The sequence below is a fragment of the Phragmites australis genome, chromosome 3 (assembly GCF_958298935.1).
Source record: "Phragmites australis chromosome 3, lpPhrAust1.1, whole genome shotgun sequence".
NCBI lineage: Eukaryota > Viridiplantae > Streptophyta > Magnoliopsida > Poales > Poaceae > Phragmites > Phragmites australis.
Window position 1 is genome coordinate 30,990,900 of NC_084923.1, and position 144,179 is coordinate 31,135,078.

Consider the following 144,179-nt stretch of genomic DNA (forward strand, 5'->3'; position numbering starts at 1 on the left):
CACATTAGAAGTCACCCAGTCACAATGGATAACATTAGTGCCGTGCCCTACCAAATGTTGTTTCAACCTCGTGGCACCATCGTCTCTCCTTTCCTTATGACAATACTTGCACTTAAATGCTAGGTACAAGTTCTCGCCATGCTCTCACACTGCGTCTTTGTCTGCCATCGATTACTACAAAACATCATATAAAGTTCAAATATCAAACTTTTGCTGCCTCAGTTGTATTGCCTTTGCATATAGAACGTATGTGATTGGTGATGTTCCAAATGAGGATCGTAGTGCTCTTTCCATCTCTCCCTGTAAATTACTTTATTTCTCAGTTACTCAGATGTTATAGTTACTATGATAACTTTAGCTAATAAACCATACTAGAAATTGAACAACTACAACAATTTACAGATGCGGAACTTAATATTCTAGCGATTAACTCGATATTCGACCAATTTATTCAAAAAAAAATCAAAAACTCACCTTCAATATTCTATGTTTGCCGAACCCAACGGCGCCCGCTTGACCGAACTCGATATTCGACTCGATTTGGTCGAATATTGACTCTTTTGCTTGGTTTTCAACATCGCTAGTGCGATTTCTTCATCGTCGACGACGGATCCACCGGTGCTCGCCGCAGCGTCACTCGGGGAGGAGAGGAAAGTGCTCCAGTGCCACTGTGCTGCTCGGGGAGGAGGAGAACCAGCTGCCTTATCCAATCAAGAAAGGTGGGCCAAATCCATTTCGGCCTTTTTCCTTTTCTTTTCTTATTATCTAATTTTCAAACTTCCCGCCTACAAAATTTGATGCAAATTTTCTTTTTAAAAAAAAAAAATCAAAGAAGGTCTTAGAATTGTCATTAGTGTTTTTAGGATTTTTTTATTTTTTATATTCAGATTTGAAATTTTTGAATTCAAATTTCAAAATTCGGTCGGTTTATGAATACTATAGGGCTCGCATAGGTCGAATTTCACAAATTTCATCGTATTTTCAAACCCTGGTAGGGGGTGAGCTTGGCGATGGAGGCTTAGCTGAGCATGGTGATCAAGGCACTAGGCACACCAAATCAGGGCTCAATCGGGTGTAGAAACGGAGATCAAGGCATGGTGTCGATCGAGAGCAGCAGTAGAGGCATGGCATGGCCAAGACTAGTATCAATAAAGATGTTCGCAAGTTGTTTTCGACATGTAAGAGGTACAATATTAGCGAAACCAGGTAAGTGTGCCGAGGTGGGGGTTGAATCAAATCGGAGATGTCCTAATTCTAATATGATGTACTGGTGGAATCCAAGATAATAGATAAATGTTTCTTTCTTTTTTATAAAAAACAATTTACAAGTACGTAAGAGCGATAGTTGTGCAAAGAACTAAGCATAGTTCACTTGGTTAGGGTCCTTGAGGTGGAATCTACCCACCTGGGTTTGAATTCTAGACTCGACATGAATACTCGAACTTTCTTGAGATTAAATCCTAAGAGAAATAGTACTTACACATGTGAATATATTCAGTGGTTAAAACACGGGCCCACGCTATATGAGATTATATCTCCAATTTTATTGAGATATGTGGTAGAAGTACCTATATAGATGTGTGTGAGTGTGAGTGTTGTGTGTGTACTTGTCATTTTACAAGTGTTATAACTGTCAGCAGGAGTCCCCAACCAAATGCTTGTATTTTACTGTTCCCATCTATGTTCCCAGACAGATCAATCTCTATGGATTCGTTTATTTTAGTTCAATATTTTTGCTAGTACTAGAAAAATCATTTGACAGAAAAATAACATAATATATTAAAATGTGTTTTGTTATTCCAAACTGCATTTTCTTGTAGCCAATGTACTGAAACCAAAGTCAAATTAGTGAATACATTTTAAAATTTTGGGATCAAATTAAAACCCTGGCAAATTTGGCATCAAATAAAACCCAAAATTACTGGTTACCCATCCAACTTGAATAAGGGCTAGGACAATTAAACAACTGAATGCTTCATAACCTTAGCAGAGTCGTGGCCCTGCAAAAATCTTACTACGATTCTACCGATTGCAACTCAAAAAACGGTTTAAGGCTTTGAGCCATATGTGTTGGTGTAAATACGGTCTAAAAATGGAAAGCAAAAGCACTACGCTTCATTCAGGTGAATGCTTCTTTAGTAAACCTTTTAATCAATTTCACCAGTCAAGAGTATCTTCTGAAATTCGTTAGCATACACAATTCAAATGAAGCAATTTTTGATTCTTTAGTAACCAAAACCATTACAAAATTTAAATGAACACGGTTGGCAATAGGTCAGTGCACGATCACAGCAGATTATCTGATGAATTTCAATAGCTTATTTGTGAAAGTATTATCTGAGACAGCATGCACAAAAATCAAAATTCTCAAAGATTAGTGTACAGAATTGACAGTCAGTAATGGTTAAGTTGAACAATTGCTTTTGGATATACATGTATAAACCATGGACAATCACAGTTCATCGTAAATGGGAGCAGGTGGTGGAACATTTGCCGCGGCAGGTCCATGATTGGCTTTTGTAACAATGTCCTCTGCTGACAACGAACCTGATCTGATGGCATCGGCCAGTTTCCTTTGCAGCGTCAGCAGACCAATACGTCTCGAGACAACATAAAGAACCGCCAAGAAGAAAATGAGAAAGCCAATAGTCAGGATGATCCTGGGAAACAGATCTAATTAGCAATTGGCACAACACAGAATTGTTATTAGACAGGTAGAAACTTGTCTTGCAGATAAGAAACTTGCATAGAGCAAATTGGCATATAACTTAAACATTTTTTCCCTATGTGTTTCAGAGTGACATACGAATGACTGAGAATGAGGAATAGCCTGGATTGTTATTGGACTAAGCTTCCTCCAAACAAAGAGAATATGCATCCTTGCTGCATCCCACACATTCTTGGACATGCAAAGTTACAAGTAATAGGACTTTGAGGATTGGAGCTGTTTGCTCCTTGCTCCGTTCACTGTATCTGTTTTGACAAGAGATATGCGCGGTTTAACAAGATATGTGTGCTTTCACCTTTACTAGGCAGGACTGAACCGTCAACCAATGAATCATCTGCAACAAGGCACAGAGCTCATCGAGGAGGTAGCAAGAAGGTCGCCAGACCTGTTTATTCTATGAGTGACTGTTGGTTATGATGCCCTCTAGCGTTACACAAACTTTTTACTTTTATAAATGCTTTTGACAAACTTGTTAATTTTGATAAGATGTTCATTCAGTTTAAAATTTGTGTATTACATGCAAATCAAATGCCAGCGTATTTTCTGCAAGTCACTCTTTTTGCTATTTTCATTATTTACACTGATGAGATATAATTAAATATGTATTTCCTGTTTCCCTAGAAAGATAACCAGGGAAGTTGTACCCTTGTTTAAAATGCGAAATGCAATGAACAGAATGATCCCGACAAGTGATAGTCAGTACTGGCAGTTACAGCATCTGTCACCATTTTTCTACAAGTGGAGCCATGGATGTGGTTAAATTTTCTAATTGTGCAAAATGTGAAGAGCTGTTATTAGGTGTACACATTATATAAAGACATGTCTTTCAGTTATTCGGTTAGGCTGTAAAACAAGAATGCAGGCTATACAAACATTATACACATATTGGCAGTTACACCAGTTTATAACTCTACATGAGATTGAGAGTACCTACCTATCAAGAACATCTTGACGTTGCATCGTGGAGAGCAAGCCACGGGTACGCATCAGCAAAGAGCGGTGTCCTTGATATTCACCTTCAGCCTTCCGGAGAACACTAGTTGATTCATCTGCATAATTTAATAAATTAGTTTGCGAACTGCAACTTGACTATAATGGTTCTGAAAATGTGAGAAAATAAGAATTGTTCTGATTCATACAACACGAAGTACAGGGATGTGCTGTACTTTTTTAATGATAACAGAATAACATCCTATTGTTAAATAACAAAGCATAATGTGAGAAAAGCTCAAATATAAATGTGCAGAACTACAGCAATCAACCCTATCATCTACAAGCAGCCTCTATTTTCTTCATTGTGACACATCACATGATTTATCAAAATTAAGATGAAGCCATCTTGTTCAACAGATTTTAGCAAACCAATAAAACTTAATCATTCCAAAAAATGAAAAAAATTATGAATAGGATATTCCATACAGACTACAGGCTTCATTAAGAGCATAGGAATACATACCAAAAGTTGACAAAGTATTTGCACTTCTTTCCACTTCCTGTAAAGATTTATAACAATTAGCTTCAAGTTCAATAAGTCATTAGCATACAAGAATCAAGATCAATTAAACATGCAGACATGCTAACCTGAACCATCAACTGGCGAGACCGACGGAGGCTCTCAGTGATACTTTCAGCAGCAGATGTCATCCCAGCCTTTGTTCTGCATCGTTCAATAGGTTACCAATAACATTAAACAAAAAAAAACTTGATGTTACTTTGACTATAAATGTAAACGGGTGATTCATTCACTAGTGCAATGCATGGAAATTTATTTGAAGATAAATATAAAAGGGTGGTCCTTTCATTAGTGCAATGCATTAGCCAAAAACTCTTAATTGTTTTACCACATTTTTTTGTCTAAAACATAGAACAAACTAGAATCTGCAAGTAGCCTTTGCCTGGCTTTACAAATGGTGCTGATTAGACGAAACCAGCTGAAATAAATTCCAACACAACTTATTAAATTATCAAAGAAAAAAAAACTCCACAACCAACTCCTTAAATATCCTGAATACTGGCTTAAAGGAAAAATGATCTCACAGAAATCAACTTACTGGAGATTACGCCTGCGAATGGTAGACTCTTCTCCACCTCCCAGAAGAAGCTCCCTCTAGAAAAAAAGACAATTAGAAACTGATAGCCTTTAGTTATAAGGGCACCAACAATGCTCTAAGGTGGCAAGATGCTTACAGGTAGTTTTCTTGCCACTTTTTAGAGAGAAGTTGCAAAAACTAAAGAAACAACGGTTGTGTGGGTGCTTGTGAAATTATGTGAGTACATAAACACCTACAAGAAGAGATACTTGCATATGAAGAATAGGTTCTTAAATGAGTAATTTACTTGTGGCATCACTTTTAAACACCTATTGCATTGGCGACGCTCTCAATAGGCATGCATTCCTCATACAGTAAACAATCTGATTAATACCATGTAGTTGAGGCAAAACAAAGTCACACACCTCTTCTTGAGCAGCTTTTCTAATGTTCTCTTTCGCTTGTAAGTTAGCATTCCTTAGGCTAGCACGCAGCCTGCAAACACATAATCAAAATTGGTACCAAAAAAGTAAACTAAGAAGGAAAATGAAAAGAAAATTACAACACTATCTTACTTCTTGTAGAGTTCATCCCATGACTCTAGGGTTGCCTGGCCGGACTGCACCTCCTCAAATGTGGGTAGCTGCTGAGCTAGAAGATCAAGCCGGAACTGCAATGACTTGAGCAATTGCAGAGCATCCTGCGCAGAACCATTCAACCTAGGAAGAGAATTTGCTTCCTCTGTACCTTTACCTGCTTTCCCGCAGGATGCAATTGCAGCAATGCTCTCCTCAAGCTGTGTAACCGCTTGGCTCCATTCCTTCTTCAGGTTCTCAACAGCTTGTGTGATTTCATCCATCTTTATATCTGAATGGATCAATTCAGCAGACTTACCAAGTTGACTTGCAACGATAGCTATAATTAGGGCAAACAGAACCAAAGATCCCCTCCTGTCTCAAGTGAACGATAGCTAAAACGAAACCAAAGATTGATGCAAACAGAAAGTAGTGCATATAAATTTAGACTTCCCAGATCCACGAACCTTCACACTAAACATGGCTCTTGTTATATGGCGGAACTATGGCGTCTAAGCATAATCTCAGGCGAAAAGCGTAACACGCGATCCAATCGGATCGGCCCCGAGGAAAACCTCTAGCGCCTGGAACTCGAACGGCACAGGGGAATCGCTCACCTGAGACAGGAGGGGGAGGTTGCCGCCGCGAAGGAGGGGGAGGTTGCCGCCGCGAAGGAGGGGCGTTTGATCGCCGCGGCGTCGAGGTGAAATCACCACCGCGAAGGAGGGGCGCAGCTTCGACGTTCGATCGCGGCGGACGACGGGCGGCCGCGGCAGCTAGCTCGGAGCCGCGCGGCGTCGAGGTGGGATGGGGGCGGCGGCGCGACGAGCGTGGGGGAAGGGCGCGCGGAGTGGCGGCGGTGAGGAACAGGCAGGGGAGGGTGTGCGTGTAGTGGCGGTGGCGAGGGACGGGCACGGGAGGGTGTGCGCGGAGTGGCGGCGGCGAGGGTTCCTCTGATGTTTGGAAGGGCACGGAAGGGAGCGCGACGGCCGTGGTGGGGAAGGGTGGCCGATTTTGCGGTTTCTTTTTCACGGGAGAGCGGAGGCGCGGTTTTTTATTTTTGGCAAAATTGCTGTAGTACCACTAAAATCGAACCGTGTAGCTGTAGTATCATTTTTTTTTTCCGATTTCAGTTTTAGCACTTGATTTCTCTCCGAGCTTCTCTGTCTAACACTCTATTGCCTTCCGTCAACACCCTCTCGAACAGGTCACCAGCTCTGCTCCTCTATTCAGATTTGAGCTCCTTCTTCAACCTCTCCTCCCCTCAGGTGAACACAAGCGCTGCTCCCCCATTCAGATCTGAGCTGTTCTTCAACCTCTCCTCCCCTTCGCTCTCCTTGCTGCGTTGCTCCCGCTGCTTCGCGCGTCCTAGGCTACCTCCTGGCGCCCCTCTGTCCTGCTCTGCTGCGCTGCTCTGCCCTCCCATCGTAGCCATGAAGCAAAGTACAGAATCAACAAGTAGTTGTTTGCATAGGTTGGTGCCAGAGCTGCCACTCGTCGACTGCCCGTATTGTGGGATTCAGCTGCTGGAGGCCAAGTCCCACAGCGTGGAGAACCTGAGTCGGATTTACTACAAATGCAAGAACAACCGGCAAGTAAGCATTTTTCTTTGATTTTGGAAATTTTGGTCCTCTAGATATTGTCTTGAACTGTTGTTTCTTGTTCTGATTTAGGTGATTGGTAGATGTAAATTCTTCCGATGAAAGGAGGATTATCAAGAGTACATCAGCGAGTTGCGTCGGTCTGGAGCGATTGCAGCAACAGAAGAGAAAGGATGGCTTGTTCGCGAGGACGAAATTGGCTGTCCAGAACAAGCAAAACCTAAAGCAAAGGGAAAACTGAAGGAAAGCATCAACAAGAATGACCATGCAATTGAAAGGATTGCTGTTGCACTAGAGAAGTTAGTTGTGCTGGTAGCCTTATTGGTGTGTGTATTGGTGTGCAATATGGCTATGAATGCCAGGAGCTAATGTGAATGTAAATTGATGCCTGTTTGTGCCATATGGCTATGATGAATGGAAATGCATATTTGTGTTTCAGATCTAATTCTTCTGCACTTAATTCAATGTCCTCAATTCTGTCATGTTTCAGAAGGTTCTGTGCATGTTTGTCCTCAATTCTGTCATGTTTTCAGGAGGAATAGGTTGAAGAGTTACGAAACAGAATGCAAAGGTGAGGTTGATACATTACTTGTCTGGTTCAGTAAGACTCATTCATCATCAACATAATTGCACAGGACTAGGTGACAGATAGATACTTCTGAGTTAATGAAAATACAGATGGTCTCACTGATGAATGAAAATATGGATTCGTGTTTACAATGATGAATGATGACTGGGGTATTGATTTTTCAGAAGTACGTGCAAGGTTATTGTACAGAGAAATTGATATGCTCACCATATATTTGTGACATATATGTGAAGGCATAGGTTGTACGGGGTTGAAAATGCCCAGAAAATGAAACTTTGAATCCATAGCATGACATAGTCTTACAAAGATAGCATATAACAGAATAGAGTTTTAACAGATGGTATTACATAACATTGTCTTAACTAATTCATCCCTTCTTTGGGGTCAGAGATCCTGTCTGGCTTCTAGTCACTGGCCCCGAACTACATGCAAGAGTAGAGCTTCTGGTTGACCTTGTAGGTGTTGTAGCAGCTGCAGCAACAACTTTCATCATTTTCCTTGGTGTTTCTGGAGCAGAATTGCCCCTTTTGCTTGGTGTAGCAGGAGCAGCCTTGCCCTTCTTGTTAGGTCCAGGAACACAAGTTTTTGCCTTCTTTTTAGCAGTTCTCCTACAAAGCACGCAATGCAAACATAATTAGTTAAGCTCTTGGTTAGTTGCACAAACAGTATATGCCTTGAAATTTTCTAACCTTTCAGACATATTTGTTGGCCAATAAGGCAAGGTATCAGGATGTGCCATATTGTTCCTGCATCCTCTAGTAATGTGGCCATATTGTTTGCACCTAGAGAACACTCTTGACTTCACTGCTGGTTCAGCATGTGATCTCATTCTATTCTTCCTCTATCAAGTATGGGTGGTAGCATATGAAATCCGATGTCTACCTTATGCCAACTTGACTTGTCTGTCATCGGTGGGAGAACACCTGAGTATGTTGCTCTGAAGAAATTAGTTGAGTAGTACACAGAAACAAAATCTTCAAGATTCAAACTTGGGTCGGAGAAGATGACTGCAAGTGTATGACTGCAAGGTTTGCCACTCAATTGCCATTGCCTGCAAGTGCAAGTTGCTTCAAGCAAATTAACAACAACTCTCCAAACTTTATTGCCTTTGGTCATCCCTGATACTTGAGCAGCATATTGTGATGCAAATTCGACTGTGTAGTGCAATCCTTTGCTTTTCTTGTTTAGCTCCTTGATCACATGTGGTAGAATTTCTCCTTGCAAATTGATTGCAATCTTGTATCTGTTAGCAAGCTTGACCATTATCATTGTTCTAAGGGTGTCTAAAAGCTCAACTAATGGGTAGTCCTTGATCTTTCTAATCCAACTGTTAAAGCTTTCAGCCAGGTTATTGTTCACATACTCAACTTTGCTCAAATCTAAGAACATGGATCTTGACCAAAGCTGTTTGTGATTCTCTTGCAAATATTGAATAGCATCAGGTCTATCTTTAGCTACCAACTCCGTATACTCATTATGCTTATCCATTGTATATGCCCATGCTGCTGGCCACGTGTTTTGCAGAATAGCACCCTTGAACTTTTTCTTGAAGTTTGCCAATAAATGCTTGAAGCACTCCCTATGCTCCACTCCAGTATTGAACACCTTTGGTATTGCTAACTCTAGTCCCTTATTTGCATCATTGTGAATTACTAATCCATATGAAATATTGTATTCCTTGCAAATGAACTTCTTTAATTGAAGGAGGAACCACTCCCAATTATCTCATGTTTCCTTGTCAAAAATACCAAAGGCAACAGGAAACATCCATGTATGTCCATCAAGTGCTGTTACTGCAGCCAGTTGCCCAGTGTACCTTCCTGTTAGATGAGTTGAGTCCACTGCTAGATAAGGCCTGCATCATCTCATAAATCCATCAATACATGGCTTAAATGCCACAAATAATCTCTTGAAGTACACAGAGCCTTCATCCTCATACCTTTCCATCTCTATTTCTACTACACTGCTAGGGGACTTGGATTCCACCTCTGCCTTGAAACTCCACAATGCCTGAAAACTATTCTCCCAGGCTCCTTGTAGCTCAGCAAGAGCCCTTGATCTGCCCTTCCAAACCATACTGTAGTCCAACTTGATGTTGTACTTGCCTTCTAAATCTGCCTGCAGCTTCTTAGCACCAAGAGTAGGATCTTTCCTCAATATATCCATTGATCTCTCTGCAACCCAAGCTTGATTTGCCATTTTTTCTAGTTTCTTGTTTGCTGATCCACAATTATGAGCAGAAGGTAGCCTCTTTATCTGCACAGGGATCACATGTGTTAGCATGCAGTACACCAATATGAAATTGAACCTACAAGCAGATCAACACATGGAAATTGAACCTAGATGCAGATCAATACCTGAAAAGTGCTTTCAGGCTTCAACCTAGAAGCATGAATCCTCCACTCACACAGTTTGTTAGTGCATTTACCTCTAAACCTATCACCATCACTATATTCTGTGTTAAATTCATACTTCTCCCTTATTGCATTATGTCTCAAAGCTAAAACAAAAGACTCTTTGTTTGGAAAGGTAGCCTTCAACTTAATCACAGGGTTCTCTTTGTCATGTACAAAATGGGAAAATCTTGGATTACCATTGTCATGCTCATCAGCCTCGTCGACAAGCTGCTCATCCACAGGCTACTCATCCACAGACTGCTCATTGATTTGCACCTCCAAAGGCTCTGGATCAAATAACTTGTTGTATTGCCCCTCTTCATTAATGCCAATTTGATCATCATCATCAGGTGCAAATTGCCCTGGTATCTCAACACCAGCCCAATACTCATCTGGTGGAGGAGGTGCTGGTGGGTAAGATGATGGACATTCCTCCACTACCTCCTTGGGTGTTTCTAATGCTGCCACTTCATCTACTGCCTCCTTTGGTGCTTCTAAAACTGGTACAATATCTACTGCCTCCATGCCTTGTTTAATACAATCATTAGTGACCATTGTTACCATGATAGTCACATCATTGGCACCACATTTAAGTTGTGCTAATTGCTCATCAGTTAAAATTCTCACCATTTGCCCACCTAGATTGCCCTAATATGCTGGTTTCTGATTTGAACCCCAACTGAAATTGTCCTCCAGCACTATATCTAAGTTACTCATTGTAAACATACATGGAATCACAGACCAATCCCAAGTTCTGCCCCTAACACATTGTTTCCTTCCATTGCAATACACAAAGAAGGACTCCACGGATAAAATGACGCGTAATGCCGTTCCTTTTCTGAAACAACAAGATTAGCTCATGTCAAGGACTTGCATGAGCTAATTGTAGTTAGGGATTCACTCATTGTAGTTAGGGTCTTACAAACGCAGAGAACCACTACCCTAGTCCCTAATCTAGATCTGCTCCAGAAAATGAAAAATTGCAAGAAAAGAGAAAGAGAATTAACATACCTATGTTGCTGCTGCAGGTTGGGATCCATCTTCCCATTCAATTTGAACTCCAATTGGGGGAGGGGTTGGCTACAGCAGCACATCAGGGCAGGGCAGAGAGGGGCGCTAGGAGGGAGCCTGGGACGCACGGAGCAGCGAGAGCATCGCAGCAGGGAGAGCAAAGGGGAGGAGAGGTTGAAGAGCAACACTCGTGTTCATGTGAGGAGAGAGAGCAGGGAGAAGGCCAGAAGGGGCGATAGGGAATGAGGAAAGTGGCTCGTGACCTGTTCGAGGGGGTGTTGACGGAAGGCAACAAAATGCTAGACGGGAAGCACGGAGAGAAATCAAGTGCTAAAACTAAAATCGGGAAAAAAAAATAATGGTACTACAACTACACGGTTCAGTTTTAATGGTACTACATCAATTTTGCCTTTATATTTTAGTGGTTCCTTTTTTTATTGGCGAGTGGAGGCGTGGTTTTTTTTGGTTTTTTATTAGATGGGTTGGTAGAAGAAACTAAGGTAGTTCATTAGGATTTTTTTGGTAGGAGAGATTTTATTAGATGGGTAGGTAGAAGAAGTTGATATATATTTATTAGGTATCTTTTATTGGTTTCTTTTTTATGGAGAGTGGAGGTACGGTTTTTTTGATTTTTTATTAGATGAGTGGGCAGAAGAAGGTGACATATATTCATTAGGTATTTTTTAGGCAGGAGAGATTTCTTTTACACGGAAGAGTGGAGGTGCAGTTTTTTCGTTTTTTATTAGATGGATGGGCAAAAGAAGCTGATGATACATTTATTAGGTATTTTTTAGGTAGGAGAGATTTTTATTAGATGTGTGGGTAGAAAAAGTTGACATATATTTATTATTAGGTATTTTTAGCGGTTTTTTTCACAGGAGAGTAGAGGCATGATTTTTTTCGGTTTTTATTAGATGGTGGGTAGAAGAAGCTGACATACATTAGGCATTTTTTAAGGTAAGAGAGAAGAGAAGGGAAGAGATAGCACAAGCTCAGAAGATAAGATGTGCATTGGCAAAATTATCTTTTTTTTTTAGGGAAAATCTATCACATATGAACCAAAACAGAATATAATATCTCCCTCTCTCAGAATGGATGGACTCATGGCTGAGCATACTCGCAAAGGAATATCATCAGCACAATGCAAATGGCCGCTCAAGCCCAAAAACGAACCAGAAATTCACTATCTGCTTGCAACCACAACTCGCATCCTCGCATTTTTCATTCGCCACTCGCGAATCGCCAATGCTCACCTCCTCGCTCCCGCCGCTCACCACCCCCAGCTCCAAGCCCGCCGCGTTGGCGAAGGCCCACAAGCCCAGGCCCGCCGCGGTCTTGGTCTCCGCCTCCGCGCCCGCCACGGCCGCGGCCGGGCCCTCCGCCGACGCCGTAGGCGGTGGCCGGAGCGGCCGCCTCTCCGCGCTCATCCGCTCCCTCTGCGCCGCGGGCCGCACCGCCGAGGCCGCGCGGGCCCTGGCCGCCGCGGGCGACGGCGCGGGCGTCGTCGCCTACAACGCCATGGTCGCGGGGTACTGCCGCGCGGGCCAGCTCGCCGCCGCGCGCCGCCTCGCCGCCGCCGTGCCTGTCCCGCCCAACGCCTACACCTACTTCCCTGTCGTGCGAGGGCTCTGTGCGCGGGGCCGGATCTCCGACGCGCTCGCGGTGCTCGACGAAATGGCCGCCAGGGGGTGCGCGCCCATCCCGCCCATGTACCACGTCATCCTCGAGGCCGCCGCGTGCAGGGGCGGCGGGTTCAGGAGCGCCGTCAAGGTCCTCGAGGTGCTCCACGCCAAGGGGTGCGCGCTGGACACCGGCAACTGCAACCTCGTCCTCAACGCCATCTGTGAGCAAGGGTCCGTGGATGAGGCAATGGAGCTGCTCAGGAAGTTGCCGTCCTTCGGGTGCAAGCCGGATGTAGTTAGCTACAACGCGGTGTTGAAGGGCTTGTGTATGGCCAAGCGGTGGGGTGATGTGGAGGAGCTCATGGAAGAGATGGTTACTGTGGACTGCCCACCGAACATCGTGACCTTCAATACCCTGATTGGTTATTTGTGTCGGAACGGGTTGTTTGAGCAGGTGCACGAGGTCCTCGCACAAATGTCAGAGCACGGGTGCACACCGGACATCAGAATGTATGCGACTATCATTGACGGGATTTGCAAGGAGGGACATCTCGAGGTTGCACATGAGATTTTGAGTAGGATGCCTTCTTACGGGCTAAAGCCCAATGTCGTTTGCTACAATACTGTCTTGAAGGGCTTGTGCAGTGCCGAGCGGTGGGAGGAAGCTGAGGAGTTGCTGGCTGAGATGTTTGAGAAAGATTGCCCCCTGGATGATGTGACATTCAATATACTTGTTGATTTCTTCTGCCAAAATGGGTTGGTCGACAGGGTGATCGAACTTCTTGAGCAAATGTTGGAGCATGGATGCATGCCGGATGTCATAACATATACTACTGTAATCAATGGCTTTTGCAAAGAAGGGTTCATTGACGAAGCTGTCATGTTGTTAAAAAGTATGTCATCCTGTGGATGCAAGCCAAATACGGTAAGCTATACTATTGTGCTGAAGGGTTTGTGCAGTGCTGGGCGATGGATTGATGCTGAGGAGCTGATGTCTCAAATGATTCAGCAAGGTTGCTCACCGAATCCTGTCACGTTCAATACAGTCATGAATTTCTTGTGTAAAAAGGGAATGGTTGAGCAGGCCATAGAACTTCTTAAGCAGATGCTAGTCAATGGATGCAATCCTGACCTGATTAGTTACAGCACACTGATTGATGGACTTGGTAAATCTGGCAAGACTGAGGAAGCATTGGAGCTCTTGAATGTGATGGTTAATAAAGGGATGAGCCCAAATACAATCATTTATTCATCAATAGCGTGTGCTCTCTCCAGGGAAGGCAGAATTAACAAGGTTATTCAGATGTTTGACAACATCCAAGATGCCACGATAAGGTCTGATGCAGTGCTGTACAATGCTGTTATTTCTTCGCTTTGCAAAAGAGGGGAAACAGATCGTGCTATTGATTTTTTTGCTTATATGGTGTCCAGTGGATGTATGCCCAATGAATCGACCTACACTTTAATTATTAGAGGTTTAGCAAGTGATGGATTCATAAAGGAGGCGCAGGAGTTGCTGAGTGAGTTGTGTTCCAGAGGCGCTCTAAGAAAACACTTGATGAGGCATTTTGGTATTGCATAAGCCAATAGTTATTACTGCCAAATGTTGGTGTCCTCGGGCGATTTCTTATTAGCATGAAGATAGCATGCACTGCATTTTGAACTTCAGATGGTCAAAAAAACAGGTTGCTGCTGTTTGTAACATATGATGTAGCACACCTTTCAAATGCAATTTCTGACAGGTGAACACATAAGTTTCATGATGTAACACATCTTAATGAGGTCTACTAATGAGTAGCATCATCATTTCTAGTGCGAGTCATTGAAGATATCAGGAATACTGAGTCATTCAAGTTGTTAGGTTTCTAACCTCACATATTGGAATTGATCAGCCTAATTTTTCTGTTTATTTCAGTAGATGTGAACAGAGTGCAGTGAAATGCTCCCTTTTTGTGGGAAAACAGCTGTCAAAAAATATTCATGACGAAAAAAGAGAAAAATGAAAAGAATTAGAAGGCCTCCGAGAGAACCCTATCTAAGTTGTTTGAAATCATTTTCACATACAACTGTCGATTGCCTCACTGTAACCTTCAAGATCTGTAGTACTACAATGGACCACACAGTTTAGAAAGAAACTTGGACTTACTGTTTGTGTCATACTTTTTATAGCATCGTGATCTGACTACCACTGTTCACCTGTAGCATCTTAATTCTCTCTTCGCAACAATTTTGTGGACTAGTGTTCAGATGTATGTTGCAACTTTAAGCTGCAGAAGAGGAGTTCAACCAATTGCGAACTATCTGTTTCTGACATATATTACACGCTGAACTTGATTGTCATATTATGAGTTGGAGATGTTGATATACTTCCTGTTTCTTTTTTACCCTGCTTGATTCTGTGCAGCATGATGAGGTTTAACCAGTTCGACATGCTCAGATACAGGTTTTGCAGCAAGACTTCAAATGAGGATCAACACTTTTTTTGAAAAAAATGAGGATCAACCCGCAGCATTTTATAGCTTTACATTCTGTCGATCGCTTTATAATGTGTATAGTTTCTCACGTTTTTAATGTACTCTAGAGCTCAGAGTAGTGTTTTCGGATGTACTTCCTCCATTTCTTATATAAGACCCTTTTATTTTGTGATTTTTATTAAGGCCAATTTGACTAGGCACAAGGATTGGAGGTTTATAAGATAAAGAGAATGATAGATGGAAATATTTGTCTTGTGAATAAGAAACAGTAGTTTGCATGTAAAATGGATGTTGAAGAGTAAAGATGAATTTAGGGCAAATAGTGAAGTACAAAGATGAATTTAGGGCAAATAGTGAAGTACATATTTGTTTAGCTTGTCTGCAAATAACACTACCTTCAGTTCAAAATAGATGTCATCCTAGAATATTTTGGTCAAGTTCATGATTCTGGCTGCTGTTATACATCAAAGTACTTATATTCGTTACATATGAATGAATAGATGCATAATCAGAAGTACTTCTATAGTATAATAATATTACTAATACTTCTTAGTATGTATCTTTTTTTAAGAAAAAATGGTCAAAGGTTTGCATGGCATACCCTATCTTTCTTAAAAGCAAGATATCTCATGGGAACTTCTAAATTTATGCAGCTAAATACATTTGCCCAATAGCTGGAAACTGAGTTTATATCATCTACGAAATCATTACTTCGCATCCAGTACTAAGAGGTTGGAAAGACGGTGTTCGCTCTTGATTTTTTTAAAATATAGTTCAAATTTGTACTAAATCCTACCCTAATCCTATTGAAGTGAAAACATCAACTAGCATAGCAGTTTCATCCCTGCAAACCGACCTACTATGTGTCTAATTAAGCTAGAACAGCAATAAAAAAAAAACAGATGGAAACTGATCAAACTTGTACTAGACGCTGTCACCGTCCAAACTCCAAAGTAAAGCAGAATGCCACACATAAAACATTAAAACAGCCCTCAACCGTCCAGGAACTGCAGACAGCACTTACATATTTTAGTGATAACAAGAGCGTTCAAAGGGTGAAAGCCGAGGTTCGGTATTGCAAAGCAGTGGCTGGATTTTTTATGGAACTTATGACATAGCAAAAATCCATGCGACAACTTCTTGCGCAACAGAAAAAATGTTCACTCCAATCCTCCACATACAGCTCCCACACTAGTGCCACTCTAGGCCTCGGTAAAATCTTAAGTTACAACACAGGCTGCGTGTACAACGACGCAGAAGCAATATAACACAAGCAACAGTCTCAATTGTTCCTGCCAATGCACCTATGTTGCCGTCCCAACTATTTTGTCACCAGTTTGCGATCGAGCATTCAACCAGTATACTTACTGCATAGAGAAAAACGCAATGCAACCAATTTAGCTGTGCAAGACTAATTAACAAGTTGTAATAGGCCTTGAGAAACATGCTTAACCTGTTGTGGGGGCTGCTGCGGTGGTTGCTGCTGGTAATTTCCATATCCTGGATATGCCGTATAAGCATACATGGCTGGATCTTGAGGAGGCCGAGCGTAATCATATGGATCATATCCTTGGGGGTAACCATAATAACCACCACTCCATTGATTCTGGTCCTGCTGAGGCTGCAACAAGAATTTAGAAAAGGAAATCAGATTATTTTTGTCTAATAAAACAAGAACCGGTGAGCAATACTGATAAGATACAAAAGCTACCTGCTTGTTTGCAGGGCTACGACCCCATGAAAGCCTTACACTCTGGCCTCCTAACTGGCTTCCATTTAGCATTCTTATGGCCTCCTCCGCAGATGCCCTGCATATAACAACTCATAACTAAGATAAAAGTGAAACTAGGATTTGACCAGCACTTCGTTGAGGAATATTATCTTGTACTTTCGTATGCAAAATTTGTATTATCAGTAATTACAGGAAATGCTTAGGAAGCAATTGTATCCTTGTTAAATAAGGTTATATGCATAGTGTTAAAGCTAGTCTTGCTTGTGAAGCCTACTTATAAATTTGTAGTACGTTCTAGATGCTCAGTATTCCTTAGAAATCTTCTGTGGGTTCTAGATGTATGATCTAGTCAGTGTTCCCTTAGGTTTACTTTTATCCCTTGGATTTGGAGCGGATGGTACTGATAAAGTGAGTTGATATGGCGCTCTCTAGTCCTCCTTCTGAACTCAGCATTCATATAAAGATTCCATGGGAGTGGTTAGTTCAGAAAATTGCAGTGGCATCTATCCATCTTACATTTCGTAATCTCCTCTATATGATTTAAATTTTACACAAGAATCTATGCTCTAAACATTTATAGGAAATATATAGATTTGTATGCCTTCTGCATGAAAATCTTTGCACAAAATGGTTTGGGCATAAAATGGGAATCTCAAGAAGGCATGACAAATAAGCAGTGGTGTCTAAATTGTTCTCTCATTTCTCCTACTTAGCATACCCTGACTTGCTTGGGACTAAAAGGCTTTGTTGTTGCTGTGAAGTAGTCAACCAAAGTATGATGCTATCAAATAACAAAGAGAAAAAAACATTCTGATACCTGTTAGAATATTGGACAAACCCGCAGCGCTTTCCTACAGGTATCTTGACATAGACAATCTCTCCATATGGACTGAAGGTTTGCTTCAGAAGCTCATCAGTCACACTTGGGTCAAGCCCACCAACAAATACCTGGAAGCAATGAAGCATGTCTAGAAATAAATGTCTATTTATGGTTCAGCTTATACAGGCAAAACTATTAAGTATACCCACAGTAGTGTTATTTGGATCGTTATCAGGATCAGTTCCTTGTGCACTCTGGTATGCAACTGCAGAAAATGGAAAAAAAAGTAAGACCACATGTTCCCCATAGTCAAACATTTGCAAGCACATCATCAAAATGCTAACTGTTATCTTTTGGTCCATAAATATTTTGATACCTCAACAGATCAATCGTAGATGTTAGCAATGCAAGTATACTGTCAAATTGAGCAGACAATAACATAAATGAGAAACGACTCATAGCCCAATCGCAAGGTGCGAAACATTGCATTGAGCATTAGAACTGAGACAATATTCAACATGCAAAATACACTATTGCAATGGACAAATAATAGCACTTCAAGTCCTAGAAATGTCCATGTAGGCTAAAAAGATCTACATCAATCCTTGACAATACCTTACAGTTGAAAAAAATAAAGCTCCAGTGACAGAAAATAACATGGCAAAAACTTTTAAGCAAAAAGCAACTGGTAGCCCCATATGTCAACTAAGTTTCTTAAGAATCCCTAACTGCTAATTCAAAACACAAAGTACCTGCCAATGCAAATAAAGTAATAGAGTAACCTAATTAAACAACCGAGAGGCTATGGCACGTAGAGAAAAGGGCAATATCGGACTATGGGTGACTAATACTGCCAATTCAAATGGACTTTTAACAGGGGCATCCATTCAGAAAGTATTTAACTTTGGAAAGCGTGCAAAGTATTAGAGACAGCTGTTCACGGTCATCCAACAGAAAAGTTTATACGGGAATATTTATCTTTCTAAGACAAAGTCAAAACTCAATACTAGCCACAGAAGTAAGTTTACTTACCATTCGATGCTTGTGGCTGTCCAACAGCATTCTTGTTGGAATTGGATGCTGGTCCAATGCGCATGGGCCTGCTAGAACAGTATTGTCCATTCATTTCAGTCATTGCACGTGTCTGTTCATCCAAATCTCCAAACTTAACAAATCCATATCCTTTTGAGTGACCAGTACTTCTGTCAAATACAACTTTTGCACCCTTAACTGATGGATAACGGCTCTTGAACGTATCTTGTAGAATGAAATCTGTAACATCCGAGGCCAGGTCCCCCACAAATATAGTATAATCTAAACCATCATCTCCACGTTTCTCACCAGCCCCACTCATAGCCCAATTCAATTTGAATGCTTGATTACCATTAGGCATCATTTGGCCGTTATAATTCTGGAGAACTTGTTCAGCTAAAGCATGGCTGCTAAATTCAATGAAACCATAACCCTCAGGTTGCCCAGTATGCTTGTTCCGAATTATCTTCACTGAAATAACCTGACCATGAATCACGCCAACAAAATATTAGGCCAGTAAATCAGAATATCCAATGGAACATAAGATTCATCACAGATTCAAATTATGAGTCTGTTCAGGTGCATCTTCAGCAAAGCTGTTCATGCACAAAAGAGTGGCACAATACAGACAGTGATATGTAAATCAGTAGCATCTACAAAATGAAGGAGGTTTAATAAGGTAAAAGAGGAAAATGTCAGGTTCCACTGAAGAATCACATATCACTACACTAAAACTAGTTGTTGAACACGAACAATAAAGTTTTTCATAAATATGACAAGGAAAAGGAACGGTAGTAAGACAAATGTATAATTTTAGTGATGTAATAAAAAGGAACATTTATGTAGCAAATCTCTAGTTGTGTTAAATTATCAATAAACACAATTGAAGCAGAATTATAACACGAATCACCACAACGAAGCATCTATGTCCAAACGATAGGTTGCTATAAGCTTATAACCCTTGGGAATGTAGATATTAGGTGAACTATCTGCATCTTACAACCAGAGCTATAGAATGAACAAAACGTGAGTCATGAAGACATGTAACTTTGAGAACCTGTAGAAAATTGCAGGTTCTTTAACAGTAGTATGGGTACTTTAGTAGCAATAAATGTGAAGCCAACCATCTGAATCACACATAGCAAAACCTTGTCAGCATGGACACACTGCCAGTATATAGACAAACAATTTGCACCATGGTAGTACAGAATCAGATAAGTGCACTATAACAACAGCAACAACAAAGCCTTTTAGTCCCAAGCAAGTTGGGTGGCAAAGATAAGTGCACTATAGAATTTAAATTTAGCAAATGCATGAAAAGTAGCAGCAATGTCATTTTACAAGACAATGAAGCCTGCATGATTGCATGACAAAGTTAATGTTGCAACAACTTGTAGTGATCTAAGTAATCTTCAACGTGAATCACAAATGTTTAGCACGGAACTGTCAAACTGTACACAAGATGCCAACAGATTATAAAGAGCCAAACACCTCGAGTAAAATGACAAAATTACAATGATGCTCTCCAAAATTAGAATCAGATTGAATCCGAACTATCATCACAATAATTACCCAATACATAGACTAATATTCAGAGGGAGAAGAAAAGGCATAACCTAGGCCTTTTTTTCTACCAGTGTTGGCCAACATCAGCCATTTGATGTTGTCCAAAGAGCTATATCTAATACAGCCCAGAAAGGAAATATCATTCCTAGAGTGCTGAATTTGATATTTCTATGCAGATAAGTACAGAAAATTTATCAAACTTCACATCTCTCACTGAACTGTCATCATCTTTTGTTTGTAACACACAGTGGAAGTGGTGCTGTTAATTGCATAATGCCATTAGTATTGTCATCTCAAACTACCAGTCAACACATATAAGCAAGCTCTGAAGCAAAACAGGGTAATTTGCTTAAGGCTACAGCTGGCGTAGGAACAAAATACGAAATTTTTTTCCAAACAAACACACCTAAAAAAAGAAATTTCAAACAACCACACACCTAAAGAAAAGAAATTACAAGCACCACATATGATTAATCTCTGCAGAAGAGAAGCTACTAGGCAAGGTACCGTAGCATCTGGAATAGACAACATATGCTAGCTTCTCTGCTGGGCCATGCTAGTTGCAGTACCAATTAACGCCAGACCCAGTTCACCAGTTCCCAATATGTAAGATTATCTACCACGGCGAATCTGCTTCCCCCCTCTAAATCTAAACAAGCATCCAACCACATATGTAAGTCATCCATTTAAAACAGACCTAACAACACAAATCGAGCACATAATGGACATAACATTAGACTCAAAATCATGTCTTTTTAACCACACATAAACTGTAATTAAACTTCGATACAAACTCTAGTGAACCAAAATGCACACAGCTTTAGCATGGCTAAGCTCTAACGACCAATCAAGCAACAGAAATCTACACGTAGCGTAGGACTGGGAGACGGCGCACTACCTCGCCGGCCTGGGAGAAGCAGCTGTAGAGGTAGTTCTCGTCCATCCAGTACTGTAGATCGCCGATCCAGAGGGTTCTCGCCTCGTCCCCTGCTCCGCCGCAAGACGGTGCCGGTGCCGGCGCCGGCGCCAGTGCGGCCTGCGGCGGCGGCTGGCCCCACATAGCGGCCGGCGGAGGGCCCGCTTGGTAGTACTGCGGGGGGAGCGGCGGAGGAGGCCCCGCTTGGTAGTACTGCGGCGGTGGCGGTGGCGGCGGCGCCATTGCCCATTGCTGCGGTGGCGGCGGCTGCACCATGGCTGTGTGGGACGGGGCGGTTTAGGAGTCAAAACCCTAAAACGCGAGAAGAGGGGAAGAGATGGAGGACGTGGGTCAAAACGGATGGATAAAAACTGAAAGACAGCGGCTGTCGACGACCCTAGATCCGTCCGAGTGGATCTAGTGAACTGTAGCATGGGGATTGGGCAGACGGTTTTGCTAAGACGGAATCCCGTTGGGAGCTCACCCACGGGTTTTGGGCAAATTTCGGATGAGGTTTTTGGGTGCAACTTTGATATGAGTTTTGAATAACATAGGGTCTCTAATATATAGTTTTCATCATTATTATTTATTAAAATAAGATATATATTGTAATTAGACATGGGTTGTACTATAGTTGTCAGTTTTGTAAGTTTTACAGATGATTTTTTTAAAAATTATTTGTGTGTATAAAGAATCACAGACGGAATTTTTTTTTTCTGAAGATCCGCTTGTGTGACCTTTTTCTCTTGAGAATCCCTTTTGCTTCCTGGCTATCCTCGTGATGTGGCATGGATTATAGACATCACATGCAAATTAACATCATAATATGGTTCACAACATAAACCTAGACATAACATTAGAATTATTCAGAACATAAACCCAGACACAACATGTCCCTAGGTCTTTGATGCCTTCAAGGATTCAGCTTCAGCAGCATGCCTGTGTTTCACAATAATCTTAGCAAATGATTTGTCTTCATACATCTTCTCGATGTCATTACGATCAGACACCATCCTTACTAACTCATACGTCAGAACCAAACAATATTGCAACTCATTCATGCGTTAGAATCAAACAACATTACTTCCAAACCTATTGCCCTTGTTAAGTAAGAAATGGTAGTTCAAATCAGACTTGCAGTTCATGAAAATATCTCCATTATAACGAATACCAATAAAGAAATTTTCATCAAGAATAAAACACATAAGAACATGATTCACAACATAAATTGAGTCTACAGTGGTGACCTTCACAACAACGAATAATACATATTCCACAAGATCGAAATCGACGCCAAGCATCCTGACAATGAAAGCGGGCATAGGAACAACCCCATCCTTCCAGCATTTGATAGCAGTGAACAAAGCCATTTTATTACAGATCTGGAACACACAAACACAACTCAGTACATAACGCATAAAAAACCGCAATGCTCAGTGCAATCCTAAACCTTAATTCATCGCTCAGATATCGATCCTCCCTTGCAAAATCAAACCATAACAAAGAGTGGAGCATCGAACAAACTCCGGAGAAATAGATGAATCACTCAACAAATTGAGTATATCGTGTACCAAATAAAGTAAAATTGCCTGAATAATACCTTGAACTCACCGTTACGAAAGAGGATTGAATGACAACGAAGGAGAAAAAAGATGGATGAACTTTGTTGCTTTAGTGAAGGAGACGGACAGTTTGTAAAAAAGGGGTATAGGTATTGGGAAGATGAGAGCGTTCAAATTTAAAACAATACGAGGTCTTTAACTACAAACAGATATTTATAAAAATTCATCTATGTTTATCAGCTAAACACAGATGGTTTTCATAAAAAAAACCACCTGGGTCATAGTTATAGATAACTTTTAAGGAAACCTGGTTGTGTGCTCTGGTATACCCATATTGCTGGTCATATTACAGATTCATCTGTCTTAGCAACCGTCTCTGGGTATTTTATCAGTGATGGGTTTAGATGTAAGAATACTCAATGGTCGTTGTATAGTTTGGGTGATTATTATGCAAATTATTTGTAGTAAATTTTCTAAATTTGAACCAACATATGTAGGTGTCTATGTCTTGCGGAATTAGGGGTCAGTTCGATTCTCTTACAAGCCTCATCTCACCTTGCCTTGCTAGAATGGGCTAGCCTTGACTTCACTAGAGCGAGTGAGTCAAATTTGCTAGCCTAGGGTAGCAAGGAAAAAGCTTGCCAACACAGTAAAAGAATGAAAGCTTGTCAGTTATACAAACACTTAACCACAACCAATTCCTTGCTCGATGAGGTGAGCAATTTAACTTACATTACTTTGCAATGTTGCAAGAAGGATTTTAAAATGTTTCAAAATCTCTATCTCTTCTCTTCTCTACTTCTCTACCTCTTCTCTACTACTTAAAAAGAATGAAGTGGTAAATGGTAAGTTCTTTGGCCCCCTCCCTCTCCTAACAAAAATATCATGCTAGCGTGTGGCCTATCCTTCCTGTTACCCGATTCCCCCCTCCGTCTATTGGATTTCTTCCTTAGCCATAGCATGCATCTAACAAAATCTCCAACTGCACCCAACAAATCCACCTCCGCCACCTCTACGCCAACCGACCAAACCATTCATCCAACATGCCTATCTCATCTATGCATTCCAAGGTGTGACCAGGGAGCTGGTCCTTGCGCCTCCCAAACCTCTCCATTTCACTACCCTACCCGAGGCTTCATGCACTTTGTTGTTGTCCTCTTCTAAGAGATGGCATGCCTGCATGAACACCAAGCATGATGCCATGTGCGCTTGTTAGAGTCGTCCATGGCCCAAGGAGTGATGTGGCTGCCAAAGGGTTTGTATGATTGCATATGAGTTCTTGTTTGCGATGGCCCTGATTAACATATATGTTAAAGCTGGGGATATAGGGAGGAGGCTTGACGTCCATTGCTTCTTCTTCCTCCATCCCATATCATCATTATCATCATCATCATCATCATCATCATCTTCTTCTTCTTCTTCTTCTTCTTCTTCTTCTTTTTCATCATCATCATCATCATCTTCTTCTTCTTCTTCTTTTCCATATTACAAAATGTAGGGGCATGGGGAGGAGGTACAAGGGTGTGGCTGCCAAAGGGGGTGGGGCTTCAGCCCCCTGGATCCATTCCTAATAGGGGCTTGTTTAGGATTAGTAAAATGATAATGCAATATTTGTATGGGGTAGGGATCTCCTAGCCGATAATATTGATTGTTAGATAGGAATAAGGAACACACGATGTAGACATGTTCGAGCTACCCAAACAATAATAGCTCTACATTCTGTGTGTTGCTTTGAGCCTTGTACTAACTCAAGAAGCTAGAGTGCAATATGAGGTGTCTAGATTTAAACCCTAAGGTATTTGATGATATCTTTGAGCTTGTTGAGTTCTTCTTTTGGGCTTGAAGGCTTATCTGGATATGCTTGAAACTGGATTGAGTTGAGTTATCTTGGTCGCACCCCTTACCTTGGTTTATATAGTTGGGTGGAGAGGGGTCATGTCCTACTCAAAGTCATAAGTAGGACTAACTAAGTATCCTTCTCGGGATTCTCGAGGTAATCCTTCCTTATTTGGGGCACCTTCTTTGTATAACAAGATTCCCACCGAAGATACATATTACAAGTGTTGAGTATACGTACCATGCTTATATTTCTACCTTATATCTACTAGTATCCATATTCATGTATTTATATGGTACTTGTCAGCTAGCTCCTCCAACTTCACTCAGAAACAAGCAACATAGTCAACAGTCTAACTAGGTTAGAATTTTATATACATGGAAATGACTTTTAACTGCATTGTGTTGTTTCTATTCGGGAAGTACTCCGACTAGATCAAAATAATCATGGTTAAAATATCTCCCAATATTATTCTATCAAAAAGATTTAGTACAATCGAGTATTAACTATAAATAAAAAGTCTTAAGGGCCAACCTCTTTTTCTGTGTACTATCAGGGAATATTTCATTAAATGTGCATAATTTTTGAGATAAGTTATCCCATCATAGCCTCTTGAGAAATCACACCTGGTAGTTTGAAAAAGTTATATTTAATAATCGAGCTGTTGGGTGTGAAAGGAGTAAACGACGAGATTGAGGGCGGCAAAATTGGAACATCAAAATTTTATTTTCCCCTTTAAAAGGGATAGTCATGTTGGCTTCAATCTCTTTACCCACATTCCCTTGAGCTCTTCATCTTCTTCCTTGCAACACCCAAGTTCTCCCCTTTCTTTCACTTCTGATCAACTCCAAGAAACTCTCCACTCACCAAAATCAAACCATGGCAGTGGTGTGGAATCCATCAGAAATGTTGGAGGAGAAGATCCAGTCCATGCCAGACATGGAATACTGATTCCAAGGTGATCTTGCCTTGGATACTAGCAAACGACGATATCCTTCTGTTGTTTCACACAAAGAGGTCATCATGTTCGCAGAGCTCACCCAATGTGGATAGCTCCTGCTGGTCTCTAAGTTCTTCAAGGAGATTCACTAGTTTTACAAGATCAAGCTGGTAAACCTCAACCCTAACTCCATTACCATGCTTAGCATTTTCGCGCATATTTACAAGGCATTTGTGGGAGTGAGGCCATTCATGCTCCTTTTTAGGTATTTTTATTCCCTGAAGGGGTGCAGAGGATTTGTTGCGAGCTTGGCCAGCTATCGCCTCCGCAGCAGCATATCCAGAGGTTACCACAAAATTTTGGTGATCAAGGTGACAACCAAATTGGTTTTATCTTGATGGGGCCACCCCTGATCATTCGAATATTTTGGTATTCATGCAGAGAGGAATCCAGATTGGATGAGTCTTCCCCCTAAAGATGACCCTCTATTGAATTTTTATGTTGAGCGTATAAAAAATTTGAAGACACAGGGTCTCATAGCCTAGGATGTGATGCTTAGTTTCATCGCACGCCATCTTAGTCCCCATAAGGACCGAATGTACATGTCATGCTAGTATATCGGCACCGACGACCATACCAGAGACATCCGACGTGGTTAGTTTATTTATTTTCATGTTTTTTTCCTTTTCCTCGCATTCACAAAACTAAATGCAGAATCTTTTTATAGAGTTGTATTGAGCGAAATCACCTAGAGAACCATAAACCTTCTCGTGGAGCCAAGCTTCAACGACCCAAGAAGGATCTCGACGATAGTATGAGATAAGCCATCAATGGATATATCATCACTATTTGAGTAAACTCTCCCTCTTAGATTCTATATTATTTGTCTTGATTTTGCTTTCTTGTTGGAAGAATAACTTTCCAAAGTACTTTGGGGACTTCAACCCATTCCTACTAGGTTGTATGGCGATCCTCCCATGACAAAGGTCCAACAAGCCCCACAAGGTGAGTTGATGAGCACTTCGGTTGTCCTTGAGTTGGTGAACCAGAGTCTGGCGACCGGAGATTGGCAAGGTTCCCCTAACATCATCATCATGGATGAAGTGGGCACTTTGACCCAAGTGGCCAATGACGTAGACACTATTCTACTCCTCCCCTAGCGAACCCATTAGCCATTGATCAGCGACCAATGGAGGAGAAGAGGGACAAGTCCTAGGGGCCCAGATCCAGACCTCTCGACGCGCGAGGAGCCCAAACCCTAGGTAAGTATCGTGTAGCATTTTGACCTTATTGTTCTCATAAACCATACTTGGAGATCACCTCAAGTATACTTTTGATGGAAGAGCAGATAAACGTGAATAGACCTAACATTGTCCAAGTCAACATCGCTCATATGGTCCCTATTGTGCCTACACTTGCAGTAGCTACCACCAAGGTGGCATTGTGTGGCAAAGCAACACCTCCAAGGTACTCGTTACTACAATGGTCAGTCTTCATAATTCACCAGAATTTATCTAATTTTATTTTTCCATTCTTAGGAGGCCTTCTCCATTGACCCAAGGTGATTCCTCGGCCAAATCATCTACTCCTGAGATGACGCCTTAGGGAAATGTACCGTTGGTGGAAACCTCATCGACTGTCGCACAAACACCTATCAAAGTGGGACCGGGGGGAAACTCCCAAGTCCCCTCCTTTGGAGGGTCTACAGCTCCAAGCACGCCTGACTTTGGAGCCATCATCCTCTCTCAACCATCTAGCATGTTTAGGCCACTTGGAGCCATCCCTATCCTGGATTGGATGGATATCGTCAAGGGGTAGAATTCAACCTCTCTACCTCCACCTAGGAGTCTAAGGACAGCCAAGATAGTTCAAGTAAGAGATCATGAATTGTGACGCTTTTTATTTTTGATGATGATATAATATTGGCCTTATTATTTGTCTTATTGTTCGTAGGGGGCTATGACAAACATTCAGGCATTGTACCAATGCTTGGTTCTCCTTGAGATGAACGCTTTTGCCACCACAAGAGTTGATTAGCTTTAGTAAGAGTTGGAGGCGAACAAGAGCAAAAGCACGCGAGCTGAAAATGAACTCACGGTTGCCCATGCTTTGTTGTAGAGAATGACATGCCTCTTGGCCGAGAAGGAGGCATCTCACTCGGCCGTAATCACTGCTTTAAAGAGGGACCACTCAAGGTAAATCTTCGAGTAATCATTCTTACGTCAAATTGTATGAATTTGATTTTGATGAATGATTTATAGGTTTTGTAGCAGAGAAGGAGTGACTACCAAGCGATGCTACCTCAGCCAAGAATGAATTCTCCCAAGCCAAGAAGAGATTTTAGCTTTGGATGATACTTTGGTGAAGACATTTGATACTCTCAATGAAGCCATGAGAGGAGTGAAGCTCATGTCGACCCGTCGATTCAAAAAAAGGCATAACATTATGGTCGTTGCTTGATTCTACTCTCCGGTGCATCAAGTAACTCCTCGGCTTCCTCAAGGATAAGAGACTCATAATTTTAGATGAACAAAAACAATACTTGCATACTCATAATACTCAGATTTTCAGAATTTCAGATGTACACAGTACAACACATGTAGCTTTTCATGTTGTTTTCATGCTTTAGATTTTGGAGCACACAATACATTACTTTTGTTTAATCCATTTGTAATAACTAGATATATCTGGTTGCCTAGAAAGCTACACATATTGCTGAACTAAAATTATCTGGGAATTGTATGTAATCTGGTGCTTTTAGACTTTACACTTGCTACACAGACTTTTATCATGCTGTAAAATCGACTGCCTATGCCAACAACAACATGCAGCCAATTGAAAACTTCTATGATTTTTCAACCACCTACAAAGCATATTGCAAATTTATGCACAATCATCCATCAACAACATCTAGTGATTCAAACATTCAGAGCACATGGATTCAAATCTACATAGGGATACTGCATGGATTAAATTCAAATTTCTATCATATTGCAGATCTGTGCACAAACTTGAGAAGAGGGAACAACGAGGATTGCAATATCTCAGTGGCGTGTGGAGGATGTGATTAGGTTCCTTGGAGGAGTAGGGAGGTCAGTGGCGATGGAGAGCTTTGGCGGCACCAAGAGGTGATGACAATGGGATGAGGCATCGTTGACGGGAGGTGGTGGCATCGATGGGAGGGAGAAACATTGATGGGAGGTGGTGACATTGAAGGTAGGTGGGGGTGGCAACAAGAGGCATGGATTATGAGAGGCGACGATGGGATGAACCCTAATCATGAGAGCCCGTTCGGTCACGCGGGTGCATTCAGTCATTCAGTCGCACTAGGCATGGGGCGCACAGTTCCCTATTTTTATATAATGACAATTGTGGGTAAATATGTATCAACTCGGTGCCCACTCTCATTTCATCCACCCGCAAAAGCTAGAGAAGAATGTTTCGACTTGCTTCTCTCTTTTGATTTTGACAATTCAATGGGGCTTCTCGCTTTTGGTAAGCTGCTTCCAAAATAGAGTTGTTTGTTTGGGCTTCCAGCTTTTATGGACAAGAAGTTGGCTGAAGGCCCAAATAAACAAGCCCTTAGCCCTTAGTTTGATGGTAGGAGCAGTATTTCTTGACCCCTCCTCCTAACTGAGAGTTTTCCTACTTGTCGTGATCATGTTGAGAATTGGCTTGTTCAATGACCATAACTTATGAACCTCTAGATTTCTTCTTGTTGTTAGATTTCTTGTTCTTCGGGTTGAATTTTCACTTCTCGGCAGTCTTGGGTAATTCTAGGTCTAATCAGATTAGGGATCTTTTCTCCCTTATCAAGGCTTTTATGCCACTCAAGAGTTTCAGTGAAGAGTTATCGAATAGTCTGATACCGCTTCATCGATATGCCCTTTGTCATGCGACGATCATGCATATCTTCTGTGAAAGCTTCAATCATAGCAAAATCAGAGATATCAAGAATTGTATTGCATATTTTGCCGAACCTATTGATGAATTTGTGCAAACTCTCTTCTTCCACCTGTTGGATTTGCCTCAAATGATCAAGTTTTCCAGGTCACTATAATGTTCCTTAGAAATTTCTAATGAATTTGCTACATAATCATTCCCAAGAGTTGATTGAGCCTCTAGGCAAATTGGTTAACTATGTTTGAGTAGTCTATAAGAGAATCATGGGAAGATAGTTAGCCATGACCTTCTTTCCTCCCCCAGAATCCTGGACGGTGACAATGTGTATTTGAAGGAACTTCGCTGGATTAGACTCTCGTCGTACTTCTCCTGGATGCTTGGTTGGAACCTAGATGGCCAATGGACATCTTTGAGACTTGATGTAAATGCCCGACACCTGGTGATGATCATAACACTCTTTCATCATCGCTAGGAAGGACTCCTGCTATTAGAATAAGAGCTGAGATCCTCATAATCGAAGTTTGACGGAGATCGGGAAGGGTTCTGTGAGATCATGTGATGAAAAATTGGTTTTAATAATGAAATTAGCAAAGCAAAGTAATTTAGCATAATGACACTAGGATGATGTTCCTGAGTTGCTAAGATATTGTTTGGATATGCTTGGATAGCATAGATGGTTTGATGCGTTATCAGAAGTTGGGTATGCTTATGTTAGCGTGATAGTTTTGCTTGGAATTTGTGTGGTGTTGCATGAACCGATCTTGAGTTAAGTCAGAAAGGACTTGTGCTCGTACTGATTTGTTGATTCATGTGCATGTGTTGCTTGAAGGCGAACGTGGTTGATGACGGATTGGTGAACTAAGTTCAGGGAGGAACTGAGGTTCAGCGACTAGGTTCAGGAGGAACTAAGGTCGTAGTGATCGAGGATGTCATGCGTGACATTCGGGCTAGAGAACAGTGCACATGAAGAAAGGGTTACAGGTGTGCGGCTATGTTCGCTGCGGAGAATGGCAGACGTACGCGAGGTCGTGGGCAACCAGATTGAGTGTTCGGATGATAGAGTCGTTCGAGTACATGGCAAGGTCAGGCTGCAGTCGGATTGGTCGAAGAGTCCAGTCCCATAAGGAATCGAGTGCTAGTCTGAGTTAGACTCAAACATGAATTAGATTCGATTATGGGTGGACGTGTTTTGGTATGGTTTGTGTCCAGGTAGGATACGATTAGGTTGTTTCTAAACCAAGATCGGTTTGGGAGGATATATATTAAGAGGGTCTCGGTCAGGGCGAGGTGTATGTGACAGCGCTAAGAATGAGATCAGATTTAGACTTTTAATCTAGAGAGGAGATCTGTCTAGTGTTTGGGATTTCATAAAAATCCTTGTTAGATGTTTTGGAGAGGCATCTTGTAAACTCATCTATACAATGAAAATTAAGTTTCGTAAGTTGATGAGTTCTGATTCAAAATTTTCTTTTCATTCTATATTCTGCGTACTTGGTTTTGATTTTTGATTAATTTCATGTTTTTATCAATTTCATCTTGGTTTAATCCGTCCAAAACCTTGCTAGAATATCTAGTGTTTGATCTTGAGCATCTTTTCGGTTAACTCGACTAGGTTTCAATCTACTTGATTCTAGTTGACACAGTTTGCTTCGACCAGGCATACTTCTTGATCCACATATCCGATTGACTCGATTCTTATTGGGTTAGTTTCATTTTTTAATCTAGTTTTTATCCAAATTTAAGGGCAATTGGACCAGTAGATCTTTCTCTACATTATTTTTACTAAAACATGTACAATCTGTTTTGAGTGGAATATCGAGTTTAAATCGATTTTTGATTTGGGTGAGTTAATCTTTAAATTTGGTTTTCGCAATCATTCACACCCCTCTGATTGCCTTATTAGAGTGTAATCGATCCTACCATTGATCATAATCGGTTATTAGAAATATGGCTTTATATAGGTATTCCACCAAACTTTGTGTTTTCGATGGAAAGTTGATTTTCAGTTCTGGAAGGCGAAGATGGAGGCCTACATTCAAGCACAGGGCTTTGCAATTTGGGAAAGGTCTATAAGCCATACGTGGTTCTAGAGAACAATGAGGTGACGGTGCAGAACATGCCGGTCATCGAGACGAACATCAAGGCAAGGAATTTGATCATCCAAGGCTTGGGAAGAAGCGACTTTCGACCTCATGATACATCTCAAATCGGCGTATGAAGTATGGAAAGCACTCTGTGATTACCATGAAGGTTCATCTACCATTAAAGAGGTACGTCAAGATTTATATAAGAAAGAATACATAAAATTTGAGATGAAACCCGCTGAGTCTCTTGATGATTTCTTTGCCCGCTTTAATAAAATTGTTAGCAATTTGCGTGCTGTCAATGTTACATATAATGATATTGAGAATGCACGTCAATTACTAGGAGCTTTACAAAAATCTAAAGAGAAATTACACTGGGCCACTCCCCTATTGAACTACACGATCAAGTGATTTTTCACGTGAAATACACATGCAAATAACCATGACTTGTTGAATCGCACAAACCCACCAAACCATCCCCTAACCTTGATTGTTGACTACAATAGGATATGTATTCCTTCTAACCCTTGTTGCCTAAATCTTTCGATAATTAGTTGGATATCTAGATGGTTTCAAATGAAAAAAGTTGGCAACCACAATGTTGCAGATCTCATCGAGAGCTACAATCATCATAGAAATATTTTCTACATATGACTCCGTATGAATACCTTAGGAATTTCCGAATATCTCACTGCAAACTTGAAAACTGACACTTGTTTTTCCTGGCTTCATCATGAACATACTTAAGAATTGCATATATTATCTATTCACTATGTTATTACTACCATTAGACTTTATCCATTAACTCACTTATATTTGTGAACCATTTCATGTTTCATCCAACTTGGAATTGAGTTGGCCCCACATGAAAGTTGTGAAGAGCTTTGATGAGTGCAATTCATATATAAAAAAGGTTAATAAATTTTTAATACTTAAGAAATGCATATATTATTATTTCATCATGTTATTACTAGTTTTATCCTTTTTATGTAATTTAGAAGGGGGTGAATTAGGGATTATAAAACTAATCAGCTCAAATCAACAAGATAAACCTAAACCAATTTTTTTTTCTAAATGTGCTCTAGTGGCTACTCGAACCAAATAAAGTTTTGCACCCTAAATTCAAATCCTACAAACAATGGTACTTCTAGGAAAGTTAAATGTTGTAAACAACACAACAACTATTAAATGCGGAATATAAATGAGTTTAAGAGCATAAAATCGGTATAACTTTTTCTCGTGGTTTCGGTGAGTTACCGCTCACCCCTAGTCCATGTTGCCCTCACAAGGTTCAAGATCCCTGGTCGGATAACTCCGAGGTCTTGCCATTAGAGCTCCCCACATACCTGTGGGTATCCTACTTGGCCTTACCATGGATGCTCATTGCCTTCTTCACTATGTTAGTGCTTCATTGCTTTGACACGGGCCACTCCTCAAGCTCACAAAGCTTGGGGCCGCTCCACAACCTCCTCGGAAAAACTTGCAAGATAACGTCACCACCAAGTCGTCTAGGTACTATCAAGCACCAAGAGTAAAAGTGTGGATCACTCACTTGATTCAACTCTAAGATAATCCCTAGCTATGATGCAGCCTAGGCCTAAAATAGCACTATTCAATATTTAATCTCTAATGCATTGATCTTCAAATATCATCACTTATGGCTAAAAAACTCAAAATGTTTGTATGAACCTTCCCTTTTGAGCTCTGGCACCTTCAAATGGCCGGGTGGAGAGGTATGTATAGAGACAACACGAAAAACTAGCTATTAGAGAGGAAAAACAATCCATTGGGGCTGAAAAGCAGATCACCATATCATATGGTGTAGGGGCCCTTTGAACACCGATAAATGGCCTCATGGTATGGTGAACCTACCATATGATACGATAACCCCACCATATGATATGGTGACTTAAAAAATCGTCCTCTATATTTTGACTATAACTCCTTGCTCTAGACTTCGATTTTAATTATCTTAGACTTTTTGGAATGCTTGTGAGGATCTCTACAACTTCCTATTTACCACTTGAGTTGAATCGCCCTTGAAAATGTTCTATAGGCACTATACATATGGTGACCCCTACCGTAACAAACGATTACCCTGGAAAATTGCAATACGTATTTTTGACATAACTCTTATAACGGTCTTCACAACGTCTTCAACAGTGTTAGCCCGAACATTGATCATCTTTGCATTAAGGCCGTGTTTGTTTGAGCTTCTGCTTTTGAGCTTTTCTGCAAAGCTGTGCTTTTGGCTTGTCTGAAAAGCTGCTTTTGAAAATAGGTTGTTGGCTTCTACAATAAATTTTTGGCTTCTCAGCACATAGCTTCTCAGAGAAGCACATCTCAGCGAGCTTCTCAGTTTTAGTTCATTTTCCTCAGAAACAGGCTTCTGGCTTCTCCAGAAGCCACTTCTCCAGAACCTCGTTTGTTCTGGCTTCTGGCTTCTGGCTTCTGCCAGTAGCAGAAGCAGTTTCAGAAGCAGCAAACAAACACAACCTAAGTTGAGTGTTGAAGTTTTGCATCAACTATTGCATTTGAGCTTGTGTGAAAAAATTCGATTGTTCCTCTTCTTCATCTGCCATGGCTAGTACATGATCACTAAACTGCACCTTCTCTTACCAACTGTAGTGCTTATGTCTCCATGCCGAAATGCGAGATGCACACACCTTGGTGGTTGTAGACAAGATACATGTGACAGATCAAGCGAAATCAAAGCCGTAGAGCAGCTTGAACATAATCTTATTTGTCTAGCTTGGAAGCTAGGGTAAGAATGCCTTATGCAATCTAAGCTTTTAGCTGTTGTAAACTTAAGTAGTAATCCAAACAAGAGATCAAAGCTTAGTTGTTGAACATAAGAACAAGATAGGTTTAGCAATTCACACAAAAAGATGATGGAACTTGATGCAACTAATGGAGATGAGCTAAAACTAAATTCAAGTGCAGAACAAAGCTCATTGTTGTACAAGTTATGGAGAGATGCTGGCGAATTGCTCACATGATAAATGGGATACAAGATTTGCATTTGAGATGGCTATAAGTTAATCTGAACAATAACAAGTTGAAACTAATCAATGTGGTGAACTCAGCAATTGATCTTCTTTCTTTCTTTTTCTTTTTTTTTTTTGCTATTGAGATCAACACACCAGATTGTAAAATGAGATAGTACTGTGATTCGGGAATTCTCAGCTGAAGCATTGTGCAAAGCCCCGAGCAAAGATCTCTAGCTAGTCTCAATGGGTTCAAAGTTTCCACAAAAGAATAGATAATGGGGATTTAAGAAAGTGATAAACGAAAGCTATATGATAATATGGACCCAACAAGCCAAAGCATTTCCCAATCAGACTCTTGGAGCTCAAGGACTTGTGTATTAGGATATGCGACTATATAAATATGAGGCATTCATTTTATTCAGGATTCAAGTTGATCATCAAGCAGATGTTTTCTTGATTGTTGTCTCGCACAGTCTCACCACTTAGTTAGGGCTAGACCACACCCCTGCTTTCCACTATAATTTTCTAGCACTGACAAAAAATCAAGAGATGAGGCAAAACCAGAAAGCATATAGTTCAATAGGGGAGTGGTCTAGGTGTAATTTCTCTTTGGATTTTTTGAGTGCCGAGAAAATGGGTTATGTTTCAGAACTATATTCCATTATTCACATAACACATTCAATTTGCCACTCATCACAAATAGTTCTATACGAAATCATATGTGATAACGCACATCGCAAATGGTTCCTAAGCCATTTGTCATTAGAGGAGTTATCAGAAACACTTTCGGCTAGATGGGAAGGAAAACCATATGAGATGAAGCTTTACAGCCATCTACGACAACCTATTATGTAGTAGTGGTAGTTCGAGTTAAGTTTCATTTGTTATAGCTGATCTTATCTCTTTGTACCTAATTCATGTACACTCATGCACCATTCTCAGTTCCTCACCTGCAATTAGACAACTGCAAATAGATCTACATCGCTCATCTTTGTCCACACCTTTAGATTTGAATCAGATAACACGAACTGCAAACAGATTGCAGGTTTCTCCTAAAATAATTAAGCTTACCTGTGGGGTGCTTACCATTCATATATGAAGCTTCCAAGTTAATCTCCATTTTGTAGCTTAACGAAGCGCATGCATGTACACTACGTAAGAAACCATTAAAGGAGACATGTCATTAGTAATGGCTCCTCAGTACCCATCACTAGTGCACTATTAGTGATGTGTCCAGTGCCGACCCACCACTAATGTGTGACCCGGGCTGAGACCTGGCCATGACCTGTCACTAATAAAGATTCATTAGTGACGGCGAGCGAACATCCCGTCACTAAAGATATTAGTGACGGGTCACATTAATGTCTATCATTAATAATTTAGTCATTAGTAACAGGTATATGAGGTACATGTCACTAAATGTAGCCTACTTATTAGTGACGGGTCGTTATGAGACCCGTCACTAATATTAAATTAATTAGTGATGGGTCATAGTTGTTACCGTCACTAATGACTGACTCATTAGTGACAGGTGTCCTTATCATCCGTCACTAGTTTGCGCCACTCCTATATGCTCGACCACTCTTATCCGCCCATTTCTCTCTCTCGACCACTCTCATCTTCGCCCACGTCCACTCGCCCCTCCTCCCGCCGCCACCGCCATTCGCACCTCACCGCCGACACTGCCGCCATCCTCCCTCCTCCACCATAGCCCGACGTACACCGTCGCACGCCGTCGCCGCCCTCTACTTGCTAGGGTTTGAGTGGTGGACTTGGATGGATCCCGACAACTCCTCCATCAGCTCACGCACCAGGCGTACACTACCCACCAGATGTTCCCCCCACCGGTCATGATTGAGACCGATCATAGTAACCTATTTTCTTTTTCTCCCTCATTGTTGGGCTCATAGTAACACTCATTAGGACACAATAATTTAATTGAGTTTATAGTACATTAGGCTCAATTCATATCATCCTATCATGTAGGTGTTGAGACTGATCCTATGGCTTAAAGAGGTAATCCCTGCGGTAGGTGGTATTGTACTTTTGGTGCAATCCACTCTAGATGGAAGGAATTTTGTGAAGCTTTCTATCTCTTTTGACATACGTTCAAGAGGAGAAAGTAGTGGGGATATCACTATTAGGGCCTGTGGCAAGGCATCACCGATTTCGTTGTATTCCGAAAAACCGCCGTTGAAGGGTGCCTGAAAGTGCTTGAGGAGCTTTTTGGTTAACTACAGCTATTTTCGAATAAAATCGCTTGAGGAGGGCGAAGAGGATTTGGCTTCAATCAGTGAGAGGCTTGCTCAGTTTGATGAATATGATATGGTACAATAATATGTAATCCAGTTGTTTGATATACATGATTGTTAGCATATATTATTTTCATAATTTTATTTTCTTTGCTTGTAGGATATTTTTGGTGACACCTTTGGGACAACTAGCTTTCATGCCATCTTAGATCAAGCCATGGAGCATCTTAGGTTAAGCTTTTATGGCCCTGGAGTGGACTTCACTACTGAAGGCAACTTTTAGGCTGATATAAGGTTTCATTTTAGTGGAAATGAATCAGCTAATAAGACCTTGTTTACTGTCTATGGTAAAGCATCGGGTCATACATGTCAAGCAAAAGAGAGTGCACTAATTCATGCGCTAATGTATATCGATGAAGTACTAGGATACAATATTGTAAATATCAGAGGTTATGTGCTCTGGTAAATGCTCAAGTGTAATGATGTATGGATATTTTCATAAGTACGTAATGTATGCATAACTATATTGTATGATTGACTTGAGTTAAATTCAAGTTTCTGGATGTATATCTGTGTTATTGAATGTGAAGACGGCTGCCAAATCCTGACATTGCTTTAGGATGTCGTCCATCGAAGTTCAGTTCAGTTCTGTTGAATGGGATTTTGAAGTACTCTCTGTTTGCATGCATGCCTCTATTCTGAAAGTCGATCTCTTCTTGTAGAAGTCATTAGTGACGGGTCTTAGTTTCCACACGTGACTAATATCATTAGTGACAGGTATCCTTATCACTCATCATTAATGTTAAATAATTAGTGACGGATGTCCTTATAACCCGTCACTAATGTTAAGTCATAAGTGACGTGTGTCTTTATAACTTGTCACTAAATGTAGCCTTGGTAACTCCCTGCCAGGGCCAGTCATTAGTGACAGGTTGTTATGAGACCATCGCTAATGGCTCACTCATTAGTGACAGGTGTCCTTATAACCGTCACTAATGAATGATATTTACTGTTATTTTATTCACCAAGCAACACGGCCATACAGTGTCTATCCGCCGTGGCTGCTCGGCAAAGGGGCAATTTTTTGGCGATTTTGTTGAGGCCAAATCAAATCTCAGTGATTTGAAGTCAGTGTCTGTCCCTAGCGTTTGAAGGTTTGCCTCCTCCCTCTCCTCCTCTTGCTCATATATGCATGGTGGATTCTAGGGTTTGAGTTGGAATCAACAATTTTGCTCTCTCTCCCAGATCTTGATATATGTCGATTGTCCTCCTTAATTAGTGTACATGCGTAACCTACGTCTCCCATTCGGGAGTATTTGATTATAAATAGGACTTGGTAACTCATCATATTTATAAGAAGATGCTCTCAAATTGTCCATGGACTTTGGACAGTTCGAGGATATGTGGTCCGAATAGTAGGTTTCTGTGCTCTTGTCTGGTTCTAAAGAGAACTTCAGTGGTGTCTCCCTGTTGTTCTCTAGATACACACCCTCTTAGCTCGTTGTTGAGATGTGTATTTATAGAACAGTGGGGAGGTACTACCGAAATTTTCTCCAGAACCGTACAAGAGCATAAAAACCTACTTAGGCCATATATCCTCGAATGGGATTAGGACCTATCTTTTCCTATTAAAAGTGTCGTCCCCATCCCCCTCCCCGACGCTATCTTCTCCCTGTGCCTTTGTCACTGACTACCCCGATGATGAGGATCCCACACCGTGTCGCCTCTTCCCCGACGAGCACCCCGATGCCGAGGAGTCCGCACCACCATGCTCTGCGCTACCATCGTCCTCATCAGTTGAGGTAGGTCTCCCGCTGTCCCCTCCTCACCGATGCCTACCGCCATCATCCTCATCCGCCATTGTGAGTAACCTCTGTGCATTCTACCATACTTTGTGTGTCGGGGGTAAATGCATATGGTACGTTAGATTATATTACTCAATGATGACAGCGGCTAAGTGAGGTTGTGTGTGACAGCGTAGTCTACTTAGATGCGTCAATACAAACATAGCAGTTTAGCACAGATGAATTAGCGCAATGTTATCTTACCCTTGAGTTATGATTTCTATGTATACCCTAATGAATACTTAAACTCTACGTGTTCCTAATGTCGACCCTTGAGTTATGATTTCTATGTAGAATTTACGGTAATATAGGAGATAGAGAGTATGTGAATCAATGGTTAGCAGTTTAGCACAACCATATTGAATTTTTGCTTTTCAATATGCATAAATATGGAGGATGCAGTGCATGCTATTCTTGGAATGATTTGAGAATTAAGAGTGCGGTAACACACATACTGATGATATGAGATAAGAAATTTGGCATTTGGATGGCAACATTAGTCGTAACCTGCTTTCTAAGAGTAAAACTTGATAACATAAACATGTTCTTGATGTTTATATGCTTGGTATATGCAATTTCCATGTCTACCTATTTTTTATTCTTGCTAATGTTCAGTCCTCACAGCACATATTAATTCTTGTTCTTGTTTATCTGCTGGTGTCCTTATAACACGTCACTAATGTTAAGTCATTAGTGACGTGTGTTGTTGGATGATTAACTCCTGTCGCAGGGATCCCGAGAGACCCCTTTTTAAAGATTCGGCCGGGGAGATGATCCTGAATAAGTTCATCGGAGAAATAAATGGAAGTGGAAGTAAATGCAACGGCCGGTGGTGGGGGATGATCGACCTAGTGCAATGGGAAGTAAATGCACCGGAGTCTAGACAGGTTCGGGCCGCACGGGGGCGTAATACCCTACTCCTGTATGGATGCTATGTCTTACCCTGAGGGGGATCCCTCAGGGATATGTCTTGTTACAAGAATATATTGTCTAACTAGGAGCTTGAGGCTCCTTGTTCTAGCTCTGCTCAGGCTTGCTTGCAATGTTCTTCATCTGAGTGTGGCACGGTCGATTGCTTGGGCTTGTCTTTTTTCCAATCGTTCTCTCCTCCGATCTTTCGATGTTTCGATCTATCTGTATGCCCATCCTTTTATGCACTCGCTGGCCGCGACATACCCGAACGGGAAGGAAGGGGCACAAGTTCCAAGACGCCACGACTGAGAAAGGCGTCATCATTTCCTCTGGGCGAAGTGACATGGGCGATGGAAAAACGCGGCGCACATCCGGTCACTCGTCACTGTGGACGCCCTGGCGACGGGCGCCGTTGAGAGGGCCCACCGAGTAGCCACAGAGGCACCCGGCGTGCCCGCCCTGTCTTGTTCCTCTGCCACGGTAGGGCGGCACGCGGAACGCCTTGATCCTGGCAACGTTATCCCGAGATACACCGGATGATACGGGACGGGACCCGTGCAATTAATGGCCCCACGCCTCTCTGCCAAAGCATGGCAGGGACTGACACTGCGGCGGGAGCAGTTGGGGATGTCAGGCCGCGCACGCCCATTAAATGCGGCCTTGGACCTCTGACTTGTTGACACCTCATCGGCGGGCCCCTCGGGGGCCCTTCTGGGTCGTCGGGGCACCGAGTGCTCGGGGGTACTGTTCACCTCCCCGAGCACCCTCTCCCGAGAATGCCTATCCTTGCCCTCGGGGTACCGGGCGCTCGGGGGCACTGTTTACCTCCCTGAGCACCCTCTCCCGAGAACTTTTGCACTGACCCTTCGGGGAACCGAGTGCTCGTGGGCTGCCACGTGCAACCCCGAGCACTTTTGCACTGACTCTCGGGGAATTGGACGCTCGGGGGCTGCCGCACGCAGGCCCGAGCACTCTCTCCCGAGCACTTTCGCACTGACCCTCGGGGAACCGGGCGCTCAGGGGCTGCCGCACGCAGCCCCCCGAGCGCTCTCTCCCGGAACTTAGCTCTTCTGATCGTCAGGGGACTAGGGTGCTCAGGGGCGACCGAGCACTTCCCCGAGCACTTTCTTCCTGGTACTTGGACTCTGCGGGTCATCGGGGAACTGGGGTGCTCGGAGACCAGAGGCTGTGGCCCCGAGCACCTTCTCCCGGAACTTAGATTTTCCTCATCCCGCAGGAGGGACCTCGCGGGATGGTGACGCGTGGCGGACGGCTGGCCTGGCCTCGGGACTCAGGGACCCCCGGTTCCTGATACACCGACAGTAGCCCCTGGGCCCATTGGCAGGTGATGGCACGGAGACTGCGGATGGGCCCTTCGTCGCGGACGAGGCCGAGGCTGGCGTGGACGCCACATGGCAGGCTTTCAAGAGGTGGCCATTTAGACCCGGGCCTCTGGTACGGCCCAGCGGGGAGACAAGCGGACGCGTGGTGACACAACTCCCGAAGGGCATGACAATGGTACGGGCGGCACGCGCAGCTGTCGCGTAGATCGAGGAAAATACACCTGGCAGCTGCTGACGCCGCACGACTAGCGGGAGATTCGCCTGGCAGTTGCGTCGACCGAGGAAGCCGTCCCGCCGAGTGAACCGTTGGCAGGCGACGTTTGAACTCTGATATATAAAAGGGGGATGGGATCGATCCGCCCTCCTCTTTATGCTTTCTTGCGATCTTGCTCTTGTCTCCTTCGTGCTCCGAGGCCCTTAGAAACCTTTCAGGCGATCTGAGCGTTTCTCCTCATTTCTCTCCACCACCAGACAACCTCCGCCCTCCCGTCGAGATGCCGAGAGTCGGAGGAGGCCGTCGTGACAGGACTCCGGACAGCGTGCTGCCGGAGTCTCGTTTGAAGAATGAAGAGGCGGCGGCCAAAATCAGGAAGCTGCTGGTCCCCGAGGGGCAGGAGGGAGCCGTGGTGGTGACGCCGGTGAACTTCCCGCCGGCGACGACCGTTCTTGGGCGAATCGTTTTGTTCACTTCTTTTGTGGCGGCGGGGTTGGTGCCGCCGTTTTCAACTTTCTTCCTCCAAGTTCTCGACACCTACGGCATCCAACTGGTGCACTTGAGCGCCAACTCCGTCGTGGTGCTGGCGGTCTTCGCGCACCTCTGCGAGATGTTTGTGGGGGTGGTGCCTTCGGCGACGCTTCTCCGGCATTTCTTCGTCCTGCGGCCGGCCGGGAAGAAGAGGGGGTACTCCACGACGGACGTCGCGGGGTGCTGCAATCTTCGGCTGCGAGACGGCTTGGGGGAGCAGTACATCCCCCAGGTGCTGCGCAGCAAATGAGAGGAGTGGCGACGGGACTGGTTCTTCGTCGACGTCGACCCCCATGATCGTCTCGCTCTACCGGAAGTGGCGGCGGAGCCCCGAAAGTCGATGTGGGAGGTGCCGCCGCCGGAGGACGGAAGGTTGGAGCCGGTGTTCGAGCACATCAGGCTCCTGCGCGACTCCGGGCTGACCTCGGTAATGGTGGTGGCGGACTTCTTGCGCCGTCGCCTGGCGCCCTTGCGGGAACGGGCCCGGCTGTGCTGGCTCTACACCGGGCCTGAGGATATCACCCGAACCCAAATCGGCGCAAGCTGGGACCTGGGCCCAGCGGAGCTGAGGGGCATGACCCAAGTGGTGACCAGAGTGGAAGACATGAGCCGGGCGGAGCTCCCGTGGCCGGAGATGGCGCTCTGCGCCAACCCCGAGCGTGCGGCGATCATGGCGAAGCTGCTGGAAATTGATGCCCAGGGGCTCGCGGACCGGCCGAGGAGCCGGAGCCCCGAGGCCCCCAAGCTCCCTGGGTTGGATGAGTTGGCCAGCGAGGAGGCCACGAACAACCCGGTGCGGGCTGGGGGCGGGGCCGCTGCGGGTAGCAGCCGCCGCACCAGAGAAGAGGGCACCGCCGACAGTGTAGTAGCGGCGGCGCCGGGGGATCGGGGGAAGCGCCCCCGAGTCTATATCCCAGTGCCGGATTCCCCGCCGGTGCCATCGGCAGCGGTGGCATTCCCGGTCCTGGAACCACGCCTTGTGAGGATGGGGCCTGACCCGGCGCCTGGGAACCGCGCGACAGCCCCGCCGAGCCCCCGGCGGAAGAGGAGATGGGAGGATTCTGGGCCGGCACTGCCGGACCTGGACTTCAGGCTCCCGGTGCCAAATGGCAGTACCGGGGGACTACGACCGAGTAAGTTTCATTCTTCGCTCTTTCTTGGGTGCTCTTTGCCCTAACTAGGCTTCGATTTTAAACTTCGTCTATCTCCCGCAGGCCGCCCACGGGCGCCGCTGCGATCGAAGGAGCGCCGGCGCCAGAGCCAAGCCCGCCGGCTGAGCCGAGGCAGGCGGACACAGCGATGGCGGGGGGGCCAGCGGACGCGGCGGCCGAGGGGAGGATGGAGCCATCGCCCAAACCTTCGGCGCCGGTGGAACCTACCCCGGGCATGCAGAGCCCGGGGCGGATGGTGGCGGAAGCAGCGGCCTTGCCCGTGCCGGCGGATGCGGCTGCCGAGGCAGGAACGCGGCCATCGCCCGAGCGCCCGGCGCCGGTCCAACCTACCCCGGGCATGACGAGCCCAGGGCGGATGATCGTGTGGCGACCCTTGGGGACCCCGAACCCCCCGAAGGCGGATCACGGGGAAACCGGCGCTCCACCGGCGCCCGACCGGCCTGCCGACCCCTTTCTGGCCGCGATCGAGGGCGTCCAGGTGGCGGTCGAGCGGCTGGGCGCGGCAGTGGACGCGAAGGAGGGGCAGCTCGAAGCAGAGCGCGCCCGGCTGGTCTTGGAGCGGGCGCAGCTTGCGAGCGCCCAGGATGAGGCCCGCGCGGCGGCTGCACGGGAGCAGAAGCTTCTGGAAGATACCCGCGCGGAGGTCGCGCAGGAGCGGGAGATTTTGAAGGCCGCCCGCACCGAAGCCGCGCAGGAGCGAGAAGACGCCGCCCGCCTGGTTGAGGCGTCGCGGCAGCAGGCTGCCGAGGCCCTTGCCAGGGCGGGGCAGGCGCAGGAAAGGGAGGAGGCGGTCGCGGGCCGCGAGAAGGCGGCGGAGGAGCTCCGGGCTGAGCTGACGCGCCGAGAGGGCGAGGCCGATCAGATGCGCGCCGGCCTCCAATGTTGGGAAGAAGACCTCCGGTAAATTGAAGAAGATATCCGCCGGTGGGAGGAGGATGTCTCCCTCCGGGAGGTCGACAACGAGATCACGACGGCGGATCTGGGCACCCGGGAGGACTTGCTGGCCCACCAGGAGGACATGCTGACCCACCGGGAGGGGGAGCTGACCTGTTGAGAGGGGGAGGCTGCTGCGGCGGCAGCGGCCGTCGCCACCAGGGAGGAGGAGAACGCTAAACACGAGGCGAAGCTGACCACCCGTGAGCGCGCCTTGTCCGAACTGGTGGCGCAAACAAAGCGAGCCGCCGGCTCCACAACCGACGGCGGCTCTTCTGGCGCGGCCGGGGGCCAGGGACTCGAGGAGCAGCTGCAGGCCGCGAAGGAGTAGCTCGAGACTGCCTTCGTCTCGCGGGTCAACCTGCAGCATATGTTGGAGGACATACTCCGGCGGATGCGGCGGGCCGTGGAGAGGGCCGGCCTTGGGCGACTCGTTGCGGACGAGATGAGTGATAGCCCCGCACGACATGTCCTAGGGCTTCAACAAGTCTGCAAGCGCCTCGAGGCACTGCCCTGGGCCGTCCAGGAGCTCGCCGCCCGGGAAGGACGCGGCTTGGCCCACGCGGTGGCCGAGCACGTCCTGGCCTGCTACCGGAGCAGAGACCCGAACTTTCCGCTGGAGCCGACGCGGGAAGGAGTGGTCGAAGCCGAGGGAGAGGCCGCCCGGGAAGCAGTTCGGAGCACAGCTGCCGAGGTGGCGGCCGGCTTCAGGCGGGAAGTGCCGCCGCCGCCAGCCCCCGGGGATGGCCAAGACGACTCCGATGTCGACTCTGCCTCCGATTAGGCTTTTGTAGTAGTTTCCTTTTCTTTTATTTTTGTCTTGGCTGGATGTAAATATGGGAGCGATCCCTATGAGAAGCTTGTATTTTCCTTGTGAATATAATGGGAGCTTTTCTTTGGGCTTGCAACTCCAGTGTTATTGAGTACTTAGTGTTTCTTCCAATGTTTTGCCTTGAAGCCTCGGGGAGTACTCAGTCGGACCGTTCCCGACCTTTCCGTCCCCGAGAACGAAGTCGTCCCGATCGTAGTTCTTGGCGCGTTCAGCCCCCGAGCCCTCGCGAGTCCGCATCGTCTAAGTCAAAAGACAAAGACGCGAACTTCCTTGCTCGGGAGATTGATCGATCCAGCACGGAACACGCCATGACCGGTGAGTACTCTTTCACCTCACGACCACTCAGTCAGCAGACCGGAGACACGCACGGGCGAGAATGCGACCAAGAGTCCTCATGGTTCGGTGGTGCCCGGGCTTAAGACGGACTGAACCGAGCACCGACAGCCTGCCCCTGAGGCCTAGGCTCCGGACTACTCGAGTGGCTCGAGCGAAAGGATTACCCAGGGCACCCAGGGAACTGGTAGTGCTCGAGGTCCTTAAAAGCGGACCGAACACCACGACCACCACGAAGTACTTCGGTCGGACATTACCGCGCGTGCGGTACACCTTTCTACGGACCGTTCTGTCGTTCTAGGAAAAAGTAGACACACGGTAGGGTTTTGTGCGCGAGGAGATCATCTCACCGGGAAGATTAGAATACGAGGGCCCCCGAGGATGACTCGGAAACAGAATACTATTGAACATAAATTTGTCTGAATTTAACCACTCACCGGACAGCTGTCGGCCTTCTGGCCAACCGATCCAGGAGGGGCATGTGCTTCCGAGCTTGGGGTGCCCGGGGACTTGGTTCCTTCAGCCGGAGCGCCCGAGCGTCAAGGGGCACGCGAGGATCCCGGGGTCGGGTGATCTCGACCACTCATGCCTAAGCGGTAGGACCACCCGAGGACCCTTGGGGCCGATCAGCGACCTGGGCATCGAGGCCCTCGTGGTTGAGCTGCTCTTGATTGTCGATCTGTGAGTTAAGAGAGAATAGGGAATTTCTTTGCTTGGCGCGCTCTGTTGGTGCGGTACTTGTTATAGACTACTCTCGTTTCTAACCTGAGACCTCTCGAATACCCAGACTGGCGGACAAGAGCAGACAGAGGCATAACCCAGAGGTCCTATGGTCCAGTGGCGCCCGGGTATGACAGACCAGACCGAGCACCGACAGCCCGTCCCTGGGGCCTGGGCTCCGGACTACTCGAGAAGCTCGAGCGATAGGATTACCCAGAGCGCCCAGGAACTCGGTAGTGCCCGGGAGCCTGTCACGACACCGAACACCACAGCCTACCACATCGGACGTAAGTCAGTGGCAACTGCCCACGTGCATACCGATTGGGATTCTTTTATCAGCGGGGAAAATGAGAGAGCGAACTTTTTCTCGCACAATCGAGCATCTCACCAGACAGACTAAACATATGGAATCCAGAAAAAAGAAATTGACATACAACTGCACATTGAGATTTACATTGAATTGACAAATTTTACAAGGTTGGGCGACTTACCTACCCAGCTAGTGGTAGCCTCCAGCCTGGTTGACCTGAGCCGCGAGCATGGTCGTCTACGGGTAGAACCTGCGCAGGTGCTCGATGTTCCATGGGTTGGGAAGCGGCTGCCTATCTTCGGCTGCCAACCTCAAAGAACCTTCTCGCGGGACCCCGATCACGGTGAAGGGACCTTCCCACATAGGGGACAGCTTATTCTTTCCTTCGCGCGACTAGACGCGTTGGAGAACTAGGTTCCCCACCTCAAAGGACCGTGCCCGGACGTGGCGCTGGTGGTATCGCCGCAGACTCTGCTGGTACCGAGCCGCCCGGACGGCGGCACACCGCCGGCGCTCTTCCAGGTAGTCGACGTCGTCGCGCCTTTGCTGCTCTTGCTCACCCTCAGAATATGCATGCACCTGAGGGGAGCCTAGAGTGAGCTCGGAGGGGAGGATCGCCTCAGCGCCGTACACGAGGAAGAATGGAGTCTCCCTGGTGGCGCGGCTTGGCGTGGTCCGATTAGCCCATAGCACGGCGGGCAGCTCTTCCACCCATCCCTTCCCGTGCTTGGCGAGCACGTTATAGGTCCGGGTTTTGAGGCCCTTCAGTATCTCCGCGTTGGCGCGCTCGACTTGCTCGTTACTCCGAGGATGAGCGACGGAGGCGAAGCAGAGCTTGATGCCGAGGTCTTCGCAGTAGTCCCCGAACAGGGCACTCGTGAACTGGGTGCCGTTGTTGGTGATGATCCGGTTCGGGACACCGAAGCGACTGGTGATGCCGCGGATAAACTGGAGCGCCGTGTTCTTGGTCACCTTGATGACTGGGACCGCCTCCGGCCACTTGGTGAACTTGTCGATGGTGACGTAGAGGTACTCATAGCCCCTGATTGCTCGGGGGAATGGACCCAGAATGTCCAACTCCCAGACCGCGAAAGGCCATGACAAGGGGATGGTGTGAAGAGCCTGAGCTGGCTGGTGAATCTGCTTTGCGTGGAACTGGCACACCCTGCAGCGCTGAACCAGCTCGTAAGCATCCTGGAGAGCTGTAGGCCAGTAGAAACCTTGCCGGAAGGACTTCCCGACCAGCGTGCGGAATGATGAATGGCCACCGCACTCGCCCTCGTGGATCTCAGCGAGAAGCTCGCCGCCTTCTGCCCGGGAGATGCATTTCAGGAGGACACCTCCTGCGCTACGCCGGTAGAGATCCCCATCTACTATGGCATAGCGTCTGGACTGCCGAGCAACTCTTTCGGCAGACGCCTCATCCCCGAGGAGGGACTTTTCCTTCAAGTACCCTCGGACGTCGGACATCCACGAGGCATCTTGAGAACATTCAGCGAGTGCAGCACACTCACCGGGCGGCGGCATCCTGACGGGGCTTCCCACTGAGGGCACCACCGGGGTCCCCTGAATTGAGTTCGAGGTTTCCCCTTCGTCCTATTCGGCAGGTAGGACGGAAGGCCGTGTGAGTCTTTCTTCAAAGACTCCGGTAGGGACGCGCGCATGGGAGGAGGCCAGGCGGGAGAGCTCGTTGACCAGAGTGTTGTCACTGCGAGGGATGTACCGCAACTCCAGGCCATCGAAACGCCTCTCCAGCTTCCTGATCGCTGCCATGTACGCCGCCATTTGAGGATCCGTGCACTGGTACTCTTTGGATACCTGGTTGACCACCAGTTGGGAGTCCCCTTTGACCAGGAGGCGACGAATCCCGAGCCCCACCGCAGCTCGGAGGCCGGCGATGAGACCTTCATATTCCGCCATGTTGTTGGATGCGCAGAACTGCAACTGCACGACGTACCGGAGCTCTTCACCCGTTGGGGAGGTGAGAACCACTCCGGCCCCCGCGCCTTTCAGCGATAGGGAACCGTCGAAGTGCATGACCCAGTATCCGGGCCCATCGTGCCCGGGATACGCAGAAATATCTTCTGGGACGACCTCGGGGATGGGTGTCCACTCTGCCACGAAGTCGGAGAGCGCCTGGCTTTTGATCGCCTGGCAACTGACAAAGTGCAAGTCGAATTCCGCCAGCTCCACCGCCCACTTGACAACACGCCCGGTGCCTTCTCGGTTCCGGAGAATGGGTCCCAGTGGATACGTGGTAACCACCGAGACCTTGTGCGCTTGAAAGTAGTGGCACAGCTTTCGGGAAGCGATGAGCACGGCGTAGAGCAGCTTCTGAGCCTGGGGATACCTTGTTTTGGCCTCCCGGAGGACTTCACTGACGAAGTATACCGGTCGCTATACCCGGCGTGCCCGGACGACGGCTTTACCTGAGGGGCTGCTGCAGCCCCCAGGCTCGGCGGTGTGGTCGGGGCTGGTCGGGTGCTCGGGCTCGACTCTCTGGCCGGGAGGAGCCAAGTGCTCGGGCTCGACCCCTTGCTCGGGGGAAGCCAAGTGCTCGGGCTCGACCCCTTGCTCGGGGGGAGCCAAGAGCTCGGGCTCGACCCCTTGCTTGGGGGGAGCCAAGTGCTCGGGCTCGACCCCTTGCTCGGGGGGAGCCGTGAGGACGGGTGAGTGCTCGGGGGCCACCGGGAGCTGGGATCTAGCACCTGGCCCCGCGCACTCACCACGCTCCACCACCAGCACCATGCTCACGACCTGAGGAGTGGCCGAGACGTAGAGCAGTAGGGTCTCGCCTTCGGAGGGAGCCACCAGCATGGGTGGCGAGGTGAGGTACTTCTTTAGATCGCGGAAGGCCTGCTCGGCCTCCGGCGTCCAGTCGAAACGACCGGTCTTCTTCAGAGGCTTGAAGAGGGGGAGCCCTCGCTCCCCGAGCTTGGAGATGAAGCGTCCGAGGGCCGCCATGCAGCCGGCGAGGCGCTGGACCTCTTTGAGTCGAGCCGGGGGTCGTATCTGCTCGATGGCCCGGATCTTCTCTGTATTGGCCTCGATTCCTCGGCCAGAAACCAAGAAACTGAGGAGCTTGCCCGCCGACACCCCGAAGACACTTCTCGGGGTTGAGCTTGAGGCGGGTGGTGCGGAGATTGTTGAAAGTCTCGGCAAGGTCCTCGAGCAGGGTGGCGCGGTCTCGGGACTTGACCACGAGATCGTCGATGTAGGCCTCGACGTTGCGGCCAACCTGTGAATCAAGGGTAATGCGAATGGCGCGCTGGAAAGAAGACCCAGCATCGCGCAAACCAAAAGGCATTGACATATAACAGTAAGTCCCCACCGGAGTGGTAAAAGCAGTTTTTTCTTCGTCCTCTACGGCCATGCGGATCTGGTGATACCTAGAGTTTGCATCTAAAAAACATAAAAGATCGCATCCCACGGTTGCATCTACAATTTGATCAATGCGGGGCAAGGGAAAAGGATCTTTAGGGCAAGCCTTATTTAGGTCGGTGTAGTCCACACACATGCGGAGCTTGCCGTTGGCCTTCGGGACGATGACTGGATTTGCCAGCCAGTCGGGGTGGAGGACCTCTCGGATAAATCTGGCGTCAAGGAGCTTGCTGACCTGCTCCCGGATGAACTCCTGGCGCTCAGGCGCCTGTCGCCGGACCTTCTGCTTCACCTGGCGGGCGTCCGAGCGCACCGCCAAGTGATGCTCGATCACCTCCCTGGGGATCCCGGGCATGTCGGACGGTTGCCATGCAAACACGTCTGAGTTGGCCTGGAGGAAGGTGACAAGCGCGCTTTCCTATTTGCTGCCCAGGTCACCACCGATCCGAACGACCTGGGTAGCGCCTTCGCCCACCATGACCTCCTTCATAGGAACAGAGGTGTCGGCGGCGAGTCGGGGTTTGGATGAAGAGGGTCCCGGGCACCCTGTGCAGCCTTCGACTTCGGCCCGTGCTGAAACCAGAGCCATGTACGACTGCTCGGCGCAGGAGACGGCGCCGCCGGAGTCGGCAATCACGGAGATGGGGCCCGCTGGGCCTGGCATCTTAATCGTGAGATACGCATAATGCGCGGCCATCATGAACTTAGCGAGCACCGAACGCCCGAGGATGGCGTTGTAGGGGAGGGGGAGCTCCGCGACGTCGAAGAGGACGTTCTCCGTGCGGAAGTTGTCCCAATTACCAAAGGTCACGGGTAGCTCGACCTGCCCGAGGGGCAGGGAGTGCCCGGGTGTTACTCCGCAGAATGGGAGCGACGGCCTTAGGCGCCTGGAGGACACCTGCAGCTTTTCGAATGCCTCCTTGGATAGGAGGTTGAGGCCCGCACCCCCATCGATCAGCACTCTGCCGACCTTGACATTGCAGATGGTGGGGGACACCACCAGGGGTAGTCGCCCCACGGTTGCAGTACTTGCTGGGTGATCGGCCATGCTGAAGGTGATCGGGGCGTCCGACCACCTCAGGGGCCTGGCGGCCTCCTCGCTTGGGGTTGCCGAGCACACCTCGCGCCGCATGACCTTGATGCCACGGCGCGAGGAAGGTGTGTAGGCGCCTCCGTCGATGAAGGCGACGGTATGCTCGGGCTCCTGGAAGCCGAGCTAGGCGTTGTCGGGGGCGGCCTCAGCATCGCCTCCCCTGCGGGACTCGTCGCGCTCCCTCTGGCGCTGCTCGACGAGGCCTTTGACCGTACGACACTCCGTGAGCAGGAGCGGGGACACGCGGGCCTCGCGGGAGCGGGGACCCTCGCTGGAGCAGGAGCCCGGCCGGACGCTCGGCGCTCTTGCCAGCGGTCGGGCTCTTGGGCTGATCTATGGACGGGGCCCTGGGCCGGTTCGACAGGAGCGGCTTCTCGCTTTCTTCTCTTCTTCTTTTCCCGCCTATCGGAACGGGAAGAACTTGGCTGGTCGGCGGTGGGGCGCGGAGCATGCCACGCCCGGGCCTCCGCCGCCTTGGTGCACTTATCAGCCAGTGCGAAGAGCTCCGCAGTGGTTTTGATTTCATGCGTACCTAGCTTTTCGAGCATCCATCTCATCGCGGACGCCCTGCCGGAAGGCGATGATGACAGCATGGGGGGCTACTCGCGGTATGGTGTTGTGGACCTGGCTGAAACGCTAGATGAAGCGTCGCAGCGTCTCCCCCTCCTGCTGCTTGACGGCGTGGAGGTCGCACTCCAAACCGGGGCGCGTGAATGTGCCCTGAAAATTAGCTACAAACTGCAAACTGGTGGCAGAGGTCATCCCAGGAGCTAATAGACCCAGGGGGTAAGTTCATGAGCCCAGAACGGGCAGAGCCCCTCAAGGCAACATGGAAATAATTCGCCATCACCTTTTCGCTGCCTCCGGCTGCTTGAACGGCCTTAGTGTAGATCTGGAGGAACTCAACGGGGTCGATGGACCCATCGTACTTCTCTGGCAGCTCGGGGAGGAACTTGGAGGGCCACTTGACCCGACGGAGCTCAGTGGTAAAGGCACGGCAACCGGTGCCGTTCCCCGTGGCGCGGGCGGTAGTCCTTGGCGGCGAATGCCGATGTGCCGCGGATTCCTGGCGATCGTGGGCCGGAACAGAGGAGGCCTGGTCCTCAGCCTCGGCCTCCTGTGGGGTTTCCCGCTGGCGCTCGAGGGTGACGCGTGCATCCTCGTGGCCCCTCCGCTCGTTGAGACGCAAGCGAAGGTCTTGGGCTTCGAACGCGGCCAGGGGGTGGCGCTCTGCCTGGAGGCCCCCCGGCCCGTGCGAACGTTGCCCGTTGATGAGCCGGTTCTAGCAGCGCCACGCTGGGTGGTGGCGCGAGAACTCCCGGCCAGCACCTGGCGGTGAGCAGTGCCGACCAGGGCGACGATGTCTTGGATCCACCGGGCTTCCGGAGTGTTCGGCGTTGCCTGGATGGGCGGGTGCCTGAGGAGAGCATGCGCCGCAAGCAGCGCGCTCCCCGGGCCGGCCTCGCTAAAGGCGAGTCTACGCCGAAGTGGCACCCGGCGCTGTCCAGAGGCGGACCTGGCGGCCGGAGTTTCGACCACCTGCTGGGGGTCGGATGGTGCACCGGCGGCGGCGGTGGCCCCGCTGGGCCCAGCACCCTGGTCCCCTTGGGAGGGGAAAGTCGTGCACGCAGATAGTGGCTGCTGCTGGAACGCAGCAACGACTAGGGCCTCCTGGACGTCGGGCAGCACTCCGTCACTGGAAGTGGAGCCGGAATACTGAAGACGGTGTCCACCGGCCATCTTTTCCTGTAGAAGAAAACAAACGAACAGATTCAGGGATGTTCCCCCCTACCTGGCGCGCCAGCTGTCGGAGGATTAACTCCTGTCGCAGGGATCCCGAGAGACCCCTTTTTAAAGATTCGGCCGGGGGGATGATCCTGAATAAGTTCATCAGAGAAATAAATGGAAGTGGAAGTAAATGCAATGGCCGGTGGTGGGGGATGATCGACCTAGTGCAATGGGAAGTAAATGCACCGGAGTCTAGAAAGGTTCGGACCGCACGGGGGAGTAATACCCTACTCCTGTATGGATGCTATGTCTTACCCTGAGGGGGATCCCTCAGGGATATGTCTTGTTACAAGAATATATTGTCTAACTAGGAGCTTGAGGCTCCTTGTTCTAGCTCTGCTCAGGCTTGCTTGCAATGTTCTTCGTCTGAGTGTGGCACGATCGATTGCTTGGGCTTGTCTTTTTTCCAATCGTTCTTTCCTCCGATCTTTTGATGTTTCGATCTATCTGTATGCCCATCCTTTTATGCACTCGCCGGCCGCGACATACCCGAATGGGAAGGAAGGGGCACAAGTTCCAAGATGCCACGACTGAGAAAGGCGTCATCATTTCCTCTGGGCGAAGTGACATGAGCGGTGGAAAAACGCGGTGCACGTTCGGTCACTCATCACTGTGGACGCCCTGGCGACAGGCGCCGTTGAGAGGGCCCACCGAGCAGCCACAGAGGCACCCGGCGTGCCCGCCCTGTCTTGTTCCTCTGCCGCGGCAGGGCGGCAGGCGGAACACCTTGATCCTGGCAACGTTATCCCGAGATACACCGGATGATACGGGACGGGACCCGTGCAATTAATGGCCCCACGCCTCTCTGCCAAAGTATGGTAGGGACTGACACTGTGGCGGGAGCAGTTGGGGATGTCAGGCCGCGCACGCCCATTAAATGCGGCCTTGGACCTCTAACTTGTTGACACCTCATCGGCGGGCCCCTCGGGGGCCCTTCTGGGTCGTCGGGGCACCGAGTGCTCGGGGGGTACTGTTCACCTCCCCGAGCACCCTCTCCCGAGAATGCCTATCCTTGCCCTCAAGGAACCGGGCGCTCGGGGGCACTGTTTACCTCCCCGAGCACCCTCTCCCGAGAACTCTCGCACGATCCTTCGGGGAACCGAATGCTCGGGGGCTGCCACGTGCAACCCCGAGCACTCTCTCCCGAGCACTTTTGCACTGACCCTTCGGGGAACAGAGTGCTCGGGGGCTGCCACGTGCAACCCCGAGCACTTTCGCACTGACCCTCGAGGAACCGGGCGCTCGGGGGCTGCCGCACGCAACCCCGAGCACTCTCTCCCGAGCACTTTCGCACTGACCCTCGGGGAACCGGGCGCTCGGGGGCTACCGCACGCAGCCCCCCGAGCGCTCTCTCCCGGAACTTAGCTCTTCTGATCGTCGAGGGACTAGGGTGCTCAGGGGCGACCGAGCACCTCCCCGAGCACTTTCTTCCCGGTACTTGGACTCTGCGGGTCATCGGGGAACTGGGGTGCTCGGAGACCAGAGGCTGTGGCCCCGAGCACCTTCTCCCGGAACTTAGATTTTCCTCATCCCGCAGGACGGACCTCGCGGGATGGTGACGCGTGGCGGACGGCTGGCCTGGCCTCGGGACTCAGGGACCCCCGGTTCCTGATACACCGACATGTGTCTTTATAACCTGTCACTAAATGTAGCCTTGGTAACTCCCTGCCAGGGCCACTCATTAGTGATAGGTTGTTATGAGACCATCGCTAATGGCTCACTCATTAGTGACAGGTGTCCTTATAACCGTCACTAATGAATGATGTTTACTGTTATTTTATTCACCAAGCAACACGGCCATACAGTGTCTATCCGCCATGGCTGCTTGGCAAAGGGGCAATTTTTTGGCGATTCTGTTGAGGCCAAATCAAATCTCAGTGATTTGAAGTCAGTGTCTGTCCCTAGCGTTTGAAGGTTTGCCTCCTCCCTCTCCTCCTCTTGCTCATATATGCATGGTGGATTCTAGGGTTTGAGTTGGAATCAACAATTTTGCTCTCTCTCCCAGATCTTGATATATGTCGATTGTCCTCCTTAATTAGTGTACATGCGTAACCTACGTCTCCCATTCGGGAGTGTTTGATTATAAATAGGACTTGGCAACTCATCATATTTATAAGAAGATGCTCTCAAATTGTCCATGGACTTTGGACAGTTCGAGGATATGTGGCCCGAATAGTAGGTTTCTGTGCTCTTGTCTGGTTCTAAAGAGAACTTCAGTGGTGTCTCCCTGTTGTTCTCTAGATACACACCCTCTTAGCTCGTTGTTGAGATGTGTATTTATAGAACAGTGGGGAGGTGCTACCGAAATTTTCTCCAGAACCGTACAAGAGCATGGAAACCTATTTGGGCCACATATCTCTGAATGGGATTAGGACCTATCTTTGCCTATTAGAAATTAGGTAGGATCCTTCACTTTAGATAAGAGTGAATATAAAAGTGAATATAGTTACTAAGACTTATATAATTGTATCTGCATATTCGTATCTACTAAATGTCTGCCAACGAGTCATCGAGATCCTCTAATGAAGCACAAGCTCCCAGTCAGATGTCTGTGCAACTAGGTCCAAGTGGAGCAACAATATGAAAGGCAAGGGCACATGCAAAGTGGCCGATTGAAAAGATTACCATCATGAAAATCGATGATGACGGCGTGCCTACGGAGAAGAAGGCCTTGCAGATGTTGCGGAAGCTTGCAGGCCTTATTGCTCGGAAGAGGGTGCCATTGACCCTTCGGAAGTTCAATGACCTCACTATGGATCAAAAGAACTCCTTATTCAATGATGGTGTCTATACATTTCTGTAGGGATTGGTGATGTCCTAGGATGGGGGGAGGGGATTAATTAGGACACTTAGAACTATTTTAGCTCCAAAAACAACATAAGATAAATCTATATCAATTTCTATCTAAATATGCTCTAGGTTTATCTAGTGTATCTACTCTACCGTTCAAAGCGCTTGCAACCTATCTAAGAAGGTAAATTGCAAGTAAGTAAATGCAGAAACTTAAATAAGGTAGAGAGAGTAAACTCGGCAGAAGGATTTTTTCCCGTTGTATCGATGCCATGAATGCCACCCCTAGTTCACATTGGAGCTCCACAAAGGATATGCTTCTGGTCGGCACCCGGTCATGACTCTTGAGCCACCAAGTCACAGAGATAAAGACTCCACTTGGATGAGCCATCAAGCCACCAAAGCAAGGTCTCACCTCTAGCCTCTCTTCCGATTCCTTGCCGCCGTGATCACTTTGGAGCTTGAGACACAAAGGCAAGGACTCTGTCCTTGTACATGCTTCTCGTCGCCGCTCCACACCAAGTCGGAGGGTCAACAAGTTTGCCGGTGAGTCACCAAGACTCTAAGGTGCCGGAGTACCAAGAGGTACAAGCTTGGATCACTCCTTGATCCACTCTCTGGACTTTATCACCGGACCATCCGATGGCTTGAGCTTCACCTGCCTTTTTGTACTATTCATTGTCCTGTGTCTTTGTCTGCTGTACTCTTACTTCATCACCGGATTATCCAGTGGGGTCTTCTGCTTCTTCTTCCTCTTTTCACTATTCATTCTCTGGTGTGTGCACTTCCATAGCGCTGGACCATCCGGCGTACTACTTGTGTCCATTTTGCACACGTGTCACTAAGAAATACTTCGATGTTTAGCAAACATTTGGCACCAGACCATCCGGTGAGGTCAAATGCCTCTGAACACAATACTCAGGTGTGTTCATCTATGTGAACACTGGACCGTCCTGTGAGTTCATTTCTCCTGGGACCTTTTCCAATTCAACCAAACTTTGTCCCGTCTTTAGTGGCTTCTTCATGTATTGCATCCATGAGACCTACTGACATATATTGTTGGCAAACATGTTAATCCCATTGATTATATTGTCATTAATCACAAAAATCACAAGCATGGCCTGGTAAGGCCATTTTCCCTACAATCTTCCTCTTTTTGGTGATTGATAACAACACAACCAAAACAAATAACAAATAACAAATGTAAGATCATAAATGAGCACAAAGTCTTACCATATTGCTTGGATGCATGTTCTTACCAATTAGTCCCCTTTGTTGTGGCTCTCTCTTTCTCCATTGCCACTATCTCCCTTGGTCGACCTATGCATGAGCTTCTCTTTTGTCAATCTAGATACCTTATGTTGCTTGTAGCATCTTCTTTTTCTCTTCCTTTATCAAATTTAGCATTCCTAGACCATCTTGCTTGTTGCTACAATCTCTCTTACCTTGTTACTTGCTTCTTGCTTTGGTCGTCAAAATTCTCCCCCTTTGTCAACAATCCCCAAAAAAGACTATGTACACATGTTGAATTCAAAGAGGAAAACATTAGAGCACATGGTAGAGAGCTTAGAAAATTATGACCCAATTGAAAGTATACCAATTGAATGAATATCACTACAAATGAATGATACCAATTATATGGTATGGTACCAATTGTAAGCTATGAAAGCACATGGATCACAATTTCTGAAACTCACATAATATAGTCTAAACTCCCCCTATATGTGTGCATACATATGATGAGAATAAAATATATACACAACTAAACAATATGTCAAGATAGGAAGTTTAAGCTATATTATGCATGGAGGTAGTTTAAATGACCAAAGATTTAACAATGATACTAATTGAAGCATTTTAGCATTGCATACCTCCGGGGACATGTTGATTGCTCCATAAAACTACACAAGATACAACTTGCAATACAAGTTAGGCTCAAAATCACAATTCATAGGGTAAGCTCCCTCTAAATGTGTGCACACAAGTGTTGAATATTTGTGAGATATATGAACTTGTTATTGATAAAAATGAGAATTTTATCCTATAGATTGGATCATAGCACATAAAAGATATCAATTGTAAAACTAGTGCCATAACAGCAACCTACCACTAATAAACCATGTAGGTTGCTCATGGATAAGAGAGAAACACAAGCAACCTACCATATGAGACTCACACTAGGCATTGGAATAAACTTAAATAAACATATGCAATCCTAGACAAGGTAAATAAGCTACATCGAATGAAAGGATTTCACAACTAGCTTCATTATCTCTTTTACCTTCAGATGGAGATTTGGGTATATGATGTTCTTGATCTTTATCAATGCGTCTAATCTTGTACACTTGGCTTCTTTACTTGAACTTGAACTTCATCTTGTGAGCTAAGTCTCTAGATCCCCATTGCCGTTTCCAGGCTTCAAGTCTTCCTGATTGGAGCCCCTTTATGTTGTGATGACTTCCTTGGCACCCAAATAGGTTGATTCCAGCTCCGATCCTTCTTCCCAATCATGTGTGCAACCACCTTGCCATTTTTCTTCTTCTTAAGCTTGTAGTGGTTGCTTTTATCTTATTATTTTAGTTGAGTTTAGTGTAGAGGTTGGAGGTCTTGTTGGAGAGGTTCATAATCTTCTTCTTCTTAGTCTCCTTCTTCACCTGCTTGCATTGGAAGGACTTGTGGCCTTCTTGATGGCATTTGAAGCATGTCATAGTTGACCCCTCCGTAAGCTTCTTCACCATGAAAGCACAGTTATCTTGAGGAGGTTGGACATGTCCCTTACCCTTTAATCTTACCAAGTCCTTCTTAAGCTTCTCCACTTCTTGGTTAAGCTCATTATTTTCTTATGCAATGAGGTTGTTAGATAATTCTACAATAACATTCTCAACACAAATCTCATTGCAAAGATGTGAGCTAGATAAATCGATTAAATCATCATAAGAAGTGGAAGCATCTACTTTATTATTATAATTAAATAAAGAGGTAGATTACTTCAAAGTGACCTTAGTTTGAGATTCAATGCACTCAAATTTAGCTTTAAGCTCTTCATGCTCCTTGTTTAGCAAATTGAATTTGCTTAATAATTGTTCATAATTAGAAACAAATGTAGCATAAATATCATTGAGAGCATTGAATTTCTTTAGTTATTTAGATTATTTTTAAGGCCCTTTGTTGCTCATTGATCAAAGAAATGAGTTTATCATAGGAGGGAGAATCCTCATCGGATTCATCATTACTTATATTGCTATCCATACCTTTGGTCATAAGGCATTTGTGAGATAGTTTACGAGATGACTTGTGTGATGATGACCTTAAGAAAGAGCTTTTCTTGGATGTGAGGATGATGAAGCTTTCATCAATTGAGCTTGAGTCTTAATCGTCGCTCACCCATCTTCATATACTTGCAAATACCTTGGCTCTTCCCCTTGTCTCCCTCTTGTTCTTGGTCATTTCTTCTCCTTCTTGATATGATTAATTGTTTTGACCAAGTCTTTCATGTAGATTGGGTGATCAATCTTGGCATTGATCTTCTTGATGTTCTTCTCCACTTATAAGATGAGCTTGGTGACTTCGGTATCCATCTCTTCATTGCTTGAGGTGCTTTGCGTATCTTATTCATAGCTCTCTTCATCTTCATCTTCATCATCGTCACTTGAGCCCTACTCTTGCTTTTGTCTCCTCATCCTTGCCTTCATATGTTAATATTGAGCTTGCTTGCTTGTGAGAGTAAGGTTCTTGGCGTCAGATGAGGAAGAAGCTTCCACCCCTATGTTTATTGTCATCTCATGGGTGGTGATCTTGTCGAGCACTTGACTTGGAGTCATCTTCTTGATGTCGTTGTTGTCGTAGATGATGGAGAACGATCAACTTGTACTTTGGAAGAAGAGCTTGAGGTATTCTTCTTACCACTTGATCATCTTCAATTGGTGTCAAACCTAACCCATTAATCTCATTAACAAAAATATTCAAACGAGAATATATATCATTAGCACTTTCATGGGGTAGCTGCTTAATGCCATTAAGTTTAGTAACAAGCACATGGTATTTCTCATTGCGCACTTCCTTTGTACTTTCATGTATTTCAATGAGACTATTCAAAATATCATGTGCATTGGTGAGAGAATAAACACGATTAAATACATCAACACATATAAATAACAAAAGGATACTCTTTGCCAATACATCTAATTACCTCTCCTTGTTGGTGATGCGTTACCTCATTCCTTCCTCGGTGACTCTCCAAACATCTAAGCCCCTAGGCTGCAAATAACAAGACATTAGAATTTTCCCACGCGAAAAATTTATGCCATCGAAAAGTGGAGCACTATGGGAATCCATCCCAAACCCAGACGTCACAACTCTAGGATGTTAAGCCTATCAAGAGCATGAGGCTCTGATACCACTTGTAGGAATCGGTGACGTCCTAGGAGGAGGGGTGAATTAGGAAACTTAGAACTATTTTAGCTCAAAAACAACACAAGATAAACCTATAATAATTTCTATCTAAATGTACTTTAGGTTTATCTAGTGTATCTACTCTACCGTTCAAAGTGCTTGCAACTTATTTAAGAAGGTAAATTGCAAGTAAGTAAATGTGGAAACGTAAATAAGGTAGAGAGAGCAAACTCGGTACAAAGATTTTTCCCGTGGTATCGATGGCATGAAGGCCACCCGTAGTCCACATTGAAGCTCCATAAAGGATATGTTCCCGGTCGGCACCTAGTCACAGCTCTTGAGCCATCAAGTCACAGAGATAAGGCCTTCACTTTGATGAGCAACAAAGTCACCATGGCAATGTCTCACCACTAGCTTCTCTTCCGGTTCCTTGCCACTATGATCACTTCGGAGCTTGAGCCACAAAGGCAAGGGTCTCTATGTCCCTGTACACGCTTCATGTCGCCTCTCAACACCAAGTCGGAGGGTCAACAAGTTTGCCAGCGAGTCACTAAGACTCCAAGGTATCGATGTTCCAAGAAGTACAAGCTTGGATCACCCCTTGATCCACTCTCTAGGCAGCAATCACCTAGCAACACACTCTCTAGGCCTATAAGCACTAATCACTCTCTAATCTTATGCTCAATTGCTTTGGATGATCACATTAAACACTTTGGTGGCTTGGATGTGTATATGAACTTCTATAGACTCCAGCTGCATGTCACACATTCAAATGACTGATTGAAGAGGTATTTATAGCCTCAAACCTGCGCACTAGCCGTTAACCCAACGGCTCTAAAAATCTGTTAACACCGGATGATCCGATGAGAACAATAGTACTAACACCTTATCATCCGGTGAGTATACTCTCACAAACTAGCCGTTGGAACCCCACTCAAGCCACTATGAACACCGGTCACTTCGCTATATACTGCAACATCATCACCGAACATTTCGGTGAGTATACATCAGCCATCCGAGCCAACATCTTCTCTGTGTAAATTACTCCGGTGCTTATCAATCTATCACCGGACTATCCGGTGAGCAATCCTCAGCCATCTGAGCCAAATGCAACCCTCTCTGGAAAATATGCTCTGGTGTACACATGACTTTATCACCGGACCATCTGATGGCTTGAGCTTCGCCTGCCTCTTTGTACTGTTCATTGTCTAATGTATTTGTCCGTTCTACTCTTGCTTTATCATCGGGCTATCCGGTGGGGTCTTCTGATTCTTCTTCCTCTTTGCACTATTCATTCTCCGGTGTGTGCACTTCCATAGCACCGGACCATCCGGCGTACTACTTGTGTCCATTTTGCACGCGTGTCAGTAAGAAATACTCCAGTGTTTAGCAAACACTTGGCACCAGACCTTCCGGTGAGGTCAAATGCCTCTGAATATAATGCTACGGTGTGTTCATCTATGTGAACACTGGACCATTCGTTGAATTCATTTCTCTTGGGACTTTTTCAATTCAATCAAACTTTGTCCCGGCTTCGGTGGCTTCTTTATTTATTGCATCCATGAGATCTACTAACATATATTCTTAGCAAACATGTTAGTTCCCATTGACTATGTTGTCATTAATCACCAAAATCATAAACATGGCCTAATAGGGCCATTTTCCCTACAATTTCTGGAGTTACCAGAGAACATGAAGGCGGAGGCTTTCATGACTTCTATGAAAATGATCGCCAAACTTTGGAGAAGCCAGAAGAGAAAGCTTGTGAACGAGTATTTGAAAGAGTTGGAGCCCTTCAGCAAGTACACATATATTAAAAGAGAGGATTGGAAAGCTTTTGTGGCATTGAAGAGCTCTGAGATGTTCTAAATGGAGAGATCAGCAAAGAAGCAGCTTCATGCAAAGAACAAGCAGAATCACAACCTAGGCACAAGCGGGTAAATGGGGAAAATGGATAAATAGCAGGCGGAGGATGCAAAGTTAGCCAACGAAGGCCGCGATAATTCTTGGTTGCAATTCTCAGGACGATCACAATCGTATTTGCGCGCGAGGGGTACACTGTTAGATAGTGGAGAAATCACCTTCAAATCTAGTGAAACCGAGACAGTCGCTCAAAAGGTGAAAGAAATAGCAAACTACTCCTCCGAAGGTTCATTCATCGGGGTCAGGGAACCTGACATGTTCTCCACTACGCTGGGAAACCCTGAGCATCTAGGTCGCGTTTGAGACATGTCTAGTTCCTAGGGCTGGAAGTTAGGCTTCCCCGAACAAGTCGGGATGTATAAGAAGAAGAAGAGGTCGGTCGCAATATATGTGGAAGCATTGACTCAATCAATCAGGAAGATCATTTATCAAGACCAATGGTGGCATAAGGAGTCGTAATTCCTAGAGCACCAGTGGGTGGTAGCCCCATTGCTGGACACAAGAGTAGTCAAGCCTCCATAGAGGTTGAACAACCTATATTTTCTTCATCTATGGAACCCGATACCATATACCTTCTCGATGGGCCCACGCCATGCTTGCTAGTCATAAGACCTGGAGGCTACTATATTGAGGTTGCAAAGGGCCAGGTGTATCCAAATGTCCAGGTGTTACATACAGTCCCAATACGTCCTGGCTATCCCGTGTTCTTCGTGGATTTTGTATATGCCAATACCATGGACACAGATTTGCCGGTCCCCTAATGATGAGATAAAAAAATGAGTCAAGCTCATCTTCAAAGGATCCAATGGAAGATGAGGGACATCGTGGTGCACACAGTATCTAGGAGCGATCCGCCTGGACGCTTAAGTTCCCTACCCCAACCTCAGCCTCGAGATGCGCTAGTTGTGTCGCCTTTGCCCACTCCGCCATCTACAGTTAAGCAACCTGAGGGCAACCCAGAGAAGAAGAAGAAGCCTTTGCCCACTCCGCCATGTACAAGTAAGCAACCTGAGGGCAGCCCAGAGAAGAAGAAGAAGTCCAGACTAAGGTCTAAGAAGCAGCCACCAAAGAAATCCAAGTCCTCTAGTAAGGACTCAATTGTTGAGAAGCGTTGGATAAGGGAAGCTTGGACTAAGGAAAACCCAAAATTCAAGATTGGGAAGCCCTTGTTGTCGATAGATCCACTTCGACGGGCGGTACAACCTTGTGTTGAGTTGCATAATTACTACCTGCAAGGTTGTAGAGAGAAGAAGGTTTCTATTGTCTTATATTACTAAAATCGTCACTTCTTGACTAGGGACGACTACTTTCTCATGGGTTTCAACGACTTATATGACCTCTTCAATCTCGATGGCCTGGACGTGGGGTTATTGCGATGCTTTACGTTATAAGCCTTTTCAAACTATACATTCATTAATTATTGCTACTAAATTCTCCAATCTAGCTAATTTCTTATCTATAGACACTTGATACAAGAAACGAGGAAGAAGGAGCCCTTCGGATTCCTTGACCCCAAAATTTGACGATTTCTTTGATGGAACAACAAAGGGAATTCACTGTGGAATATGTGGCTAGCGTAATGAGCCACTTTTCGAAGAGGGACTACCTGATGGCATCCCATAACACGGGTGGTCATTGAATCTTACTGGTCATTACCCCAAAGTGGAACTTTGTCTGGTACCTCAATTTCATCAAGATCCAATGGTGGGACCTAATGACGAATGGGAACAACGTGACTATACTTTTGTCAAACAAATCCTCGACGAGTAAGCTCTTCATTACTTAGGTTACATATTGAACTTTTCAAACTTACATCAAATGTTGACTATTGGATCCCTCTTCACATGTACGGCTTTTGACATGTATATGCTCTATGATCCAAAGTACAATCCGAAGGAGCCCCGCACACTGACACATAAGACCATCTTCACGATAAGTGCCAGCAGACATATTTGCAAATACTCTACTACTACATTTTTTCTTTCGAATCGACGGTTTTTCCCTCTCCAGTGTCACCGACAACCACTAGGCAACTACTGCGGATTCTACATTGCGTGTCACATACTACTATTCATGGCAACAAAGAATATGAAATCCCAGATGTAAGACAATTGCATAATCTTTTCATAACTGCTTTTATTCATCACAAATATCTGATCATAAAATGATTTTGCTCACGCTAATTGCATACTTTTTTCCATAACTACTTTCATTTAGCAGGAATTCAGCTTACCGGACGGCAACATCGAGGAGTCTGCACTCTCCAACATTCGAGCACAAATCGTCTCGTTCTTAATGACTAAAGTCATCTCTTTGAAATGTGAGTTTTATTGTAGGGAGGCAGGGCTCTGACTTATGTAATATGTGGTTGCACTTTCGACTTATGTAATTTGTAACTATCTTGATGTAATTTGTGGTTGCACTTTCAACTTATGTAATTTGAGGTTGCACTTTCGACTTATGTAATTCGAGCTCTTGATATGGACCTGTGTCGTTGTACGTTTCGAGGACTTTTGATTATGTAATTTACAGTTGTATATCTCGTGACTTGATCCCTACAATATGGGTATATATATCTTGAAATGAATGGTGATTATGATATGAATGTATCTAGATGTGTCTTATTTGCAGGAGAAGACAGTTGTCAAATCCTGACATTGCTTCAGGATACAACCAGGAAAAAGGTAAATCCCTTCGGGGGATGAGAATATTAGTGACGGGTGGTAAATTCACCCGTCACTGATGACCGAGTTCTAGTGATGGATAACTTTCCAACCCATTTCTGGAACTCATTCATTAGAGACGGGTTGAAAAAAAATACCTGTCATTAATGACTCATAACACCCTGTCGCTGATGACTCGGTCACCAGTGACGGGTTGTAGCTGCCCGTCGCTAGTTCTAGATAATATACACCCGTCACTAATGACTCGATCACTAGTAACGGGTTGTTGTTAGCACCCATCACCAATGACTCAGTAATCAATGACGGGTGGTAACAACTCGTCACTGATGACTCGATCAGTAGTAAAGGTTTGTAGTTAACACTCGTCACTAATGACCAAGTCCTAGAGACGAGTTGAAAAGCTACATATCACTGGGGATCGATAATTAGTGACAGACAGTACATACACCTGTTACTAATGACGGTCACAATGATAAGCAACAGACCTGCTTAGATCATAGGAGACATATTTTAGTGACGAGTCTTAATTATGACCCGTCATTGGTGATTTATTATTAGTGACATAATAAAAATAACGGGTACGGTAATCATCACTAATAATAATTATCACCGTCATTAATATACTGTGCTGGTGTAGTGATAACTTTTTTTTTAATCTGAGTAAGCATGCGGTTTTGCTCGGCGACGGAGACTTGTCGTCTCAATTGATCGGTCCACGTACTCGAATCTCAGCTTGTTCCCATTCTTCAACCAACAGCAGGAGGCCGTACGCGGCACGTACTTTTGAAAACCGCAGCAGCGTTCGCGCCATTCTCCATCCTCCGCGTCACGGCCAGATTTTATGTCTCCCCGCGATCTCCGACGCTCTGATCTCCCCCGACCAGATTTGATTCTTAATTTCCACGTGCTTCACAACCACACTGCACGCCCATGTCCCCCCCCCCCCCCCATTAACTTCTCTTTGCGCCATTGTTTCTTCCATTAGCTTTAGCTTAAATTTAATGGCAGATCAAATCTTGAAGTTTGCATTCATCGGTCAAGTCTTGTGTTGACGCGAGACTTTTCTTGCCCGCAGTAGAGAAATTTCGTCGCCATGCGATACATCTGTGCTCACACAGAGTTGAATTGCACGGGTGATCAATTACTGCTCTCTAGTGAATGGATCACCAAGTGTCCATCGACGTACGTAGGCGCTTCTTTGCTCTGATGATCTGTCGAATTGATACCAGTCCCTCCTTCAATTGCTCCCTCTGCTATAAATATACCCCAGGATTCGGCTAATTACTCACACCTATATCCTCTCCACAGCAAGCAGCTTCACCTACATTTATATCACAACGTCTTACAATCAATGCAAGAGATGAGCTCATCACCCGGAGTGGTCACCATGGCACTACCACCAAGCTCGCCGGCTCTGGCAATGCTTGCTGCAACCGCGATTGCGTTGTTGGTTCTCGTGGTGGTCTTCTACCGGAGAAACAAAGTCGTCTCCAAGGGCAGCCTGCCACCGGGGCCGCAGGGGCTGCCGGTGGTCGGCAACATCCACCAGATGCTGGCGAACAAGCCGGTGTTCCAGTGGGTGCACCGCTTGCTCGCGGAGGCCGGTGGGGACATCGTGTGCTTGCGCCTCGGTTCCGTCCACGTGGTCGCCGTGTCGTGCCCGGAGATGGCGCGGGAGGTACTGCGCAAGAACGACGCCGTCTTCGCCGACCGCCCGACCACGTTCGCCGCCGAGTCTTTCAGCGTGGGGTACCGCAGCGTGAGCATCTCCCCGTTCGGGGACCAGTGGAGGAGGATGAGGCGCGTGCTCACCTCCGAGATCCTCTCCCCGGCCACCGAGCACCGCCTCCGCGCCGTACGGGAGGGGGAGGCCGACCACCTCGTTCGGTACGTCCATGCTCTTTGCGGCCGCGGCCCTGGCGTGGTCGACGTGCGCTTCGTCGCCAGGCACTTCTGCGGCAACGTCATCCGGAGGCTCACCTTTGGGCGGCGCCATTTCCGTCAGCCGCCGGCCATTTCCGACGGCGGGCCGGGGCGAGACGAGGCGGAGCACGTGGACGCGCTCTTCGCGGTTCTCAACTACCTCGACGCGTTCTGCGTCTCCGACTACTTCCCGGCGCTGGTCGGCCTCGACCTGGACGGCCACGAGAAGGTCATCAGGGGCGTGATGAGGACGCTGAACCGGCTGCACGACCCCATCGTCGAGGAGAGGGTCGAGGAGTGGCGGCTGCTGCGGGAGGCCGGCGAGCCGCGCAATGTCGCGGACTTCCTCGACGTCTTGGCCTCCCTCGACGACACCGCGGGGCGGCCGCTGCTCACCGTGGAAGAGATCAAAGCTCAAACCATCGTAAGCTAATCAATCTATCTCTATCCCTATCTCTATCTCTATATATAGTATCTAAAAACAAAAAGGGGTCGTTGACTATAGCCGCTTAAAATACCCTTTTAAGGCTCACAAAGTTTCTTATTGCTACATCGACGAACACAGCCAAAGAAACAAAGTCATCATTGACTATTGGCACGGTTAACTGGGGTAATAGCGATCTTATTGTTATTGGTTGCCGGAATGCATCACTGCTACAGAAGCATGCTGCGCTGGCCACGAGGTACTCTTCAGAACTGATCACGTGCAGACATACTTCCTGACACTATTATGAGCATGTGTCGTCATATGGATACCATTTTTCTGAAACTTCCACGTGTTTATTGTGGCACATGTACGTGCATTCATATATTCTACTTATAATGTCTGCCCAAAACAGTATAAGTGGACATGCGCGTAAGTATGTACTCCTTTAAAAAAATAAACAGTGACTTCGAGCATTAAAGTCAAATTTATTCAGATACTTTCAAGAAATAAAGGATATCAAAGTGTAATATTATATTTTTATGACAAATTTATTCATGTAAGTTTCATGTCACTTTAGCTCAAATTTGGGTTCCTTTCGCCATTTTAATGAATAGATACGTAGCCCCACATGTTATTCTAAGCTTTTCACAATACTTCTCAGAAAAAATATTTTTTTACACATTATAGGTAAATCTTTGTTTAGGATGGCTTTAACTTCTTTTTTCTCGGTAGTTCCAGTAGTGACCAACCGCAGAACTGTCCATAACTTTGGGAAAATATACGATCATTTGTGAGCTGTACAAAAAGAGAAAAGTTCGCCTGCAAAAAGCTACAAAAAAAGGAAAGGTTCACCTGCAATGATATACGATCATCTGTGAGCTGTAGAAAAAAGAGATCCAAAAAGCTACATAAATTTCTCTTTTTTAAAGCTCAAATGATCGTATTCTTTTTCCAAATTTTTGCAGGTGATTATGTTCCATAATATTCTACATCCATAAATTTTTAAAGAATTTTTTAGAACTCACAGGTCACAAGTATGCAAACTCAATTTTTTTTAAGAATTTCTCTTTGCATGCGCACAGGACATAATGATAGCGACGGTGGACAACCCGTCCAACGCGGCCGAGTGGGCGCTCGCGGAGATGATGAACCGGCCGGACGTCACGCGGAAGGCGATGGCCGAGCTCGACGCCGTTGTCGGCAGGGACCGCCTGGTGCAAGAGTCCGACGTCCGCGACCTCAACTACCTCAAGGCGTGCATCCGGGAGGCGTTCCGGCTCCACCCGTACCACCCCTTCAACCCGCCGCGCGTGGCCATGGCCGACACGACCATCGCGGGGTACGCGGTCCCGAGGGGCAGCCAGGTCATCCTGAGCCGGGTCGGTCTCGGCCGGAACCCCAGAGCGTGGGAGGACCCGCTCGAGTTCCGCCCTGAGCGGCACCTGGGGGCGACCGTGTCGCTGTCGGAGTCGGAGCTGCGGTTTATCTCGTTCAGCACCGGGAGGCGGGGCTGCCCGGGACTGTCGCTCGGCACGCTCATCACCGTGATGCTGCTCGCGAGGCTCCTCCAGGGGTTCGTCTGGAGCAAGCCGCCCGGCGTCGACAGGATCGAGCTCCGGGAGGCGGCGACGAGCCTCGTGCTGGCCGAGCCGCTGGTCTTGCAGGCGACGCCGCGGCTGCCTGCACACCTCTATGAGGCCATGTGACAGTTGTATCGATAAGCACATATGTAGTTGCATCGACGAGGACAGCAGCTCGTTTTGCTACTTTATGAGAGGAGTACATGGATGAATAAAGCTCGAACTGGAAGACTTGTCTGAACCACACGATATCAGTGATACGCGTGTTGTGTACTGAATAATAATTAGTTGTCGTGCATGTACATCCCGTGGTTACTGTGTTGTGCCCGTCCTGTACAACTATAGCAACAATGAAGATGTCCATGTTACAAACTGAAGGTTCGTTCGTGGTGTTTGTACTCGACGAATGGAACATCCAACCTCCCCCGCGTAGAAACTGTTTATATGTTTAGGTATCTAAACGAGTGCATACCATTTGTACGACTACTTTATAAACAAGAGATTAAAATGTTTAAATCATTTGGGCGGTTCATTTTTTTAGATCAACAGGGTTCTCCCCTGTCCCATTTTATTCAAAATGAGACTGTTTTTTCAGTCATTTCAGCTCAGTTACATTAGGTTCAGAACTAAACGTGCCCCTTCAGAGCTACCAATAATCTCATACGACTCCTACAGAGATAAGACCAAAGTACTTGCAACTTTTCATATTACAGAATTGGCTTGAAATTCATCAGACTACAGCTCGGCTTCACTTGCACACCACTTCAGACTCGTCTTCACGTCAACAATCTTGCTCAGCTTTGAATCATTAGCGGTTGCTTGATGGAATGCTCCAGGAACTTGATACAGCGCTCCATTTCTGCTGACTTTGTATCCTTCAACATTGGCAGCCAACTCGTTATGTTCTGCAGGAAACGTCGCAACCCTTTCCTTGATACTCGTCCAATCCAATCTCTAAAAAACAAAGACGTTATGCAGCCAACACTGCAGCATTTACTGCATTTATCACTAGAATTTTTTTTTGTCTGCAATCCAAAAACGAGCTATTGATTCATAATCTCTACCCATATCTAACCGAAAGTATTGAAACATCTCTTTCCAAATGTATTTATCCACACAACATTTAAAAAAAAGTGGATATGCTTTCAATTTCAGAACAGAAAATACAGTCAATTGGCTTATTCATATTTCTTTTTTTCCATGTTATCGCTAGTCATCAACTTATTGTGAGAAAGCAACCATAAGAACAATTGTACTCTAGGTGGATCACAAATTTTCCAAATGGAAGGGATGTAAACAGGTAGCACTCCTCTAAAGTTTGTAACTGCATACAAAGACTAAGTGGAATAAAGACCCTTAGATTCATACTGCCAAATCAAAGCATCATCTTCCTCTGATAACTGAATACTTGAAATAATAGAAACTAGTTCATACCTATCCATCATATGCTCATTGAAAGTTCTGCTAAAAGGGCACTTAACTTCCCCTGCATCCCAAATCCGGGCAATTTACTAGACCTTTTTCATTCAATATACAGTAGAGGTCCCAAAGGGCGGTTCCTGACTTCAAAACATATGGTTGTAACGAAGTTGTACAAACGAGTGTATCTTATGCATTTTGTGTACCTAAACTAGGGAATTAAATTTGTTCTCGAATATAGGAATCTGCTTTTTCATGGGGTGGTGGAGTATTGAGTGTTTTAAGCGCATGCCTATGATGGTTTGTGTGTCTTAGGCAAGTGCGTCTTCTAATCGAGAAGAAATCGTTCTCGTACATTGCATGGTACTTTTTAATGCAATTCTTTTAAAAATCACTTTTTCGTGCAAAACAGTGAAGACCCGGATACAAAAATATAGACCAGAAAAGATACTCTTTTTGCAAAAACAAATTTTAATAAAGGTCCAGGCCTTAAAACCTAGCTTGTACTTATTTTTGGAATCTCAATGAAATGAGACTGCTGGTTATCGACGGTGGTAAGTCGCCCTGAAAACCTTATGCTTCATGATCTCCCACCCGATGCTCTTTTCTTTTCTTTTCTTTTTCTTTCCTCCTCATCCTCCTCTCTCTATCTCTCTCTCTTCAATTTTTAAATTCGCCTATTCCTATCCTTGTATATATTTTCTTTAGTTTCTTTCTCCTCTGTCTTCATTTCTTCTCTTGATGTTCAAGTTGTTATGCTTGAGCCAGTGTGTATATTAATATTGAATGAAATCGCAAAATCACTTAAATATACAGAAACGGGCCATCAAATCAGTCATCTTACAGCCCGAAAGAAATTGAAGCCCTAGATGTAAAATATCCACATCATGGACAAAAGCAAGCCAATAGAAAGGCCCACTAGGACAAAATTGAAACACGTTAACAAAGAGGACCATTAACAATTCGTTCAAATGTGACATGTTGGGGGTTGTCACATGTATGTATAAGATAACTGTTGGATTTCGATCGTAACACAGTAAACGGCGGACTAATAATAGTGAGTTTAATATTTGTTTCTTAATATTACATCAGTTAACTAAAGATATTTATAGTCATACCTCAACCATCCCAATCATCAATACATTGTGTTCATTATCTGTAGGAATATTTTACTTACCCTAGAACTAATTCTGAAATATTCTTAGATATGACAGTCAATGTACATTTATAAGTTCTAACCTAACTAATTCCTTCTGATCTTCTTCCCGCCAAATTGTAGGATGGACAAAGTCGACTGAGCGGCCAATGCAGCTGAGCTTCATTGGTCCACGTGTATTGTACTAGGCCCTTCACATTTGTGCACCAGAAGTTCCAAAATGACTTTTCTTCTACTTGATTCTTCCTTCGGGAGGTCATCTATGGTACATTCCAAAATGACTTCCTATTGTAAGTATAGTTGACTCTTTTGTAAATAGCATATAAATGGACTTGTAAGTGCATGATCGTGACTTGTAACTGGTGTCAATAATCTTGTAAGTATATATATGAATAGTATATAAGTGGTGCAACATGTAAATATATATTGCTGACATGAAACTATAATCTAACTTGCCTGAAAGCATTAATTGCTGAGTTCATACGAATACATTGTACTCTATTGGATGATCCCATGTCCTATATAGATAGAATTGTCAACTAGTCGGAACATGTGACATGACGGAAGATGGTCAAAATGCAAAAACAAAAATGTCTCTGACGGAACGATGGCACGGGACGAGAGGGCTGCAAAAGTCAGTGGCAATGTTTAGGATAGGACCTTAATACCACAATAAAAAAGTAATTTCTTTCTATTTTCCCAACTTGTGATACTTGGAGGCTGTCACATCTTGTCATTTTCTTCTTCTCTGCAAGCTTTGGTCATGGTATAAGTAACCTATATATATCTAGGGGACCCAGTCAAAAGCAATGTGCATTGGAGCATATATAACGATCACATCGATCCAAAAATTTTAGTCACCAAACGCTTTGTTTTTTCTTCTTATAATATGCTTTTTTTTAATGGAGCCCCCAAGGCCACATGCATGGGACATGTCTGAAAATAACAATTGGTGTTTTATAAACTTAGGTTGAACTAATACATACAAAATATAGGGCACATTAGTTGAAAAACTAAAGCACGGCTGCGTGCATCTTCCGATATACAGGCCGTAATAATTTATTGATCCTAACACATGCAATAAAAAAGTTGTTACTACCGGTTCAAAAACTATATTACTGCTAGTTTTTGCAGTAAATAAGCGGCAACGATATGTAAAATCGTTCTCAGTTACTGAGCTTATTCTGCCGATATGTATACTTATCACTACTGATTCTGGTTATGAACTAACAGTGATACTCAATCTAAAAAATAAAAATTTAAACAATAATTTAACCAAACTTTATATTACTAATCTCCATAATATTAGAATTTATATCACACTAATCTATAATTAACTTACTAACTCAATTACTATACACAAAAAGCTAACATCAAGCACAGCGACACGCAGAAAACCCTAAACCCATGCGCGTAAAAACCTTAATGTGACTACCAGCTGTCAGCCACGACGACAAAGAAGAAGTCATTGCTGTCCTTGTCCTTGTCCTCATTATCGCCATCGTCGTTCACGGCATCGTCTCTGTCGCTATCGTCGTTCATGGCATCGTCGCCATCGCCGAAGTCGTCGTCAGCTTCCTCCTCCTCTTGTTCCTCCTTCGAGCTCAACCGAGGCTTCTTCACCTTCGCCTCTTTGACAAAGAAGTCCCACACCTCATCCTTGAAGGGGAATCCTGCTGAGTCACCTGAGTCCGAGGTCATCGACACCTCATCCGATGATCGTGCTAGTGGAGCCTCCTCCTCCTCCTCCTCCTTGGACAATGGTGCAGGTGTGGAAGGAGTGGTCGAGATGGTGGTAGTGGATTCAGCGGCAGCAGATCCATCACGCGGTGGCGGTGGCTGTGGAAGGGGAGAGGATGAGAGCGAGATGATCAAGTATGAGAGTTGCGATCAAGTGTGAGAGCAACATTTAAAGGCGCTGGGAGAAGCTGAGCAGGTGGGCGCGTGAAGTCGAGAAGTAGCGCGTATGAAGATGTACGGATTCTTGTATATCACTATTGGTTCTTAAATATAACCAGCGGTAATAGTTATTATTAATGATTATTAAAGTCACATCTTTTGATGAACTAACATTATTATCAGTCTAGCTACGAACTGATAGTGATAATTTAAATATCATTGTTAGTTCGTATTTCTAACTATGAATATTAATCACTATCACTATCGGTTCTTACTATCTCGATTTTTTATATGCGCATAGAGCTTTGGAACCGGCAGTAATATGTTACCACTGTCGGTTATTTTATAATTGACTGTGAAGAGAGGGCGCAGATGATTATTTCTGTAGTAGTGTCTTGCCCATATAGCTACTTTCAGATGAGGAATCAAATCCGGGTTGTAATGTAATCCTGGTTATAATAATTGAAAGTAGACATGTAGCAGTAGTACTAGGTATAGGTACACAATAATACAAATCTGGGTTCATAAGATTCTTGTGTCATGCTTGTTTTTCATCAGGGATGCAAGCATGACTCAACGTGGGATGAAGCAAACGATGATAGACGTGGCAGACTGGTGTGTACGAATTGATGCCTTTGTGGCCTCATACACTTATCGATGTGGGCCAACTAGTACGTACATGTCTGCAGTGGACAGCTATTCAGTTTGTGTGTGGGGGGTCAAGGTCAAGTTGAGTTAAGGAGCTGACCGACCGGGGCCCGAACCCCGGCCCGGTTCCTGCAGAAGCCTTAGAAGGATGGGGCTGTATTCGACTCCCTGCAGCCGTTTTTTTACGTCTGGATCACTAACTGTTCTACAAGAAAAATGTCTTTTCTGAATAAATACGTTGAGAACCTTTTTTTAGAGAAGAACGTGATCTGTAAGCTTAGAGAAGAATCTGTAAGCTCGAAGAAGAGAGCATAGATAAACGTGATCTGTGTCATGGAAAAACCTGTGGGGTCTTTTTCTATTTTTTAAGGACTTATTTATAGAGAGAAGAAAAAGAGAAAATTATCAGCTTGCTTTAAAGAAACTATGTTACAATCACGTGCATGGAGGGGTATTTTAGGTATTTTACCTTTTTACATACCGTATGATGGCTAAGACACTATGACCACTATAGTAATACCATAGTGCGTTATTTAAATATCTCTAGGCTGAGGCGTTCCCCCTAGTACCCCTCATCCGCTGGCTCTGAGGTTCCGAGGTGTGAGCAAATGAATAGAGAACTAGCTCCGGTTTTTGCTTTGAAGGTAGAAACATATGCGGCCTACTAATGGGGATCCCCCATTCCGAAAGGTAACGGTGCCGGCCCTTAGGTCCAAAGTTGCCTAGGTCCCTAAACTTAGAATGGATGGTGGAGCGTAGGTGGTTAGGGCAGCCAGAGAGGCAAGAGCAGGAAGAGCCCCTACCTTAGATTCAGCATATCCTGAACAACTTTTCGTCCTTGTGGAACTGCTTAGCGATGGCTGCAAGTGGCGGTGGCAAGGTTCGATGGAGGTAAGCTGGTATGGAGCCCCGTGACGATGCTCGATGGAGGCGAGGCTAGCCGGAGCATCGTGGTGGAGCCAGAGACGAAGTCGAAGGTGAGGCTGAGGGGCGTGACGAAGGTAGAGCCGTTCGGAGCCCTCAACAGTGGAAGCTGGAGGCGGAGTCGATAACGAGGCCGAGGAGGGCAGTCTCCTTCCCCCTTAGTGGTGGATGTGGCAAGGCTTGATAGAGGAAAGGTTGTCTGAAGCCTCGCAACGTGAGCTGGAGACGGAGTCAACAACGCGGCCGATGGGGCAGTCCATTGCCCCCTTAGTTGTGGAAGAGGCGAGACTTGATGGAGGTAGGGCCGTCCAAAGCCTGACAGCATGAGCCATGGATGGATTTGATGACACAGCTGAGGGGGCAATCTGCTACCCCTTCAGCGGCGGACACAGCAAGGATCGACAGAGGCAAGGCCGTTTGGAGCATTGCGGTGTGAGGCGGAGACAGAGTCGATGACGCGGCCAGGGGGAGTCTGCTACCCCCTCAGCGGCGGATGCGGCAAGGCTTGATAGAGGTAGGGCCATTCCGAGCCTAGCAGTGTGAGCCGGAGATGGAGTTGATGACGTGGCCAAAAGGGGCAGTCTGCTACCCCTTCGATGGTGAACCACGACGAGGCTTGACAAAGGTAGGGCAATCCAGAGCCTGATGGTGTGAACCAGAAACAGAGTTGACGACATGGCTGAGGGGGGCAGTCTGCTACCTCCTCAGTGGTGGATGCGGCGAGGCTTGACAGAGGCAAGGCCGTCCGGGGCCTAGCAGCATGAGCTGGAGATGAAGTCAACGACACGGTAAAGGGGGGCAGTTTGCTACCCCTTCAGTGGTGGACGCGACGAGCCTTGACAGAGGCAGGACTGTCCAGAGCCTAGCGGCGTGAGCCGGAGATGGAGTCGACGATGGGGCCGAGGGGGCAGTCTGCTACCCCCTCTACGATGGACGTAGCGAGGCTAGATAGAGGCAGGGCCGTACGAAGTATAGCGGTGCGAGCTGGAGACGGAGTCGATGATGTAGTAGAGGGGGGCAGTCCGCTACCTTCTCAGTACCGGATGCTGGAGGTGGAGTCAACGGTGAGGCTGAGGAAGGTAGTGTCGAGGGAGGTGGTCCGCAAGCCCCCTAGCGATAGCTGAACATGGAGCTGACAACGAGGCTAAGGGGGCAGTCCACCACCTCCTCAGCGGTGGAGCCGGAGGTGGAGTCAATGGCGAGACTGAGGGAGGCAGTCTGCCACCCCTTCAACAGTGAGCACAGCGGGCTCATCAGAAGTCAGGCCATCTAGAGCTCACCGCGGTGGTAGCCGAAGACCGGGTCGATCTTGATTCTCGCACCAGTCCTTCAATTCTTTGACAATAATGTGTTTTCATAGAGTTAGTGAAATTCTGCAACTTGTGCAAGACAACCTGTGCAGGATCCATCTAGTCTTTTGGAGCTAGTGAATTTTTGCAACATGTGCAGGATCGATTGGGCCTTTTGGCTTGCTGACCCCTGGCCCCCCTCGCGCTTTTCAACCATGAGCTGGCGGAGGGTGTGTTCTATTAGCTCTATCGTCATGGCTTTAGCTAAGGCAGGGAAGCTTCTAAGGCGGTTATACCACATGTAAGTATATGTATATATACATAGGTATGTATGTATGCATGTATGTATGATATATACTGACTTCACATTTTGCCTTACAATATTGGTCATACCAACGCTTTGGCTGTCTCCCTTTTGCCGACGCCTTCGCATCATGCGGCCACTAGCGGCTGGAGGGAGCAATTTTTTAGGGGTGCTTGGTCGAGTTGGGTGTGAGCAAAGCTGAATTCTTTGTTGCCTTTTAGTTTGATGCGACCTCAATGGTATTCGACATGTGCCTTCGAGTTACCAGGGGGTCCATACCTCTCCCACATGGGAGGGTTCACACATCGCCGCCACAGAGGCTATGCCTTCAAGATGCCGGTGGGTTCATACATCTCCGACACGTAGGTTAGGTCTTAAAGACGTCGGAGGGTTCATGGCTCAGCGGCACAAAGGCTATGCCTTCAAGTTGTTGGTGGGTCCATACATCTCCAGCACGGAGGCTATACCTTCAAGATGCTGGAGGGTTCATGGCTCAGCGGCACGAATGATATGCCTTCAAGATACCGATGGGTCCATACATCTTCGGCACCGAGGCTATACCTTCAAGATGACGGAGGGTTCATGGCTCAGTGGCACGGAGGCTGTGCCTTAAAGATGTCAGAGGGTCCATGCATCTTTGGCATGGAGGCTATGCCTTCAAGATGCTAGAGGGTCTACACCTCTCCCACATGGGGAGGGTTCACACCTCGCCGGCATGGAGGCTATGCATTAAAGATACCAGCAGGTCCATACCTCTCCGGTTCGGAGGCTATCGTGTTCAAGATGCTGGAGGGTTTTCTTAAGACATCTCCGTGTGCTTAGGTTTTTGATGTCTATGCACTATTTGAGCAAAGGTATAACTTAGGTTTATTGTCTACTGTTTGAATAGAGATATAACCTAAGTTTTGTTGTTTACTGTCGAACAGAAATATACCATATGTTTAACAGTCTACTTTTGTCAACGAATAGCTAGTTGTAGCATAAGTTATGACTAGATCAGACAGCTATTCTTAGCACATCCTAAACTAAGGTATAACTTGAGTTTTGATGTTTACTTTTGTCTACGACTAGCTAATTGCAGCATGAGTTATAAGTAGGTTGGATGGCTATTCTTAGCATATGCCAAACTAAGACATAACTTAAATCTTGTATGTACTGTTATCAACGAATAGCTAATTTGCAGTAAAACGCCATATAAGGGTCGAATGTAACCAACTATGCTGATCTTAAGATGACAGCAGTGGGACGTACCTGGTGGTTCGTGGGAGCTCAGGTGCGCTTACTCAGGCATGTACAACCGGAGGCCTACTAGGCCAGAGATGGGGCCGGCGAGGCCAGAGGGACCCGCACGTGCCCGGATGTGAAGCCGGGTCTCAGCCACTCCTGATTTTAAAGCCCACTCAATGTCCTGCTTCCTGCACATAGAAAATAGGGAAGGCTGTGCTTGCATGCATACGTATCACAGAAAGCAAGAGCCACATGCATATTTCCAAAACCAGGAGTGGCATGTTCCAGCCGCAACCTGTTGTGTGTAAAAAATACCATCGAAGCGACTTGCCAGCCAAAGCAGCTCCTGCTTCTGTATGTGTTAGTATGCTGTGATATACTAGGCGGTAGTTTAAAGCCGTTGGAAATCTAGATAATAACTTATTTGTATCTAGCTACTGGATTTTGCTTTTGATCTGTTCATTACCTTTCTTTTCTCATGCCTTAGGCAACTCGAGATGCTAACTCGTATTGCTACTATGAAAGGTGATGGAGCTGTATGCTAAAAAGGTGAACTGTGCAGCTACTGCATATTGGTCCGTGTGCGTACAGCTAGCCAGCCCAAACCGCAGGCACTGCGGCCCTTGCGTGTTCACACGTGGGAGCACTGCCCTGGGGCCGGCGAGTACGCGGGAGATCAGAGACGGTATGGACTGAACTACCAGACGTATACGGGCACAAGCTATCATTCTTGAGCGACTAGCAAGAACTAGCGTACCTCACGGTGTGTAGGGGCAGGCTAGTTCGGTCAAGCTCCTCCGTGAGAAGGCAGGGTTCCTCGACCGACGAGCGCGGAGGGTAACAGCCGGAGCACGGCCTCTGTCAAGGTGGGCGGTTGGAGCGAGGTCTCTAGCGAGGAACTAGGCCCTCGGCATGGTAGACGGCCAGAGCTCCACCCCCGGTGAGGAGCTCGGCCTCTGGCGAGGTAGATAGTCGGAGCATCGCCCCCGGCAAGGAGCTCGACCTACCTCCGGCATAGAATATGGCCGAAGCATCACCTTCAACGAGGAGCTCGTCCTTCAGCGACAAGCTCAGCCCCCGGTATGGTAGATGGCTGTAGCACCACCTCCAGGGAGGAGCTCGACCACCGGTTTGTTCCGTCAACAACTATAGGATACACGTGTTTTACCCATAGAGATGTATGTATGCATGGGCCATGCACGTGTGAGCGGCAAGACAGAATAATCAACGTAGAGGTGTTGCTGCAAAGCTTGATCGACTGGAGGTTCTAGTATCTAACGAGCTAGACGAGATAGCGTAAGGCAGCGATGGACACTACTGCAGTACAGGTGATCAATGTCGGTTTCTGAACCGGCACTGATTAATCAGCACTGATAGTCAGTGACTATCAGTGCCGAGTATGGAACCGGCACTGAAAATCACTATCAGTGCCAGTTCGAGGTGAGAATCGGCACTGATAGGTGTTTCTCGCCTTTTTTTAAAACATGGCGGTTGCCGCCAGTACCGTGCCATTTTCAAATTTTGGACGTTGCCGGCAATAGACACGCATACATATCAAGTTTCATCACAACATATATACACAAGCATATATAAATTTTATTTATAAAACATAAAGTCTCGTCACAATATATATATACACCGCATACTTATCAAGTTTCATTACAATAATCTTATGGAGTTTAAGATTTCTTGTGAACCGATGGGTCTGAACTCTGCCCTTTCTTATGGGTTGAAGGTAACAAGAAAGATGATCCAATTTTATGGAACTCGCCGGTTGGATTGATGATTTTGTCATTGATGAATCCGACAAGTTGTTCTTAAAGTGCGTTGATTTCATGAGGCATGAGACATTCTTTGGACAGCTCGAGGATCTATAATTTCAAGAATTGAAGAAATCAGTACATATGATTTTGGCGTATCGAACCTGAAAATTAGTCATCAATATGTATACCGCCTATCTCAGGATCTTTCGGCAGGATCGAATCCTCTCTGTTGAAGCTGTGCATGAATTTCATTACATAAAAACCATATAAATTATTGCCCGTACCCTGCTTCCTACAAGGAAAGCCATGTCGGACTGTCCATTCTTTCGTGTATGGCCTGTATCTAATGCTCTTCTTGGTGTATCGCGGGTACACTCTGTATGTGTGTGATTATTACCGTAAGTATACTTAGATTCAATCAAATCAAATATTACAAGAGCAGTAACGAAATGGTCGGTTTTTACCTTTGTAGCAAGTCAATGACGGGTTGGTAGGTTTCTTTCGGATTATTTTGTGAGTCAAAAATAAAGATCTTGCTAATATCTGACTGGATGACAAGGAGGATCCAGTGAAAACTGCACATAGGTCACCATAGGTTAGTTGGTCCTAATTTCTAACGATGTATTGCTCAAAAAGAGTAAAAACACGTACCCCCAGCGGTAGGGTAAAAATATGTATTTCTTCAATTATAGCTCCAGAAGACACTTCAATACATAGTCCTCGGTTTTTTTAGGTCGGCAGATTTCATCATTATCGAGTTGACAAGATGTGGGTCGATGAATCCCACATGCATGATGCACTCCTTCCTGCATCTTTGTACCTCCATTCTACACAAGGAATAAGTTAAGAGATTCAATACAATGGTACAGAAATATATATTGTGAATTATATGTATACGACACTTACAGAGTCCAACAACTCAAGATAAACACGTCGAGGGAATCATGCTGGTACAGTCAATACATTTCCTCAAAAAATATAAAAATACTGTCGTCCCCATGGAGGAGATCTTTTTCCTTGACTCTGGCCTCGAAACTTTCCCTAACCTCCTTCGACTCATTCATGTACCACGCATGAAATTTCCGAAGTTGATATGTCAGTTTGGCCCACTCGTCCGGCACGACCAACAGTTCGCCCAGCTTAAATTGCCATCTCTCGGCTGCTTTGGGTGCCACGAACTCGTTAAAAAATTTCTCTCTTGTCGTATTGGCATTTTTAAGGAATCTTTCTAGTTGTTGTTCTTCCCGTACCTGGTCGATAGAAGCCTGCCTCAAGGATTTCTTTCCTTTGATACGCTTGTAGTCTGATTGACGCTTAGCCACAGCAGGTTCGCGCAGCGTCAAGAGAAACCTTTTTGTTTCTGCAGTGATTGGTTTTTTCTTCTTAGGCTCTCGCTTTTTAAATAATTTCTTGACTTCGGCGTTCACTATCGCTCTGTTTTTCTCTGCAGTTCTTTCATAAGGCAACTTCTCAGGTGCTGCCACCTTCTTAGACTGAGAGCGTGTTGCCAACTTCGGAGGAGGAGTTGGCAATTTTGGTGGCACTGTTGCTGACTTCGGAGGAGGAGGAGTCGGCTCTCTTGGAGGCACTGGTGCTGACTTCGGAGGGGGAGGTGTTGGCTCCCTTGGTGACACTGTTGCTGACTTTGGAGGGGGGGAGTTGATTCTCTTGTTGGCGACTTGCGTGGGGGAGGAGTCGGCTCTCTTCTCAGTGACGGTGGCAGTGGCGGTGACAGTGGAGGAGTTGGATCTCTTCCTGGTGGCGGTGGCACTGGCGGCGACCGTGGAGGAGTTGGATCTCTTCTGTGTGCTGGGTCCGACTGCGCATCAGACGACTCGTCTATCTCATCTTCAAATAATATGTAGTGCTTGTGCCACAGAATGAAGCCACCCACATTTGATCCGAGCCTCTTGGAACCCGTCTCTCTCCGGGGTAATCCATTTCAAGCTTATGGTACGGCTTTCGCACGGAGTCCACGTGGACCTTAGCGTATCCCCGTGGTATCGGGAGATCGTTGAAGAGAGCCCCTTCGATGCATTGGTGGACCTGCCCCATAGCCACCGTGATGGTAATGTTCATGGTGGGCACGACAAGCTTGCACACCTTGCTTTCTGTGATGTCGTCCATGGGAAAACAGGCTAATTCTTCTTCTCCAAACCCTACGGATGCGCAGCTGCTCTGACAACCGTCAGGGCTCACAACATTTTCTTTGCCTTGCTGCTGCCTGATTCCTTGCTGAAATGATTCTTTGATTTGTCTGATTTTGACGTCTGTCATCTGACGCTCTTGCACAAGTTCTTGTCGCACTACAGCCAGCAGCTCTTCCAGCTCTTCTCTCCTTCTCTTCCGACTCCTATAACTTTCGACGGATTCTGGGAATCTCTCTTTCCAGGGCGCCACACCCTTGCCTCTGGTACGACCTGGGTGCTCCTTGGTTCCCAATACCAAGGTTAGCTGGTCGTTCTCCCTATCCAGCCTAAAAGAGCCTTGGGAAGACTGAGCATGGGCATCTGCAATTTTTTGCATCACTTCTTGTATGTGGCTGCGACATGGTCCCTCACCAGACACCCGATTGCTGTCTTGTATGGTCCAGAACAACTTTTGGTCTCGTGGGCTCCCCGACTGCATTGACCTCCGTGATGATGAAATATCCCTCGGGCATCCTGCTGGGACCTCGTCTCCTCCTGTCATCTCGTCACCCTCCGGAGCATCAGCATCAGGGTCGATTTGACCGTCCGGTGTATCACCTTCGGTCGTGCCCTGCGCAGCCTCAGTGGCTTTCTCCAACTCAAACCGTTCCATGTTCAAGTACAACCTCGGGCTACCGCCCCCTGTCTGGTCCGGCTCCATGTTTGCAGGCTCATCATGTATTGAGGTTGGAGCCGGACCTGATGGACCTTGTATTGGAGGGGGGAAGGGACGGGGTCGTGCATGACGGTTGGGTTTTGTACGTGTCATTCCTACATCAACATTTTAGACACAAGAAGCACTTGATTTAGAGATAATCTAAAACCGAATGCTATACTGGAACATAGAAGAAATGAGGAGAAAGGGACGTAAAATGAAAGGGCACACAGAAATGCAAAAGTACAACATATTGATCAGGTCCATAAGTACACATACATCAGTTTCAGTTATGCAAGTGTTCATGGCCAGAGTACAGAACACATAATAATCAGGTCCATACAAGTATTATACATTCAAACTACTCGTCGCTATCATCACTCGGCAACCACCAGTACTCATCGCCCTCAATGTGGCCAACATCATGCCCCTCAATGTAGTCATAAGTAACCACATCATTCGGGTCCACACTAGAATCCACATCATCGCCCTCAAGGTGGCCAACATCTTGACGGTCCAGCACCTCGGCCGATTGAATGGACAACTTCTGAAACCTGCTCACTACCTCCTCAAGTTGGAGTACAAGCCGGTTCGCATCCATGGAGCACTTGCACGAACAGGGATCTAAGCTTTCGTTAGCCATCTTCCTTAGGTCTACAACTATATCATTGATCTTTTCGATTTCCACGCCCAACCATTAGTCATTGTTCTACAACCATCCAAAACGGATAGGAAAACACATATGACATACCAAATTATGACAAAGCTATATATACAAAGCTATATTCAAAGCTATATATACAAAGCTATATATTCAAATGAAAGGCACATATTAGAATCAATGACAAAGCTATATATACAAAGCTATATATTCAAATGAAATGCACATATTAGAATCAATGACTTGCTATATATACAGAGCTATATATTCAAATGAAAGGCACATATTAGAATCAATGACAAAGCTATATATACAAAGCACAGAGATCAGAATTCTATTTGGACGTGTAAGCACAGAGATGAATATTCAGTAAAACGAACCTAGTTTCATGATTCTAGAATATGGACAAGGAGAAAAATGTTTTGATCAAGTGCCAACAAAATCAAAATTTACGTCATACTAATTTAACCTTCAAGAACTCGCCATTTTGGAATATCCACCCTATATACTGCAGGTTGTTTTTCTAAATAGCCACTCGCTTTCAGTTAAAAAATAATAATTCATTCACAAATGCAAATATATTAGTGCAGTACTAAATTGCAGTTCTGTGTGTTTTGCAGGAGGTACTGTGTAACAAAGACACTTCTCATCAAAACATTGAGCACACACCGTGAGCTTTGAAAGCCCAAGCACGAAAGATATCATAGGACCTCAATTATCAAAGATATATGTGCCTTGTTGGCTTACCATTGTGTGCTGGTCTATTTGTTTGTTGTCAATGTAAGATGCTGAAGTGTTGTTGCAGGTCGGAGAAGAGAAGCTAGTTTTGGATATCAGTCAGGCAGCTCTATGACGCCCTGATTCTAAACCTTATGTTCATGACGTGCTTCTTGCAATGGCATTAGCTGAGGTGAGAACAAAACAAGATTTATTTTTTTTAAAAAAAACTGCACGGCGGAATTTTCATGGACCTGTTTGGTACAATTTCATTGGTTTCATGCATTCTGTTGCAATGCTCTATTGCAAAAGCTAGCTTTGAGAAAAGTAAAGTATCTCTTGGCTTTGAGGCTCTAGCACGTGTTCAATATCTTTTGAGGAGAAAACCATCTTTGGAGAAGATGCCCCTTCTTGAACAGGTAAAATGTTATTACTTCTACTTTGTGGGTTCTTCTAAAACAAAATCATGTCATAACTTTTTTGTTGTGTGATCTAGATTGAAGAATCACTTTATCATAACAAAATCATGTCATAACTTTATCATAAGCAAGCATCATCAGCACACATTCAAAGGCGGAGAAGGTAGTGCAAGAAGAAATCACGCAATCACCGAAATCATGCAATCACCGAGATGGGAGGTAACTAGGGTTTCAATGGGGAGGACGGGATGGTGCTTACCCGTTGGGCTTGAAGGGGATGGAGGAGAGCAGGAGAGGTGGTCCTCGGCGTCAGGGGTGGCGGCGGCTCCTCCTCCGTGGTGGGTGATGGTGGCGAGGACTCCAGGGACGAATCGGCGTCGGGAGGAGGCGGCGGCGCGTCGGGGCGGCGTCAGGAGGAGGCGGCGGCACGTCGAGGTGGCATTGGGAGGAGGCGGTGGCGAGTCGGGGCTCGGGTGACTGAAGCGAACGAGGAGGCGACGCTAGGGTGAATAGCGAACGAGGAGGCGGCGCTTGAGCCGGACCAGACAGGGGGCGGTAGCCCGAGGTTGTACTTGAACATGGAACGGTTTGAGTTGGAGACAGCCGCTGAGGCTGCGTAGGGCATGGCCGAAGGTGATGCACCAGAGGGTCAGATTGCTCCTGATGCTAATGCTCCGGAGGGTGACAAGATGAGAAGAGAAGAGAGGAGTGGACAAGGTCCCAGCAGGATAACCGATGGACGTTTCATCATCGCATAGGTCAATGCAGTCGGGGAGCCCACGAGACCAAAAGTTGTTCTGGGCCCGTACAAGATAGCAATTGGGTGTCTGGTGAGGGACCATGTCGCAGTCACATACATGAAGTGATGCAGAGAATTGCAGATGCCCACGCCCAGTATTCCCAAGGCTCTTTCAGACCTGATAGGGAGAACGACTAGCTAACCTTGGCACTGGGAACCAAGGAGCACCCAGGTCGCACCAGAGGCAAGGGTGTGGTGCCCTGGAAAGAGGGATTCCCAGAATCCACCGAAAGTTATAGGAGTCGGAAGAGAAGGAGAGAAGAGCTGGAAGAGCTGCTGGCTTTAGTGCAACAAGAACTTGTGCAAGAGCGTCAGATGACAGACGCCAAAATCAGAGAAATCATAGAATCATTTCAGCAAAGAATCAGGCAGCAGCAAGGCGAAGAAAATGTTGTGAGCCCTGGTGGTCGTCGGAGTAGCTGCGCGTCCGCGGGGTTTGGAGAAGAAGAATTAGCCCGTTTCCCCATGGACAACATCACAGAAAGCAAGGTGTGCAAGCTTGTCATGCCCACCATGAACATTACCATCACAGTGGCTATGGGGGAGGTCAACCAATGCGTCGAAGGCGCTCTCTTCAACGATCTCCCGATACCACAGGGATACGCTAAGGTCCACGTGGACTCCGTGCGGAAGCCGTACCGTAAGCTTGACATGGATTACCCCAGAGAGACGGGTTCCAAGAGGCTCGGATCAAACGTGGGTGGCTTCATTCTGTGGCACAAGTGCTACATATTGTTTGAAGATGAGACAGATGAGTCATCTGATGCGGAGTCAGACCCAGCACACAGAAGAGATCCAACTCCTCCACGATCACCGCCAGTGCCACCATCACCAGGAAGAGATCCAACTCCTCCATTGTCGCCGCCACTTCCATCGTCACCGAGAAGAGAGCCGACTCCTCCCCCACGCAAGTCACCAATAAGAGAGTCAACTCCTCCCCCTCCAATGTCAGCAACAGTACCACCAAGGGAGCCAACACCTCCCCCTCCGAAGTCAGCACCAGTGCCTCCAAGAGAGCTGACTCCTCCTCCGCCGAAGTCAGCAATAGTTCCACCAAAATTGCCAACTCCTCCTCCGAAGTTAGCAACACGCTCTCAGTCTAAGAAGGTGGCAGCACCTGAGAAGTTGCCTTACGAAAGAACTGCAGAGGAAAACAGAGCGATAATGAACGCCAAAGTCAAGAAATTATTTAAAAAGCGAGAGCCTGAGAAGAAAAAACCACTCACTGCAGAAACAAAAAAGTTTCTCTTGACGGTGTGCGAACCTGCTGTGGCTAAGCGTTAATCAGACTACGAGCGTATCAAAGGAAAGAAATCCTTGAGGTAGGCTTCTATCTACCAGGTACGGAAAGAACAACAACTAGAAAGATTCCTTAAGGATGCCAATATGACAAGAGAGCAATTTTTTAACGAGTCCATGGCACCCAAAGCAGCCAAGAGATGGCAATTTAAGCTGGGCGAACTGTTGGTCGCGCTGGACGAGTGGGCCAAACTGACATATCTACTTCGGAAATTTCATGCGTGGTACATGAATGAGTCGAAGGAGGGTAGGGAAAGTATCGAGGCTAGAGTCAAGGAACAAGATCTCCTCCTCGGAGACGACAGTATTTTTATATTCTTTGAGGAAATGTATCGACTGTACCAGCATGATGCCCTCGACGTGTCTATCTTGAGTTGTTGGACTCTGTAAGTGTCGTATACGTATAATTCACAATATACAATTCTGTACCATTGTATTGAATCTCTTAACTTATTTCTTGTGTAGAATGGAGGTACAAAGGTGCAGGAAGGAGTGCATCATGCATGTGGGATTCATCAACCCACATCTTGTCAACCCGACAATGATGAAATTTGCCGACCTAAAAAAAAACCGAGGACTATGTATTGAAGTGTCTTCTGGAGCTACAATTGAAGAAATACATACTTTTACCCTACCACTGGGGGTACATATTTCTACTCTTTTTGAGCAATACATCGTTAGAAATTAGGACCAACTAACCTATGGTGACCTATGTGCAGTTTTCACTGGATACTCCTTGTCATCCAGTCATATATTAGAAAGATCTTTATTTTTGACTCACAAAATAATCCGAAAGAAACCTACCAACCCGTCATTGACTTGCTACAAAGGTAAAAACCGACCATTCGTTACTGCTTTTGTAATATTTGATTTGATTGAATCTAAGTCTACTTATGGTAATAATCACACACATACAGAGTGTACCCGCGATACACGAAGAAGAGAGTTAGATACAGGCCACACACGAAAGAATGGACAGTCCGACATGGTTTTCCTTGTAGGAAGCAAGGTCCAGACAATAATTTATGTGGTTTTTATGTAATGAAATTCATGCACAACTTCAACAGAGAGGATTCGATCTTGCCGGAAGATCCTGAGGTAGGCGGTATACATATTGATGACTAATTTTCATGTTCGATACGCCAAAATCATATGTGTTGATTTCTTCAATTCTTGAAATTGCAGATCCTCGAGCTATCCAAAGAATGTCTCATACCTCATGAAATCAACGCACTTCAAGAACAACTTGTCGGATTCATCAATGACGAAATTATCAATCCAACCGGTGAGTTCTATGAAATTGGATCGTCTTTCTCGTTACCTTCAACCCATAAGAAAGGGCAGAGTTCAGACCCATCGATTCACAAGAAATAAACTCCATAATATTATTGTAAAGAAACTTGATAAGTATGCGGTGTATATGTATATTGTGACGAGACTTGATGTTTTATAAATAAAATTTATATGTGCTTGTGTATATATGCTGTGATGAAACTTGATATGTATGCGTGTCTATTACCGACAACGTCCAAAATTTGAAAATGGCACGGTACTGACGGCAATCGCCACGTTTTTAAAAAAAGACGGGAAACACCTATCAATGTCGGTTGGTAACAAACAACCGGTTGGTAATACTAATCGGCACTGATAGTGATTTTCAGTGCCGGTTACATACCCAACATTGATAGTCACTGACTATCAATGCCGATTAATCAGTGGTGGTTTAGAAACCGACACTGATCACCTGTTCTGCAGTAGTGTCTATATTTGTGTAACGCTCACTAGCATTTAAACTTAGCATTTCAAGATTTTTTTTTCTTTTCTCTGCAAAGCTTATGGAAGACCTATAGACAAATCCCTCTTCTTCACAAGGCGCTAATACGGAATCCATTCATCACTCGTCGCACAGAAAAAAAATGGAAGAAGACACTTCTTCAGAAACAAGGCAGAGGCCGAAGAGCAAATATACGACTTACCATGACGCCGTACGCGAAGACCTGGATTCAGTTGCTCCCGAGCGAAGAAGTGGCGAGCTCGAGGTTGCCAAGTTGCCCGGAGAAGATCTGCGTCGAGATGGACAGCATGTTGTTGAGCACGTATGCGACCACGGCTGGTGCCGCAATCGGCGCGAGCAGCCGGAGCTCTATCATGGCTGCTCTAGAGGCGCGGCGGGCCCATGGCGCCTCACGGTTGGCATGGATGCCCTCCAGCCGGCCGCTCAGCTCGTGGGACGACGTCCCGCCATGGTCGCTGGTGGCCATAAGTACCTAGAGCACACTCAGGAGAGGAAGAAGAGACAACAAGCTAGTTAGTAAGAGCGTGTGAAGTATGACGTAGCGGACACAAACATAGGATATGTTAAAAGCACTGAGCATTTTACTAATTTTTTTTCTTTTCTTTTTGAGACAGATACTAGCTCATCGGTATTTGTATCTTTCTTTGTCTTCACCTAGGTCACTATCTATCTTTCATGTGCATGGTGACTGCTGCCTGTATAAGTACCAATATTATTGTCCTGCTTTTGTTGCTTTGTGCTGAAGAGAGATACGCAGATGGGCCTACTCTGTACCAGAAGTCCTCGATAATGGAGAGCAAGAAGAGAAACAGCTCGGAACCACTGACCACTCGGTAGATCTAGTGGCGTGGGAGAGAGATCGCCAAATAATTTTTGTCCACAAGTATCTGACAAAGATTTTGTATAAATTTTTTTTATGACAGAGAGATCTCGGAGAACTTGTACACTATATAAATTTTCATGCATTAACCATTTTACCTAAAAGCTTAGAAGCTCGTGTGAAAGGAAGATTGTGTCATACAAGAACTAAATTGTTCCATGATAAATTGTTCTGATTTAAATATGTCCTAAACTGTTAATTAAAAAAATTCAAGCAGTATACCAACACTTGTCCTAGGTTGGCTGTCACACCATCCCCTCCCCTATCACCACCGGTGGCTGGCGGTACGGACCAGCTTCATCCACTGCACACCAACTAACTAGCAATTGGGAACGTCGCATATAAGCATCTAGGCCCTAATTAGGTTTTGGTGATCAATGACAAATAAACAATAGGCAAAATATGGTGTGCTAGTATATATAAGGTTAAAGCTAGTTGATAGACCAAGATGTACTTGGCAGGAACCAACATCTAAGTGGAGTAATTGAAGGCCAATAAAGGATGTCATGAATATATACTGTCTTATTGTTTAGCTCAAATGGTCAAGAAGTTGAGGAAATCATTTCGGATAGGTTCCGGTTTAGTTTGACCATAGTATAAAGAGGGAGTGTAGTAGCTTGACTTCTTCTAGGTTAGGAGTCTTAGTAGTGATTCAAAATAGGTAATTCTAGATCTATTAGACATCGAAGGACCATATCATCAAAAAACGGACACAGAGACAAAAAGATGTAATGACATTGTTTACATAAGTGATTATGGTATTTAGATTATTATTTGTGTAGATATATTTTTTTACCGTACTACAAATAGAGGTTTGGGTTTAGTAGCTTTATCTAAGTATCATTAGGTTATTCATCTAGTAGTGATGCACACTAGGCATAGCTAGTTTTAATGGACTAGAGAAAGACCCAATACATCACGGAAGAAAATCCATCTAAGTTGTGACAAAGTTCGGTTACATTGGAGAAAGTCCCTATCGCATTACATTCATTGGATGATCCAATGTCAACATCGAACAGTTCATCGGGAGCTCCAAATGTGCACTAGAAGGATACACCGGAACAAGTTTCCAGAGAGGGAAGAAGTGAAGGAGTCCACATGCCAACACTCAATGGATAATCCTATGTTCTCACCGGAAGATGAACAACACACTAATGGGATGTTCCGATGAGCACACTGGAGGATTCACAGAAGGTTTATGTCGAGAAGGTTTGCTTGGCTTGGAGTTGACAAGATCAAGAAATCATCTTGTGACATGGCAGTGGGTTCGAATGGCAAGTTTCTACTGCAAGCAATAGATGTTCTGGTGCAAAGGAAAATATGCTCATTGGATTATCCGGTGTTCAGTTTTCTGGGCCTAAGTGGCATGAAACAAGTTATTTAGTAAGAATTGGAGACAATAATATTATTCTGACGTACCAAAAATTTGTTCAGACATTGAACTCCATCACGTATGGACGGTATCGAACACTCTTCTTACAGTATTGTGTGTATGCCATGTGCGTAGTTTCAAGCAACACGTTCCTCTCTAGTTGCAAGTCACCCAAGAATTGTAACAGCTTAAGCTCTTATCATACCAACCATTTCTAGCCTTCAATTACATCAGTGTCAGCATCGTATAAAGCTTTGTGTGCTCATCCTTATAGTTTAGGAACAAGGGTGTTTTAGAGTCATCTATCATATACTAGAACTTTTGATGTTGTCTCTCACTGTTGAAGTCCCCTCCATATCATGCAACATCTGATCTATGCCATCTTCATCTTTGTGGACCAAAGTATCTTCGAATGTCAGCATATCATTGTCTTCATTAGCCATCATATCATTGCCTCTGTCTTCTTCAATAGTGGGAAGCCCTTTATGTTCAATCTCCTCATCTTCACCGTGTTTGTCTAACAGCTATCGCCAGGTTTGAAACCCCTCCAAAGCAAGTGTCCACGGACCTGATCTAGTCATGAAACTACTTCTCATTCTTGTAATCAGTGCATGGACGACATATTTTCACACCCATGTTTTTCTAGAAAAAACAAATATCTTTCTCTCTCCCTCTCCTTTAACTCTCTCTGGCCCTTCCCCGCCACTGTCTAGCGCGGCAAAGTGCCACACCACAGCTCGTCCCTATGCGCCACATGCCTCTTGCCCTGCATCATCTCTCTCAAGCATCATGCTGCTGCCTCACACGTCATCGCCGCACGTGCACAGTGGCCGCTACCATGAATTCTGGCCATAGTAGCGATGTCTTGCACTGTGGCCATCCCCAGCCACAGTACCCACCACCGCCTCACTCAACCCAGCCGCCTATTTAAGTTATCAAGCCCCTCTTCCTCACTCCATCCCTCTCCACACCGCACCACCAACACCACCAGCCACCACCATTGCCACCTCCCTCAACTGAGCCCGCCGCCCCTCCCTCCCTCTCTGTCTCTCTCTCTCTCTGTCTTCTCACTTGAAGCCACCTGTAACCCCACATACATTAGCCCTACCCGTTTTTATCACTGGCTGCTGCCTTCTCGCCATCACTAGCTTTCGCCCTTGCCGTCACCGGCTAGATCTACCATCACCCAGGTTGAATCCAGCTATCGCCGCCTTGTTTTGCTGCTCGTAGGAGCTTGCCACCACCAACACCGTTGACGCTGTTGCTGACCACCGTCGCCTTCATCACAATCTCCCCCTTTTCCTCTTGATCTCTCTGTCTGATCCACCTGAGCCGGTCACCTATCTCTCCATTATCCTCTCCCCTCACCCTGCAGGTGGGCCCCTCCCTTTAGCTAAGTCAACCCAACCGAATCGAGCTAGCCCAACCGAGCCTCCACTCGAGTGAGTCGAGCTCACCCTGAGCTAAGCCGAGCCGAGACAAGTTGTGAGCTAAGCCAACCCAAAAATGAGCCTGAGTCGAGCCTAAATTAGAATATTTCAGGAATATTCTACCCTTTTCCTTTTTCTTAATTTTATCTCTTGGCAAAATTTCCAAAGCTCGTTTATCCTTCATCCTAGCTCTGTTTTTTACTTTTCTTCCACCGATATTCATCTAAATTCAAGATCTACCCAACCATGTTAATTTCATAATTTTTTAATTTAATCATGTTTTTAATATAATTATTTGATTGATTGTTTGTGTCTGTGCTTTTGCCATTTATTGCATATATTAGTGGAAAGCTTGTTCGAGGAAGACCTAGAGGATTTGGAGTTCAAGGAAGGAGTGGATGAGCACTTCAACGAAGGTAAGTCCTACACCATTGATCATGTTGATCCTATATTTCCAAACACAATCCATAGATCCATTGTTTCAATTATAGTAATACACATGCTTAAGTTAATAAGCTTAATTTTAAAATGCCAAGATAGTTATGACTTAGCTTGTTTATGCTATGCTTTGTTATTGTTACTTTATTCCATGGAAACCCTAGAAGGTTCCCAACATCAACTATATTAACTGTTTTGATGAATGCTTAGGATTGCTTTGCTCAAATGAAAGAACCATGGTAATTACATGTGTTAATCATGCCTTTTCGAAAAGTGTGAAAAGCCATGTGCTTGGTGTGTGTGTGCATGTGATGAGAAAGTGTGTTCATCAAACCCTAAAGTGTGATTTTACGGGGGTGAGTAAGGTACCCACAAAGGTGGGAATTACCTTGGGTCATTCATAGTGTTCTTGCTGGGAGACACTTGCCTCGGTCGTATAAGGATAGGTTCGTTGTGACATCCTATCTAGTATTCAATCGTACAATCACATGTCATGTATTTGTAGGACTTGACCCAACCCCTTCGTCTTAGTTCGGTACCCACATAGAGGCCGGTAGTGGCAACGGGGACCAGAAGAAGACTTAAGCAGTATGTAACCCGAGGTCCAGCTAGTGATATTGTGAAGACTATGTCAAAGCCTTGGGATTGCTAAGTGGTCCTTCCCATGATTATTCTAAGGTCTCTGGTATCTTAGTGCCTCGTGGGTGGATATTGTGGCTATATTGAGAGGACGTTGCATCTTGTTATGATAATTCAATCAGTTGCTAAGGTTGGAATCTCTGCATATCTCTTGGGTAAAGTATACAACCTCGGCAGAGTGTTTAAACCTATCCAGATAGTCATGTCCACAGTGAAGAACATGCTATGGTTCGATCACAATGAATAACTTTTTGGCATGAGTATCTCATTGCCATGTGAGTGGGCAGTGTGCCCGTGTTTTCAGAAGTTTAGACTTTGTGCCTTGAGTATCCCGTTTTCAGAAGTGTAGACTTTGTGCCTTGAGCATCCCGGACTTTGTGTCCATCGACAAATGAACTTTTTGAACTGGCGGGATAGAAGTATCTCCCCCAGGACCAACAATCGCTATAAACTCAACTAATGTGTTTCCTCAAAATGTTTTCAAGTAGTCTTTGCAAACTAAACCTTGCATCAAAAACTAGCTTTCCACCAAAATATAAAGACCCTACAGCCTTATCCTTGATCTACCTTTTTGCATCTAACAAATGTGAAGTCTACAAATGTGAAGTATTAGGAGAATGGCGCCAACAAATGTGAAGTCTACATCCATGTGTTTGAGACACCTGAGTATATCGACTTGTAGCCATAGAGTATTGTCGCCTACGGAGCTGAGTATGGCGATACCTATTAGGCAGCAGCCCGCAAGGCCATGCTTTATATTTGCCGGAAGCATGAGAAGGATATAGAACGTACCCCTCCCTTACTTTTGTTGGAAATATGTACATACGAGCTACTGATCTAGGGAGTGGTACGAGTTGCACAAGGTGACCTAAAGGAGGGGTCCGACATATATATAGTCATCACAATTATTTTATATGTACGCTATGACAATGCTCAAAAAAGCTTCCATGCTATTAAAAAAACTCTGGGTCACTACAGACAACATCGTACATCCATATTCGATCAATCTATAATTTTATCAACTATTATAAATCCGTTGAACTAATATGAAATAACTATCCATTTAATTAATTTTTATCAACAAAATAGAATATAATGCTAAATAAATTTATACCTAAAATATGTATACCTAAAATCGATTATCTTAAATTCACTAAGTCAACTAGAGCTCGAGCTCCTTCAAAATTCATCATCATGGAACAAGTACCTATTTTCAAAATCTAGAGAAATCTAACCAGTAAATCTAAGTACAAAAGAAATATAGATGAACTTACTAAACTAGATAATGTATACCTAAAATTGATTATCTTAAATTCACTAAGTCAATTAGAGCTCTAACTACTTCAAAATTCATCATCATGGAATAAGCACCGACTTTCAAAATCTAAAGCAATCTAGCGAGTAAACCTAAGTACAAATGGAATATAGATGAATTTATTAACCTTGGAAAACCTAGGTCACATGGATTTCTCCATGCCACTCAAGGTCGCCACAAAGAGCTGTCGTTGGGCAGAACAGAGCGGAGCTCGTCCTTGTGGGGCTAGACAAGTGATTATATATTGTGACACATCTCTGCCGGTTCTAGGCCCCAACTCGCAGTGATAAAGAAGTATCACTACTGATCTATGATACCTACCAGCAGAGGTTTATCACTGCTAGTTCTAGGCACCAACCGGTGGTGATGATAGAAGTATCACTGTTGGTCCATGACACCAACTGATAGTGACAGTGAATATCATTGCCGATTCTTAATGGCTCAATGATTGATCAGCCGTTGGAGCTTGTGAACCGATAATGATGCCTTATCACTGCCAAATATTTAAAAAATGGCAATGAAAAGGGGGCACAAATGACTCATTCTATAGTAGTTTGTGGATAAGTTGGGCATTTTATCATTGATTTTCTAAGAAAGTCTAAGAAGAAGGCTAATGGCAACCTTAACAAAGAAAAGAAGGAAGAGGAAGGAAAGATAAAAAGGCCTATGCATGCATAGGAAAGTGGAGGGAAGAAGACTCAAACTCAAGCTCAAATGATGGTGAATATGGTGGCAAGATGGGCGCACTCTCCATCAAGAAGAATTAATCAACTTCATCATGATCACACAAGTGCTTAATAGCCAAAGGTAATGAAAGCAATGTAAGTGATGATGACTCCAACTCTAATTCTAAATCTTCCACATATAATGAGTTAGTTAACATAATACATAAACAACAAAATGCCTTAAAAAACTAACCAAGAAGTTTGAGATTCTTAAATAAACTCATGCTCCAATTTGCAAATTATGAATAATTAGTTAGCAAATACAACTTGCTTAAACAGGAGCATTAAAAACCTAGTGCAAAATTTGAGGACCTTGAGCTACCATCTAAGGCCTCTAAGAAGTCATTTGTTTCTATTTTATGTTAAATTTAAAATAGATGCTTCTAGTTCTTGTGATGATTTAATTGAAGTATCATGCTCATCTACTTGCAATGAAAATATTTGTGTTGAGACTAACCTTGTAAGTGAGAACAATGAGCTTAAGTAAGAAGCGGAGAAATTCAATGAGGACTTGGAAGAAATGAAGCAAGGCAATGTTAAACCTCCTGAAGATATTGGTCAACATGGGCATGAGCATGAGTCAGTGGTTCATGAGATTTGCTCAAGGAAAGCAGAAAGGTCTACCAAGAAGAAGCTTGCAAAGGGAATAAATATGACTTGCTATCTTTGCCATGAATAAGGTTATAAGTCCTATCAATGCAAGCAACTCAAGAAGGAGAAAAAAAAAGAAGAACACCTCTAACACCTACACCAGAACCAACTACAAGAACAAGAATAAGGGCACCTCCTACATCCTTAAGAGGAAGATCAATGACAAGGTGGTGCCTATAAGGCTGGTAAGCAAGAGCGGGTGTGGAATCAACCTATTTGGGTACCCAAGGGCATCATCATCAATATGAAGGGGTCCCAAAAGGTATGGGTTGAAAAGGCAATTTGAGTCTATGGGACTCAAGAGTATTTAGAGACTTGGCTCACAAGATAAAGTGAAAGTTCAAGTTAAAGAAGTCAAGAAAAAAATCGAGCATATTGATAAAATTCTTGATCATCATATACCCAAGATCCCTCCACATAAAGGTAAAATAGGGTAACTAGATTCAACTACATGCATTTGTTTCATCCAGTTCCTATATACGTTTACGATTGCATGAGTTAGTCTATTATTTTTGCTATATGCCTTTAAATAATGTTTTTATAATTCAACATCCTTTTCCTTCATGCAATACCTAGTTGTATCACTCATATGATAAGTTACTATGTGTTAATTCTTATTATTGAGCAATATATATGTTTTATTAGTTGTAGGTAATTTTGTAGAACATTTTTTCAATTCAAATCCTTTATGTGCCATGAGTTCAAAATATAGGGTAGCTTCCTCAATGTGTATTTAATGAAAATATGCATGTTTCCCACAAGTAATTCAAATACTTGTATGCATAAATTTAGGGGGAGCCTATCCTATATTTTATGATTTTTGAGACTAACATATTTGCAAGCTTATCTTTGCTTGGTCTCATGTTGAAATGATGAAATCCCCTAAGGTATGTTATGCTTACAACTTTACAATTGATCTTCTCCCTTTTTATATCATTTATCTAGCTACCTTCCATAATATAGCTTGCATGACTTAAATGTTATATTGTGCATATAATTTGCCTTCCACTACACGTATGCACAAATTTAGGGAGAGTTTAGTCTATATTATGAGACTTCATGAAATTCGATCCATATGCTTTCCACATCCAAAGGATTACTATTCATGAAGCTCTCTCTTGTGCTTTAATGTTTTCCCATTCTGGTGTTTTATTCGAAATGGAGAGAAATTTTGAGACCAAAGCAAACCTTGTGCATCGTCAAAAGGGGAGAAATATTTGGGACCAAAAGTAGAGAAGAAATGGTAAATGGATTAAGAGGGTGCATTACATTCATTATGATCATAAAATGGGGATGAAGTTAAGGTAAGAGCAAGGTATGTATATTTCAAATTTTCATGCATTCTTGCAAATTGGCATCTTTAATTTTTGTTCTTATCATGCATCTATGCAATTAGTTGCATTTAATTTTATTATTATCTTTGGCTTTGATTGTATTGTCATCAATGACCAAAAAGGGGGAGATTGAAAGATCAATGAGCCCAGTATAGATTTAGTATGTTTTGGTGATTAATATCAACATAGTCAATGGGACTAACATGATTTGCTAACATGTAAAGGCTTAGTCTTATGGATACTATGTGATGTAGTTTGCTATCAAACACCTCAAATGATTAAACATGGAAGTCAAATAAGAGGTTCATGAAAGGACTCATTGTTTAGATAAGTGATCATAATGTTGATAGTATCATTTGTGTAAATACGTTTGTTATCTTTGGCCGTACTATAAAAAGGGGTTTTTGTTTAGTAGCTTGAACTAATGGATGTCTTTAGGTTAGTTACCTAATAGTGATGCATACAAGGTTTAACTAGTTCTAATAGACCAAAGGAAGACCTAATACATCAAGGAAGAATGCCATCGAAGCCAGGTAAAACTTGGATTGAATTGAACAAAGTCTCTATCACATTACACTCACTGCATGATCCAATGTGAACACTAGAAGGTTCATCAGAAGTTTTGATATGCCCTGGAAGGTTACACTGGAATATGTTTCCAGAGAGGGATGAAGTGAAGAAGTACAGGTGTTAAGACTCATCGGATGATCTACTGTACTCACTAGATGATGAACTGTACACTCATAAGATGTCCCGATGAGCACACTGGTGGATTCACCGGAAGGTTTATGCTGAGAAGGTTTCCCCGGCTTGGAGTTGGCGAGATACACTCACCGGATATTCAGATGTATGCACCGAAAGATCGAGATATCATCTAGTGATGTGTTACTGGGTTCCAATGGCTAGTTTCTATTACACTCACAAGTTGTTCCGGTGCTAGAAAAAATATGCTCATCAGATCATTTAGTGTTCACACTTTTCTAGGATCGAGAGGAAACGACTAATTTTGGGAGTTAGGGCTATAAATAGAGCCCCCCAAATACCCGACCATTTGAGAGTGCTAGATCTCAAGAGTATACACATACATTTGAGAGAAGTTCTTATCACCAAAGTTGGGCATATTAAGGACAAAGACAATTAGCATAGGATTAATGACTTTATTAGTGCTAGTTTGGGCCTAGTGTGTGTCTAGTTAGGTAATTAGGGTTTGTTCAAGTGAGTGATCCACACTTATTACTCTTGGTACTTGTTGGCACCTAGACGGCTTGGTGGCGTTCTTGTCTTGTGAGACTCTCCGAGAAGGTTGTGTTATGGCCGCAAGCTTTGTGAGTTGAAGGAGTAGTGGCCCATGCTAGAGTGGCGAAGCACTACCATACTAAAGATAGAAGTGAGCATCTGAGAGAGACGAAATAGGAGACCCATTGCGAGTGGGGGAGCTCTGACGGCTATCCACAGAGTTATTCAACCGAGGAGCATGGCCCTTATGAGGGACTCCAACATGGAATAGGGGTGGATAGTAATATACCAGTACCATGGGAAAAAGTTGTATTGGTGAGCGTTTCCATTCTCCCTACCCTTTACATTCCATACCTATTTCTTGTGCTTAATATTCCGTATTTAACTTTCCTAGAATTATCATGTATAGTTGGTAGGATTGGTTTCTAAGGTGCAAAATATTATTTCAGTAGAGTAGAAACACTAGATAAACCTAGAGAACATTTACATAGAAATGAAAATAGGTTTATTTTGTGGTTTTGATACTTAGTTTTAAGTGATCCTAATTACCCCTCTTAGAGCATCACTAATACTTATAAGTGGTTGATTTCACTACTACAAAACATTGATCATTGTGGGTTCAAACTAGCATCACTGTGGATTCTGGAACTGATAGTGATTAGTCGACAATGATATTGCCAAGTATAATTACCGGTTCCTAGTTCGTGACATGAACTGATAGAGATACTCTGTCCCAAACACAAGTCACAAGTCATGCATTGTTTTTACGCGAAATACGTATACGTGTGGTTCATGGCAGTCAAACCCACGACCTCACCTCTTGCGCGAAACTTCCTAAATATGACACCTCATAGTTGTAGGTGATGGCTATTTGGTAATTCATTCTTTTGACTCTTCTTGCCTAAATTTTGTATGACTATTTGGGTATTTGTGTAGCTTTAAATAAAAACCTATCAACTACAAAGTTATAAATCTCATTGAAAGCTATAATGTTCATATATATATATATATACATATACATTTTTTTTCATTTAACTCTGTATGAATATATTATAAGTTTCCGAATAACTCATCACAAACATGCAAACCGATACATGTTTCTATGACTTCATCATGAACAAACTTAAACATTGCATATATCATTTCACCATATGATTATTGCCATTAGAGTTCATCATTTATCTAACATGTATTTTTGTATCATTTCATATTTCATCTAAGTTGGGCCAACATAAAAGCGGAAGAATAGATACGGATATCCAATTATTTGTGAACCAGATTTGGGAACATTATATAATTCAAATAAAAAAATTATCATCTACAAAGTTGCAGATCTCATTGAGTGCTATAATTTTTATATAACGTTTGTCTTTATCTGACTCTGTATGAAAAAGTTATGAAATTAAGAAGACTTTTTATCATCTGTTATCACTATCGGTTCATAATAAGAACTGGCAATTGTACTCTCTCCATTATTACTGCACGTTCATTACTTGAACTGGCAACAGAATATCTATTTTCACGACCTATTCATATCAAGAACTAGTTGTATAATTATCACTACTGGTTTTTTGGATGGACTTTTAGTACCGGTTCTTAATAAGAGCTGGCAGTGATACAATATCACTATCAGTTCTAGTTGAATCGATCGTGATAGGGTGTAAGGAAGGGTGTTTTTTTAAGTAGTGTTTTGATTATTTGTTTGTACCATTGTTTATACTTTGCTTCTTGGGTTTTAAGAGACATTTAATAGCTATTAGGGCATGGTTGTGGGAAAGAGCTCTTGTATGGGGAACAATTAGCTAGTTGAATTATATTTGCCCGCCCCTTTGTCACTAAATATGTTTCTGGTTATGCATTATTTCGAACTCCAACTTTGACTTATGTTTAGTGACTGATGAGGCGATCACTGTTGAGTGCACAACATCTATTGCCGAGCTAGAATAGATGGAAGCACTTGCATGCTAGCATTTCTCAACAAAAATCAATACTGACTACTAGATGATCGCATTACATAGAACAATAGATGGGAACCAAAAAAATGAACAATACAAAAATAAATACTTAATGACGAATTGCATGAACGGTCTCGCCTTCTATACAATTTAGGGTATCGAATTGCTACTTGAAATAAATTCCATGTCTGCAGATCGACGGTGCAACCTTACAATCCATGTCCCAGTTTCATTTCTTTTGGCTCAAGAATAGAGGACCATATTCATGTTTCGTTCTTGGGTAGGCAATAGAGGAGACTTATTTCAACCATATCCGTGTCTCAATCTTGGGTACGCAATAGAGGAGACTTGTTTCATTCTCGATCTGACAATAGAGGAGATTTATTTTCCCACTTGTTTAATCTTTTCTGCGCTTCTTCCACCTGCAACCAAAGGACAAACACACCATACATTCATCTCAACACATGCTCAGCTTATAAGAAAAAAGTATTGATTAAAAATACTTTACATTCATATAAATACATTACACGATGCCAGAGCAACATTATTTTTTTCTCTCAAAATGCTTAAATGCATGCACGTAGCAACAGATGAAATATGGTTTCTGGAAAAATTATGGCAATATTGCAAGTCCGGATGATGTGTGTAATGCTATTTATGATCCTTATCTCTTTATGTAGGTATTGGTAAACAATTGAACAATTTCGATGTGTACACGGAATGCAAATTATGTTTTCGAAATTAAGTAATTAAATATACCTCTTTGTTCCAGTTGGTCCTGAACGTAACCCATACCAGGATCAAGGTCTGCATCAGGGTGCCCCCAATCATCCCGCTCCAAATACCCTGCATTTCGTACAATCATCATGTTGTTTATCAGATGCATGATACATAGATCGAGATGATGTTATCATGGACCAAGCGCAGAAAGGCTTTACCGCCGCTCCGAGGTCGAAGTAGAACCCTAGGAGGCACCCAAGGGGGACGCCCACGATGTAGTAGCAGCCAACGTTGACGTATGCGACAAATGCTTGCCATCCGCACCCCACGGCCACCCCTGCTCAAACGATTTGCATCAGTGTGTTGTAGAATGAAGGCTTGAATTCCCTGCGATGACTATGAGCAATGTGCTATGTCTACTGACCAGACAAGACGGGTTGGATGCCGTTGAGGATGAGGGTGAGCGCCAGCAGCGGCGTCAGCCTGGACACTGCCTGCGACACGTCCTCTCCCTCGGTGAAGATGTAGCTGATGTAGTCCCGGCACAGCAGGATGATCACCGAGATTATCACCGACAGGATGAACGACAGCACGGTCACCACCACGACAGAGAACGCAGCGGACTTCGGGTTGCCGGCACCAAGCTCATTGCTCACCCTTACACTGAAAGAACAGATATATTTTCCCAAATCTTAGTCCTCTCAAAAAGTTCAGTTTAGTTGCTAATGGCCAACAGAATGAGAAACCTCCTTTCTATTTACCTGGCTGCTGCATTGAATCCAACTGAGATCATGAACACCCACCCTGAAATTGTCATGCTGAAACACATAAACTCAATTCAGTCATCTCAGCAATGCACTGCAAGTTGTGTACCTCATATATATCAGATAGAACAATCAAGTAATGAAGGAAAGGAAATTACCAGACAGATAGTGAGGCCAATGCAAGCTGAGGGTCCTTGAGGAGGCCGGCGATGAGCACGAGTATCTGGAAGTACCAGGTCTCGAGGCAGAGCATGACAGCGGAGGCGAGGGAGAGCTTGAAGAACTCCGGCAGGCCGGAGAACGCCTGCCAGGAGAATCCGGTCCACGTGAGCCGGCAGCGTTGGCTGATGACAATGTACACGAACTGCGCCACGACGATGACCCACCAGCTGATGCTGAGCATGAGCGAGGCGCCGAGGAGCCCCAGGCCGAACTGGTACACGACGAGGTAGCTGAGGACGAGGTGCACGGCGAGCGTGGCGGCGGAGATGTACGCGCTGGGCGCCATGATGCTCTGCGCCTGCATGAACTTCTGGATGGGGAAGTTGGCGGCGTAGGCGAAGATCTGCGGGATGAGGCCGTAGACGAAGACGGCTGCTGCTGCGGCGATCTCCGGGGACTCGCCGAGGAGGACGAGGATCGGGCGGGAGAAGGCGTAGATGACGGCGAGCGGGATGCCAGTGGCCATGAGCAGGACAGTGGAGCGCTGCAGGTAGATGCCCAGCATGTCGTACTTGTGCGCGCCGTACGCCTGCCCGCACAGTGTCTCCACCGCGCTCCCCATGCCAAGCTGCATTCAAGGATTCGACCATAAGCCATCGTATTGCAGGCGTATCGATGTCAAAAACGCAAAATCTATCACGGTAGTACGGTACCACTCGTTCAAAACGTACTAACTAAACTAGCGATGGTTTAGAGAAATGTCTCTGGTTTTTCTCTAACCAATGTTTTTGTGGTTTCTGAGGATGCATTTCTCAACTAACAGGTAGGCATGCACGCATCAGCAAACAGAAGGGTAGCTCTGTTTGCTCATTACGACGGGGCCCGGTCCGTCACAAAATAAACAAATCAATAAATGGGCGGCGAGCCGTCGGCTACCCACTGCACCATGTATATGGGTAGCTCACCGTTGAACGAGCCACGCCTACGTCCATACTAACGGAACACGGAACGGACGCACGCTAGCGTGGTGCGTGGTGGAAACAAGACCAAGAGCCAAAAGCCATCTTGCCCACTTGCTCCGCTCGTGGCGTGGCGTGGCGCACGGCGCCTCCTCTGCTCGGTTGTTCGAGGCTGGACTTGGAAGAAAGAAAAAGAGTGATGTTGAGTGGCAGCAGATGGGTACAGGAAGAAATCACGTTTCTAATTGAGTTGGGTCCCGACACGTCACGTGGGGTGGGGGGGGGGGCTAATCTTGCCTAGTACTAGTACTGCCTCCTTGTTGCCAGTTCAATTCAACTTGTGACGGATGCGCCATCCGCGGGAGGAACTCGCCGGAACGACGAACGCGCGCCGATCGGGGATTCAAATAAAAGACCGAATCGAACCCGTTCAAATGATACTCAAGTCGATTAGAGAAGAAGAGCTTATACTCTATATATTCAGAATGGCAGGTTATCTAATCGAAACATCATATTATCGTATCGAGATTGCACCGGCGACAGACCACCACTGACGACGTATTGTAACCAAGAACGTACCATGAGGCCGTAGGCGAAGACCTGGATGCCGGTGTTGCCGAGCGAGGCGGCGGCGAGCTCCAGCGTGCCGAGGTGGCCCGAGAAGATCTGCGTGGACATGGACATGAGGTAGTTGATCATGTACACCATCACGGCCGGCGCGGCCAGGCGCACCAGCAGCTGCATCTCCACGACGGACGCCGCCAGCATCCGCCGCGCCCACGGCAGGGACTCGTCGCTCAGGATGCTCTCCAGCTGCCTGCTCACCACGTGCCCGCTGTCTCCTCCGACGCCGCCGCTGCTAGCGTTCGCCGCTCCGGAGGCACCCAGCAGCGGGCTCTCCAGCTTGCTCTCGCTGGCGCTACCCATCCCGTGCGCGCGGCGATATTTTCTCTTCCTCTGCTCGTGAGGCTGCCAAGATAGGAGTAGTTGAGAGCTCTGCTCGTGTGTGGGCTATATAGAGTTGCGACGGGAACCAGAGAAAAAAAATACAAGTTGGATGGTTATTGCGAGCGTATGTTTGTGGTGGGGTTTCGAACGTGGAGTTTGACATGCAGTTTCAACTCTCATTTTCGGAGGTATACCAGCTTACCGTACACAATTGGTATGTGTCGGTGAAGGTAATCTGTACTCACTCAATCGTTCTGAGAGCGATCTTAAAATAATGAGTATATGCCTTGTTAAGAAAAGATTAGACGTTCGAGGCACAAATTTTTACATGGAAAAACCATCTAATATAGAGGGAAAAGGACAAGAGATAAATCTATATTATAATAGTACATATTACAAATATAAAGGTTGTCTTATATTTATATGTATTTTTTTAAGTTGTATTCGACTAGAACTCTTAAGTATCTTAGACATATTATCCAATATATCTGTTTTTGTCGTAAATGAGTGTCGTATCACAAATTCATACTCACAATATATCGGTAAACTTGGTGAAATTATAAATTTAAAGTACAATGTATATGAGGGGGTTGCGCTACGAATTTAAACATAACTTTCTTGGTTACGCTGATGGAGTGGTCGACCTTCACTAGTGGTGCTTTAAGATTTCCCAAAGCACGAAAGCTCTTTGCTATCTACTCTATTCGATTGTAAATGTAGATCATTTTAGACTTATGCATATGGATTAAGAAAGTAGATCAAATGATCTTGTTACTCTTTATTTATTCTGCATTAGAAAAAATAACTCATTTATTTGTGAGAGTTGTAGCATTTATTAAACAAGGGTCAGAAAGGAACAAAAGAGAAAAAATATATAGAAGTTTGAGAATAACTTATACATCTCTGATTGCAAATGTAAGTCGTTTTAGGCTCCTTAACTATTCTCTAAATATAAGTCATTCTTAAACTTCTATGCACTTTTTTCTCTTTTATTCTATTCTTACCATTGTTTAATAAATGCTATCACTCTCACAAATGAATGAGTTATTTTTTTCAATACAAAATAAATAAGGGGCAACAAAATTATTTGATCTACTTTCTTAAACTTTATGCATAAGTCTAAAACGACCTATTATTCAATATATTTACAATCGAAAGGAGTATTTAGAGAATAGTTAAGGAGACTAAAATAATCTATATTTGTAATTAAAGACAGTATTATTCATGTAGTCAGCCGGTCCAGTACATTAAAGCTCAGTGCGTACAAATGACAGAGGCTTCAATTCGAAGGATGGTTCACATTACTGAGGCGATCGAGCAGCATAATTGCATTTGCTTGGGACAGACTGGCTGCCTCGAGTGTGGTCAGAGATGACGCAAATACACAAGAGTGACAGCGACGCATTCGGAGGCATCTGCTCACCTTCTTGTTCCAAGGTACGAGGTGCATACAGGTACAGCAGCCTACTATTCATACTGCAGGTGACGCTCTTTCGTCATTCCTTACGTGGCACCGCCTTCATTCCTGACGGACACGGCGGAAGTTACTTCGTACTAGAACTCTAGCAGAGTACGAGTATGGTTGTTTCCTCCTCTCTCTCGGTGACGAGGATCTGCTAAGAAAATGACTAGGGGAAGACTCAGATTTCATATGGGAGGATTTCAAGTGCCGTAGAATAAACAGAATAACGGAAATGTAATTTCCCAGTGACTGAAAATACCCAAATTTTCAATCTATTTTCTCACCGCACGATCTTACCTTGTGATCCGTGCTCACTTGCTCGTCATCTATGGCAGACAGTATTATTTTGCTCATGTGTGCCAGCTAACTATCTCGCGGGAGAAATGTGTCAATACAACCCAACTACAAAAAGGAAAAGCCGGAAAACTGTATATACTACAATAATTCTGCTGAAGAATGGTAAATTGATCTAAGCACATATTTATAAAATTGGGATACTTAGGCCTCCAACTACTCGATCACAGAGAGCTCAATAAACACAGAGATTATGCACGTTCAGACCCCTTTAGGATAATAGTCGTATATTACCCCTTTAGGATAATAGTCGTATATGGTGTTGTTTTCGTCTTGTATTATCTCAGGGATCACATAGTATAGTGGGGATATGTCTAGATCTACTCATAGACTACTCGATGAGCTCTTCCGTGTATTGAATCTTGAATAGGGTTACATTGTCGAGCTCTTGTAGCTCGTGTCTTGTGTCGAATAATTAGATGCCTTAAATGTGCTCCTTGTCTCTCCTTTATATAGCCCTGGAAGGCGTAGTCGTATCTCGCATTGAGTCTTACCTTCTAAACATCTAGAAGATATTTTTCTTGGAGTGCACAACAGACCCATGGTAATAGATTTCTTGCTTGTTTTATCTCATAGCAATTATAGATATGATGTATGAGTGTGTATCCCGTGATTCTACCGTTATGTTAGGTAGTATATGTATTATTAACTACCTAATCCCTAATATCTAGCACCCAAACTCTACTAAGGGTAGGGTGAGTCAAGTCTCATTATGTTAGTGGAGGAAAGTCTTCTCAACTAACACACCTTAGTCAACAAAAAAAATTGACTAGTAAGTCTAGGGGACTAATCGAGTAGTACCTTGGTGAATATTGCCAAATAGTGCCATAATAGTATATTCTCTTTTTCTATTCTTCCATTGATAACACAAGAGAGAATTATGTTGTTGATGATTGATAGAATTGTTGATTTGGAGCTTTCGGTTGTGCAAAGCATGTTTTAATTATGTTTATGGCTAACAGGGAGTGAAAATAGAGGATGACGAAGATATATGCTTTCTGGCTCATGATGTGTAGGTGTATGGATGTGATATGGCGGTCAACGATAAGGCGGTGAAGGGCAAGTGGAGGCTTGGTGCCAACGGAGTGTGCTAGGCTGGGTGGAGCTATGGGCGATCCGCATCACTCACTTGGAGGGCTTAAGAAAACATGGTGAGAAGAAAAGGTGATGAAGATGGCAAGTCAAGGCGAAAAGACGATGGCAAGTCAAGAGACGGCCCAGTGGTGGGAGCGTAAAGACTTGAAGGCGTCAAATGTCATGGCGGAGGTTGGACACATGTCGACATCGAGGAGTCATGCTTGGACAAGTATGCAAGACGGTTTTTTTGGTTTCTCCTCAAAACTTGAGGCATAGTCGAAGGATATGTGGCATCATCACGAAACTTGCGTGGAGACTAAGCAGAGTCGCAAAGGCGTCGGGTGCATCCGATGGACCACAAAAGATTCAGAAATTTTGCCCTTCAGGGATAATATCTATGTAGTAGTTTTTGGGAATTGTCCATTTGCCTATATATATGGGAGAGAGTTTTTGCAAACAGACCTCTCCAAGACCTATTTTCATTTACATATTTCTTAGGCTTGTTAGAGTTTCAAAGAGAGAAGTTAGGGTTCATAGCTCTAAGCTTAATCTCATCAAAAGTGGGATGATGAAGAGCGGCTTCCAAGCCATGTATCTAAGAATCTTGCTATGTTTATATTTCTATTCATTAGTTTGTTTAGCAAATTAGTGATGTTGTTGGTCTCCCTCCTTTTAATATCATATTCCTAAAGATTTGGTTGATTTTTCACTCTTCGCATAAGGTAGCAAATTCGAGTGATTTTTTTGGGTCAAAAGGTTGCTACGACATGTGTGAGAACATCTAGGGTGATTCCAAAATGATTTCCTCGCATGAGCACATTTTAGTTATTTTCTCTAAAATTTCCCTCTCTTTGTGGTTTGGTCAAAACCACGAATTTGAGGGTGAATTCTTTATCTCTTTGAGGAGATCTTTTGGATAAAGATTCACCATGTACATGAGAAGCTTTCGCTAAAATTTTGCTAGATTTGAACCACGTTTGGTTAGTTTTCTAGTTTAGATTTTAAATTTTGAGCTACTGTATTTCAATTCAACCAGATCTTTTTGGACTTTTATGTAGGTCGGTGCACTGGTTGGGTACTGTTCATCTGATCGGAGGTATTGTTTATCAGTACTGGTCGGAGTTACTGTTTATAAGCATTGGTTGTTGTTATTGTTCATTAGTACTGGTCATATGTGGGGCAATCGTCCAAACAGTATTCTAGTTAATCACCTGGAGGGTCATTATTCACAATCACAACCTCGATGATTTACCAGAATGTCATTCCGGTAGTCCCGGCACGTGTTTACTTTCAGGATCGGAACACATGCCTTTACAATATATAGCATCAACACAGCTTAAGAAAAAAGAAGTAATTAAATTACATTACAAATTCTTAAGGATTTACCAAGCTATTAGAATTTACAGCAAAAGATAGCCAGGAGGAGACTAAAACCTTCAAAAGAAACTATGCAGAAGAAGACTAAAACTATACAACAAAAGCAGGATGGAGCCACACTCCCTTTGGCTCCATCACAAAAGCACGCCAACAAAGTAGGATGCACTACTCATACCTGCCACCACCCTTAGCAAACATGAAGTAACTAAAGACCAACTCCTCCTCACCAGCAAAACCTGTAGAGCAGCTGAGTACGAAGGTACTCGCAAGATTTAATCCATAATGGGCAACTTATAATTAGCCTGACTCCAAGGCAACTTGACACATACATGTGTGAGCACCTAAACTTAACTAATAACAATACCACTATACCCTATAAAGACCAACTGTACATAACTGTAACTGGAACCATAACGAACATAAATGTAATACGAACCATCTCCACCATAACCAACATAACCAACCACAATTTACAATGGAACTCTACGATGGTGCGCATGGACAGAAGGCATGCTCATGACCGAGAGCGCGGCATTTCAAAATATTTTTACCCACACGACACAAAGACCATTCGGCTTGTGCCACCCAATAAAGTGCACACGAGGGGTACTTGTGACAACCTTTCCCAATAAGCCCCAATCATTTGATACATGCATCACTCGGCGCAGACGTATCTAGAACTACTCCTGGAGCAAACTAGATACCTCTTCCAAACCCGCCCGCCCGCTCACACCATCGATATTCAAGCCTAAATGATCATAGCTACAAAGGTTTTCGGCTCGCTTTACCATTAGATCGGCATATGGTGAGTATGGTAAGTGCTTAAGCCAACGGCAGCCAACGATTGGTGCTTAACCGATGCAAAGCATTCAACAGTATACGGGCTCCTTCCTAAAACTACCCTGGTAACCTCCTCCAGGGCAGATGATACCCATAACACCGCTCACATCTCGTCTCATGCTCACCACTCATCAACTCATCATCAATATCATTGTGTAAGTAATTATTAATCCTATGCTCGCGAACGATTAAACATTTCACCGCTCGACTTCTACCGTAAACCTATGCAATACTAAGCAACTCGTATCACATTTTAAGTTAGACATTAACATGATTATGCTCGGGTACAAGGATATGAATCAACAACAATTAAAAGGAAAAGATATGCATCTACATAGGTTCTACCCACCGTATTCCGACATCGACTCAAACTCATGCATACATACATAAGGCATATTTATCAATTTATACCATAAGAGATCCAAAGTATTGGGATAAGTATGCTTAGATGCTTACCTTGCTGCTCTGGAGTTTGCCTTATGCTACCCGTGCAACACTCGCAGAACTCAGGGAAATCAGTGTCGTCTTCAATCACCGCCGGGTCACGCACCGGTTCTCCGCTCACTAGAGAACACATGCAATGATGAGTATGATTGAAGTGTAACAATGCATGCCACAATATGCATAAAAACATGTTAGATGTGCAAGACACACGAATTAATGTCACACTAAGCGATCTAAACAAAGTCAAAAAAAATATTAGGAGGCTGGAGTATTGTTTACTCGGAGTATCCGGGTTCTGGAGCCTCCGGGCCAACCTCCGGGAGAGGGTTCTCTGTTAGCCATTTTCGATTTGACCTGGAAGCTTTGGGTTTGTCTGGACTATCTGAGTTGTGCCAGACACTCCGGGTGATGCTCCGGGTGAGGGTGCTTGGTTAAATCTGTCGGTTTAACCCGGAACCTCCGGGATTACCCAGATTATTTTGGTGGGGTAGACTTAGACATTCTCAAAAAATTCCCTCGGGCGATTCGACTCGCACGACAGATATATGCTATATAAACATGTATATACCCTATCGAGATAGAGTGATAGGGGGAGTCCTCCCTTGCTTTGGCTAGTTGGAGAGGGAGGGGAGGCGTAGGGGAGTGATGGAGAGAGAGAGGGAGCAGGTGGCTACTGCCCCTCTAGGTGTTTAGGGTGGTGGGCCCACATGTTAAAGAAAGGCTCCGTTTTAACTGCGAATTTTATTATTTTCTCTCCCGAATTCATTTATCTCATCCAATTGACTTTGGATGAACTGCATTAGCGCTCCAAAATAAAATTACACAAAATTAACCATAATGCTTAAGAAGCATGTTTATGCTTAATTGCATAATTAAGGATTTGGGACGTGACATCATAGTATTGTTCGTCTGTACTAGTTGGAGATACTGTTCACCAGTACTGGTCAGAGTACTGTTCATCAATACTGGTTAGAGAAATTTTGTTGTTTGCTGTGAGCGCACTTTCATGTTGTTTCTGCTATGCATGGTGTTGCGCTTAATTATGATTCATTCTTGAGGTATGTTGGGTTCAAATTGGACATAGGATTTATTCTTATCAAAGAATTTTTAAAGGCTCCTATTCGCCCCCCTCTAGTCGTCATTTCGGTCCTTCAATTGGTATCAGAGCCTGGTCAAGGATCATCACACCTTTATCGGCTTTGTGATCCAAGAAGGCGACAATGGAACGAGGAAGCAAGGTTCTGTATTTCAATGGTTCTGACTATGCCTACTGAAATCGCAGAGATCCTACCTTGAAAGCCAAGGGTCTGCAATGTGGAGTGTAGTTCAGAGCACTTAATTTGTGGTTGTCGATGTTCGTATTAGCCAAGCTCAAGTTGATGAGTTTGAAGCTAATAGCAAGACAAGAAACATTCTCTTCTCTAGCTTGATTCCCTCTGAGTTTGATCATGTCTCTGATCTTACTACTACTTATGCTATTTGGACACGATTGAAAAACTTCCATGAGGGAGCTACACAGGTCAAGGCTAGGTTGTTCGACACATATCGAAGAGAGCATGACAAGTTTAGACAATTCCTGGTGAGATTGTAGAGTCCATGTTTAGCAGGTTTAAGGGGATAGTGAACAAGATGAGAGCGAACGTACACTTCCCTATGATGATCATGAGAGAGCTATAAAACTGCTATAGTTTAGATCATAAGGTTTAGGAGGTAAAAGTCGCTGCTATCATTGAGTCCCCCAACTGTGAGACTCTCACTGTGGATGACTTGTAGCAAGGTTAGATCAATCGAGATTGATAATGAGACTAGAGCCAAATATGAGAATTCGTCAAACTCCCAGAGTATAGCCTTGGTTTCGGGAGGTGGCCAGTCAAGTTATAGTTCTGGTTTTGGTAACATCTCATAGTTTGGTTTTGCGTTTTCATCTCTAGTTTCTGTCACAGAAGAACAGGTGGATGCTCTTAGAGAGGAGGAGCTAGCACTGATCACGAAGAATTTCAACCACTTCTATGACAATTGAAGGAACCGAAGGAGAGGCAACTCCAAGGGTTGTTTTGAGTGTGGTGATCCAAACCACTTCATCGCCGACTGCCCTAAGAAGAAGAAGAAGGTCGAGGCTGACAAGCCCAAGTACAAGAAGAAGAAGTACTTTGATCATGAGGCTTTAAAGGAGTTCCGCAAGAAGTTCAAGGCGAAGGAACATGCCTTTCTCGCCTCCCTCAGTGACTTCGACGTTGACTCTAGCGATGATGATTCCTAAAGCTCAAGTAAGGACGAGGACAAGAAGAAGAAGAAGAGAATCGAAAACCTCAACGACTTGTGCTTCATGGCAGACGACAACAGTGACATTGAGCTTGACTCGGAGCTACAACTTTCTATTGATGAGCTATATGTGAAAGTAGATGAACTAGAAGATGCTTTAGTAGCTCAAGACCACAATCTCAAGTTAGCTGTGCGTGAGCTTAGAGAATACAAGAAGAAATTTGAAAATATGCTCCCACAGTTGTAGATGATATAGAATGTGATACTTGTGGTGTTTACATGATTCAAATGTTTGATCTACAAACTAGGCATGCCTCTATGGTAGATGAACTTGAGAAAGCAAAGCTTGTTTTAGAAGAATTTAAATCTAGACCCATTTTGCTAGGAGCTTGCAAAAATTGCCCAATCTTGAAATCTGAGCTTTCTGATAATTGTGCTAAGCTTAAGGATTTTGAGAAGAAACTAGCTAATGCTACTAGCTCTAAGGCTATTATTTCTACTTGTGATACATGTGCTTCCTTGTTAAATGAATTGCATACTTGTCAAGCTGAAATGCTTAGATAGGAATATGAAAACAAGCTGCATAGGTTTGTGTTGAGTTAGGTATCTAGCAGTGAACTACAGTTGGGTATGATTGTGAAACAATTTAAGAGAGAGGATAGGGCTGGCGTTGGACGTAACTACACCAGAGTGCCTTATGACTATGTGAAGATTGGGGAGTGCAGCGCCGTTGGAGTAAGTGCTTGTGAGAATATACTGCCATCAACACCCAAAACAAGTGTGAGGCTATCCCAGCTGAGCCACCCAAAATTCTTCCATAAAAACAAATATGGATACCCAAGCTCAACAAGTATCAATACTGGTTTGACACTGTCACACACTGATTTTCAGATTTCTTAAATTTCTAAAATATTCCAAGATTATTGAATAGCTTCACCAGTAGAATAGGTTTAAAACCTATTTTCATAAACAATCAATCAAAACGGGTTATTATTTTGTATGCATTGCATGCTGAGTTTTGTTAGGAGCCAGGTAAATGCATTAGAGTTCTTTTTCTCTTTCTTTCTCTTTGGTGTTTTGAGTGAAAAAGTTTTTGAAAAGATTTTTACAAAACTCTGTAGTAAACTAGTTAAGGATCTTAATGGTTGGAATTCAAAATCTTTGAATTCATCATCTATTCAATCCTTAAGCATACCTGATCCTTCTCTAGCTCAATTTAAATCTTATCCAAATCCTTGTTTAAATCCAATCTTTCCGCTTTCTCAAATGCTACCCAAATCCAAATTCAATTTCCTTATCTACTCATATTCTTGTTCAACCTTATTTTTTGTTTCTCTTAAATTCACTCCAAGCTTAATTCAAATTCAAACTCTATTCAAATTTCTCTGCAAAAGTTTCTTTTCTAAAACCCTAGATATGCCTAAGGTGCCATTAGACTTAATACTACCAAAGCCCAAGTCCTTGAAAGGCACACAAGTCATCTAGAAGGCCCAACACAAAGGATCCACGAAATCTGCAAATTTTCGTAGAGTCCTGGACAGCCTCATCTTCTTATGAAGTTTCAGAGTTAAAAATAGTCTCAAATACAAATCTTGACAATACCAAAGTTATAGGTCTCATTGAGGGCTTCGATTTGAACCTATGGAAGTCCCCTTTTGGATAATGGTGCGAGGAGTTATGGCCCCCCAAATCAGTGCTGCGCAGATAAGTCAGAGTTCAAACAGTTTATTTTGTGGTGCATTTTTGACAATCAAGATGTCATTTTCAGAAGTTCCAATGAATACCAAAGTTGTAGATCGTTTCGAGTACTACAATGTAAAGTCCCGAAACATCCAATTTGGGGTCCAGACGATGGAGATATCATCCTCAGAATAGAGAGAGCTGCGAAAAAGGAAATCCTAACTGACTCGAACTCGAACCTGATTCGTGTTCGGCTTAGACTCCACCTCAACTAGCCACCGCTAGCCCTATAAATAGGAGTTTCACGTCCTCTCCTATCCCTATTCTATACCCCTAAACCCTAGACCCCACTGCTATTGTCCGTGCGCCACTATTCGCCGGAGCTACGGCTGCTGCCTCCCGTGATGCGTTACCTCGTCGTCTTCTCCGCGAATCCCCCTTCCTCGACCATCGAAGCAAGATGAGGACCCCTTCTCCTTCCTTGGTACTGTTTTGTCATCATACTAAGTCCCTAGGCAAGCCATAGCCCTAGCCAAAGCCCGATCTACGCAATCATGGTTGTCACTGTCGCGAACAGCTGCATCATCACCGATTGGCATCGACGTTCCTGGCTGACCAGAGGTCAAATTGCCATTCCCTTTCACCAGCATATGACCCATGATGTTTCCCACGCCCTCACCAACCAGGTAGGTCAGTGGAGCAGCCAGACCACTGGAATCAATGTCGACATGCCCACTATCTAGTTTCTAGACGCGTTCTGCGCACGCACCAGATTTGTATCCACGTTCCCCGTCAATCCGAAAGCCATATGGATACACCAACCATGTCACGGCATGCCCCATGGAGTATTCTACGTGACCCTAGGATCCCATCCCCGTTTGTGCAGCGACACGACCGGAACACAATTGCTAACCACAGCATGTCACAGCCATCACCTGTCTCATCTCTACTGATCGTTCTTGCTCTCAGTGGATGATTTACCAAAACCCATGCCGTAACATTGTGTTCCCAGGAAATACAAATGTCTCCATTAAGACGGTTTCTTAAATTTCATAGCCAATCTTGGGGAATGTGAGTATCTTCGTTGCTGCATCTGTTCGCGGTCACCACCAAACCTAGCAGCAGTCATCGTTGTTTTGCCGCTACCTCGGATTACCCCTTCCAAAACCAACCATACCGCTGAGTTAGTCTTTCTGTGTTCTACGCCATGCTTCCCTCGTTTCTTTGGAATGCCATTGAAGCCCGACATCGATGTCAGTGGCTACATGTCCGATCGCCATCTCCGACGAAACCCGAACCACAGCCGCTACACAGAGTCACCGGTAGTATCCTTAACCTAGAAGTGCAACCTCTGGCCATTTGATCCATCATAGGTGGTCAAGACTGGATCCGAGCGTATCCCTTCTTTAATCCAAGTCAATGCTTGCATAGCATGCCAAGTTAGCACCACATCATTCTCCTTAGCCTAGTTAGCGAAGTCTGGTCTGCCCTACACTTCTTGAATCTTGCGTAATGATTTTTTCAAGCCTGACGTAGTGATTGTGTAACAAAGCCTTTTTCCATAGGAAGATAGTTCCAGTAAATCAGTATTTCCTTTTTAGCCTAATCCATCTTTCGAAAACCCATTCTCATTCACCTTAACTCCGATTTAGGCGATTCTTGTGTCTAAATGTTTCTAAAATCATACCTATCCAACCATAGTGTTTTTGAAGTGTTTTGATGATGTTTGGTATGTTGTTCTTAGTTTCTTCATTTGTGTTATTTGTTAGTAGTTCTCGCGATTAGTCGATAACGTTCCGGAGCAGTTCGACGGACTTCAAGACCAAGATCTCGACAACACTGAGCAGCATTAGGTAAAAGGCAAGTGTCCTTGAACATTTTGATCTTAGTTTTCGAATGTGTTCTTTATTTCAAACATACATGCTATTAATTTTGAATCCCATTTACTTATAGTACCATATTCCATATATTCATTGTTGCCTAGCTATCAGTAGTGGTTTATAGGTAGTTTATGCTTAGCTTTGCACAAGGGTATGGATGGGTTATTAGTTAAACATGATTAATGAACTATGTAACTATAAGTTGGGAATTATGGTAACTTGTGTGGCAACATGGAACTTAGGGATGTTGAGCAGAAGGTTGGTTGATGATGGTGCGTGAGGCACAAGTTTGTGAAATACTTTGTTGGGTGGTAGTGTTTGCTCGGTGTCCTAAGGACTGGTTCGTGTAGTGACAACCTAAGAATTATCGTCCATCCACGAGGCTTATATGGGTACGGCCTGACTTAGTAATTAGCGGATCCTCATCATAGCCACTGGTGGTGTAGTGGAAGGGAAGAGTGATTCTTTCCGGATCTACAAGGCACATGAGGGGGCTTCTGGGTGGTGTGACTCCACTTTGATGGTGGTGCAACCTTAGCAGGCTTATTCTTGTTGTGAGGATGCTTTGTAACAGCCTTGTAGTGATCTTCGGGTGACAAGCCACTGGTGTGTGTTAAGTGTTTGCGCAACACAACAATAAGGAAATCACGACTCATGGGAAAAACTGGACAACATCTGTAGAGTGTACAATCTGATATATCAGTCGTGCTTACAGTTATGAGAGACTTGGATCCTCACATGATTAGTTGGTTTGTTTAGTTGTTTTGGTTGGTTACTTGTGAAGGGTGAATGTCAAAGGATGGTTCTTGGTTACCTGTGATGGGTATCAAGTTGGTTGGTTTGAGAACCTAATGTGGAATTTAGGTAGTTGGGAAACATGTGGAGATATTCCTAGGAGTTGGGAGTTTAGTGATGGTTCACATAGATAAATAGGTTGCTTTTGTAACTCTTTTTACGATAGCATAGTTGGCATTTATGCAAATTTACCTGTTATAGCCTATTCCTTTAATCAACCTTGCATGTCATATATTTCCCACACTTGCGGAGTACGATATGTGCTCACACTTGCTATTTTCCCTATGTCATGCGATATGTGTGGCACTGCTCAGTGAGTAAAGATGTTAAAGATTATCAAGACGAGATTGTGACGTTTTAGGCGCGTGTCTCCCGGTCAGTTGCCTGCAGTGTTGTTGGGCACCAGTGCTTCTGTTTTGCTACAGATATCTATATAGAAGAAAATTTATGTCAATTGCTGTAAGAGTTTAACGTTTATTCTATAAAAGTATTGCTTTTCTTACTTCACTTGTGACGCCCATGTGTGTTGAACATCCTTGGCATACATAAGCCGCATCTGATTTTGTCCGTTAAAACCGGGTATGACAGACACCGTATCACCAATTCATGAGGAAGGCAAGCCTAAACAGCCAAGATAACGTCGTAGAGTGAATCCTAAACCTAAGAGAGGAGTTAGATATCACTGTGATTTCTGTCACCGCGAGGGTCACCTAGTGGAGTTTTGCTTTAAGCAAAAGAGAAACGAGAGACGTGAGCTTGAGTGGAACAACTGGGACATGTACTACCTTACCCATGGTGTACATGAGCCTTTTCACCAGGTTAGCCATAAGCAAGCGCTCGCTCTCGTCGTGGTGGTAATTACAATGGTCATATGGTTTTAGGTGGTACTTTTCCCCAAGTGGACCTAGTCATGCTCTATACGGCTATGGCTTATGTGCACATGGCTATGAGTCTCGAGGCTTCAGCAGACCATGTTTTCCCTATCGTGGTGCTCGCTCCCCGCCTATGAGAAAGAATGAGTATCATCATTCTAATCCTACTTTTGGACGAGTGGCTCGGCACTAGAATGCTTCATATTTCACTAACCCTAATGTTGAGTCATTCGCTTACAATTTCACCATTATTAGCAGGAGGACGGAGGCTTGGAGAACATGTGGATCATGGATTCTGGCTGTTCGTTCCACATGACTAGAAATCCTAAAATGCTTCTCCAGCCTCACCCCAGTCAAGCAAAAGGAGTACATCACTTTTGGGGATGACAACAGAGGAAAGGTAATATCAGTTGGTGCCATCAAGGTAAATGTTCACTTTGTACTCAAGGAGGTTATTTTAGTTGACAACTTGAAGTACAATTTACTTTCAGTTTCTTAGCTTCTTGAGGATGTCTTTGAAGTGCGCTTTAGGAGAAATGCTTCGCGTATTATTGATTCTTCTGGTGATCTTGTGTGTCGTATTTCTCCAGCTGGCCAAGTTTGCAAAATGGATTTTTCAAAGTCTTTTGGTTCTTCTCGTTGTTTAATGGCCAGCTCAACCTCTGAGCTTTGGAAGTGGCATAGGAGACTTGGTCACATGAGCTTTGATTTACTCTCTTGTTTGAGTGCTCTTGATGTTATCCAAGGATTGCACAAGCTTAAGTTTGAAAAAGATTTGGTTTGTGCCCCTTATTGTCATGAGAAAAAGATTTCTGGTTCTCACCCATCTCTCAAACAGCTGATGACTGACCATCTAGGAGAGCTTTTGTATATGGACACAGTCGATCCATCCCATGTGTGTTCAGCAGGTGGAAAGTGGTATGTCCTTGTGATAGTTGACAATTTTTCGAGGTACTCTTGAGTGTTTTTTCATGAAAACAAAAGATGAGGCATTTTCTCATTTTTGAGATTTGATTTTGAGGTTGAAAAATGAATTTCTCGCAATGCCATAAGAGCTATTTGCAGTGACAATGCCAAGGATTTCAGAAAATGTTCATTTTCAGACTTTTTGTGATGAACATGGACTAGAGCATCAGTTTTCTTCACTTATGTGCCTCAACAGAGTGATATGGTTGAAATAAAGAATCATACCCTTGTTGAGATGACCAGGAGGATGCTCGATGAGCATAAGACTCCTAGAACGTATTGGGCAATTAGCACCACTTGCCATGTTTCAAATCGAATTTTCTTGCGTTCAATCTTTAACAGAACTTCCTATGAGTTGATATTTGGAAGGGCACCTAAGGTAAATCACTTTCGTGTGTTTGATGCAGGTGCTTCATTCTCAAGCAAGGTAATTTGGATAAATTTGAGTCCCACTCATCTAATGGCATATTTCTTGGTTATTCCTTATCATAGTCATGCTTATCGTGTACTTAACTTGGAAACTAACAAAATCATGGTAACATTTGAGGTTACTTTTGATGAAACTATGCCATGTACAACTCCTGCTTTTGAGACTACAGGTGAACATGAATTGAATGAAAGCATCTTTGTTGATGAGGACTTTCCAGCTTCAGTTGATGATGATGATGTTGGTTTCCATCCATCACTAGCTACTGAAGAGCTGCCTTCTGCTTCCACTACATCAACAGAAGGCCCTGATGTTACTAGTGCTTCCACATCTGCTGCACCACTACATGGTCAAGCAGAAGCTCTAGCTGTAGTTGAGGAGGAGGCTACTTCAACAAGAGAAGCCCATCGGCACATTCAACGCCGATACCCCTCACAGCAAATGATTGGTGGGTTGCATGAATGGACTACATGGTTAAGGTCAAATTAGATATCCCACTTTGCTTATTCTACATTTGTTGCTAATTTTGAACCTAAAGATATTGGATATGCGCTATCTAATTCAAATTGGGTTAATGCTATGCATGTGGAGCTAGAAAATTTTGAGCGAAACCATGTTTGGGTCCTAGTTGAGCCTCCCACAGGTTGTCATCCCATAGGTACCAAATGGATTTTCAAAAATAAATAGGGGGAGGATAGTCTAGTTGTGAGAAACAAGGCTAGGTTGGTAGCCCAAGGGTATAGCCAGAAAGAGGGTGTAGACTATGATGAAACATTTGCTCCAGTTGCCTGGTTAGAAGCCATTAGAATCCTTTTAGCTTTCGCAGCCTCCAAGGGTTTCAAGCTTTTTCAATGGATGTCAAGAGTGCATTTCTAAATGGGTAAATAGAGGAAGAAGTGTATGTTAGGCAACCCCCCAGATTTCAAGAACCCAGATAGAGTTTATAAGCTCCACAAAGCCTTGTGTGGGTTAAAATAAGCCCCTAGAGCTTGGTATGCTAGGATGAAATGTTGTTTCTCCTCAAGCATGGTAGTAATTTTCTTTTGGTTTAGATATACGTGGATGATATCATTTTGTTAGTTCATCTCATGCTTTAGTTGCTAGGTTTGCAGAGACCATGAGTAGAGAATTTGAAATGTCCATGGTGGGTGAGCTAAATTTCTTCCTTGTACTTCAATTGCAGCAAACCAAGGAAGGTAATTGCATCCACCAGAGCAAGTACACCAAAGTTGTGCTATGGAGGTTTGAACATGATGGATGCCAAGCCTATGTCAACTCCCATTCCCATGTCGGCAGCTCTGGATGTGGATGAAAATGGAGAAGCTATGGATTAGAAGGAGTACTGGAGCATGATTGGCTCTCTTTTGTACTTGACTGCTACGAGGTTGGACATACAATTCGTTTTGTGTATGTGCGCTCTTTTTCAAGCTTCCTCGAGAACCTCACATCCCCAAGCCGTCAAGCGGATTATGAGGTATCTCTGTTTTAGTCCAGAGTATGGTCTGTGGTACTCTGTATCAATGACACTCCCACTTTGTGGTTACTCCGATGCGGATTTTTCTAGGTGTCGTATTGATCGCAAGTCCACTTATGGAACATTTCAGTTCCTTGGATCTTCTCTTGTGTGTTGGTCTTTTCACAAGCAATTTAATGTAGCCCAATCCACCATTGAAGTCGAACATGTAGTAGCCACTAGTTGTTGCTCCCAGCTATTGTGGATGATTGCTACTTTAAAAAATTTTGGGTTGAGCTTTCAGAGCGTGCCACTTTTATTTGACAGCACGAGTGCTATAAGTGTTGCCAAAAACCCCATGCTTCACTCAAAGACAAAACACATAGATATGAGATTCCGTTTCTTGAGAGACCATTATGAAAAGGGTGATATTGATCTTTGTAATGCTAATACCCATAATTAGCTTGCAGACATATTCACCAAGCCACTTGATCAATCCACATTCGCTTGCTTGCGTGGGGAGCTTGGTGTGTGCTTTCCATTTTGAGTTGGAGATTTTTGGTTCTCTTGTTATATTGTGTATATTTGTGTTTTCCTTTTATTCATTGCATCTCATCATGTATCATATAATCATCATATGCAATATGCATTTTAGTGAGCTTCTCGTATATATTCATAGCACTTGGTGGTACTTATTATGAATTTGTGCTTAAGTGGCTCTTTTTGAGATATGGAATAAAATCTGTTGGGCAGTCTTTTCTTTTCTATGAAAAGCTTGTGCTAGGTCTTCTTGTTCAACTCAGCGTAATGTGACCATTGGCTTTTGTCTTTGTAAATATTTAGCCTATGATTAACCCTTGGGAGAGCTTTTGCTCTTTTGTGCTGCAAAGGCACAACTTGTTTTGGCATTGTGAAAATTGCATATTTTGAATCACATGTTAAATTAATTCAAATGAATGTTGAAGTATTTAGCTATTCTGAATCCAATATGGTAGCTTGATGCTTCATGAGGTTTGCCAAAGTAAACCCATGGTGGCTTATGTTGACTTGAGGAAAGTAAAGGATAAAATGATAAAGTCAATGTGTGCTATCAAATGTGCTAAATATGTTCTATTTCACCTAGTTAAACTAAGGCTTGGATCAATATGTGGGTATTTGCATAGCCCATCGGGTGGAACTTGGTAGACTAGTTTGAGCTTGACATAGCACTAGTTTTTACTTAATCCTTATATTGATCATGAAACTGTAGATGCTTTTGTGGTGGCATCTTTTGAAATTTGAAAGACATGATCAAAACTAGTTTTGCTCCTGGTGCTTGTGACATGGTATCACTTTGAGCATTTGTGCACCTTTGAGCTATATTGTTTACTCCTCGTAGTGCTTTGATATTTCTAGTCTCTACAAGTGCTTTTGTTATCTATTTGTGAAGCTTTTTATGCTTGCACCTCATATGCACCCCATTTCATGGCATGCTTGCTTGTAAGCTTTTCTTGATGTTTGTATTGCCAAAGGGGGAGAGATTACAAAGAAAGGGGGAGAGAAAGAAAGGGGGATAGATTGCACGACGAAATAAATTGCCAAAAAGAGGGAGAAAATGAGAGATGCATAAGTAAGAGAGAGTTTTGCATTCTTTTGTGCCAAAGTATTCACAAATTTAGGGGAGCTTGTACTCATTTTGCATGGTTGCATTTATTTGTGAATTATGTTGAAAACTGGTGCTTTTTGTGAGTTTTGAATTTTTATGGCTGCATTGAGCTTTTTCCCATTTCTTTGGGAGCCATATGATTTCTCGGTTTTGTTGAGCTGTTGCCCATTTCTTTAGCAACTGAAAAGTTCTTCTTTGCTTTTCTCCAGTTTTTCTTGTTTTCTCATTTAAGGGACCTTGTATTTGCTTTTCTTGGCTTTCGGTCACTTGGGTGAATTTCTTTTCTTTTACTATCAAATCAATATCTTTGTGTTTTAGTGTTGTCAATGCACTCATCAAGGGAGAGATTGAGAACAAAAAAAAGGGAGAATTGTGTTGTTGATGATGAGTGATTGATGGGATTGTTGATTTGGAGCTTTAGGTTGTGCATAGCATGTTTCAATTGTGTTTAATTATGTTTATGGCTAACTGGGAGTGAAAATAGATGATGGCGAAGAGACATGTTTCCTGCTTCATGATGTGTAGGTGCATGGATGCAATATGGCGGTCAACGGCAAGGCAGTGAAGGGCAAGTGGAGGCTTGGTGCCGACAGACCATGCTAGGCCGAGTGGAGCCATAAGCGATCCGCATCGCTCACATGGAAGAAAACATAGCGGGAAGAAAAGGTGATAAAGATGGTGTTGACCAAGTCAAGGTGGAAAGGCGATGGCAAGGCAAGAGGCGGCCCGATGGTGGGAGCGCAAAGACTTCGAGGTGTCAAATGTCATGATGGAGGTCGGACGCGCGTTGACATCGAGGAGTTATGCTTGGAGAAGCATGCAAGTTGGTTTTTTTGGTTTCTCCTCAAAACCAGAGGCATATTCGAAGGATGTGTATCATCATCACAAAGCTTCCATGGAGACAAAGCAGAGTCGTGAAGGCGTTGGGTCCACCCGATGGACAACAAAAGAATTGGACTATTTTGCCATTCGGGGATAATATCTATATATTAGTCCTTAGGAGCATTTTGGGAATTGTCCATTTGCCTATATATATGGGATATGGCTATTGCAAACAAGCCTCCCCAGAACCTATTTTCATTTGGATATTTCTTAGACTTGTTTAGAGTTTCAAAGAGAGAAGTTAGGGTTCATAGCTCTAAACTTAATCTCATCAAAAGTGGGGGGATGAAGTGGTGATGTCGGTGTATAGAATAGGGGGTCCCAGTTTTGAGGGCCTGCACCAGCCAATGCCAGTTGGGAAAAGATTTTTTTGCGGACTAGGACCTCACCACGCGACCAGTCTGCGCATTCGCAACCAGGATCCTTACCACGTAAGGGAATCCCACGACCAGCCTTCGTTGATCGCGGGACATGTACTCACCCAACCAGTCTATTATCATTAAATGCTTTCCACTCAAGTGTTTTCCTTCCTTAGGTACTCCTCCCCAGCGGACAGGTCGTGGCTGGTGTAGAGGTTGTCACGCCCGGTTTTTCAAAAGAATAACCAGGTGCATTCCACATGTATGTCAGGATCAATTTCATCATACATGTGGTGACATAATAAGTGATATACAGTTCTATATCGAACAAAACAACTTTATTGAAATTGATACCAGAGTTTTTAAATAGTAGTGGAAGAACAAGAGGGAACTCCAATGAAAGCTTCAGGGCACTCCACAAACAATCAATTGGGGTCAACGTGACCTAGGACACTCTATCTTCATCATAGCCTTCAGCTACCTTGATCTCCTTGTAGTCTTCTCCAACTCAGCAGCATTTATTATTGAAAATAGCAAGTGTGAGTACATAATGTACTCCGCCAAGTGTGGGAAAGCATGACATGAGGCTTAATTCAAGAAAAGGTTAGACACTGTTTTACTGTACTAAGTAACCTTAACCTATAACTTCAAGAATCAGGCATCCTATTTACTAAGTGTGAAGACACAACTTAAACAAGAGGAATAGCTCATCGGATTCCATCCTACTACCAAACTCATCAGATATTCCATATTCGGCTACCATAACTCACTAGGTAATCCCATTACCTGGCTACTCGACCATCCATACCAGAACCCTGATCCCAACTAATCAAGAAGAAGTTCAAGCTACTCTTGATCATGAGAACGACTAATCGATCAGTTTTATACTCTGCAAAGTTTGCACACTTTACCCATGAGTCGTGATTTCATCACCCGCATTACTAGGTGACAGTCTCCATGTTGTCGTGCTAGCCAAGCACTTACACACTTCTGAAGTATGCGTCAGGAAATCACTACAAGGCCATTACAAAGCTCCCACTGACCTTCAAGCACTGACTGAGGTTTCACTACTAACAGTGATTCCATCACTACAGAAGCCCCCTCTTGTGCCAGGTTACAAGCTTCAAGAACCGGTCCTTAGGACCCCATATAGGAATAGACACATTCCCACCGTGCGGCACAACACATGCGCCTTCATGCACCATTCCCATACCAATCATCATGTTATGATCCCTATTCCATGTTGCTACAAAAGATTACCATACCCGATTCATGTTGCATAAATATTAGTCAAGTTTAACATCTACCCCAACCAAGATAGTGACAAGCATATCTACCCATTATTTCCCATGACTCAATGAACGGCGACAAGGATATTCAGACAATTGCTAGTAAATCCTAACCATGGGATTCCAATTTAGATAAGCATGCATGAAGGATAAACAACAGCATATAAATCCTAAAATAGGTGCAAGATGTTCAAGGACACTTGCCTGGCTGCTGCTTAGTTATCTTCATGAACTTGATTCTGGCATATCTCGAAGTCTCAACCTTGTAGCTCATCGGATCTATAGAGTATTCTTCTCACAAGATCTACTGACAAAAGAGAAAGCACAAAACAACTAAGAAACAATACACCAAACAGAGACAACACATCATAAAACACTGTGGTTAGATAGGAGATTATTTTAGAAGAATTTGGGCACAAGAACCACTCAAATCAGAGTTCAAATGGAAGAGAACATGTTCTCAGAAGATTAACTTAGGGTTGAAGAAAAAGGGCCAAAATATTCCCTGAAAATATTCTCGATCAATCATTTGTCGAAGGAAAACCCTAACTATGGCGATGACATGATATTGGAAGGGAAAAGAATGAAGGGCTTGGTGCATGCAACGATGATATGGTGATGGCATGTTGGAATTTCAGGGTCTTGCTGGATAGGACACAAAAAGGATATCCGATCAAGATGGTATGTGAGATCTTATTAAACCCTACCTGACAATTGGAACAGAGTGGAACAAGGCGATGGCCAGCATCTCTTGGTGTCACCGGCGATGGAGGACATGAATGGCAGCGGCAGTCAGCCCAGAACAAGTGGCCACATTGCCGTGGACTCAAGGAGGTGCTCACCTTGGCTGCGACATGCGGAGGTGCACGCATGGCAGAGGGGATTAGGTTTTGTCGGAGGCGGCGATTGGGCATGGGGCCACTGACATCGACGCTGGGCTTCAGTGGTGTTTCAGCGAAACAAGGAAAGCACAGAGTATAACGTGAGAAGGAAAGCTTTGTGGTATGGTTGGTAAAGGCAGGAGTGTTTTGAGGTAGCGGCAAAACAACGACGAACGCTGCTAGGTTTGGTGGTGTTCGCGAACAGATACAACAACAAAGACACTCGTGTTTCCAGATATTGATTATGAATTCAATGAAAGTACTAGAACACAAAGCTTCATATATATCAGGAACACAATGCTATGGTAGAGGTTTGGATAGAACTTTACCCGAGAAGGAGATCGATTGGTTGGAACTTTGGTGAGATTGTGCAACGACTTAGGAAGTTGGGATCGCGTTCCTGGTGGTGTCTTTGCAGATCCTACCGAGATCTCTTGTGGACATGTAGATGGCTTGATGGAACACACCATGGCATGGTTGGTGTATCCATACTACATCTAGATCGATGGGGAATCGAACTAAATACGCAGTGCATGCGCAGAACTTATCGAGACAGGGGTTGTGGCAACACCGATGTGGATTCTGATTGTGTCAGGGCTCTAATAGCCGATCTCAGTGGTAAGGACATGAGGAACATCTAGGGCACATTCTGGTCAAAGGGCATGGCGATCCAACCTCCGATCAGCCGGGGAACGCCGATGCCATCCACGACGGCGCAGCTATCCTTGACGGCAACGACCGTGGCTGCGTAGATCGGGCTTTGGCCAGGCTAGGGGTTTGGTTAAAGATCACAAATGGCGTCCATACATGGGAAAAGAGGAGGAGAAGGGACTGGTCCGAGTCCTCACCTTGCTGCGACGATCGGTGAAGAAGAATTCACAAAGACTCTGGAATTTGGGTCACGTTCCCATAACGCTGATGAAAATATGGTTGAGCCCTTCAGAGATCCTGATGTCCCTCGATGTTCTACATGGTTATGTGGGTGTCTTTGCAGGATCCTTGCTGGATCATCGAAAACGCCAATGGATTCTTCGGTTCGCGCCCTGGATGCAACCAGACACAAAACAACGTGGACGACGACGTAGATTCCGGCGTCATCATTCCTCCTTTGGAAAAATTGTCTTAGGACATGGTGAGGGACAACCTGGGGCACATCTTGGAAAATATCAAGGTATTTGGCTGGACAGATCATCGGGAACGTGGATGCCAACTAGTGACAACATGGATGTCCGCGACGGTAAACGGTGCCCGGCAGGTCAGGGCGGTGGCTAGGGTTTGGTGGACGTGGTAAAAGGGAAGGGGAGGGTGTGCTGATCCCTTTTTAAAGGGATGGGTGCGGTTGTCCATAAGGTGGGGTGAGGAAATTGTCAGAGATGAAAGTGAAACAGCCAGGTGGAAGATGAAACAGAGAGCTCAGGTTCGATGACGATATCTCCATCGTATGTACTCCAAATTGGACATTTTTGGACTCTATATTGTAGAACTCAAAAATATCTACAACTTGGATATTCATTGGAATTTATGGAATTGCTGTCTTGATTTTCAAAAATGCGTCACAACATAAACTGTTTGTACTCAGACCAATCTGTGCAGCACTGATTTCGAGGGCTATAACTCCTAGCTCCATTATCCAAATGGGGACTTTCATAGGTGCAAATCGAAGCTCTCGATGCGTTCTACAACTTTGCTCTTTTCAATATTTGCATTTGAGTCTGTCTTGAACTCTGAAATCACGTGAGAAGATGAGAATGGCGATGAGGAGTAATGGTGACCGGCTTCAATTGCTATTATAGTCTTTAAAGTAGTGGTTTCCACTCTGAATTGCTGGGAATTAAAAGAGGATAAATGGATATCAATGCATTTTGATTGTGCACTTATTCCAGCTTAGTTGGCCGACTATGACTGCCATGCGAAGGGACGACGTCGTGTGGATGTGGATGAAAATGATCAGATACATGCGCATGCAAGCGTGCTGGTTTTGCTGGCTTTAGTGCACATGTGGATCATCCTGCTAGAAATCCAACGTGATGCAAGGTTGATGGTATATTGCTAGTTTGGAGCCACAGGCTAGAGAGAAGAATATTGAGGAAAGGCAGTGCACATTGGGTTAGATCAAAAGGATGTAAGATGAGATTGTCCATGGAGAATTTTTGAATGATATTGGAAAAAATGGAACAAAGATTTATCCAACCTTGAAATCCATTAACCTATTCTAATATTTTATAAATATATTTATTATCACACAAAACAATTTTTTTTAAACTCTAAATTTTTGGAAAAGCTTTCAAATTTCATGAAAAATGTTATTTTATTGTTTTAAAATGCTCAAACCCAAAATCGGAAATTTGGAGTATGATAGAGGTGCCAAGCCCCATCCCATAGCATTAAACGTTACGGAACAGGCTCGAAGGCATGTCAGGCTGCTTCGCAGGCGCACGTGCAACACCAGTGATGGGACAGGGCAGACCAGATGATCAGGGTGAGGTAAGCGTGGAGGTGTCCAAAGGATGGGACAGGCTTAGCAGCTTCATCAGAGCAAAAAGGTAACGTGCATCGCCCATTTTAATAGCCTATGGGTGGAAGGTTTAGCGAGGATGGGTCGACTGCTTTGGACCCATTTGTAAGTTATCCTTGTCTTGTATATAAAGAGGATAATGGGTCTAGTATTAGGGGGAATGATCGGTAACTAGTTCACAAACACTGATAACAAAATACACAGGATGTAGGGCTGGTACCTTTCAAAAGGTCTGAACCTGAAAAACCCATGTGTTCTTGTATTCATCACAAACACACGCACACCGCAAGCATTGTTCACGTGCCCATCGATCGGTACACCCTGAAATTATTGTCAGAGATTAACCATCAACAGTTGGCGTGCTAGGTAGGGAGTGCATTTAAATAAGTATTGGAGATTAGATTGGGCTATCCATGGCTGGATCCATGGCAACCGCTGAATTCCGTTCCAAAGATCCTGATCACCGCAAGGTGTTCGGCATGGGATAGGACCCAGATGTGCTCCAGGTATGGGGCACCAAATCGGAGTATGAAAGCTTCAAGGCTCAATGGGAAGTTTGCATGACAGTTCATTCAACGAGGGGCAATAGAAGCTCTCGTGTCCTGGGTGCCAGCAATGATCCCCAAGCCATGCACCCAGAGGGGAACCAGACCGACGCCGAAAACAGGGCTGCTCTGACATAGCCCCAACCACCACAGAGTCGCACGGAGGAGCTCCCGTAGAGGACGCAGTCTTTGGTGGCGGTGTCGCCGAGGCCGTTACACCACACTAATGTCGGGGGTTCCCCCCTCGCGATATGTTTCCACTCCACGCTCGGCAGCTCGACTATGAGGCCATACCGCCTGCACATAATATGAGGATCGTGCGAATACTTGTTAGCCGCCCACTAGTGCTGTACCAGAGGGATCGCCATTAGAGCCATGGTTGCATGACCTCGTCGAACTGTGGTGGTAAACACCATCTCTGTCGATAGGACTGGTTTAGGTCATGATCGCAAAGAATCACAGAAGGCCCCATAGCAGGAAAGATCACGTCCTCCCTCGATAACATGGAGCGCTCGGAGACCCCCGTAGCATTGGGACAACCAACACTCTAACCTGCGTGATTCTCTGCACCAATACGCCCTCTATAGCGTGATCCAGAGCCATCAGACAGGCAAAATCCCCAAACAGGTAAGAGGGTACCCTGAAAGTAATCAGGTGTTTGGCCTTTTGGATAGGGTCATTGTAGGGATCGGTGACGTTCTAAGATGGGGGTGAATTAGAACACTTAGAACTATTTTCGCTCCAAAAATAGCACAAAATAAACCTATATCAATTTCTATCTAAATGTGCTCTAGGTTTATCTAGTGTGTCTACTCTATAGATTAAAGCGTTTGCAACCTATCTAAGAATGTAAATTGCAAGTAAGTAAATAAGAAAATGTAAATAAGGTAGAGAGAGAAAACTCGGTACAAGGATTTTTTGTGTGGTATCGATGGACATGTCCATTGCCCTTCAATCTCGCCAAGTCCTCCTTGAGGTTCTCCACTTCTTGCTTGAGCTCATCATTTTCTTATGCAATGTGGTTGTTAGATGATTGTACAACAACATTCTTAATGCAAATCTCATTGCAAAGGGGTGAGCTAGATAAAGTAATATACTCATCACAAGAAGTGAAAGCATCTACCTTGTGATTGAAATTAAATAGAGAGGTAGATTGCTTCAAAGGGACCTTAGTTTGAGATTCAATGCACTCAAATTTAGCCTTAAGCACTTCATCCTCCTTGTTTTGCAAATTGAATTTCCACAATAATTGTTCATAATTAGAAACAAAGGTAGTATGAATGTCATTATGTATCGAATTTCTTAAGCTCTTTTGATTGTTTCTTAAGGGCCCTTTGTTGCCCATTGATCATATGAAGGAGTTCATCATAGGAAGGAGAATCCTCATTGGATTACTCATCACTTACATCGCTATCCATACCTTTGGCCATAAGGCACTTGTGAGATGACTTGTGTGATGATGACCTTGAGAAAGAGCTTCTCTTGGAGGAGTATAGTGATATTCTCATCACTTGAGCTTGAATCTTCATCATCACTCACCCATCTTCCTATGCTTACGAATGCTTTGACTCTTCCCTTTTTCTCCATCTTGTTCTTGGTCTTTTTATTCTCCTTCTTGATATGATCAATTGTGTTGACCAAGTCTTCAATGGAGATAGGATGATCAACCTTGGTATTGATCTTCTTCATGTTCTTCTCTAACTTTGAGAAGAGCTTGGCCATCTTAGGATCAATTTCTTCATCATTTGATGTGCTTTGATCATCCTCTTCATAGCTCTCTTCATCTTGATCACCATCATCTTTGTTTGAGCTTGACTCTTGCTCTTGTCTCCTCATCCTTGCCTTCATGTGTTGGTATTGAGCTTGCTTGCTTGTGAGAGTAAGGTTCTTGGTGTCGGATGAGGAAGAAGCTTCCACCCCCATGTTCATTGTTATCTCATAGGCGGTGATCTTGCCGAGCACTTGACTTGGAGTCATCTTCTTAATGTCATTGTTGTCGTAGATGATGGAGACAATCAACTTGTACTTCGGAAGAAGAGCTTGAAGTATTCTTCTCACCACTTGATCATCTTCAATTGACGTTAAACCTAGCCCACTGATCTCATTGACAAGAATATTCAAACATGAGTACATATCATTAGCACTTTCGCGGGGTTAGAGAATAAACACGTTTGAATGCATCAACACATATAGATGATAAAATGATACTCTTTGCCAATGCATCTAATTGCCTCTCCTTGTTGGTGATGTGAGGTTTCATCCCTTCCTCGGTGACTCTCCAAACATCTAAGCCTCTAGCTGCAAATAACAAGATATTAGAATTTTCCAACGTGAGAAATTTGTGCCATCGAAAATTGGAGCACTATGGGAATCCATCTCAACCCTGTATGTCACAACTCTAGGATTTTAAGCCTATCAAGAGCACGAGGCTCTGATACCAATTGTAGGGATCGGTGATGTCCTAAGAGGGGGGTGAATTAGGACACTTAGAACTATTTTGGCTCAAAAAACAACAAAAGATAAACCTATAGCAATTTCTATCTAAATGCGCTCTAGGTTTATCTAGTGTGTCTACTCTATAGATCAAAGCGCTTGCAACCTATCTAAGAAGGTAAATTGCAAGTAAGTAAATGTGGAAACGTAAATAAGGTAGAGAGAGCAAACTCGGAATAAGAATTTTTCCCATGGTATCGATGGCATAAATATCACCCCTAGTCCACATTGGAGCTCCACAAAGGATATGCTCCCGGTCGGCACTCGATCACGGCCTTTGAGCCAGCAAGTCACAAAGACAAGGCCTCCACCCAGATGAGCCACTAAGCAACCAAGACAAGGTCTCACTACTAGCCTCTCTTCTGGTTCCTCGCTGCCATGATCATTTCAGAGCTTGAGCCACAAAGGAAAGGGTCTCCACGTCCCTGCACAATTGACTTACCACCGCTCCACACAAAGTTAGAGGGTCAACAAGCTTGCCGGCGAGTCACCAAGGCACCAAGGTGCCGGCGTACCAAGACGTACACTGTTGGATCACTACATGATCCACTCTTTAGACAGCAATCACCTAGCAACTCACTCTCTAGGCCTATAAGCACTAATCAATCACTAATCTTGTGCTTAATCGCCTTGGATGATCACTTTAAGCACTTTGGTGGCTTGGATGTCTTCTCAAGTGTATATGAACTTCTCTGAACTCCAGCACACCCAAATGATTAAGTGGAGGGGTATTTATAGCCTCAAACTCGTGCACTAGCCGTTAACCCAACGACTCTAAAAAATTGGTAACATCGGATGATCCGGTGAGAACAGTAGTACTAGCATCGGATCATCCGGTGAGTACACTCTCACAAACTAGCCGTTGGAACCCCACTCAAGCCTCTGTGAACACCGGATATACTCTATCTTCATCACCGTACTTTCCGGTGAGTATACCTTAGCCATCTAAGCCAACATCTTCTCTGTGTAAATTTCTCTGGTGTATTCTCCGGTGCACATCACTTCATAACTGGATGGAACTTCATCACCAAACCGTCCGGTGTGTTATCCTTAGCCAGCTAAGCCAATGCAACCCTCTCTGGAAACTATGCTCCAATGTACACATCTTCAGAGCACCGGATCTTCCGGTGAGGTCATTGCATTCTCCCCTTTGTCAACAATGCTCTGATGCATTCCTTCGATGTGTCCAAGATCAACCACCGGACTATCCGGTGGGGTCTTCTGCATCTTTTTCATATTTGCACTGTTCATTGTCTGGTGTATTGTTCGGTGTTGCCTTGCTTCGTCACCGGACTATCCAGTGAGGCTTTCATACCTCTATCCCCCTTTGACAGAGATGCTCTGGTGAGTGCAAATACCTGGAGCACTGGAACATCTGGTGTAGTCATTTCTCCTGGGACTTCTTCCAATTTAACCAAACTTTGTCTTGGCTGTGGTGGCTTCTTCATGTATTGCATCCATGAGACCTAGTAACATATATTCTTGACAAACATGTTAGTCCCAATGACTATGTTATCATTAATCACCAAAATCGCAATCATGGCCTAATAGGGCCATTTAAGCTATAGTCATCTCGTAGACAGGAAAAAGGGTTTTTCGCTCTTCAAGTTTCTAATAGAAAGAACGACCACTTCCGGTGGATACCAGGAACAGGGGTAGCCTTCCAAGATCTCAACATGTGACTCTTTTCTCCTCCTGTTCTGATCACTCCTTGACCAGATGAGGAGTCGTTGCCCTATTCTGCAGCTACCCCCATAGGTAACGGGAGCGGTGCTAGTCATCGAGTGATGAAGGTTTTCTATGACCAGAGACGAACAGGCATAGGACAACACATGTCGACAGGACGTGCTAATTGAATGGACTAGGGCTGGAGCGATCTTGACCTCACAAGCCAGCGACACCTTTGGCTGCACATATCAATTAAATTTTCAAGCCACCAAACAATGTTGCGGAGTATGAGGGTGTCACACCCGGTTTTAACGGACAAAACCAGATGCGGCTTATGTGTGCCCAGGATGTTCAACACACATAAGGGCGTCACAGGTGAAGTAACAAAAGCAATACTTTTATTAAATAAATGTTAAACTCTTACAGCAATTGACATATATTGTCTTCTAAGAAGATATCTGCAGCGGAACAGAAGCACTGGTGCCCAACAACACTGCAGACAACCGACCGGGAGACACGCGCCTAGAACGTCACAACCTCATCTTGATAGTCTTCAACATCTTCACTCACTGAGCAGCAACATACATGTCTCATGGTGTAGGGAAAATAGCAAGTGTGAGCACATGACACGCTCAGTAAGTGTGAGAAAAATAATGATATGCAGGCTTATATCAAGAATATGTTAACAAATGATATTTTTGCGTAAATACGAGTAATGAAAACATATTTAGACTCAAAAACATTAAGCAATTATTAAGTGAATGTAACCCATACAGTCCAACACGCAATATACAAGGCTCCCCACCTTGCACACCATAATTGTCCAATACTCCCTGTACTATAACCAAAATCACAACTATCTAGTACTCCCTGTACCAGAACCATAACCACAACCATCTAGTACTCCCTGTACCAGAACCATAACCACAACTAAACCCATAACCATAACTCACTAATCATGTGAGGATCCAAGTCTCTCATATCCGTGAGCACGGCTGTTATAACAGTTTTACACTCTGTAGAGGTTGTCCAGCTTTCCCCACAGGTCAATCAATTCCATGTTGCCGTGTTCGCGAAACACTTAGCACACACTAGTGGTGTGCCGCCAGGAATCATTGCATGACATTTGCCACTAACCAGAGACTAATCCAGTATGTGTCTGCCTACTAGGTTTCACCGCCAAGCTTTACGCAAGCTAAGCTCCTACCCAGAAGCCCCCTTTTGTGCTGACCTAACATACACTGGATAGACTCTAATCAGTATGTCACGCTTTACCCATATCAGTCTCATGGTTGGTACGTTACTTCTTGGGTTGTCACTCCACGAACCGATCCTTACTTAGGTTACTTGAGCAAACACTAAACCAACATCATAACCATGACAACCATCAAAACTACTTTGCTCAAGGCCTAAGGTTCCATGTTGCTAGACCATTTACACATTAGTGACCATTGTTGCATATGTTCATTAGTCAAGATTATGACACTTCTCAACATCCCAAAAGCATGACTAAGCAATCTACCCACAAAGGATACCTAACCATAAACCATTTAGGTTCCAGAAAAATCTAGGGAAAACCCTAACATAGGTGACTACCCATCATATTGACAGACATTGCATGCAATTTTGTAAAAAAAATATTTAAAAACATAGGTTCAATATAATCAAGGACACTTGCCTTTTACCCAATGCAGCTCAGTGTTGTCAAAATCTTGGTCTTGAAGTCCCTCGAACTGCTCTGAAACGTTATCGACTAATCGAGAGAACTACCGACAAATAACACAAAGCAAACACTAAGAACAACATACCAAACATCATTAAAACACTTTAAAAACACTATGGTTGGATAGGGATGATTTTAGGAACATTTAGACGCAAGAATCGCCTAAATCAGAGTTAAGATGAAAAGAGAACGGGCTTTCGAAAGATGTATTAGACTAAAAACAAAAAATGCTGACTTACCGGAACTATCTTCCTAAGGGAAAAGGCTTTATTGCACAATCACTGTGTCAGGATTGACAATATTATTGCGCAAGATTTAAGAAGTGTAGGGCAGACCAGACTTCACTGACTAGGCTAAGGAGAATGATGTGGTGCTGACCTAGCATACTATGCAAGTAACATCTTGGATTAAAGAAGGGATACACTGAGATCTAGTATCAACCACCTATGATGGATCAAAAAGGCCGAAGGTTGCACTTCTAGGTTAAGGATACTACTGGTCACTCTATGTAGCAGTGGTGGTTCGGGTTTTATCGGAGATGGCGATCGGGCACATGGCCACAAAAATCGATGTCAGCTTCAGTGATGTTTCAGTGAAACGAGGGAAGCATAGCGTAGAACGTGGAAAGACTAACTCAGCGGTATGGTTGGTTTTGGAAGGGGTCATTCGAGGTAGCGGCAAAACAGCGAACAAATGCCGGAACGAAGAAGCTCGCGTTCCAGGAGATTGGCTATAAAATTTGAGGAACCGTTTAAACAGAGATGTTCTTATATCCTGGGAACACAATGTTATGGCATAGTTTTGGGTAGATCATCCACTGAGAGGAAGAACGATCAACAGAGATGAGACGGGTGATGGCTGCGACATGCTGTGGTTGGCAATGGCGTCCTGGTCGTGTCGCCGCACAAACGGGGATGGGCTCCTAGGGTAATGTAGAAGACTCGATGGGACACGTCGTGACGCAGTTGGTGCATTGATACGGCTTTCGGATTGACTTGGGACGCGAATGCAAATCCGGCATGCGCGCAGATCGCGTCTAGAAACCGGACAGCGGGTATGTCGACCTTGATTGCGGTAGTTTGGCTGCTCTACTGGCGGACCTGGTTGGTGAGGGCGTGGGGAACATCATGGGACATGCACTGGTGAAAGGGCTTGGTGATTTGACCTCTGGTCGGCCGGGAACATCGATGCCAATCGGCTACAATGCGGCTGTCTCGCGGCTGTCCGCGACGGCGACGACCGTGGCGGTGTTGATCGGGCTTTGGCCAGGGCTAGGGCTTGACTAGGGACTTAGTATGATGCTAAAACAGTAGTAAGAGACAAGAAGAAGGGGTCCTCATCTTGCTTTGATGGTCGAGGAAGGAGGATTCGAGTTCGAGTCGGTTATGATTTCCTTTTTCGCAGCTTTGTATGCCAAGGATGATATATCCATCGTCCGGACTCCAAATTGGATGTTTCTTGATTCTAAATTATATTACTCAAAAATATCTACAACTTTGGTAGTCATTCAAACTTCTGAAAACGCCATCTTGATTTCCAAAAATACATCATAAGATAAACTGTTTGAACTCAGACTTCTCTACGCAGCACTGATTTCGGGGGTCATAACTTCTAGCTCCATTACTAAAAAAGGACTTTCATAGGTTCAAATCTAAGCTCTCGACGAGACCTACAACTTTAGTATTGTCAATATTTGCATTTGAGGCTGTTTTGAACTCTGAAACTTCATGCGAAGATGAGGCTGTCCAGGACTCCGCGAAAATTTACAGATTTCGTGGATCCTTTGTGTTGGGCCTTCTAGATGACTTGGCTAAGGATTTGGACTTGAGCAAGATTGAGCTCAAAGACACTTTAGGTATATATAGGGTTTTAAAAAAAGAAACTTTTGCAGAGAAATTTGAATAAGGTTTTAAGTTGAATTGAGTTTGGAGTGAATTTAAGAGAAACGAAAAAAATTGAGGTTGAACAAGAATAGGAGTAGATAAGAAATTTGAATTTGGATTTGGGTAGAATTTGAGAAAGATGAGATATTGGCTTTAAACCAGGATTTAGATAAGATTTAAATTGACCTAGAGAAGGATCAGGTATGATCAAGGATTGAATAGATGATGAATTCAAAGATTTTGAATTCCAACCATTAAGATCCTTAACTTATTTATCTGATGTCAGCTCAGACTCCTCTACTAATTTGTTTTAGATTTCTGACTCAAAGTGATCCACCTAGAGCTTTACAAATGGGCTCTTGAGGCAGGGCCCTCCAGAGCCATGCGGCGGTGTGCCGGAGTAGTTACCAAAAATTAAAGGTGATGGCATAACCAACGGAGGTGGTTCACGACCCCCTCGGCCCTTAGCTGTGGCCAGGCTCTGAAGGTACGGCCATCCAGAGGTCCACGACAGTTTGTAAGAGGTGAAGGTGATGGCTAGGCTAGGGGAGGCAGTCCACGACCCCCTTGGCCCTTAGCCACAGCCAGGCTTCGGAGGCAGGGCCACCTGGAGCCCTGTGGTGGTGCACCAGAGATAAAGCAGATGGCTGGGCCGAGGGAGGCGGTTTGCAACCCACTCGACCCTTAGTCGCGACCATGCTCTGTTGGTAGAAGAATATATCTTCCATAAACAAGTACGGCGAGAGCACACTCACACGATTGGCTCAAGCTTGGAGAAGAAGTGGAGAGGAAGGGACACCAAATGTATTGATCTTCAAAAGATTCGTTCTTTGGCTTGATAGCTAAGGATCTATATTTATAGTTCCATCTAGGGTCTAAATATACAAGTATACCCTTACAGAGATAGCGATGCAAACCATCGTTATCCCGCATGGACCTAGGATCAATCGAATCACACGGCATGGGTCTAGATAGGATTCATTTACCCCTAATCAGAAGATATTATCTACTATGGCCAATACAGTGGTGCAAGTGGCCCGAAAGGCGTGGTGCTCGGTCGGTCACGTATTGCAACGCCGCACTACCAAGCTGTCAGGATGGCCTCCACTTGCACTAGCATTAACTACCAATCACTGTTGTGTCAGATGACTACAGGGGTGTCCTTTCTTTGCTGATATTTCCTCTGGAGGCTAGCTTCCACCCCCACCTTAAGAAGGGGCAACCTGATGAGCTCTTATGACCTTAGGGCTCTATGGAGAGCTCGGACCCTTAGGACTCTGGAGTAGCATCAGATGGCGACTCTCTGGTAATGCATGTGGGATGGGGAATTTCCCCCACAGGGTGTGGAAGTGGACATTGGTCGTAGGCAACCTCGACCTCAAATGAGTTCAAGAATAGGGTAGGTCGTAACAAGCTCTTCCACTAGAGGGAGGGGTCCTACAAAGTGGTATGCTTTTCTTGACCTGGCACAGTCGACTTGGCCAGAGGCTGGCCATAGATTACACAAACTCGTGAAACATGGTTTCTATGTGTAAGGCTGCTCGAAAATGAGCCTACTTTTGTATTTTGCAGGATCTTCTGGACGAGTGTGGAACATGGCTTGTAAGTTTTTTAAAATTCAAAAATAGACTCTGTTTTGTAGGATAACCCAGGTATAAACGGTCTCACCAAATGATAAGTTTTTTTCAAGTCATGGACTTGACCACCTGGTCAGCAGTTTTTCGGCCGACCAGATGGTCCGGGGCTAGAGCTTTTAGGATTTGTAGTTTGTTTTTGTGTAGCATACAGGTTTTGTTGGGGCGGGAGTAAATATTGCTACTTGTGCAATGTCGAAGGTATGGGCAACCGAGGGATGATGACCACGAGGCCACAAATCTTAGATCGGGTTAGACGCTGGTCAAACTCAAAGGGCTCACTGAGCTAAGAGCCATCCTAAGCACCCCAAACCTACTCGCCACTCGAACACAGGAAAACTTTACATGAAGATTGGTCCTTTCATTATAAAGTGACCACTCGGGTAGCTCTCGGGGTCTTGTTCTAGAAAGTCTATTCATGGCAGTGGATCGAACTGGACAAACCAAAGAAGGGAACGGACAACGGGCTGATATGAGTCTGCAAGTTCATGGAGCTCCTCGGTGGTCTTCTTGGCGCTGGCAAAGCCTTCAGAGACTGCCAGGATGGGTATGTATCTGGAAGGGGCTCATGGACATATGCTAGGGCAAGACAAGCGCCGGTGGCTCCGACAACTAGCAAGTCGGAGTCCAACGTCACGCATAGCATGTCCTCAAGGACACTCTCCTCCTCGGAGGCAGCCAAAACCAGTAGACGTGACCAGTCACAGTGCCTCCAGGCATTGGGCGAACCTGAACACCGGTGGATCACAACAATGAGTCAAAGGGTGTAAAAGCTCGGCTGAGATGATCATTCTCACTGCTAGTCACTTTCTTTGGCCATCTACTTTAGGTCTCTCTACACAGCAAGCAGCTCCTCCCGATAAGCTGGTTAATGAAACAGGTCGCAAATCACACAGAAAATAGCCAATCGGGTCTCACTCATCTAGACTAGGACTAACGCATGGCTAAGTGGTGGTAGGACCGATGCACCTCAAAGATCACCCTACAGGTTCTCTCGCTCGACTGCAAATCTCAGCTCACACTCGGCCACCGCTTCCCAAATACGCCGATCAATGAAATCTTCAAAAAGCATTATCAGGGGTTCGGAGCTAGCAGGTGGGTTGGATAGTTCTGATCGTGCCACTTCCAACTGACACTGGTCGTTGGCATTGTCGGTAAGTGTGGTCAGGGGCTCGGAGTGGGGGGGAGGTTTAGCCATTTCAGGGCTTCTAGGACCATGGCGACAACAACAAATCTCATCAGAGAAATCAAAAAGTTTCATCAAAATATAATATAGAACCTAAATTACAGTTTGATATTTACTCCTCGGTAGCCTCCACCCATAAGATGGATCCCATGTAGTCCATTACCCCTTGGCACTCCTCCTGCAGTCTCTCCTCGGCTACAGGCCCAGCGACCGCAACCCCCTAACAAATGAGGTCGAGGTTGAAGATGGAATCACGATTGTGGTTGCATCGAAAGACATACCCCGCTGCATCCCTCACCTCCTGTGCCACATCCTCAGCACCGCTGCATCCCTCACCTCCTGTGCCACATCCTCAGCACCCTTCTCCGCCAGAATAATCGGGAGCTCGGAAAACTTTTCTAAGAGAACTTAGTAGCATAGGCCCAGGCTTGGACTATGTGCGGCTCGTAGCATCGATGATCTCTAGCCCAAGGACCTCCTTGAGCACCTTAAAAGTATCTTGGAGAATGCAACGAGTGGTGCTCTCGTCCTCCCTAAGCTCGGTGTGTTCGGCAGTGAGCGCGACTTTTTTTTGTTGGAGCTCAACACACTTCTACTGAAGCACGAGCCGCTCCTCCTTTTCTTCAGCCAACTACCTCAACAATTCAGCACACCAACTGGCAGTTGCATCCTTATCGTCAATCAACTTGCGGATAGAGTCCGGAAAGCGAGTGGCCAGGGAGAGAAAATTAGAGGACAAAATGGGCTTCACGATTAGCTCAGCAGTGCGGGAGAAACGATCAATGCTACCGAGGTCAGAGCTATTGTAGGCTGCTTGGCCAGAACATGTTGCAGAGGTACTGGTGGAGGAGATACAACCAGAGTCATGAGCAGGATCGAGGACATGCGACAACAACAAATTTATGATGTCAGGAAAAGAAAGAAAACTCGAGGTGTGTGCCCCTAACTGGAGACCTTACCGTGGCAGCGGAGTGCACAAGCTTGGACCTTCTAAAGCCGCTGGGTTGGCTAGGCAGGGAGGACATTCCAGCAGTCAAGCCACCAATGCTCAGCGTCTTGCAAGCATGTTTGGATTCCTCCGCGGTAGACGGGCCCTCCATCGTCTCTTCCCCTCTTGCCTCAACGCTTGGAGATGATGGCTCTGAGTGCAAGGGCTTAAATGTTGTGGGGGATTGCAAAAGGATTCGTGGGCAATGGGCAAGCTTTTGCTTTCCAATTTATAGGGCCGGAATGATATCCCAACCGTTACGCAAAGCTCAGTCGTCTCAAAATTTCAAAGGCCTCACTTTCGGGGCTAAGTTTCCCTCAGTTTCGGCAGAAATCAATGTCTCTCTCTCCCACGATCTCTCTCTCTCTCTCTCTCTCTCTCTCTCTCTCTCTCTCTCTGGATGTTTAAAACCCCCTCAGGATGTGGTATTATGGGCCCACCACAAAAGTGGATTGCATTGATGGCCACTGCTAGGGTGAACTCATGTTGCCTTAGGGCCCAGGTGGTACGACTAGGTCCACCCGCGACCACGCAGCTAACCGCCTAGACCACCACATCTGCGAGGGAGCTTGGGGCCTACTGTCAGTTTATAGAATAGGGGGGTCCCTTGTTCTGAGGGCCCACACCAGCCAATACCAGTTGGCAAAAAAAAATTTCCGGACTAGGGTCGCACCGCGCACCAGTCTACACCTTCACGACCGGGATCCTTAGAACATAAGGGAATCCTGTGACCAGCCTTCGCTGGTCGCAGGATAGGTACTCACCCAAGCAGTCTATTCTCTTTAAATGCTTTCCACTCGATTCCTTCTCTAAGCATTCCTCCCCAACGAACGGGTCGTGGCTGGCATAGAGGTGTCATGCCCCGTCCCGTAGCATTAAACATTACGGGACGAGCTCGTAGGTATGTCAGGCTGCTTCACACGAGCGCCTATGAGACTAGTGATGGGACAAGGTAGACCGGCTGACCTCTTTGAGATCTTTTGGATAAAGATTCACCATGTACATGAGAAGCTTTGGCTAAAATTTCACTGTATTTGAACCATGTTTGGTTGGTTTTCTAGTTTACATTTTAAGTTCTAAGCTGTAATTTTTCAGTTTTGCTATAAGTTTAGAACTTCCAGTTCCTATCTTGAACATCCATGAATAGTGTTTTCAGCAACTAGATCTGTTTTGGACTTTCCTGTAGGTCGGTGCACTAGTTGAGTACAGTCCATCTATATTTGTTGAAGTTACTATTCATCAGTACTAGTCGGAGTTACTGTTCAGCAGTACTAGTCAGAGTACCGTTCATTAGTACTGACCGGAGTCTTTAGTACTGGTCAGAATTACTGTTGATCAATACTGGTCGGAGTATTGTTCATCAGTACTGGTCAGAGAACTTTTGCTGTTTGCTGTGAGCGTACTTTCATGTTGTTTCCGCTATGCATGGTGTTGCTCTTAGTTATTATTCGTTCTTAAGGTGCGTTGGGTTCGAATTGGACATAGGACTTATTCTTATCAAAGAATTTTTAAAGGCTCCTATTCATCCCCCCCCCCCTCTAGTCGTCGTTCCAGTCCTTCATCCATGATCAGGGAATCTTCATTTAATGTACCCTACCTTTAAGTGGAGATTTCACCACCATCGCACACAATTAATTTCGGTGACTTGAAAAGACGTGCTTGGAAGCCGAGGTGACATGAATCATAAGTAAATAGGCGCATAGTAATAGATCTTGATGATTCCTTTTCATGATCTTGATGGTTCCAATATGGATCTTGATAGCTTGGACTACTATAGTCGGATCCGCCTCTTCACCTATATAAATCGGGGAAGGAACAGGCTCAACACTCATCTTATACCTTGGACCTTTGGCAATCGGGGGAGGTTACCATGTAGTGATGCACACTGACTAGGTTTAACACAAGTAGAGGATGAAGATGTGGTGAGGATAATGCTTCAAGCTCTTCTTCTTCCAAAATACAACAAGATAATCACCATCCTTCATTATCGAGTAGATTTGAGCAACATGACACCCACTCAAGTGCTTGAAAAGCTCACCACACATGAGTTCTACATGAAGATGGGTGATGAAGCTTCCTCTTCATCCGACAAGAAGAGTCTTACTCTTGCAATCAAACTAGAAAAAGTCAAAATGATGAGGGAGAAAAAAGAGTTAAGCTTAAGTGAAGAATATGAAAATGATCAAGATGACTCATGTGATGATGAAGTTGATCCATAAGTCATCAACAAATCGATAAGTACATGAAGAAGTTCAAATCCAAGGTATGTCCAATCTAAATCAATGACATAGCCTTCAATGCAAGATAACACAAGTAGGTAGGCATTGAGTGTGGAGAAGTTGAGCATTTTGCCATTGAAGTTCTAAGCAAGTCCAAGAAGAAGGCTAAAGGTAACGTCAAGAAAGAAAAGAAGGAAGATAAAGGAAGGATAAAGGCCTATGGATGCATAGGAAAGTGGGTGGATGTAGACTGAAGCTCAAGCTCAAGTGATGGTGAATACCATGGCAAGATAGCCTCACTCTCCATCAAGAAGAAGAATTCATCCACTTCATCATGATCACACAAGTGTCTCATGGCCAAAGTTAATGAAATCAATGTAAGTGATGATGACTTCTTCTCTGATTCCAAATCTTCCACATAAGCACCAAAAGACCTTCAGAAGAGTAACCAAGAAGTTTGAGATTCTTAAAGAAACTCATACTCCATCTATTGCTAATTAGAAAAAATTAGTTAGCAAATACAACTTGCTTAACAGGGAGCATGAAGAACCTAGTGCAAAATTTAAGGATCATGAGCTACCATCTAAGGCCTCTAAGAAGTAATATGTTTCTATTTTTCATGTTAAATATAAAATAGATGATTCTAATTCTTGTGATGATTTAATTGAAATATCATGCTCATCAACTTGTAATGAAAATCTTTGTGTTCAGACTAACATTACAAATGAGAACAATGAGCTTAAGCAAGAAGAAAGCAAGAGGTGGACAAACTCAACGAGGAGTTAGAAGAAATGAAGCAAAGCAATGTCAAACCTCCTGAAGGTATTGGTGGATAAGGGTATGAGCTTGAAACGGCGGTTCATGGGATTGCCTCAAGGCAAGTTTAGATGTCTACCAAGAAGAAGCTTGCGGAGGGAATAAATATGACTTGCTATCTTTGCCATGAAGAAGGCCACAAGTCCTATCTGATGAGGACATAGAACATCACTCCTTCGGATACGTGCAACACTAATCTTCAAGATATACAAGGGCCAATTAAGAGCATGTGCGAGTCAAATGAACCACTAGGTGAGCTCGTTGCTCGTTGTTCATTTTTCCTTGGTAAAGGATAGGGTGATACTAAATTTTTATGACGTTTTTTTTGCTTAGGAATATGGGAGAAGCATCATAACATCATTTGGACATCACCCCTTGAAGGCTAAGTCTAATTGGACTCAAAGTCAATCTCAAGTCGGACTCCAAATTCGCTTCAGAGTATGCAGAGATCACATCAATAAAATGGGCATAACTTGCACATATGAAATCCAATTGAGGTGTTCTCAGACTTGTTGAAAAGATTACGACGCGATCTTTCCAATGGATCTGGTCTTACCATTAGATTCCATAGAAATCAATTAGAGCCAATAAAATAAGGTGCTATGTCACTTATTTGGGCCATGTCGGGCCTTGTAAACGTGTTAGGGTCCAAGTCCAGGTTGTGTGCACCCCTCCCCATGGCCACACAATCCTAGATCAATCTTCTCCTACCTCCCTTATATATATTCAGTAGTTTTCATAGTTTAGACTTGAGTTTTGCTTAGATTATTTTATTTTATATAGTTTTGCCGCTTGTTCAGTTTGTGGAACCCCAAATCTACCTCATCAATGGTAATTAGCAATATTCTGATTGCATCTACTGTATTCTTTCTTGTGTTCTTCATTCGCTTGCAGGAAAGTCTTCTTGGTGAGGTCAGCTGCATTCGGCATTGTTGATAACCACGGAGTAGTGGTGTAGTGGTTGTGAGGGTTCTTCATTTGTTCTGGTCAGAGGCTTTCGATCATCAATGTCAAAAATCCACCAAATCGATATATCGTATTACCTCTCGAAAGATCGGGCCATATTTCCATCAAGTGGCATCAGATCTTCGGTTGCCCATTCGGTAATCTCGTTTATTCCCTTTTGTTTAGTCGTGTTCCATCACCTAGAGACCAAAAAATTGCACCACAAAAAGATTTAAATCTTAGTCCTTCTGTTGTCCAAACCACTTTGTGCTTTTCACAATGTTATTTTTAGTTTTCAAGTTGTTGAGTAAGAGTCCATCATCGGTGTCTTTGTTGCTGGTCTATCTTCATGTTCTAGTTTCTAGCATCAAGTCTTTGCTGGTATAGTCATCGTGTATCTGATCTTGCTCTATGTTGCACCAATTGCAATTAGGGTTTTATCTGCTATAGTCGAGATTGTGTCACCAGCCGCTTCCACCACATACTCAGATTTGACCACCTACTTAGATTTGACAATCTTCTTGGATTCAACAACCTACTTAGATTTGACCCCCTACCCCACAACCTAATTGAATCCATCTGTCTTTTGTTGCTCTCGGGCACCCCACACAATCATCATATCGTGCTCTGCCAGATAAAGTTCAAGTAGAATTTCTATAGCCAAAATAGAACTAGGCCTAAGTTTAGAGAGAGAGAGAGAGAGATTGGATTATCGTTATACCCCTACCCTCCAGAAAAAGTTTATGTCCCGCTCACCTCACTGGACCTAGAAAATGTAGTAGAAGAGATTTGAGCTTGGGTCGCATTTGCAAAAAAATAAGAGAAAAAAGAAAAAGAAAAAAGAAAGCAAGAAGCAAAGAGTGCCAAAAAAGGAGTACAAAAAAATCAAAAATCAAAAAGAGAAGAAAGAAAATTCAGTTTGCATTGCGAATTTATTCCATTGTGCTTGTATCCTATTTTCGGTTTGATCGAACTAGTTCTATGAACGTGTTTTGGCCAACAACTGTGACAAGTACCATAGACTTTTATTCAGCTTTGCTAATCTGAATTCATAATTGCTATTACTCGTTACTAAATATTGCTTGTTTGAGATCCACCTTCTCTTGATCAGAATAGGTTTTCCCTTGTAACCACCTTACTCGCACCCGTTAAGGTATCACGAACCAGCCACCAATTATGCCACCTATTGTGATTGATAAGAACACTTGCAAGAGCGTGGTATGATGCTTGAGAGTGTGTTATTCCACCTCCACCACCTATTAGTTGATAGGAAAATATATTTTTGTTTTGTCTTGGTTGCTACTATGGAGGGAAGAACATTTGATGAAGAGATGTGAGAGTTCGTGAGGATTTATGGATAGAGGACCGATGACCTGGTTGAGAAGATGGATGAGATGCAACAAATGCTTCAGAGCTATGAGACCCGACTTCATCATGTGGATGAAACTCTAGGTTCTACTAACCGTATTATTAATAATTTCATAGATAGGTTGAACAGGATGGAGCCACGCATTCTAGAGCAGCCCCCAATATGACATGGTGTTCATGGTGCCAATGGCCATCCCAATAGTGCAAATGGATCTTGGAATGAGATGTCACAAATTGAGTTTTCTGGTGAACCTGAGGAGTCCGCTACGGATGATGAAATTTTGAGGCAAAAAAATAACTCCAATGCAACCCTTGCTGCCCAAGATGCATGCCAAAGAACCAACTTAACTTCAACCAACAAGGTATGAGAGGTAATAAATTTCACCAACATAACGCACGTGTTAATGATGATCCATTTGCTAAAGTTAAGTTACTATACCATTTTTTGTGGGTGCTTATGATGCTGAAATATTTCTAGATTGGGAAATGATAGTAGAATAGAAATTTAATGCTCACCTAGTTCCAGAAACACATAGAGTTAGGCAAGTTACTAGTGAATTTAAAGATTTTGCCATCATCTGGTGAAATAGGATATGAAATGATGTGTTAGCGCCTACTACGTGGGATGCTTTAAAGGTTGCTATGCATAAATATTTGTTTCACCCTATTTTAAACATAATTTGCATAATAAATTGCAACACTTAAACCAAGACAATAGATCCGTAGAAAAATATTATTAGAAAAATATTACTATGTTGTGTTTTGATAGCACTGA

General features: G+C 44.5%; 6 protein-coding genes across 8 annotated transcripts; 2 read left to right on the forward strand and 4 right to left on the reverse strand.

The window, feature by feature from the left end:
- Window positions 1-2,279: 2,279 nt before the first annotated feature.
- LOC133912800 (uncharacterized) lies at window positions 2,280-6,379 on the reverse strand. Of its 2 annotated transcripts, none has more exons than XM_062355714.1 (8): window positions 5,951-6,379; window positions 5,334-5,625; window positions 5,184-5,253; window positions 4,780-4,835; window positions 4,310-4,385; window positions 4,185-4,221; window positions 3,663-3,777; window positions 2,280-2,660 (listed from the first exon to the last, which is right to left on the reverse strand). In XM_062355714.1, the coding sequence occupies exons 2-8, from the start codon at window positions 5,615-5,617 to the stop codon at window positions 2,453-2,455; spliced, it is 846 nt and encodes a 281-aa protein (XP_062211698.1). In that variant the 5' UTR covers window positions 5,618-5,625; window positions 5,951-6,379; the 3' UTR covers window positions 2,280-2,452. The 2 variants fall into 2 exon arrangements, with proteins under 2 accessions (XP_062211698.1, XP_062211696.1); XM_062355712.1 differs by lacking the exon at window positions 2,280-2,660 and adding an exon at window positions 2,667-2,973 and having other exon boundaries at window positions 5,951-6,081.
- Window positions 6,380-8,348: 1,969 nt separating this feature from the next.
- LOC133910651 (uncharacterized) lies at window positions 8,349-10,444 on the reverse strand. Its single transcript, XM_062352972.1, has 5 exons — window positions 10,196-10,444; window positions 9,881-10,147; window positions 9,463-9,779; window positions 9,272-9,378; window positions 8,349-9,175 (listed from the first exon to the last, which is right to left on the reverse strand). Exons 1-5 carry the CDS (start codon window positions 10,442-10,444, stop codon window positions 8,349-8,351), a joined length of 1,767 nt encoding a protein of 588 aa, XP_062208956.1.
- Window positions 10,445-12,014: 1,570 nt separating this feature from the next.
- LOC133912801 (pentatricopeptide repeat-containing protein At1g09900-like) lies at window positions 12,015-14,461 on the forward strand. Its single transcript, XM_062355715.1, has one exon. It carries the CDS (start codon window positions 12,026-12,028, stop codon window positions 14,132-14,134), a length of 2,109 nt encoding a protein of 702 aa, XP_062211699.1. The 5' UTR covers window positions 12,015-12,025; the 3' UTR covers window positions 14,135-14,461.
- Window positions 14,462-16,069: 1,608 nt separating this feature from the next.
- On the reverse strand, window positions 16,070-21,498 carry LOC133912802 (RNA-binding protein L-like). Its single transcript, XM_062355716.1, has 7 exons — window positions 21,075-21,498; window positions 18,611-19,091; window positions 17,788-17,843; window positions 17,576-17,706; window positions 16,738-16,834; window positions 16,480-16,647; window positions 16,070-16,393 (listed from the first exon to the last, which is right to left on the reverse strand). The coding sequence occupies exons 1-7, from the start codon at window positions 21,366-21,368 to the stop codon at window positions 16,391-16,393; spliced, it is 1,230 nt and encodes a 409-aa protein (XP_062211700.1). The 5' UTR covers window positions 21,369-21,498; the 3' UTR covers window positions 16,070-16,390.
- Window positions 21,499-65,158: 43,660 nt separating this feature from the next.
- LOC133911133 (tyrosine N-monooxygenase-like) lies at window positions 65,159-68,208 on the forward strand. Its single transcript, XM_062353336.1, has 2 exons — window positions 65,159-66,202; window positions 67,288-68,208. The coding sequence occupies exons 1-2, from the start codon at window positions 65,207-65,209 to the stop codon at window positions 67,909-67,911; spliced, it is 1,620 nt and encodes a 539-aa protein (XP_062209320.1). The 5' UTR covers window positions 65,159-65,206; the 3' UTR covers window positions 67,912-68,208.
- Window positions 68,209-99,010: 30,802 nt separating this feature from the next.
- LOC133912803 (protein DETOXIFICATION 40-like) lies at window positions 99,011-102,527 on the reverse strand. Of its 2 annotated transcripts, XM_062355718.1 has the most exons (8): window positions 102,108-102,527; window positions 100,566-101,197; window positions 100,405-100,461; window positions 100,068-100,306; window positions 99,862-99,980; window positions 99,683-99,769; window positions 99,308-99,345; window positions 99,011-99,274 (listed from the first exon to the last, which is right to left on the reverse strand). In XM_062355718.1, exons 1-8 carry the CDS (start codon window positions 102,453-102,455, stop codon window positions 99,244-99,246), a joined length of 1,551 nt encoding a protein of 516 aa, XP_062211702.1. In that variant the 5' UTR covers window positions 102,456-102,527; the 3' UTR covers window positions 99,011-99,243. The 2 variants fall into 2 exon arrangements, with proteins under 2 accessions (XP_062211702.1, XP_062211701.1); XM_062355717.1 differs by having other exon boundaries at window positions 99,011-99,345.
- Window positions 102,528-144,179: the final 41,652 nt, after the last annotated feature.

What these genes read in the sequence shown, in the direction of transcription:
- LOC133912800 (XM_062355714.1), bottom strand. Translation starts at nt 5,617, where the DNA reads ATGGATGAAATCACACAAGCTGTTGAGAACCTGAAGAAGGAATGGAGC. An exon ending in GAAAAGCTGCTCAAGAAGAG is followed by an intron (nt 4,836 to 5,183) that starts GTGTGTGACTTT and finishes CTTTTTTTCTAG; the next exon opens with AGGGAGCTTCTTCTGGGAGG. An exon ending in AAATACTTTGTCAACTTTTG is followed by an intron (nt 3,778 to 4,184) that starts GTATGTATTCCT and finishes TAAATTATGCAG; the next exon opens with ATGAATCAACTAGTGTTCTC.
- LOC133910651 (XM_062352972.1), bottom strand. Translation starts at nt 10,444, where the DNA reads ATGGAGGCAGTAGATATTGTACCAGTTTTAGAAGCACCAAAGGAGGCA. An exon ending in TTGATCCAGAGCCTTTGGAG is followed by an intron (nt 10,148 to 10,195) that starts GTGCAAATCAAT and finishes GTGGATGAGCAG; the next exon opens with CTTGTCGACGAGGCTGATGA. An exon ending in GATGTTTCCTGTTGCCTTTG is followed by an intron (nt 9,176 to 9,271) that starts GTATTTTTGACA and finishes CATATGGATTAG; the next exon opens with TAATTCACAATGATGCAAAT.
- LOC133912801 (XM_062355715.1), top strand. Translation starts at nt 12,026, where the DNA reads ATGGACTCATGGCTGAGCATACTCGCAAAGGAATATCATCAGCACAAT.
- LOC133912802 (XM_062355716.1), bottom strand. Translation starts at nt 21,368, where the DNA reads ATGGTGCAGCCGCCGCCACCGCAGCAATGGGCAATGGCGCCGCCGCCA. An exon ending in GCTTCTCCCAGGCCGGCGAG is followed by an intron (nt 19,092 to 21,074) that starts GTAGTGCGCCGT and finishes ATTCATGGTCAG; the next exon opens with GTTATTTCAGTGAAGATAAT. An exon ending in ACGATCCAAATAACACTACT is followed by an intron (nt 17,707 to 17,787) that starts GTGGGTATACTT and finishes CATTGCTTCCAG; the next exon opens with GTATTTGTTGGTGGGCTTGA.
- LOC133911133 (XM_062353336.1), top strand. Translation starts at nt 65,207, where the DNA reads ATGCAAGAGATGAGCTCATCACCCGGAGTGGTCACCATGGCACTACCA. An exon ending in AGATCAAAGCTCAAACCATC is followed by an intron (nt 66,203 to 67,287) that starts GTAAGCTAATCA and finishes GCATGCGCACAG; the next exon opens with GACATAATGATAGCGACGGT.
- LOC133912803 (XM_062355718.1), bottom strand. Translation starts at nt 102,455, where the DNA reads ATGGGTAGCGCCAGCGAGAGCAAGCTGGAGAGCCCGCTGCTGGGTGCC. An exon ending in GGATTCAATGCAGCAGCCAG is followed by an intron (nt 100,307 to 100,404) that starts GTAAATAGAAAG and finishes CTGTTCTTTCAG; the next exon opens with TGTAAGGGTGAGCAATGAGC. An exon ending in AGATTAAACAAGTGGGAAAA is followed by an intron (nt 99,275 to 99,307) that starts TAAATCTCCTCT and finishes TCGAGAATGAAA; the next exon opens with CAAGTCTCCTCTATTGCGTA.